Consider the following 144179-nt stretch of genomic DNA (forward strand, 5'->3'; position numbering starts at 1 on the left):
CACCTGTAATCCCAGCAGTTCGGGAGGCCGAGGCAGGCAGATCATGAGGTCGGGAGTTCGAGACCAGCCTGGCCAACATGGTAAAACCCCATCTGTACTAAAAATACAATAATTAGCTGGGCATGGTGGCAGGCACCTGTAATCCCAGCTACTCGGGAGGCTGAGGCAGGAGAATTGCCTGAACCCAGGAGGTGGAGGTTGCAGAAACCACGATCACGCCACTGCATTCCAGCCTGGGCAAAAGAGCAAGATTCTGTCTCAATCAATCAATCAATAAAAATATAAGGAGGAAGCATTTACTGTGTATTTATATGTCTGGTATTATGTGAAGCACTTTACTATCTTATCAAATCTTCGGGACAGATCTTCAGTTCTCATGACCACAAAAGAGGAGACTAAAGCTCAGATAGGAGAAGAGACATGGCCAGCCTGTGTCCCCAGTACCTATGGTCTTACCACTAGGTTACAGTGTTTCCAGGTATCACATGTTGTGAGATTTTTGCTTTAAAATGAACCAAAAAAAACCAAAGGCAAAAAAAGCATAAGCTATTAAAAAGTAGGAGAAACACTAAGAGAACCTTAAGTATGTAACTAAAAATATTATGGAAATGTTATTGAATTCATTAGCAAATTTAATGCTAGGTTTTCATTGAGAAGTAGGTTATATTACTCATGATGAAGAAAAATGTTCATTTTGAGTATATTAACATAAATACCATCAATATGGTTTATCATGTTTAAATGTTCACTTAAAGCAATTCAGTTAAAATTCTGCATATCATACAATTTTATAGTTTGCTAGTAGGTTACAAGTAAATAGTCATCCAAATAAAAACATCATGTGTTTTCCACTGGTTGTTGCTCTTTTTAGGTGAGCATTTGATGTATACCAACAGAGAGAGGATAATAACAAATCGCTAATTTCTTTCATCACTATATAAAGGTGGCTTCAGGATAGAATAGCATAAGGGCAATGATGAATTTGAAATCTAACATCAATTCAGTGATGCATCAAGATAAAAGTAGAGACAACAGGGGCACCTTGGTGAGTACTGAACATTTTATGTATTTATTTATTTTGAGATGGAGTTTTGCTCTTTTTGCCCAGGCTAGAGTGCAATGGTGCAACCTCGGCTCACCGCAACCTCTGCCTCCTGGGTTCAAGCGATTCTCCTGCCTTGGCATCCCGAATAGCTGGGATTACAGACATGCGCCACCATGCCCGTCTAATTTTGTATTTTTAGTAGAGACGGGGTTTCTCCATGTTGGTCAGGCTGCTCTCGAACTCCCGACCTAGATATCTGCCTGCCTTGGCCTCCCAAAGTGCTGGGATTACAGGTGTGAGCCACCGTGCCCAGATGAATTCCAAATTTAACAAAGCAGACTAAGAGAAACAATTCATTTAAAAAAATAATATTTGGCCAGGCATGGCGGCTCACACCTGTAATCCTAGCACTTTGGGAGGCTGAGGTGAGTGGATCAGGAGGTCAGCACTTCAAGACCAGCCTAGCCAAGATTATGAAACCCCGTCTCTACTAAAAATACAAAAATCAGCCAGGCGTGGTGGCTGGCGCCTGTAATCCCAGCTGCTCGGGAGGCTGAGGCAGAGAATTGCTTGAACCCGAGAGGCGGAGATTGCAGTGAGCCGAGATCCACTGCACTGGGTGACAGAGTGAGGCTCCATCTCAAAAAAAATAAATAAATAATTCAATGAAATCCCTAAGATCCAGGGCTTTGCAACAAATATGTAAATAAATTTCCAATCTCCATATTGAAAGTTTAAAAGAAATGCTAACTAATAATTAAAGAAATACAACTTTTCCTCAGCTTTGCAGCAATCTAGAAACAAAGTGTGTAGACACTACAAAGCACCTTACAAGGAGAAACGTGTAAGGATGGCATGACTCGCCGGCAGCCCTGGGCTTGTCCACGGTACCCCCATGATGAACAGTAACTCCACTGTGTAACGCCCATGAACATAAGATTACAGGACTTTTCCAGTTTAGACATACCATATTTTCTTTCAGACAATTCTTCAATTTGTTTACGCAGATCAGCGATACGATTATTCCATTTCTCTGAAAATCAAGCAAAAGTTGATTCTCAATAATACGTCCCTATGTCAGAGCAGCACTAACATATAATGACTTATTTCATATATTTTACATTCTAACAGTCCGTATCATTTTACTGCTTTCAAAAAAAATTTTCCCTTTTTTGGTAGTTCTTAGAATTGGTTTAATGGGAGACTATTAGAGAAGCTGAAAAGCAGGAGGGCAGAAAAGTTCAATCAAATTAAACACAACAACTGGGAGGTCACAATGAGGAGGTCTCCAGGGGTCTTTTAGCAAACTTCCTAAAACATGTCTCAGCTGTGTGAATAAGACTTTACAGCAGCCGGGTGCAGTGGTGCAGGCTGTAATCCCAGCACTTTGGCAGCAGAGGCAGGCGGATCGCTTTGAGCTCGGGGCAACACAGCCAAAACCCCCCTCCCTAGCCCCACCCCCACCCCGTCCCTACCAAAAATACAAAACAGCAGGGCATGGTGGCGGGCGCCTGTAGTCCCAGCTACTCACGAGGCTGAGGCAGGAAAATCACTTGAACCCAGAAGGCAGACGTTGCAGTGAGCCAAGACCACGCCACTGCCAGCCTGGATGACAGAGCAAGACTCCACCTCAAAAAAACAAAAACAAAAACACAAGGTTAAGAGGGACCCCAGACCTTACAGATACAAGTTTAAGCGGGACCCCTAAGCAAAAAATGCCAACCCTTTTTCTCCCAATCATTGAAACACCAGGAGGGTGTAATAGTTTTGCAGCCTAGCTGTAGCAGGCTGATGCCCCCAAGATGCCCATATCCTAATCCCGGGAACTGGTGAACATGACCTTATATGGCAAAAGGGGCTTTGCAGATATAATGAAGTTAAGGGTCTTTGGCTTTTGGGGTTGATGTACTCACCCGGATCCTTATAAGAGCAGAGCAGGTGATGGAGAGGGTGGGAGGTGTAGTGACAGAAGCAGGAAACTCCAGTCATTCGAGACGGGCAGCACAAGCTGAGGAGTGCAGGCCGCCTCCACGGCCAGGAAACGGATTCTCCCGCAGAGCCTCGGAAGCCACCGAGCCTGCTCCCAGCTTGACTCGCAGGACTTGCTGTAGAATTGTGGCCTTCAGCCCTGGAAGGGGACACATTTTGGTTGTTTAAGTCACTAAGTGTGTGGTCATTTGTTGCAGCAGCCACAGGAAACGAGTATTGTAGTGAAGCCTCAAAACCCCCCTGAAGGGGCTGGGCTCAGTGGCTCATGCCTGTAATCCCAGCACTTTGGGAGGCCGAGGTGGATGGATCACTTGAGGTCAGGAGTTCAAGACCAGCCTGGCCAACATGGCGAAATGCCATCTATACAAAAAATACAAAAATTAGCCGGGCATGGTGGCACATGCTGTAATCTCAGCTACTCAGGAGGCTGAGACAGGAGAACTGTTTGAACCCGGGGGGGCGGAGGTTGCAGTGAACTGAGATTCCACCACTGCACTCCAGCCTGGGTGACAGAGCGACGCTCCATCTCGAAAACAAAACAAAACAAAAAAACCCCATCTGAAGGTTTCCAGTTCTGCCAGCAGTCTCCCACCCAACCCCCAGAAGCAGACATTCCATTGCTGTGGGCCATGGACAGGCAGAACGAAGCGCCTCCTCATGGCAGAGGCCTACCCAGGAGAAACCCAAGGGAAGGCACTGCCGGGCTGGCCCCTCTCTGCCAAGGCCAAATTCTTTTTTTTTTTTGAGGCCCAGTTTCACTCTGTCTCCCAGACTGGAGTGCAGGGGCACAATCTCGGCTCACTTCGACCTCTGCCACCCCAGCTCAAGTGATTCTCCTGCCTCAGCCTCCTGAGTAGCTGGGATTACAGGAGTGTAGCATGCCTAGCTAATTTTTGTATTTCTAGTAGAGATGGGGTTTTGCCATGTTGCCCAGGCTGGACTCGAACTCCTTGCCTCAAGTAGTCCACCTGTCTCAGCCCCCCAAAGTGCTGGGATTACAGGAGTGAGCCACTGCACCCAACATTTGCCAAGATCTTTGATGGCAGGCTTTTTCCAGGTGATCAGTCCTTGTCTGGTCTGGCTCTGCCCCGCTCTCCTTCTCACCTAGTTGGAATCCCTAGCTACTTTTCAGTAGAGGAGAGTATGTACCCTAATCCCAGCTTGGTTCAGATCTGCATTTAACTCATGGAACCAGGCTGCTCCCCAAGTCCTGAAGAAAAAAAGGGTCTCTCTGTGGGTATGATAAAGGATGGGCCTGTCCCCAGGACCCTGTGAGAGGGAAGCCCAATGTCCCACCAGGTTGGCAGGGCTGGGGAAGGGAAAGTGTTATGGTAGCCCCAAGAAAAAAAAGAGGCAGCAGAGGGAGCAGGACAGTGCTCACATGGAACTCATGCCACTGCCTGAGTGAGGGGAGGGAGGAGTGCACGCCAGTGATGTCAGGGGGCAGAGAGGCGCAGTTCCAGGGCGGCTTTCCCCCTCACTTCCTGCCATGTTACTCTGATTGCCTACAGGTGAGCCTGCCCACTTTGTGCCCAGGGGCCTGTAGAAAACCACAGCTCCCCATGGTTACGGCCCCAGGAGTGGGGCAGAGCAGGGAGGAGTCCTGGACAGAGGAGAGGCAGGGGCAGGAGGGAGTGGGCCTCAAACTCCAGGAGGGGGCCCTTCTCATGGGTCCTGCTTTCTGGCTTCTCCTTCCTTACCCCTGGGCTGATCACTCAGGGAAGAACTGAGACAAAGTTTCTCACCCTCAGGCCCAAGGGGTTTAATTACTGGGCCCTTAGGGAGGTGTGAGCCCCCTGAAAGGATGCAAGGTTTTGTTTTGCTTTGTTTTTTGAGACAGAGTTTCGCTCCCGTTACCCAGGCTGGAGTGCAGTGGCGTGATCTCACCACACTACAACCTGCGCCTCCCGGGTTCAAGTGATTCTCCTGCCTCAGCCTCCAGAGTAGCTGGGATTACAGGTGGCTGCCACCACGCCTGGCTAATTTTTTGTATTTTTAGTAGAGACAGGGTTTCACCATGTTGGGCAGGCTGGTCTTGAACTCCTGACCTCAGGTGATCCGACTGGCTCCGCCTCCCAAAGTTCTGGGATTACATCAGCCACTGTGCTTGGCCATGATGAAAGGTTTTGTGTGGAGAGCATGTACATGCCTTTCTGGGAAAACAGTCCACAGCTCTTATTCTCAGCAGGCTTCACGGTCAAAAAAGGTTAGAACTCTTGCTACAGAGCTGTGGAAGCAGCTAGGTGAGGGGCCTGCCAAGGGCACTCTGGGCACTACCTGGGCACTCTCGAGCCCATCATCCCCTAGGCAGGCTGCACTGCTTGGTATTTGCAGAGCTGAGGGGGTGGGGCATGTGGGGACTGTGAAATCGCCCTGAGATGACCCACAGTCCTCAGCTGGGAAGTGAGCGGTGCATCTCCTGCAGCGTCCTCCATCCCTAGAGCCATGGGGCCAGGAGAACTGGCCCTTGCAGCAAGTGAAAAGCCTATTATTGACTCCCTCCCTAGCCATGTAGACAGTGAACCAAGACACTCATATAAGGTAAATGCCTTGGTCTCTGTCACCGAGGTGACCAGTAGGCATTCCCAGATACAGTGAAGGTCCTCACACCAAGATATGCACCTGGCCACCTGAGGAAAGAGAAAGGACTATCTCAGGGGATGGGGCTGAGCTGGGTGTGGAGTGGTCCTTGTGGGTCTTGGTGAGTGGGAGGGGGAGCAGCATGAGCCAGGCCTCGAGGCAGAAGGACAACCAGGAGACAGCCTGGAAAAAGTGCTGGACCCACAAGGGCTCAAGGCTGGCCAGAGGGGAGGTGGGATAGGTTGCAAAGTCCTGAGGTCTGAAGATTGGCCCTGGCAGGAAGAAACCAGGTAAGGTGGGGTGTTACCTACACCCTCGGGGCCAGATGCAGGCCAGAGCCAGCCAATTACCAGGCCCTTAGGGAGGTGTGAGCCCCTTGAAATGATGCAAGGTTTTTTGTTTTCGTTTTGGAGACGGAGTTTCACTCTTGTCGCACAGGCTGGCACCTTTGCCCAGGGCAGGCACCAAGATTTCTGGCTCTGGGTGTGACCTCAGTCTGGGGAAAAGCCCCAGCCCTCACCAGGACCACCTACCCCCTAAACTACTTCAGGTGCTGAGCCCAAGCCAGGGGCAAGAAGCTAGACTGATGCCTAGGGTAATCCCAACAAAGTCCCTGGTTCCCCACAGCTATGGGGCTGATGGGGAATTACAGCCCAAACCCCAGATGCTGGCTCTCAAACTAACACCGAGCCCTCAGTGCCCACAGGGAGATACAATCAGCGCACTATCCAGATGGGGAAATGGGCTCAGAGAAGTGCAACAGCCTTGCCCAATGCCCCAGACCAGGGCTCCAGGCCCAGAGTGTTCTTCTGTCACTGTGTCCAGAGGGCAGCAGCTGCTGTGATGTACCCACCTCAGCCTGGCAGCTTTCTCCAACTTTGGAAGCCCAGGAGCATGGCCCCTGTCCACAGGTGCACCTGGCATGAGGCGTACCCAGAGGGACAGAGGCAGATGAGTTTCGTCTCCTCCACTGGATTGTAAGGGCCTAGAAGGAGACAAGGGTCTGCTTGAGAAGGCAGTGAATAGTGAGCAACCTGAGGCAGTGCCCCTCTGGATGGATCCGCAGTGCCTGGATGGAACCTGGCTCAGACAGAGCTCAGTTCTGCAGGTCCCTGAGGCATGGAGAGTTCACAGCTCCCAAGTGTAGGAGTCTGGATTCAAAGCCAACAGCGTGACTCCAAAGTCCCTGCCCTAGCCCCTGGACCACCCTTGCAGGCCCATCAGATGCCCAGGCCAGCAGCACAGCCGGCCAAGACCAGGGAAACTTGGGGAGCCTCAGAGCACCCCCAGGTATTCCAACCTCATCCTGGTACCCCTGCCTCTCACCACACTTCTTCCTGCTTTAACCTCAACCCCTACACAAAGCCTGGGCCACTTAACGTGGCATCAAACAGATGCCTCAATAAATCAGAGTCTAATCTTGGAAAAAAAAAAGACTTAACAGATATACAATTGCACGTTAGAATGCTAAAGACCAAAAACATATAACAACTTAAAGTACATATAAATTCAATATATATCCAATCACTGTGACTATGACACAGAAGAATATTAAAATACTATTTTCAAAATGTATACAAGTTTAATGTTCTACGTATTCAAACTATTTATTCAAAATACAAATCATCAACATAATTTGCCACTAATATTCAGTCCCTTCACAGGACACATGATTCACTGGGAGTTAATAAATTAGCAGCCGGCAGGCAGTGACACACAGCAAAAATGAAAACCAAGAGATGAAATAGCTCTGAGATAAAGGTTTTAAAGCTAACAGAAATCACTGAATTACTAAGTCATTACCACTAATTTTGAGCCAACTAACTAATTAATATGAGATGATACAATGTCCTATACTTTGGTAAATACAGACTATGTTTAAACAATGTCTGTAACGTGACTTTCAAAATGCTCCTGGCTTTACAAAGATGTGATTAAGATGTAGTAATACATGCTAACCATTTCCCCCTGCAGAGCATGTGGTAACTTTCATCAGTCACATTGAGAGTCCAGAAGATAAAGGAAAAGGTCGTGGATTTCGCTGAGAACTTACCAGAGTTGAACTCCCTCATTTTCCGTTCCCCAGCATTGGCGGGTTCTGGGACTGGTGGCTGTGGTGGCGCGTTGGTCTTTGTCTCTTAGAAGGTGGGGAATAATCATCATCTTGAAAAAGAAAAAATGGTCATTACTGAAGGAACCATCTTAGGTTACAGCCATCTCTGGATCAATTCCCAACATTCAAAAGCTGAGCAGGGCTTTAAAGCTATCTTATTAATAATTATTTCTGTATTGCGAATTTCAGCATACTTTTTTCTAGTTACATTTGAAATGTTATTCTTTTGGGGTGTGCTCAAGTGAATACTGCTTTTTCCTCTGTCTTGCTTCATTACTTTTTAGTTTGCTTCATTTGAATCATCATTGTAAGTCTCCCCTTCTCCTCAAATAACTTTCAAATTGCTGCCAAGAACTATGTTCTATTTTAAGGCTTTTGAGAAAAAACTTTCAATGAAGATAGCCACCTAAAGTTATACAAATATAGAAGAAACGGGATAAAATAAAGCTTAGACTGGAAAAAATATTTAAGATTATACAAAATTCAAGCATAAACAAGGGAGGCTGAGTAACTGTATGTTCAAATACTTTTAACAAGTGCAAAACATGTAGGCTTAAAGAAATAGAGCTGGCCAGGCATGGTGGTTCACGCCTGTAATTCCAACACTTTGGGAGGCCGAAGCAGGCAGATAACTTGAGGTCAGGAATTCCAGACCAGCCTGGCCAACATAGTGAAACCCCCTCTCTACTAAAAATACAAAAATTAGGCCAGGAGCGATGGCTCATGCCTGTGATCCCAGCACTTTGAGAGGCCAAGGTGGGTAGATCACCTGAGGTCAGGAGTTTGAGACCAGCCTAACTAACATAGAGAAACCCCGTCTCTACTAAAAATACAACATTAGCTGGGTGTAGCTGGGTGTGGTGGCACATGCCTGTAATCCCAGCTACTCGGGAGGCTGAGGCAGGAGAATCCCTTGAACCCGAAAGGCAAAGATTGTGGTGAGCCGAGATTGTGCCATTGCACTCCAGCCTGGACAACAACAGCGAAACTCCGTCTCAAAAAAAAAAAAGAAAAAATTAGCCAGGCGTGGTGGCGCATGCCTGTAATCCCAGCTACTTGGGAGGCTGAGGCAGGAGAATCGCTTGAACCCAGGAGGCTGAAGTTGCGGTTGAGCCGAGACTGCACCATTGCACTCCAGCCTGGGTAACAGAGCAAGACCCTGTCTCAAAAAAAAAAAAAAAAAAAAAAAAAAGAGAGAGAGAAAGAAAGAAAGAGGGCTACATTATTTATGAAACAGATACTGTTAACTCAGTCACCAGAAAGCCTGTGTATAAATGAGCAGTGAGATATTCTAGCACAGCAGACACACACTTCTCAGGACAGCTGTCGTGAGAGTTCCATGCTCGTTTCCTTCTGGATACATCAGCAACTCACTCTGCTATGACCCTGCAATACATCTCATGTTAGAATTAGAGACATCTGGGCCGGGCACAGTGGCTGACGCCTGTAATCCTAACACTTTGGGAAGCCAAGGCAGGCAGATCACCTAAGGTCAGGAGTTCGAGACCAGCCTGGCCAACATGGTGAAACGCTGTCTCTACCAAAAATACAAAAAATTAGCTGGGCATGGTGGCGTGTGCCTGTAATCCCAGCTACTCAGGAGCCTGAGGCAGGAGAATCGCTTGAACCTGGGAGGTGGAGGTTGCAGTGAGCCGAGATCGTGCCACTGCACTCCGGCATACGTGACAGAGCAAGGCTCTGTCAAAAAAAAAAAAAAAAAAAAAAACAACAACAACAAAAAAAACCAGAAAAAGAAACAGAAAAAGAAAAAAGAATTAGAGACATTTGGATCAAATCAGCTGCCAGTCTCGCAAAGTGTCGGGTAACATCCTATTAAGATTGCTGCTTACACATCATCTATAAAATACTGAAAATATCATTTTAAGAAATCTTTCTTTTATTTTGAGACAGAGTTTTGCTCTTGCTGCCCAGGCTGGAGTGCAATGGTGCGATCTCAGCTCACTGCAACCTCTGCCCCCTGGGTTCAAGCAATTCTCCTTTCTCAGCCTCCTGAGTAGCTGGGATTACAGGCATGCACCACCACGCCTGGCTAATTTTGTATTTCCAGTAGAGACAGGGTTTCTCCATATTGGTCAGGCTGGTCTCGAACTCCTGACCTCAGGTGATCCACTGACCTTGGCCTCCCAAAGTGCTGGGATTACAGGTGTGAGCCACCATGCCTAGCCAAGAAACTCTTATTTGAAAACAAGCCAGGCGCGGTGGCTCATGCCTATAATCCCAGCACTTTGGGAAGCCAAGGCGGGTGGATCACTTGACGTCAGTAGTTTGAGACCAGCCTGGGCAACATGTTCTAACCCCATCTCTACTAAAAATATATTTTAAAAATTAGCTGAGTGTGGTGGTGGGCACCTGTAATCCCAGCTTCTCAGGAGGCTGAGGCAGGAGAATCACTTGAACCTGGGAGGTGGAGGTTGCAGTGAGTAGAGATCATGCCACTGCACTCCAGCCTGGGTGACAATAGAAAGACTCCATCTCAAAAACAAAACAAAACAAAACAGAAAACCACAAAAAAAAAGACTCCATTTCAAAAACAAAACTAAAACCAAAAACACAACACAAATGTAGTATACAAACAAAAATAATTACTGTGTTAAACACAGTTTCATAGAAAATAAAAGACCAATCAAATACAATAAGCTGCCTTTTTAGATGGGTATGTTATCCTTCTTTTATAGCTAAAGAAACAGGCTCAGAGAATGTTATTTGATTGGACCGTGTTGCATTTCTGGACAGTGCAGCTGAGATCAGACTTTGTGTGTAACTCCACTAGCCTTCCAGGGTGCCTCTCATAAAGGTAAGAAATGTAAATTTGGCCTAATATACAAAGTTGCCAGGGCAGCACTGGGTCAATTCTACATACAGTACTTCTATGTTCATCAAGGGAAACCTTAAGGGAAACTGAAAATGCTTCTAGAAGGCGACTGGGCACCAGTGCCTTTGCTTGTTGCCTTTGGGCTCTTCTTCTAAGGCCAACAGTAACCTGAAATTATTGACTGACTTTTCCAGTCAAGTGGACAAAATGGTACCAAGGTCGCCAACATCAGACAAATTCACTTTGAGGGCCTTATCTATGTGACTTGAAAGACAAAACTGCTTTTGTAAAGGATACTGTATTTCAGAAAAACATAATCATATTAACAATAACACTGTAAAATGCTGATGTGTTGAATGCTACTTTAGAAAAACATGTTCAAATCCAGGGAAAAAATTTGATACAAAACTATGTATCAATTATCTAGCTAGCTAGAGACATGCTTTCATTCTATTGCTCAGGATGGGAAGCAGTGGGATTATCATAGCTCACTGCAGCCTTGAGCTCCTGGCCTCAAGTGATCCTCCTGCCTCAGCCTCCTAACTAGCTAGGGCCAAAGGTGGATACAGTTACGCCTGGGTTTTTGCTTGTTTGTTTTGTAGAGTCAGGGTTTCACTACATTGCCCAGGCTGGTGTCAAACTTTGGAGTCTCGCTGTGTTGCCCAAGCTGGGATGCAGTGGTGCGATCTCGGCCCAATGCAACCTCCGCCTCCCGGGTTCAAGTAATTCTCCTTTATCAGCCTCCCAAGTAGCTGGGACTACAGGCATGCGCCACCACGCCCAGCTAATTTTTGTATTTTTTGTAGAGACTGGGTTTCACCATGGCCAGGCTGACCTCAGGTGATCCACCCGCTTCGGCCTCCCAAAGTGTTGGGATTACAGGCGTCAGCCACTGAGCCTGGCGGAGCACTTTCTTATGTTATTAAGTAGCCTAACCCAGGTGGGGCGCGGTCCCTCACGCCTGCAATCCCGACAACTGTGATGGCCAAGGTGAGAAGATAGCTTCAACTCAGGAGTTCGAAATTGGCCCAGGCAACATAGCGAGGCCCCCCCCATCTCTAGAAAAAAAATACACAAATTAGGCCAGGTGCGCAGCGCGCCCGGCTAATTTTTGTATCTTTTGTAGAGACGGGGTTTCGTCATGTTGCCCAGGCTGGTCTCGAACTCCTGAGCCCAAGCCATCCATCCTCCCGCCTCGGCCTCCCAAAGTGCTGGGATTACAGTAGGGCCCAGCCAGCCTCACGTTTTATTTAGCAGCCCCTCCCTGTTGCACACTTGGATAGTTTCTTAATTTTTTTAGACAGGGTTTACCTCAATCTCGCAGGCTGGAATGCTGTGGTGGGATCATAGCTCACTGGAGCCTTGAACCTTTAGGTTCAAGTAGCTGGGGGGCTGAGGTAGGACTACAGAGATGGGGTTGCGCCACGGTGCTAGGCTGCTCTTGGCCTGAAGGGTCCTCCCGCCTCGGCCACGCCAGACCCAGCTCCAGGCACTGTAGCGCCCCAGTGAGGTAGCCAAACACCCGCGCCTCTCACGTCGCCGAAGGCTCACCTCTATGGTGTCGGCGAAGACGCGCCCTTGTGACGTCACGGAAGGCGCGTCCTTGTGACGTCACGGGAGGCCGACGCTCACGCGGAGCCAATCGGAACTCGCAGCGGGGCTGCTGGGTCTTCCAGGAGCGCGCATGAGCCCACGCTCGCTATGGGTGGCCGGGCTGGATGTAACCGGCTGCTGAGCTGGCAGTTCTGTGTCCCGAGGCTTCGGCCCGGCCGCCGCCGCAGGTAAGCTGCGAGGAGGAACTTTACGACTTCCCGGTCTTCGGGGCTGGGCGCAGCAAGGGCCAGACTCTGCGCTAGCAGGCGCTGAGCGCCAACCGGCCGGCACCTGTCGCAGAAGGTGCAACCGATCGCACTGTGGAGCAGAAGCTCCTCAATGGCCAGCGCCAGCTGCAGCCCCGGCCGCTGTTGTCTTTCTGTTGTTTTTCTAATTGCATGACGTTTAAGGCACGTTGCCTTAAAGTCTTGCTGTATCTTTTTTCTTCTTTTGTTTGTATTTTCCCTCACTTCCCGCTCCTGTGGTAATCATCCATTTTATTTGGTTTGGGTCTTATAGGTCTTGATTTATGCACTTTCCAGGTTGAGAGCTCACCTTTTCCATTTGGTAAGAAACTGAGCAATGGATGACGGCTGACTAGAAGTAGTCTTCTTTTTTTATAGTCTTCTTTTTTTATAGGTGCATGCTGTTCATCAGTAGTGCTAATTTGTCACTAATGCATACTTTGCTTTTCCCTTTTTGTGTGTGGCTAAAGCATAGTATAGCTGTACTGTACTTTGGGTGACTTTCTCAGTAGTTTTTCTTTAATGAATAATTTTATTTTTGTTAATATGTGATTTACAATATTACCTAAATGTTGTAGAGCTAGTTCCTAATATAAGATCAAATAAGAACAGACTAAATTTTTACTTTTTAATAGTAATAATATTGAGAAAGTATGAAAAAAATGTAGATGATGAACCACTTTTACATGTGACTCTTACAAATGTGAGCTAAGATTAAATGCTAAGATTATAATGGTATTTGCATTTTAATGTTACCAGCTCTCTACAGTTTAAAGTTTATGCATTTATCGATTGCTTATGTTTCTCACTGCATTCTTTGGCCCACTGGTTTTGGTTGTTTATAGCTATAGAATATAGAATTCCTTATGGTTATTCATTTCTCCTTTTAAGTAGAGTGATAGTTGTTAGAAGAAAAATACTCCCCCAATGCTTTCTCCTAGTGTTAATTCTTAAAGTGTGATTGACTTTTATTTACTTTTTGGTGCAGTAATTGCAGTTCATGAGTCAATGTTGATGTCACATAAACCTTAATTTTTAATGTTTCATTGTAGTGATGTCTCAGGCAGAATAAAATATTTAATGTAAATTGTAGCAGCAAACATTTAAGTTAAACTTAAATGTTTAAATCACTGTTAGTGATTAGCTTATTTTGCCTTCCTTGAAGCAGTTTGTCCTAAATTTCCATACGTTTGCATTTGTTTTTGCTATTCTAAAATTCCTTAGTTGCTGGCTTTGACCTTTTATGTTGCTGAGTTTTACACATCTATTTTCTCAATTGCCATATCCTAGGGGGCTTGGAGTACCCATAATACAGTGAGCCCACCTTCCTGGTCCCCAGACATTTCAGAAGATCGGGAAATTTTTAAACCCAGGCAGCTTCCTGGCAGTGCCATTTGGAGCATCAAAGTGGTAAATAAAATTGCATTTACATTCATATATCATTTCTGTCTGATTTGTTTTGCCCTACTGGATGTTAAGAATTAAATTTCTTTTCTAGATTGAGCTTCCAGAAACACTTTTTAAATCTAAAAATTTTAATGTAAAGAAATAATATGCTTGCATTTAAAAATCAAGTATACATTTTTAATACCTCTTTTTATGGTTAATTCCTTTTGTTGTGATTACTACTGTTTTTATGAGGGAGAAGTCCTTGAGATGTAGACCAAAAGGTAATTAAGGACCTTTTCATTCATGATATCATAAAACTTTGTTGCTTAGAAAAAAGCAAAAGAAAAAACTCGATTAATTTATTATGTTCTCATGGAGAAGAAATACCAAAATTGTGGCAGATTTCATTGTCTGGTTAATACCTTAAAATGACAAGGCTTTTTCCCCCATGACATTGGTTGATGGCTCTGCCAGTCCTTGAAGTGAGTTAAGTAGTGTGATGCATTTTGAAGAGAAAAAAATTAATTTGAAAAAGTATTAACTCAAAAGTTAAAATACTTCATTGACTAGAGATGACAGTTTTTCTTCATATTCTATATTTAATGTTCTGGAATATGGCTGTTTAATTTAGACTAATCAAGGATTTTAAGGAATTCTAGATTATACTTTTATTTTCTTTCATGACTGGAAGAACTATTTTTTTTAACCTCCCTACCTCCCCCTGATATCATCCAAGATATTGAGGTATAAATATACCTCATTTGACAGTTTGATAATATAGACCACCAATTTTCACTTACTTTTTTTCTGGGTCAGCATTTCATGTTCGAGAAAATAAATTGAGAGATTACTGTAGTCTTGATTTTTAATCACTGACTTAATTTTTCAAAAATCTTTTATACCAATTTAAAAACAAAGCAAACTCGGCCGGGCGCAGTGGCTCACGCCTGTAATCCCAGCACTTTGGGAGGCTGAGGGGGCAGATCACTTGAGGTCAGGAGTTCAAGGCCAACCTGGCCAACGTGGTGAAACCCCGTCTCTACTAAAAATACAAAGAAATTTAGCCGGGCGTGGTGGCATGTGCCTGTAATCCCAGCTGCTAGGGAGGCTGAGGCAGAAGAATTGCTTGAACCCAGGAGACGGAGGTTGCAGTGAGCCAAGATCACACCATTGCACTCCAGCCTGGGCAAAGAAGTGAGACTCCGTCTGAAAAACAAACAAACAACCCAAAAAAACTAACCTGACCCCATCCATCTGTTGTTCAAAGAAGCTGATGCACTTCTCAAAAGGGATCTCAAGGAGAGCAGGGTAAGAGAAGATAGGAGTGGCAGTTTGAAACTGGGAGCTGGCTGTATTTATTACATCCAAAGGGAAAAAAGCCATTCCTCCCATTCCTTTTGTTCATGTGTATCTATTTTATGCTTACAGTATCACCATAAATTTTTGACTTGGAAACCATTCTGCTAAATAGGAAATAAGTTCATTTCAAACTGTGATAAGGGACATCAGCTGAAGATATGACATATTATTTAACTTATTGTGAGGGAAACATCTAAGTATTTTCCTGAGCATCTGGATAATTTTAAATAGACGTAGTTCATCTACTTAGGTAGGTGCCAGGTTTTTTCAAGGAGTAATTAATTAGTACCAACAAGGGTAAGGGGGCAGAGAACACCATACTCTGGTACTTAATGTCTGAAATTATCAGGGAATTTAACACATTTTCCCATAGGTTTACTTCTTGTGTAAGAAGTCAGATAAATTATTTCCATTTCAAGTATTTATTATTCAGATTATTTAAAGCAAAGCTTTCACAAAGCCTTTTGTCAGCTTTCCTATAATCCTCAAATAATTTTTCCTGGCTGGATGCTTTGGCTTACTCCTGTAATCCTGGAACTTTGGGAGGCAGAAGCAGGAGGATCACTTGAGCCCGAGAGTTCTAGGCTGCAGTGAGCTGTGATCACACTACTGCACTCCAGCCTGAGTGACGGAGCAAGTTCTTGTCTCAAAAATAAAAGTAATAACAATAATAATGAATTTTCCTCTAAATACAATGGTGAATGAGGTAGAAATGTTGAGTTCATAAGAGAACTGTTGAATAGTGAAGGAAACTGACTTAATTTTAATGACGGGAAGAATACTGTTACACACTAGCAAAAATGAACTTTCATGCTGGTGTAGCAGTACAGAATATGGTTCCAACCCAGGGACGCTGGAGCCAGACTTGCTAGCTAAGTGACCTTGGACAAGTTACTTAACCTTTTTATTCCTCAGCACACTCATCTCAAATGGGGATAATAAAACCTACTATATGGGATTGTTGAGAGTAAAAAATACTTAGATTAGTACATAGTAAGTACTCAATAGATGTTAGCTAGTACTGTAATCACCACGAGACCAGTTAACGAGAGAGTTCTTCCTTATACTTACTCTATATTGAATACAATTTGTTGCACTTCGAAATATCTGGATCAGGCTATAGTTGTTGTCGGCACCGAGAATGTAGGAGTGGGAAAGAGAAAAATCATGCAAAGGCTTGCTGATAGTGTTCACAGTGACAGGCCTAAGGTATGATTCTAAGGTTGTGTAAGCATTTTATATTTAGATTTTTAAGTTGTGGAATATACTTTTGAAGATAAAAATAATAAGCCAGGTCTCTTAATAGTTACCTAAAGAAGTGTTTGTGTAACATTTAATAAAATGTTTTCTCTCAGTGGCATTTGGATTTAAAAATTATTTTGGGCTGTCACAGAATGTTGACTTTTCCTCATCTGTCACATAGGGCTGTGGGTCTGGATTTCTAGGAAAGCGGAGACCTCGAGGTGCGGGACTGTCGGGGCGAGGTGGCCGAGGCAGGTCAAAGCTGAAAAGTGGAATCGGAGCTGTTGTATTGCCTGGGGTGAGGCTTGCTTCATGTATATTTTCTCTAATCTAAATGTTAGTTAATGATGAAAATCTCATAGCAAGTTATTTTGATCTTAAGAGTCATATAAATAGGTCAAAATGTTTATTTTACTGTCCTACTTTGCTTTTTTTTTTGAGCCTCTGGTTACGTTTTCTTGTATATTTACTTTCTCATCCTTTCTCTTTTCTTACCTTCCTCTTTGACTCCTTATCTTTCTATGCCAACCCTCTCTAAAAAGTCAGTATGTAATATAGTTGCTCTTTTATTTAAAAAATTTTAAGATTGATAGATATTTGCTTACTAACATGTTATGAGGCTTTATTTATATGTGTATTACAAATTTATTTGCTAACTACTAGCAAATATTTTATGTAATAACTTCGCTATTTTATTAAAATCCTGTTTTTAAAATTCTGAAATGTCATTTTAAGTATAGGAGACACGTGAAATTGTTCAAGTTTACTACTAAACCAGGAATAAGGAAGCTTAGATTCTCGTCCTTTTGTCAAAAAGAAAAATTTTAAAACCAGGCTTATTGAGGTATAGTTGATATAAGCTATATTTGACATGTATAATTCCATAAGCTTTGATATATATATACACCCTTGAAAACGATACCACAATCATGATAGTGAATATATTCATCTCCCAAAGTTTCTGCATGCCCCTCTGTAATTTTCTGCATTCCCCCTGCCATCCGTCCTTGTCCCCAAGATTAGTTTGCATTTTCTAGAGTTGTATATAAGTGGAATCATACAGAACTGTACGCTTTTTGGACTGATTTATTTCAGCACAGTTATTTGGAGATTCATCTATGCTGTTGCATTTGTTAACAGTGTACTCCCTTTTCTTGCTGAGTATTAATAAAACGGTGGGTGCACCATGGTTGTAGACCTGTGCACTTCTTTTTTTCTTCTTTTTTTTTTTTTTCTGAGACAGGTTCTCGTTCTAATTCCTGGGCTGGAGTCCACTGGTGCGATCATAGCTAACTCCAGCTTCGACCTCCCACCTCTGTCTCCCAAGTAGCTGGGACCATAGGTGTGTGCCACCACACCCAACTGCTTTTTAAAAATTTTTAATAGAGACAGCATCTCAGTATGTTGTCCAGGCTGGTCTCGAACTTCTGAGCTCAAGCAATTTTCCCACCTTGGCTTCCCAAAGTGCTGGGATTACAGGCCTGAGTCACCATGCCCCAGCCTGTAGTCTTACATTCTTGTAATGTCTTCGTCTGGTTTTGGTATCAGCATAACTCCAGCTTCATAGAATGAATCAGGAAGTATATTCTCCTCTTCAGTTTTCTGGAAAAGTTGTGTAGTAGTGGAAATGTATCTTCTTATATTATACGTGAATTTATTAGTGAAACCATCTTGGCCTGAAATTTTCTTTGTGGGGGGTTTTTGTTGTGTTTTCTTTTTTTTTTTTTCTTTCTTTCTTTTGAGATGGAGTTTCGCTCTTGTTGTGTAGGCTGGAGTGCAATGCCACAATCTCAGCTCATGCAACCGCTGCCTCCCAGGTTCAAGTGATTCCCCTGCCTCAGCCCCCTGGGTAGCTGGGATTACAGGTGCCTGCCAGCACGCCTGGCTAATTTTTTTTTTGTATTTTTAGTGGAGACAGTTTTTCACCAGTTGGCCAGGCTGGTCTCGAACTCCTGACCTCAGGTGATCCACCTGCCTCGGCCTCCCAAAGTGTTGGGATTATAGGCGTGAGCCACCATGCCCAGGCTGGAGTGCAGTGGCATGATCTCTGCTCACTACAGCCTCCACCTCCCAGGTTCAAGCAATTCTCCTGCCTCAGCCTTCTGAGTAGCTGGGATTACTGGCGTGCACCAACATGCCTGGCTAATTTTTGTGTTTTGGGTAGAGATGGGGTTTCGCCACGTTGGCCAGGCTGGTCTCGAGCTCCTGGCCTCGGGTGATCCGTCTCCCAAAGTGCTGGGATTACGGGATGAGCCACCGGCGCCCAGCCTGTGGGACAGTTTTTAACAACAAATTTTATTTCTTTAATAGGTACCTATTTAGGTTATCTGTCTCTCCTTGCATAAATTTGCATCTTTCAAGAAATTTGTTCATTTTGTCTATCTTGACAAAGGAATGGAGTTGATCATAATGTTTCTTATTATTTTAATACCTGTAGAATCTGTAGTGATTTCACCTTCCTCATTCTTGATATTAATAATTTGTATCTTGTCTTATTTTTTTCCTGATCAGTCTGGCTAGAGATTTATCAATCTTATTGATCTTCTTGAGTCAGCCTTTGTTTTGATGGACTTTCCTCTATTTTCTTTCCCCTTTCTGTTTTATTGATTTATATTCTCATCTTTATTTTTTCTTATCTTCTCACTTTGAGTTTAATTTGATCTTCTTTTTTTGTTTACTCTTATGTGTCCCTGCTTGGAAGGGACACTTGTGAAGTTTAGGTCAGAGCTTTCTATTCTCCTTGGCTTATATCTGTGGTCTAGGAAAATGAAATTTCTATCACCTTCTGGATAAATCACACTATTATCTATGCAGGCAACAATAGCACATATTTTCTCAAAGATTACCTTTGCCCTCAAGGTAGATTTTATTTTTCTAGCAGTCTAAAGGTCATGAAAATAAATTATAAAATAAAAACAGTGGATCTTCAAGCTAGATGATACTGTTTTCTTTCTTGCATGGACAATTATTTTAAAATATTTTGGTTTTTCTGCACTTATTATTTAAATATGACTCCCCACCCCCACTTGAATCTAGGGACATTGTAGTTTTCTACTGCAGACTTTGTTTCTAGTTTATACTGGGAATATATTGTTTATCATTTTCAGTGAAAGCATTCACTGGTTAAATTTCCTTTTAAAAATAATAATGGATCTTTACAATTTCTTTGAGCTGCTCAGTGTGTATAATGTGTTGAATTTTCTGTTAGTGGTTGGGAGGTAGAAATAGATACTTCATCTCTATTTTAGCCATTTCCATAATTATATATCTCAATAGTCTTGTCAATGCATCAGTAGTCCTATGACTGAATTAATGATTACTTTTAGTAGTCACTTAATTTCTTACTGATGATGATGATTCTACTTTTGTGAATCATCTTGGATGATTCTCTAAAATCTTAGAAAGCTAATTTTGTTAATGCTATGCATATAACACATCAATACATTTTCTCTATTAAAAAAATTAAAGCATTATAGGTAGATCAGAATTTACCATTACTAACTCCTCAGTCCTTCTTATTTCCCTGTTACCAGTTTGGTATATTTATATATTAGGTTGATCCATATGAAATGGCCAATATTATTTCTGAACTGATGAAAAGCAGCAATTTCTTATGATTCAACCTATTATATGTGCCCATAGACTACGTATAATGACTTTGCATGTTTTTATATTATAGTGCTATACCTCACATACTGTTCTGCAATTTATTTTTTCACTCAACAATGTCTTTTGATAATTTCTTTCATGGGAGTCTATACAAGTTTCTACCTCCCTACTTTTAAAATGTTGCATAATTTTCTAATGTTTGGATTTGTCATTGCTTTACTTACTCCCTAATGATGAATATTGGCATTATTAACACTTGTAGTCATTAGGGTTCATATGACTATAAATTGCTCTTGTAAAGCATTAGTACTATCCATAAAACTGCTTTTAGGCTGGGCGCGGTGGCTCATGCCTGTAATCCCAGCACTTTGGGAGGCCGAGGTGGGCGGATCATGAGGTCAGGAGACCGAGACCATCCTGGCTAACACGGTGAAACCCCGTGTCTACTAAAAATACAAAAATACAAAAAATTAGCCGGGCATGGTGGCAGACGCCTGTAGTCCCAGCTACTCGGGAGGCTGAGGCAGGAGAATGGCGTGAACCTGGGAGACCGAGCTTGCAGTGAGCCGAGATTGCGCCACTGCACTCCAGCCTGGGCGACATAGGGAGACTCCGTCTCAAAAACAAACAAACAAACAAAAAAACTGCTTTTAAATGTATTTGTATTGAAAAATACTGAGATGTAGTCCTTCTATTTACTTAACCAACCTTCCTTCCTTCTTTCCTTTCTTCCTTCCTTTTTTTTTTTTTTTTTTTTGAGACAGGGTCTCACTCTGTCACCCAGGCTGGAGTGCAGTGGCGTAATCTTGGCTCACTGTAACCTCTGCCTCCTGGGTTCAAGTGATTCTTCTGCCTCAGCCTCCTGAGTAGCTGAGACTACAGGCGTGTGCCACCATGCTCGGCTGTTTTTTGTATTTTTGGTAGAGACAGGATTTCACCATGTTGCCCAGACTGGTCTCGAACTCCTGAGCTCAAGCGATCCACCCACTTTAGCCTCCCAAAGTGCTAAGATTATAGGCATGAGCCACCACACCCAGCTGGTTAATCTTCTTTCAGTTGTTCCTCAAGAAAAGTAATTCAGTTGTTTTATGTTTTGACCTTGAACATAACCTGTTGTGTTTCAACTCTGTCTTTCCAGGCTTAGGTTGTAAGCTTTTTAAAGAAAGAGGATTGTATTTTATGATTTTGGCAGTGCCCTCCTTGTCTTCTTCTACAACTTCTAGTTCAGAGCTTTATTTTGTTTCATAATCACTCTAGAAATTATTAACAAACCAGTGGATACTTAGTTGATTTAGTCAAATAGAACTAAGTCCAGACTGAACAATCTTGGTTGATAATCATTTGGCTAATATTGAAATTTTGATGTTATTCAAAATAATATTCTAAAGCGGTGCTAATAGAAATATAATGAGAACCACATATGCAATTTAAAACTTCCTAGTAGCCACATTAAAAAGTTATAGTGAGCTGGGTGCAGTGGATCATTTGAGGTCAGGAGTTAGAGACCAGCCTGACCAATATGGTGAAACCCCGTCTCTATTAAAAATACAGAAATTAGCTGGGCATGGTGGTGGACAACTGTAATCCCAGCTACTTGGGAGGCTGAGACAGGAGAACAGCTTGAACCAGGAGGCAGAGGTTGCAACGAGCTGAGATCGTGCCATTACACTCCAGCCTGGGCAACAAGAGTGAAACTCCTCTCAAAACAAAATAAAGGTTATAGTGAACAGGCGAAATTAATTTTAATGCCTTCCATTTCGACCGATATATCTAAAATATTACCATTTCAACATGTAATATGTAATTATGTGCTGTATTTTATGTTTGCAGGACATCTCAGTTCAGACTAGCTACATTGCAGATCCCAAGTGTGTGTCATTCAAACAGTGATAGATTTGTGTGTGTACATACATATAATATTATCATTTATAGTTTCTTGATTAGAATTCTGTATAATCAAGTCTTACTAAGACAGGTTTATTATATTTTCTCATTACTTCTTGGTCTATAGGAATTCTACCTCTAAAGAGAGAATTAGGTGAATAATAAAATGTCATGACTCCATTTTACGGTAGTATCTTAGCATTAATATTTGGAATTGTTATTCTAGACCTTAGCAAAAATGTATGTTTTGATTATGAATTTTCTGAAGCTTTCCAGTTAAGTGTAAAACAAGTGAAAAATATAACTTCGTATTTTGTGTATTTTGCTTTTTATAGGTGTCTACTGCAGATATTTCATCAAATAAGGATGATGAAGAAAACTCTATGCACAATACAGTTGTGTTGTTTTCTAGCAGTGACAAGTTCACTTTGAATCAGGTTTGAACTTGACAATTTACTGTCTTCCTCATTGAATTCCTCCTTGCACATTTCTGCTTTATCTCATATACACAGAGGTCATCCAGTATTAAGCTATAGAGCTATATTAGTTAAGAAGGTATTTTTAAAGTAAAATTTGTAGGTTTTTAGCTTAGTCTCCATTTAAAATATGTTCTGTTTTCTTAACTTCAGGATATGTATGTAGTTTGTGGCAGTTTTGGCCAGGGAGCGGAAGGAAGATTACTTGCCTGTTCTCAGTGTTGTCAGTGTTACCATCCATACTGTGTCAGTATTAAGGTAAACATCCTTCAATTGAGTTAACAAATATGTATTGAATTTTTATTTGGTTTTAGTAGTAACATGAGCTCCCAGTTCTCACAATTAAGTATTATGATTATTAAACATATGTGACAGTATTTAAGTACTTTAAATACTGCTTTTAAGGGTTTCCTATCTCAAGAAATTTGCTCCTCTATAAATCTTATATTGTACTAATATCCTGCTTTTGTCTTGAAAAAGTAAAACATAGAAATATATGCATTTAATTTAAAAGACAATTTATACTATTCACAAAGATTTTAGGTTTAGCTGATTCATTTTGTCTGTTGATTTAAAAAGCTGAGAACTGGAGTATTTAGTAAAAAATTATTAGCCCATTCTGTTCTTTCCCGCATTCTCTCTCCTCTGCTCACTCGTATACAAAAAGACATTTTCTCCTTATAGCCAAAAGAGACAAAACAAGTGTCATATTTAATGCAATGGGTAATAATCGAGAGTCAGCACTGCTCACTTTCAAGCATTTCAGGATAGAGGCTTTCTGGGGAACCTTTTAAGTGGTATCGTGTGCTTGGTTTTAAATATGGACAGGTCTCAATACTTTAGTAGTTGTATCTAAGGTTCTTGGTTTTTTCTTTTTAAGAACTCAGTCTTAATAAAACTTACATATTTGAATAAAGTGTCATGGCCACTGGAAGCAAGCATGGAGGTATAGCTGTACAGCAGAGGTCTTAAACTGTATACTCCACAAGTAAATCTTTTCTAGTACTGCCATACTATGTAATATAAATACTAACCTCAGTTTCAATAATAGGTTGTGAACCATGAGTGATTTTTATACCTTTCTCCCCTGCCCTTCAAACATCACTGTATTATATCATTGTCAGTAAAATGTCAGTATAGTAAGCAAATCAACATTTTCTCCTTGAGAATTCTTTGTTGATAACTACACTAGTATTTATTTTATAGGGTAATACAGGTTTTTGTGAATTTAGGAATCAAAATGAAAGATTGTAATTAATACTATCCAAAATAGAAGACTAGTACGGTTAATTTATGTAGTCTTTTAAAATTAGTTGCTCATGGTATGTGACTGAAAAACACAGAGTATATAAAGCCAATTAAAAAATAGAGTTATATATGCATAAAACATTTTTCTTTGTACTTTATATTCTGTATAAAAGTTGCTGCCATTATTAGATTTTGTTTTTTAGAATACTTAATGTTTTGGACCTAAGGAAATTGAATAAGGTCCCTTTCAAGATAGTAATGTATTTCTTTTAACCCATCCAACAATTACCGAATTCCCATTTTACAGATGAGTACGACTTACATAAGTTAAGATTGGACAATTAGTGCACTATCAAACACCTAGTTACTGGTAGAGCTAGAATTTGAATTCCTGTTTTTAAAAATTGTGTGTGGTTCCTTTTACACGATGACACTGTTTTGGACAGTATAGAATACTGCAGTCTCATTGAGAAATACAGCAGTATCTAGAAATATACTAGGGATATGTGAATTGGCTCAGCTTGCATTTTTATTGTAGGAGGCAATTGTTTGTGGATAAGTTTGATACCTTTGAAGCTTCTTTTTAAGCTTGCTGGGGCAAGTCTAGAAAGCCTTCACTCTAAGTTGGATATTTTCAAACTTTATGGTTTTAGAACCTTAACACTCATTAAAATTACTGGGGACTCCATAGTTTTTGTTTATGAGGATTTTAACTATAGACTATTCAGCATTTTAGAAATTAAAACTAGGAACATTTTATAATACAAGACTACAGAAGCACAACCTGTACAATGTCAATGTAATATTATGATACAACATGTAGCCTCTGTAAACACCACTGTGTAATTGTGAATGAATTAAAGTGAAAAAAGGCAAATTAAATCTCACTATTATTTAAACTTGTTTTAACGTTACAGACCCACTGGGGTTCCCTAGACCACATTTTGGTAGCTGCGGTGCTACCATTAGTTTAACCCTATAGTTAAGACTTGGCCTTTCTGGGATCTCTACTGAATTCTACCTCCTGTTCACCAGTGTCTTTGTACTCTGACTGGTTGTGCTTCACTTGTCTTTGAGCCTTTTGCAAGCTCTGGTAATTGTGCAGCTTACAAATTCCCAGTAGATGTACTTTCCCCTGGTTGTGGGTCTTTGGGCTTCTAGAAGTACGGCTTGGTGTTCCACCAAAGACTTCAGGGGATCCTTTGTAGATTTCTGGAGCTCTTAGTCGTTATTGCTTCTTCATTTTGGGTACTGTGTCCCGCAAATTCCACTGCCTCGCCTTCCCTAACCTCAGCGAGGCCATTGATTGTACTCTGCTGAGGTTCTCCTTCCCTGGGCAGCGTTCTGGAAAATGTTTCTAGGCAGGATATCATAGGACTCCCTGAGTGTTTCCTTCCTCTCAGATACCACTGTCTCCTGTACTATGTGTTGTCCAATATCTGAAAACAGTTGTTTCATATACTTTGTCCAATTTTCTACTATCTTATGGGAGAACAGGCTGGTCCCACCTACTCCATTATAGTTGAAGCGTGTATCCGTATTAGATTATAAAACATATCTGTAACAACTTTGGACATGGTGCCATGGATGGAATCCTGGATGACATCTTATTTGAAAAAACTTTTAAAACTAAGGCTAAACTGGTTCAAACGGAAGAAAAAAATGACAGTACAACCCCAGTACCTAGGTTAAAAGGAAATTTCAAAGAGGGAGAAATTGTTCAAGTGTTGAAGTACTAGAAGTCAAGAAACACAAACACTAATGTTTCCATTAGATTTGAGAATAAGAAGGTCTTGACAAGCCTGGCTTAAGCAGGTATGAGTGGATGTGGGTGTAGAGACCAGACTGTAGTGTTTCGAAGAGTGAATATAAGCTGAGAAACTTGAGAGTTTGGTTGTAAAAGGGACCACAGGTATCTGTGAAGAAAACTGAGTAGGAATGAAGATAAATATGTTAAAAATTCTGCCACTAAACACCTCAGATCTGTCTGCCACTTTATCTTCAGGTCATTGTTTAAGCCAGGGGCAGGCAGACTGGCCCATAGACTAAATCTGGCCCATTTCCTGTGTTTGCAAATAAACTTTTATTGAAATATGGCCATGTTCTTTTGTTTACATACATTTGTAGCGGTTTTTGCATTACACTGGCAGAGTTTTTATAAAGTTGCAACAGATCATATGGCCCTCAAAACTTTCTGTTTACTCTCTGGCCCTTTCTTGGAAATGTTTGCTGGCTACTGCTCTAAGCCACCCTGATCTTACCCCAGGCCATTTCTTTCATTTGGGCAAATAATATATTAACTTGGTAATCTAAGACAAATTCTTAAAAATCAATAAGCTAATCAAAATAACAAATATACATGTTTAAAAATCAAATGACATTAAAAGCCTTGTAATGGGCTGGGTGTGGTGCCTCACACCCGTAATCCCAGCACTTTGGGAGGCCGAGGCGGGTGGATCACTTGAGGGCAGGAGTTCAAGCCAGCCTGGCCAACACAGTAAAACCCCATCTCTACTAAAAATACAAAAATTAGCCGGGTGTGGTGGCTCATTCCTGTAGTCCTAGCTACTCAGGAGACTGAGCCAGGAGAATTATTTGAACATACGAGGCGGAGGTTGCAGTGAGCTGAGATCACACCACTGCACTCCATCCCAGGCAACAGAGCAAGACTCCATCTCAAAACAAAAAAACAAAACAAAACAAAACAACCAACTCTTGTCTTACTCTACCTCCATGTCTGAGGCAATCACTTTTAATCTTTTCAGGTCTTTTTTCTTGTGGTTAATGCTATAGCTCTAAATAATCAACTGATTTACTGCTTTATCAATGCTAGATTTTGTTGACTTTCTGCTATGAATAAATAAATTCTGATTTAGGTCTTAAAATACACCTTCCTTCTCCCAATATAGTTGTATTACTATGGTTAGTTCAATTATAAGGTGTTGGTTATGACTCAGTAAATGTTCACTGCAGCTCTAAACAGTGTACTGTGAGTTTCTTTTGTCTTTCATGGAGTTTTTAATAACAAGAAAGTAATAGTGACTCTCCATTCGTTCTTTGTTTTTGCCTACTATAGAACTATCATATAAGATTATTTTTTAAAGTACTGTTTTTTTCTGGGAGAAGTCCTACCCTCCTTCTAGACATTCCCTTCTCCTGCTCTGATATGTGCCAGTGGCTTCTAGGTGTGTTGTTCTCATCCTTAAACTTCCCTGGCCTGATGTCCTTTGTTGGATCTGTTGATTTATAGATCCCAAGTCTTCCTTTTCTTTATAATAGATCCTCATTCTGTTCCGCATATCTCTAAGTAACTTTATTAGAAGAATGAGGGAGCTGAATTTTGAGTCTTCCTGTGTCTACAACGTATTCTGTTTTCACACATAGTTGCTTGTGTAGCTAGGTTGAGAATTGTACTTTGAAAAGTATTTTCCTGTAGAATTGGAAACTTACACTCTTCTAGCATCTGGAGTTGGGAAGTTTGGTGCCATTCTGATGGGTGTTCCTTTGAATTTAACTCTTTTATTTTCTTCTCTGGTAGCTTTTAGGCTTTCATGTACCTCATGATCTGAATTTTTATTCTGTACCCTCATTACTTGCTGTTTCATTATAATGTGGGCGCTTGATTGGTTCTGTTTGAGGATCCTAGTCTTTTGAGATCTTTAAGAAGTTCCACAATCTTAATATTACATGGTGTGGCTTCCTTCAGGAGTTTAGTAGGGATTTGAAGTTTCCGAAATATTCTACTAACTTATACCCTTGAGAGAGAAGAGAATAAACAGAGGAGTGAATGTGAACTTCAGAATTCCTAGCTTCATAGTCTAAATAGAAATCCTCTAAGATCATAAAATGTTCCTAAGAACTCATGCTTTACGTTAATTTTTTTGGTATTTTTTCTATTGATTCTAAGCATGGAAATGTAGATGGAGATTTTGTTGATGCATTTTCAAATTATGTATCAATAATGGGGAAGCTTACTTGATTTCTTTAAAATCTGGTCACTATATCTATAAATATAGTGGACATGAAGTGTACAGCATAAGGTTGTTATGTGGACTTTAAAAAGGCATTAAAATATGTGCCATTTTCCATTATTCTGCTCAGTAGGCTCTTAAAAGCGTGTATGAACATGCCCAACCCAGTATTGGGCCTCCGTAGGTGCTCAATAAATGTTAGTTGATTGCCTCTTTTCTGCTTCTAGGTACATAAGCACCATATTAATTTATATAGTATATTTGATTATGTTAGGTTAATGCATAAATCACATGGATTGGTTGTTTCTTTTACAGATCACTAAAGTGGTTCTTAGCAAGGTTGGAGGTGTCTTGAGTGCACTGTGTGTGAGGCCTGTGGGAAGGCAACTGACCCAGGAAGACTCCTGCTGTGTGATGATTGTGACATAAGTTATCACACCTACTGCCTAGACCCTCCATTGCAGACAGTTCCCAAAGGAGGCTGGAAGTGCAAATGGTACTCTAGGGTTTGTTTGCCTTGTTAGTCTTTCAAGTTCAGAACTTTCTCATACCACTTTAGTTTTTAAAAATTAGCCACACCTATGTAATTGAATAATACACATATGCTATGATAGATACCACTAATCAGAAAAATTTTCACGTACACATTAAATCATTTCCCCCATTATGTTCGTATGTAGCTTCCTGAATTATAGTAACTGAATAGCTAAGAAAATAAAATTGAGACTTTTCGGGAGGATTTGGATTTCAAGTGTGTTTGGTGCAGACACTGTGGAGCAACATCTGCAGGTCTAAGATGTGAATGGCAGAACAATTACACACAGTGCGCTCCTTGTGCAAGCTTATCTTCCTGTCCAGTCTGCTATCGAAACTATAGAGAAGAAGATCTTATTCTGCAATGTAGACAATGTGATAGGTATTGTGCTATTTTTTCATCTTTTTAAAGCTTTTCTCTTTGAAATGTAGCAAAAAAAAAAAAAAAATGGAAAATAGCTTTTCCTTAATCACAAGTTTTAGGTACAGAACTTTTTGCCATGTAGATTTTTAGTCACCTAGAAACTTACAGAAGTGATTTCCTGTTTTGAATTCTCAACTCCAGACTAAAGTTTTTTGTTTGTTTGTTTGTTTGTTTGTTTAAATTTAGAGACAGAGACTTGCTCTGTCGCCAGGCTGGAGTGCAGTGGCGCTATCCTGGTTCACTGCAACCTCCACCTCCGCCTCCTGGGTTCAAGCGATTCTCCTGCCTCAGCCTCCCGAGTAGCTGGGACTACAGGTGCATGCCACCACGCCCAGCTAATTTTTGTATTTTTAGTAGAGACAGGGTTTCACCATGTTGGCCAGGATGGTCTCCATCTTTTGACCTTGTGATCCGCCTGCCTCAGCCTCCCAAAGTTTTTTGATTATAGGCGTGAGCCACTGTGTCCGCCTAAGACTAAAGATTTTTAATTTAGGCCTTTTTGAGGGTTTAGGAATCCCTTGAAATTAGATGGAGAATTATTGCCTTCATCAGTGCCGTTTCTTATGAAGGGTTTCTGAATCTTTTAATAGATTATAAAAAATATCTAACACATTCTGTTCTCCTTCAACCACTTTTTCTTAAAGCTCTAGATACTAGATATCTAGATATTAGATAGCACCTTCTGCCCTCCCTACGTAATTATGTGGAATTTCAAAATCAAGAATGTTTCCTTGCTTTCATTGGTATATTGTACTCTTTAGAAGTTAAGCAGTGAACATATGTTATTATTAATAGTATTATTTTATCAGTAGTACAGTATTCTTGGGACTCTGGCTACTAATTATTTGTTCCATTGCAAGACAACTTTTTACTTTCCCAATTACCATTCAACATTGCTTTACGTGAGATATGTCTACTTCAAATTAGATGCATTATCTGGAGCACATATATGCTAGCACTGCCATTTGCAGTTTTCTGAATACCTTTGTGTTTGCCCTAACTAGCTTCCTTGCTGTCTTTGAAATATTTAATATATGATGATAAAATAATTAGCTTCCTTATGTAATGTGCTTTGCTTCCTCTCTAATAGTTGTTCTCATTCCTTTTTTTTCCTTCTTAGCTCTAGGAAAGTTTTTCTGTTAATAGGGATAGTTAGGAGAAAAGGGCAAGGTAGGAGGAGCATGTGAGGCTTAGGGCTTTTAAGTTTGAAGACTCAGTGTTACAGGTTTTTAAAGGTAGCAGTTCTCAGTATATTCCATTTTTTAAAAAAAATTTACAAATATGGTCTTTTTAGATGGATGCATGCTGTTTGTCAGAACTTAAATACTGAGGAAGAAGTGGAAAATGTAGCAGACATTGGTTTTGATTGTAGCATGTGCAGACCCTATATGCCTGCGTCTAATGGTAAGAGAATAATTTAAACTGTGAGTCTGCACTCTTGTACCACTCACTTGCACCTTACTGTCCGTAACCAATGAATTAGCTTAGCTCTACTCTTTTCTCTTTGTGAAACTTACTTTGACAAGTATTTTATGAAAAATATTATTTTTGGTTATACATGACTTATCACAACTTGTTATAAAACAATTTACATGAAACAATAAAAAGCATATACTTTAGATGTAAACTATAGTTTTGCTTCCAAGGAACATGATCTTGTAGTTATTGACAATATGTCAAAATCCAATATGTTGATTCTTTCTTAGCCAGGTTTTCCTCCATGACTTATTTCCTTCATCACTTCTTGTTTTGTTGTTGCTTTAAAAAGCACTTTTAACTTTAGTGTTCAAACATTTATTTTAATAAATTGAGTATAGAAACAAATTTTAATCATGTATAAGTATTTAAATACACTTTACCTTTTCTGAAAAGAATTACCTGGATTTTTTTTTTTCCTTTCAGTGCCTTCCTCAGACTGCTGTGAATCTTCACTTGTAGCACAAATTGTCACAAAAGTGAAAGAGCTAGGTAAAATTTGAAATGCTTTACTTAATTTAATTAATTTACTTTCCTTAATTTTTACATAATTGGCTTGCCACTTGTCAAACCTGCTTCAATCATATGGGTGTTCTATCCAAATTCCGTAATGTTGGTAATCATTTCCACAATGATATATAAAATGTCATCCAGCTTTACTGGGGCAGTATTCCTATAAATTTCAGCAAGTTGGCAACAAAAATAACAGCTCTTAGAATAACCATTAATGCCATACTTGCTTTGGTTTCATTGATATGTTACTGTGCTTAATTATCAGTTAGCAGAAAATACAGCCTACTTAGCAAACAGATTTCTTTTAGAATTAATTCAATCTCTTAATTTTAAACAGATTTCTTTTAGAATTAATTCAGTCTCTTAATTTTTAAAATAATTAATAAGCCTAGTATGGTGATTAATATGATATTCTTATTAAACAGTCATTCTTTTGAATACTTGTATTTAATAGCACCTGATACAAAAACATTTGGATAGTACAGGAATTGTTCTAAGGAACAACAATTTTGTACATTTAAAATTAAATCTTCAGGATTAGTACTTATTTCTTACTTCTCCCTATTAGTAATTATGTTGATACTCTGATTTTTCCAGATGAGCTTCTGGAGTATTCTCTCTTCTCTTATGTAAATAGATCCCTGCCTTTTGATCTTTTCTAGGAAAAAGCTCATAGTGGATTAGCTGAGCATTGCATTTAGTTGCAGTGCTTCTAACTCTTTTTATTGGGACATGAAGATAGAAATGCCAGGAAGACTTTTTTGAGACAGAGTCTCGCCCTGTCGCCCAGGCTGGAGTGCAGTGGCACAATCTCGGCTCGCTGCAACCTCCACCTCCCGGGTTCAAGTGATTCTCCTGCCTCAGTCTCCCGCATAGCTGGGATTACAGGTGCCCGCCACCACGCCCGGCTAATTTTTTGTATTTTTAGAAGAGGCGGGGTTTCACTGTGTTAGCCAGGATGGTCTCGATCTCCCGACCTTGTGATCTGCCTGCCGCCTCGGCCTCCCAAAGTGCTGGGATTACAGGCGTGAGCCCCTGCACCAGGCCCAGGAAGACCATTTTTTAAAAACATGCAACCTTTCTGCCTATAATCCAAGGAAGTTTGACCTATTGTTCCTAGTTTTTATTGGGTATCATGAAGTTAATTATTCATGCATTTCATAGATACGTAATTGCTTTCTAGAACTACAGTCACATTCCCTTGACATGGGTATTTTGGAACAGTAATCAGTCAAATTTAAAATGAAAGTTTAAATTTGTATTCTTGGGATTTTGTAATTTTAGACCCACCCAAGACTTATACCCAGGATGGTGTGTGTTTGACTGAATCAGGGATGACTCAGTTACAGAGCCTCACAGTTACAGTTCCAAGAAGAAAACGGTCAAAACCAAAATTGAAATTGAAGATTATAAATCAGAATAGCGTGGCCGTCCTTGAGACCCCTCCAGACATCCAATCAGAGCATTCATGGGATGGTGGAATGGATGATAGTCGAGGTAATACTAATTTATTTTCCATGAAATATGTGTGCAAGAATTAAAGCATATAAAGTAACTTTTGAAATATGTGTATGATTTACCAAAGGATAAATCACACTGACTTAGATAACCCCTGATGTGACCCTTGCCATTTCCAAATGAGTGATCTTCTTAGACCTTGCCTTTTCAGGTTCTCTTCCTTCCACACATTTTAGAACAGACCTACCTTACAGAAATCTCAAGGAGCACCATATCTTTGAAGATCACAGGTGGGGAAATACAGAGGGCTTGACTTTAGTTTGCTAGATAACGACATAAACCTTCTCAGATACTGTGAGCTTGGATAATACCATGTTTAAGTTAAGGTAGTTGATGCATACATTCTAGAAATGGAAAAGCTGTCATTTAATATTACTTCAGGTATAACTTCATATTCACCAGTATGCATCATAAAGTATTGGTTTATAAACATTTTCTTGATCAAAGTAAATATAAGGTTTTTCTAGCTGAATTATTTTTTTTTTGGTTGGGAGACAGGGTCTTGCTCTGTTGCCCAGGTTAGAGTGCAGTGGGACGATCTTGGCTTACTACAACCTCTGCCTCCTGGGTTCATGCGACCCTCCTGCCTCAGCCTCCTGAGTAGCTGGGACCATGGATGTGGCCACCACGCCTGGCTGATTTTTGTATTTTTTTGTAGAGATGGGGTTTTGCCATGTTGCCCAGACTGGTCTTGAACTCCTGGGCTCAAGCCATCTGCTCTGCTCAGCCTGCTGAATTCTTGAGATAGCAAAATATTTTAATAGTAACCTAAAATCCAATATGAGTTAAAGAGGATTACTGTAGGTTTGCTCATTTTTGGGGCGGTTATTTATTTTCAGCTGATTCAGAAATGAAGTGATAATTATTTCTGTTCCATTATATTTTATTTCATAGTTTTTTTTTTTTTAAGGGACAGTGTCTTGTTACGTTGCCCAGGCTGGTTTCCAACTCCTGGGCTCAAGTGATCCTCCTGCCTCAGCCTCTCAAGTAGCAGGTACTATAGGCATGCGCCACTGCAACTGGCTTTGAGACAATAGAATTTATTGAATACCTACTGTATGTCAGTTGTTGGAAATCATATCAGTGTACAAAGCAGGTAGAATTCTCTGCATAGAGTTTGTATTTTAATGTTAGGTAACCCAACTCTTAAAAAAAAATCAGTTAATTATAATGTGTTTGGCAAGTCCCATGGTAAAAATAAAGTTTGATAAAGAGGAATTGCCTGGCCAGGCACAGTGGCTCATGCCTGTAATCTCAGCACTTTGGGAGGCCGAGGTAGGTAGATCACTTGAGGTCAGGAGTTCGAGACCAGACTGGCCAACATGGTGAAACCCAGTCTCTGCTAAAAATACAAAAATTAGCCGGGCTCAGTGGCATGCACCTGTAATCCCAGCTACTCGGGAGGCCAAGGCAGGAGAATCGCTTGAACCTGGGAGGCGGAGGTTACAGTGAGCCGAGATTGCACCACTGCACTCCAGCGTGGGTGACAGAGCAAGACTCTGTCTCCAAAAAAAAAAAAAGGAATTGGAAGTACAGACGGGTGTTTAGGGTCCATATGAACAGAAAGCAGTATTTGAGCACAGATTTTAAAGAGGTGAGTGAGTGAGCCACTTGATTACCTGAGAGAAGAGCATCCCAGACAGTGAGGAAGCCAGTGTAAAGGCTCTGGGTGAGAGTGTGCTGAGCGTGTTTGAAGAGTGTTGTGGAGACCAACAGAGTGAGCAGAGGGGACAGTCAGAAGGTGAGAAGATTAGAGATGTGAGGACAAGAAGGACGGCTCAGTATATCTCACACAACCATAAGGTGATGTGTCAGTAGTTTGTGCTTAATAACAATGGAATGGGAGGCCATTGAATGTTCCTGAAAAGAAGAACACCATGATCTTATTTATATTTTAAGAGGAGCACTCTCCTATGATATAAGTAGATGATTAGGTGCAAGAGTTATGACAGGTAGATGAGTGAGAAACAATGGTCCAGGTGAGAGGTAATTGTGGCTTTGAAAAGGTATGTCTTTTGTGGCCGGGCTCGGTGGCTCATGCCTGTAATCCCAGCACTTTGGGAGGCCAAGGCGGGTAGATCACCTGAGGTCAGGAGATCAAGACCATCCTGGCCAACATGGTGAAACCTTGTCTCTACTAAAAATACAAAAATTAGCTGGGCATGGTGGCAGGCACCTGTAATCCCAGCTATTCGGGAGGCAGAGGCAGAGGATTGCTTGAACCCAGGAGGCAGAGGTTGCAGTGAGCCAGGATCGAGCCACTGCACTCCAGCCTGGTGACAGAGTGAGACTCCATCTCAAAAAATAAATAAATAAAAACATATGTCTTTTGTATGTTCTTGATAATTTTTGTTTTGTAGTGTGTTTTGGGTCTATGTTGCTGGGAGAAACACTTTCTGATGCTTGTATGTAACTGATTTTCAGATACAATTGAACAGGTAATTTGATTTGGGGGCTTGGAGTTTGCAAAAAATTAGTCCATATACTTAGGAGGAATTGATCAGATCAGCATTAACAAGAATTTCCATTTCTGAGGATGTTAAAAAATGTCTGAAAAAGGTTTCCATAGTCTCTTAAATTTGGGAAGTGCTCCATTTCACAAAATATGAAAGGTTTCTTGATAATAGTACACATTGTTTCCCAAATTATGAGATTATAATACCTTTTAAAAACAACACAAAAGACCTTGGAAGGTTTTCCTTGTGACTACCACTTGTAAACACTGAGAAATGGTGATATGTTTCAATTTCATATTTTCTCATTGACTCGTATCAGGGTAAAAGAAAATCAGTTGAAAAATTACCCTTGCTTTTTTAAAATTTACGTGATAAAATAGCCCATCTGAATTTACTGAATTTGTCCTTATTTTTATTGAATATGAAAAAAGATTGTTTAGTGTGTTGGATGTTAAATGCTAAGACAATTTTAGAATTTAAGGAATTGAATATACAGTATTTTCATGACTAGTCCCTCATGTTCATTTACATGCCAGGATCTCACATCCTTTGCAGAAGGAAAGGTACATTCCTAGGGATAAATAAATGCATGTTACTTGGACAACATTTTTGCTTTCTGTTTGCTAACTAAAAATCCCTTTTAAAAATTTAGTATTGCCACACTTTGCCATATTAAAAATGTTTTAGATTACTATATTATCCTGAAACTACATGTACACACACACCCCTAAAATAAGTTTTATGGTATTTCATATGCCTCTACAGGAGAAAAAGTAGGAAAAGAATACAATCATCATAATAAGTTCTTATTACATTATGCTGAGATTTCTAATAACGCTGCCCTTTTCTGGGTATTTTGTATTAAACCTAAAATTGTGATGTTTTAGACTGTTTCACTAACGTGTTTTGATAATGTCTCAGTATCCTTGGGAAAGCATTATAAAGTAGTGGGCAATGATGAAACCTACTCTGGATGTTTTTAGGCAAATTTTTTAACTTCTCTGATGCTAGTGTTCTCATTTATAAAATAGGTGAACCAGGATGAGCCCATAGGATAGTTGTGCTGATGAGGTGCAAGGATGCATGCCAGGCACCCAGCACTGGCTCTTCCCACACATGGAGTGCTCAGTAACCGTGAGCTATTAGAATACAAGTGCTCAACCAGTGCTTCAGCAATTGTGTTCTGTGTCCAACAGAACTCAACAGAATCCCACGCTTGTCTTTATATGTGAATTCAGTTCCTTTTGAGTTAGTAAGAAATTATGTCTGTGTTGGGGTAATTGAACTTTTAGGATGAGGGAATTGTCTGCCACAATTATTCTCTGAACTTAATGTTTCCATGTCTTTTTCTTCATTTTGGAAGTTGTGGAAGAATTATAATGAAAGAGTATATAGACGTTTTCCTCTGTATTATAGCATATCTGACAGTTTCCTTTATTAAAAAGTACAATATATTAGGGAGAGACTTGATGAATTTAAAATTAAAGTTTGAAAAGTAGTATTGACTGTAAGTGATCTTCAGCTGTGCAGTTTTCAACTTGAGGTTGTCAGAATGTAATATTACACATTATATTACACACATCTACAGAATCCAAACTGTGATGTTCCTGGAGTATTGGTACAATACCTATGACTTTTTGTTTCTATTGATTTTTAACTCTTCTAATAACCACTTCTTTAAGAAAAGTCATACATCATCACTTTGGTGTATCAGAAACAAATTCCTTATGCAATAAAAGCATACTTCTTTCTCATTCACCTACTGGGATCTAGAAACCCTGTTAGTGCAAGAAAAAAATCCCAAACCTCAATAAAATAACACTCTGTTTGTCTCACGAGTGGAAACACAACACATTTCTTCTCAACTGGTGGTCCCAGATCGACCATCACAGTGTATGGATGTGTTTGGAGGTGTGGGAATAGGACTGCACTGAGGCTCTAGAAGGCCAGCAGGTGGGGCAGACTGAATGAAGGGAGGGGACTGGCATTCAGTAACTACTGGAGAGTGGGAAGAGTGAAGTAGACTATCCATCTGGTGAAGGTGGCTGCTTCCTTGAGGTTTGTTACTTTCTGTAATGTTAATTCCCTCAACTTTTAAAATTTGATTTTAGACAAGTTATACATTCAAATGATTTAAAATTGGAAAATAATAAAAAGGTAAACAGTGAAGTCTCTCCCTTTCCCCTGCCTTTATGCCCCCAGTTTACATCTCCAGAAACCTCAGAGGTTTCTTGTGTAACCTTCCAGATGTGTTTTATGCATGTACAAGGAAATATGTGTGTGTGTGTGTGTGTATGTGTGTATATATATATATATATATATATATATAATTCCTTTTGTCTTACTACTTTTTACTGTCCTTCATTTTTTTATGGCTGCAAATATTCCTTTGTGTGGAAATATAAGCAATTTAATTTACCTGTTCTTTCCCCTGTTGATAGACCTTTGGGTTTCTTTCAGTCTTTTTTTTTTTTGAGACAGAGTCTCGCTCTGTCACCCAGGCTGGAGTGCAGTGGCACGATCTTCGCTCACTGCAAGCTCCGCCTCCTGGGTTCACGCCATTCTCCTGCCTCAGCCTCCCGAGTAGCTGGGACTACAGGTGCCCGCCACCAGACCCGGCTAACTTTTTTGTATTTTTAGTAGAGACGGGGTTTCACCATGTTAGCCAGGATGGTCTCGATCTCCTGACCTTGTGATCTGCCCGCCTCAGCCTCCCAAAGTGCTGGGATTACAGGCATGAGCCACTGTGCCCGGCTTTCTTTCAATCTTTTACTGTGAATAGTACAATGAATCACCTGGTATATTTATAATGTTGTATGTAAGTGGGCCTGCAAAGGTGAATTCCTTGCTAAATCCAAAGACATAATGCATTTGAAACTGTTTTTGGCAGGTAGGATACAGTTTTTTTTTTTTTTTCATTTATTTTTATTGTACATATCTGAGGTATACAACATGCTTTGTATACGTAGTGAAATGATTACTATGGTCAAACAAATGTCTGTATCCTTCGCCTTCCATAGTTACTCTCTGTGTGTGTACACCTAAAATCTCTTTCAGCAAATTTTCAGTACACAATATTATTAACTATGGTTCTCATGCGGTGTATTAATTTGATCTCTAGAATTATTCATCTTACCTAACTGCAGATTTGTACCCTCCGACCTACTTCTGCCCATCCCACCCATCCCCTACCTCCAGACCCTTGATAACCACCATTCTACTCTCTGTACATTCAGCTTCTCACCCCCCTGCCTCCCATTCTGCTTATTAAGTGAGATCATACAGTATTTTTCTGTGTCTGGCTTACTTTATTTAGCATACTTTCCTCCCGGTTCATCCATGTTGTCACAAATGGCAGTATCTCCTTTCTTAAAGCTAACTATTCCATTGTATAAAGTCCTCATTGTCATCAGTAAGTTCTTAGAAACTGTGGTTAAGAGGGGAAAAAAAGTATGACAACTGATTTTTTTTTTTCATTTTGCATTATGCCAAAATTAGATGGAAGGAAACAGTGTTACTTGAGGACCTGCCGTATGTTCATTTAGCTTAATGTCTCAGTTCCCAAAAACCTATTGATGACATTAAGGGAGGACTTAATATATGTATATACACATGTCACAATTTCTTTATCCATTCATCTGTCCTTGAATGGGTAAGTAAATTGTCCATTAGGACACTTAGTTTGTTTCCATATCTTGGCTATTGTGAGTAATGCCGCCATGAACGTGGGAGTGCAGATGTCTCTCTCAGATGCTGATTTTATTACCTTTGAATATATGCCCAGCAGAGGCATTGTTGGATCTTATGGTAGTTGTGTTTTTATTTAAGGAAACTCTATACTGTTTTCAATAATGGCTATACTAATTTACATTCCTATCAACCATGTACAAAGGTTTCTTTTTCTACACATCCTCACCAACACTTATGTCTTTGCCTTTTTGATAATAGTCATTCTAAGAGACATGAGATGATATCTGTTGTGGTTTTAATTTTCATTTTCCTCATGATTATGATGTTGAGCATCTTTTCATATACCGTTTGACCATTTGTGTGACTTTGGAAAAATGGCTGTTCAGGTCCTTGCCTATTTTAAAATCCAGTTATTTGGGGTTCTTTTGCTACTGAGTTGTGTGAGTTCCTTATATGTTTTGGATTTTAACCCCTTATCAGATGTGTGGTTTGCCAGTATTTTCCCCTAATCCCTGTACTACCTTTTTACCCCGTTTTTTTTTTTTTTTTTTTTTTATTGCTATGCAGAAGCTTATTTGCTTGATGTAGTCCCACTTGCTTGTTTTTGCTTTTGCTACCTGAGCTTTTGGTGTGATATCTGAAAAATCATTGTCAAGGAGGATATCAAGGAGTTTTTCTCCTATATTTCCTTCTAGGAGTTTTATGGTTTCAGGTGTTAGGTATTTAATCTGTTTTGAGTTGCTTTTTATGTATGATGTGTAAGACAGGCATCAGGTCCAGTTTCATTCTTTTGCATATAGATATCTAGTTTTCTTACCACTACTTATTGAAGACACCATCTTTTCCCTATTGTATCTTATTGGACTTGTCAAAAATTAGCTCGTAATATATGCTTAGGTTTATTTTTGGGCTCTGTATTCAGTTCCATTGATCCATGTGTCTGTTTTTATGCCAGTACCGTACTGTTTTGATAACTATCACTTTGTAATATAACTTGAAATCAGGTAGTGTGATACCTTCTACTTTGTTTTTCTTTCTCGAGATTCTTTTGGCTATTCAGGGTCTTTTATGATTTAATACAAATTTTAGAATTGTGTTTTCTATTTTTGTGAAAAATGCCTTTGGAAATTTGATAGGGATTGCATTGAATCTGTAGATGACTTTGGATAGTATGGACATTTTAACAATATTCTTCCAATCCACAAACATGGGGATATCGTTATATTTATTTGTGTCTTTAGTTTTTTTTCTGTTTTTTGAGACAGAATCACGCTCTGTTGCCCAGGCAGAAGTGCAGTGGTGTGATCTCAGCTCACTGCAACCTCCGCCTCCTCCTGGGTTCAAGCAATTCTGCTGCCTCAGCCCCCCAAGTAGCTGGGATTACAGGTGCCTGCCACCATGCCTGCCTGGCCAATTTTTGTATTTTTAGTAGAGACAGGGTTTCGCCATGTTGGCCAGGCTGGTCTTGAACTCCTGACTTCAGGTGATCTACCCGCCTCGGCCTCCCAAAGTGCTGGGATTACAGGTGTGAGCCACCATGCCCGGCTGTGTGTCTTCAGTTTATTTTGTCAATATTTTATAGTGTTTAGTATATAAAGCTTTCACTTCCTTCATTAAATTTGTTCCTCAGTGTTTTATTCTTTTTGATGTTATTTTAAGTGGAAATGTTTTCTTGATTTTTTTTTCAGATCATTATTTGTATGAAGAAATGCATCTGATTTTTGTATATTGATTTTGTATCCTGCTACTTAACTGAATTCATTTATTCTAGTAACTGTGGAATTTTTAGGGGTTTCTACATACAGGATCATGTCATCTGCACACAGGGATGATTTTACCCCCTTTTTTCTGCTGATGCCTTTTATTTCCTTTTCTTATGTGATTGCTCTGGCTAGGACTATGTTGAATATAAGTGTTAAGAGTAGACATCCTTGCCTTGTAGCAGATATTGAAGAAAAGCTTTCAGTCTTTCCCTGTTGTAGGTTTGTTTTTGAATAGGCAATACCTGTGCATGATATAAGAAATACAAAGGTCTTAAAAAGAGTGAACAATGTTAAGTTAGCCTACCTTTTGGCCATCCCTTCATTGGAAAGAACCAGTGTTTTCTTATAACTTTCCAGAGATTAGTCATCTAGATACAAGTATGTATATATGGGAGAATTTCTCATATTTGGGTGGTATGGTCTTTTTTTCTTTTCTTTTCTTTTTCTTTTTCTTTTCTTTTCTTTTCTTCTCTTTCTGTCTTTCTGTCTGTCTTTCTTTCTGTCCTCGTCTCGTCTCTTCTCTTCTCTTTTCTTTGTTTCTTTTGATGGAGTCTTGCTTTGTTGCCCAGGCTGGAGTGCAGTGGCGGAATCTCGGCTCACTGCAAGCTCTGTCTCCCAGATTCATGCCATTCTCTTGCCTCAGCCTCTGGAGTAGCTGGGACTACAGGCACCCGCCACCACGCCCGGCTAATTTTTTGTATTTTTAGTAGAGACGGGTTTTCCACCGTGTTAGCCAGGATGGTCTCTATCTCCTGACCTCGTGATCTGCCCGCCTCAGCCTCCCAGGGTGCTGGGATTACAGGCATGAGCCACCGTGCCTGGCCGATATGGTCTTTTTCTTTATTTCAGCCTGTGGGAAATCAGAAGGCCTTGTGAAGATGTTGGTTAGAAGAGACTTTAGCCTTCAGTGATACAACTTGTGTTAGGGCACTGTATGTGCTACTTTATGCCATTTGTCTCAACATGTATGCTTAGTGGTGTCACTATGAACCTCATCAATAAAAGTGCTCTCTTGGTTTTTACTGTCCTTGTGTGCATTGTTTCAGGTGAAAGGTGGTCTTTTGTACTAGATCCAGTGCTATTCTTGGCCACAAACCATTACATATGATTAATTTGGGGATTTCCTCTTCATCATCCTGGAGATCATCTTCTGTTCTCTCCTGTGTTACACGTGTTTTCTGCAGTTTCATGAATTTCTCTTTATTTCTTCCGTCAATTTGGGTGGAACGTATCTTCCATAGCTCCCTGACAGAGAATGTGTGGAAGGTAGGTTTTGAGCATTATATACTTCTGAAAATGTCTTTATTTTACCTTCCTACCTGACTCATCTTTTCCAGGTTGGAAATACATTTTCATTTATCATTTTTAGTCAATTGATCCACTGTCTTTTAGTTTCTAGTATATGAAGAACTCGGTTCTTTCTGTGTGACCTGTGTTTTCTTGGAAGCTCTTAAGATTTTAGGAAATTCTTTGTCCTCAGTGTTCTAAAATTTCATGAGTATAATGTCTGTTTTGGTCTATTTTTGATTTTTAAAATCTGTTTTGTTAGGCACTGAGTGGTCTCTTTCAGTCTGCTGTCTTATATCCTTCAGTGGTAGGAAATGTTCTTGAACTATATTATTGATAACAATTCCCTCTCTTTTTCCGGAATTCTGCTTTTCAGATGTGAAACGTATTCAGTTTTTCTCTGCTTCTTTCCAATTCATGTCCTTATTTTATCTTCCTCTACTGAATTTTGTTTTTATTTCAGTTATTTCAAGAGCTTTCTTTCCTCCCTTTGAATGTTTCTTTTGTAGCATCCTATTCTTGCCTCATGGGTATCTTATATTATCCCTCAGAGGATTTTAATCTTTTTTAAGATTTTTTTTCTTCCTACTTAGTCTGTTAATTCCAAATCGTCTTTTATGTTCTCAGGTCTCTGTCTTTTATGTTACAGATCAGGGGTGTTGCAGATCTTCTGGCTTCCATGGCCCACATTGGAAGAAGCATTGTCTTGGGCCACACATAAAATACACTAATGATAGCTGATGAGCTTTTTTTAAAAAACAAAACAAAACAAAAAAAACCATAAAAAGTCTCATATTGTTTTATGAAAGTTTATGAATTTGTGTTGGGCTGCATTTAAAGGATCTTGGCTGCAGGTTGGACAAGCTTGTTATAGACCATCGTCAGATAATCTTTATGGTACATGCATGATTAAAAGTGAAGAACTAAAGATGGAGACTGGATAGATAGTATTTTTATTTTTAAAAAAAGGAATTAAGTAGTTGATTAGAAAGCTTTCAGTATGTGGTGGTGCTTGTCGATTTGTAAGTCTAGTGGGGTGATTTGTGCTGACCATTTGGTGAACCCTCTGGTTTCAGTATCTTTAGATGTTCTTCTTGAACTGATCAGGTTCCCCACAACAGTCTTTTCAAACCTCATACTTGGAGGCTAGAGATCTGGCTGCTAGCTTTCTGAGAATTCAGTGGGGAAACGTGGGGTCCGGCAGCAGGAGCGGGATGGGGTTGTCCACATTTAGTATGCCCATATTTTCTTGGTCCTATTTTCAATCTTCATCCCATTGTTCCATTTAAGGTCACCCAGGAATCCTGCATTCCACAAATGAGAGTAGCAGCTTCTCAGTGTGTAAACCTAGGAAGCAGGTGTAGGGAGTATGACTTCTGCAGATAATTAAATCTCTTGTTGCTTCGGGTTTCTCCCACTTATTTCCAAAGGTGGCCAGTTTTCCTAGTTTCTCAGCCTTCTGAGGATTGTTATAAAGTGGATTCTTTTTTTCAGTTCTTTCTGCTCTCAACTGAGAATTTGCCTTTGTTAAGTTGTTTTTCTCCTTTCCTATTGTCTTTTTTTTTTTTTTTTTTTTTTTTTTTTTTTAAGGAGATTGGGTCTTTTTCTGTTGTCCAGGCTGGAATGCAGTAGCGTGATCATAACTCACTAGCCTCAACCTTCTGGGCTCAAGCAATTCTCTTCTCCCACCTCAGCCTCCCAAATACCTGGGATTACAGGCATGCCACCATGCCACAGCTTGATTTTATCTTTTAAAAATAGATTATTTCAGTGTGTTTTTAGTAGGGTTTCAGGAGAATGTAATTTTAATGTATGAATTTAGTCTGCCACCTTAACCCAAAATTCCCTGTCATTAACTTTTAGGTGGGTTTATTTGAAGGAAAACAATTGGTATTGTCATCTTTGCTGCTTGTTTTTTTCAGTAATTTTCTTTTTTCTCTTCTTTTCTTTTTTTTTTTTTTTTTGAGACGGAGTCTCACTGTTGCCCAGGCTGGAGTGCAGTGGCGCCAACTCGGCTCACTGCAAGCTCCGCCTCCCGGGTTCACACCATGCTCCTGCCTCAGCCTCCTGAGTAGCTGGGACTACAGGCACCAGCCACCTCGCCTGGCTATTTTTCTGTATTTTTAGTAGAGATGGGGTTTCATCGTGTTAGCCAGGATGGTCTCGATCTCCTGACCTCGTGATCCGCCCGCCTTGGCCTCCCAAAGTTCTGGGATTACAGGCGTGAGCCTCTGCGCCCGGCCTTTTTTTTTTGAGAGATGGAATTTCACTCTCGTTGCTCAGGCTGGAGTGCAATGGCATGATCTCGGCTCACTGAAACCTCCGCCTCCTGGGTTCAAGCAATTCTCCTGCCTCAGCCTCCTGAATAGCTGGGATTATAGGCGTGTACCACCATGCCCAGATAATTTTGTATTTTTAGTAGAGACTCACCATGTTGGTCAGGCTGGTATGGAACTCCTGACCTCAAGTGATCCACCTGCTTTGGCCTTCCAAAGTGCTGGGATTATGGGCATGAGCCACCGTGCCTGGCCTATAAACTTTTCTTTTCATGGTTGAGTCATAAGTCCATAGCCATTATTAGATTGGCCTCAAATATAGACCAAATATAATAAAAAAACAAAAGACAAATACCCTGTTCATGGCATTACAGAAATATGTTATCTCTAATACTGAGAATATTGAAGGAGTTAACAACTTGATTTTAAAATGTATTTGATAAACATGTCTTTTTCCTGTAATACAATGTAAAGCATATATAACTTGGAAAAGTTTGATTACCATAGTGTTAAAATAGCATTCTCTAAAATAGCATTCTCTAAGCATTCCATTTACCTCATTCAGTGAAGTATTTATTGAACATGTATTAGGTATCCTACTAACAATACATCTGTTACTAAGAAAATCTGTGTACCTGTTCTCATGGAGAATATAGTCTAGCAGGGACACAGATTTGAAAGAACCAATAAAAATGAAGCATGACATTCATACATAGGAGCATACAACTGTTTGACATAATCTTATCTAAATATCAGGAATTCTTTAATACAGTGAAGTTTAGAATAAATCCTGAAAGACAAGTTAGGTAGAAGGCAGAAATTGGGGAAGGTAGTGGAAGAAAGAGCTTGATGCATTCAAAGAACTGAGTATAGTTCCCCGGTGGGAGTGAGATGAAGCTGGAAAGTTTACAAGAGACTGTTGTAATGGGCCTTGCAATTTGAAGTTTATTTTGAGGGCATTGGGAAGACATGAAAGGATTTTAAGCAGAAAATTGATACATATTTATAGAAAGATCATTTATGCAGTAATTTAAAGAACTGATTGGAGAGAGGTAAGCTTTGAGGTGGGGAACTAGATAGGAGCATGTTGTATTAATAGTGAGTCATCTGAGGTTGGACTAGACGGTAGTAGAGAGTGATAAAATGCATTTCAGAGGTATTGAGGAGTCTTGGTTGTAGGAGGAAAGAGATTAGGAATGATTAAGGTGGTCTTCCAGGCCTCTGTCTTCTCCAGGTTACATTTCCATGCCTTTTAATGATGATAGGCAACATGGGAAAAAGGAGAAAGTTTATTTTAAATTAGTAGTTCATTTTGGATATACAGTTTTCAGTAACTAGGTAATATCAATTATAGCTGTGGTTGAAGCTCAGAAGAGAGTTCTAGTCTAGAGACCTGGACCTGAAGACATAATTAAAAGCAAGTGAATTTGTTAAGTGCAAATGGATTGCACTTAACAGAACTCTGAGTTCTATGTTCCCCTTCTCTGATTATGTTTTATTTCATGGGAACACTGCACTAAGCAGCACAATTTCTACAACCATTTGGGGCTGCTTCTATCTCCTTTCATACTTTCCCTACCAACAGGGATGTACAATTAAAATGGCTCAGCAACAACCCTACTTTTTGTTCCCCATTATGTAGGGATTATATATTTGATAGGTTTTTCCAGTTTTGTGTATACATTTACTTTTTTCCAGAAGGAGAACTTATGGATTGTGATGGAAAATCAGAATCTAGTCCTGAGCGGGAAGCTGTGGATGATGAAACTAAGGGAGTGGAAGGAACAGATGGTGTCAAAAAGAGAAAAAGGAAACCATACAGACCAGGTATAGTGCCTGAGGTAGACATTTCAATATCATCAAAACTTGGTTAATTTAAGAAAAATACAATACTGAAGACTTCAATTAAAATTAAATATTCAGGATTAAGAACTGTCTAAACAAAAATATGTGCACATAAATTAAAGAACTAAACTATTTGAATACGACTTTTTAGCTCTAGAGTTCTTTATTTTGAATATGTGAATACTTCACAATGAATCATTATTGAATGCCTTATCCCAAATGTTAACCATTTTATTAAATGCTTTACTAGATTGGCTTTTGTTCATACTTGGACTTTGAAGGCCATTTATATAGTTCCTCTGGATGTGTACTTCTGTAACACTTTTAATTTTCAGTATTCACTTTCTAATATCTTTTTTTGAAAAAACTTATTTCAGTGTTTGTGCAGGAGTGCCAGTAAGTATACAGTGTGAAGGGGAACAAGACAGAGTTATTATGGCTCCTAGAATTTATAGTCCAGTTAAAAACCATGACTGATTAAACACTCATTTCTTATCTGCCTCAGGAGTGGAGAGAAAAGTGGTCTTGCTTGTCAGTTTTATTTGCCTTATTGGAAAAAATTATTAAAATTGTCACAATACAGAACTTGTAGTCTTTTATGTATTTATTTAAAAAATTTTTTTTCCGCTTTTCACACGTGTTGAGTAGGCTTTCCTTAGGCAGTTTATTAATGTCAGTATACCAATGAGGTTTTAAATTGGATTCGTACAATCTTTATGCTTCTTATTGCTTATATTTTATTGGTAAGAGTGATCTAAATCCTTTTGATATGTAAGGAAGAACTTTCTTACTTCATTCGTATTCTATGAGACCTTAAAAGATAACCTGTCTTTTAAATAGGTTGTATCTATAATAAGGACCTAAGATTAGTTGCTTCTAAATCATTTTATGAAAATGATTTCATTTCCTCCTAATCATGAGGCTTATACGTGTACTTTTTTAGACATTGCAGATTTCTTCCAGGAACTTGTATTTACTGTTTTTCTTCTTTTCCTCTGCCTCACATGTAAGTCAACCCTCTAATTGAGGGACCCATTAGGTCATGGAGTATATTGCTAGACAGCGATATCATTTCACAAAAGCTTGTAGTGTTGACTGTGTACCAGACCTCTATTCTGAGCACTTCACTTATGTTATTTGTCCTTTTAACATATGTATGAGAAGCTGCTTTGTCTTACCGCCATTTTTAACCAGTGAAAGAACTGAGGCATTGAGAAGTATTTAGTGAGTAAGCAGAATTACATAGTCTGACTCCAGATTCCATGCTCTTAACCACAGGGCTCTATGTGTCCCATGTATAAATGCCCTCATACCTTGGAGTACCAGACACCGTCCCCCTGAAATCATATCAGTCAGAATATTTGTGTCATCTAGGTAGTTTGTGTCTTCTATCCTCCAGCTAATGTACCAGTTAGCCGGTTAACATACAGACACGGTCATCCATCACTTAAGTTCAGGGAAATACATCATTAGGCATTTTCAGCCTTGTGTGAACATCATAGAGTGCACTTCCACAAACCTAGATGGTATAGCTTACTACACACTTAGGCTGTATGGTACGCTAAATTCATTTAAAAAAATAAAGTAATTGTGCTACGGTGTTACAACTACGGTGATGTCTGTATGTGGTGGGAATTTTTCAGCTCCATCATAATCTTATGGGACCACTGCCTTAACATGCAGCCCTTTGTTGACCAACATCATTATGCAGTGCATGACTGTTATTTGATGTATGAGGCACTAATATTTGTCAAATAGATAAGCCAGTGTAATTTAGTGTTTGATATTTACACTGATACTGTTTAGAAGAGGAAGTGCACACAGGTCTTTTTGTATTCTGTTTGATAAGTGATAACAGTGGCTTTGCCTTTTTTTTTTTTGGTTGTTTTTAACTTCTATTTTACCTAAAAATCAGGTTATTGATTTAGATTAGCACAGATTTAATTTTGGAAAATGACTTACTATTCAAGATAAAGCAGTTTTATCCTGTGTACTGTGGAAACATAGGGGGAAATTATTTATCAGTTTACCCAATTTCTTTTTTGGATAGGTATTGGTGGATTTATGGTGCGGCAAAGAAGTCGAACTGGGCAAGGGAAAACCAAAAGATCTGTGATCAGAAAAGATTCCTCAGGCTCTATTTCTGAGCAGTTACCTTGCAGAGATGATGGTATAGTACTGACTTAAAAAAAAAATTTTTTTTTAATGTAACCCCTTGGTCTTGATATTTCTATTGGAAAGAACTATCCTAAATAATGTTACAGTCAATAAGAGCCTTATTGCCTCTTATTGTTACTCAATAAGAGTCTTATTGCTTTTTATTGATGAAAGGATTTGAGTGCATATAGAGTTCATATCTGTAATACAGCAATCAGGTTTTATAAGGAAATGGTTTAAATCCAATAGACTTTATTCTTTTGAGATTTTTTGACAAGCTCTTTTTTCCTGTATCAAATTATTAAATATATTTTCTATATTTAAATATAAATGGTTTAGGGACTGAATAACTTAGTTACATAAGGTACTTTCTGGTCATCTCCAAAGCCTTTCTTTGACTGCTTTAGCTACTTATCATATAATTTGAAATTCTCAAGTGACAGTGCACCTCAATTTTTATCTGTCTATCTATGTATCTATGTATCTCTCTCTCTCTCTATCTTAGGGTCTCACTATGTCACCCAGGTTGGCATGCAGTGGCACAATCATGGGTCACTGCAGCCTTGCACTCCTGAGCTCAGGCAGTTCTCCTGTCCTCAGCCTCTGATGTAGCTGGAGACCACAGGCACACACCACCATGCCTAGCTAATTTTTTGGCTTTTTGCAAAGACAGAGTCTCACTTTGTTGCCCAGGCTGGCCTCGAACTCCTGTGCTCAAGCGATCCTCCTGCCTCAGCCTCCCAAGGTGCTGGGATTACAAATGTGAGCCCAGCTGATATCTAAAAAAAATTTTGTTTTTGAGACAGTCTCCCTCTGTTGCCCAGGCTGGAGTGCTGTGGTGCCGTCTCAGCTCACTGCAACCTCCGCCTCCCAAGTCCAAGCAATTCTCATGCGTCAGCGTCCCAAGTGGCTGGGATTACAGGCGTGAACCACTGCATCCAGCCAGGAGTTGTTGTTTTGTTTTTTTTTTTTTTGCTATTGGTGGTGAGCAGGAGGTGGCGAGTGATGGTTTGTGTGAAGGTGTATTTCTTATTAAACTGACCCTGAGCATGGAGTCCCTGAGGGACTCACCTTTATGCAAGTCACCTCTGGCCTGTCTGCCTTGGAGAGAGGCCTTAAGCTTTGACTTCTATTCCCTATTCCTCACAATGCTCTGAAAATTGGAGTTTGAGGTCGTTGGATTTCAGCAAATTTCGGAGAGCTTTTACTTTTTTGCTTACTTCTGTGGTTCCTTATTTATCTTAATTTTTGTTTTTCATGGATTCCGTGTGTTCTGGCTAGGTTACTGGTGCCTTTAAAAAGATTGCTGTAAAAAATGTTTGTCTATTTCTAGTTTTCAGAAGAGTCAATTCACTTACGTAGTCTGGTGGTAGAGTGCCCATATTGATTTTCAGAAGGGATGTGCCATTTGCCCTGCCATTATGAAGCATCTGAGAATATCATTTGATTGTTTATTTGTCAAATTTAAGCTGTGTTCTTGTTTCTTTGCTAGTTTCATAGTCCCCAAATTTATTTGTTTCTGATTTCAAGAATGAGTGTTCATTGCATATTTATTAGCATATTCATAGTCATGTTTTCACAATGTGTATATCCTACAAATAATTAATTTATAATAAATTTCTGAACTTGGAATTGCTGTATTAAAGGACATACTTTTTCTTTAAGGTTTTTGTTGAGTATTCTCAATACACCCTACAAAAAAGTTATACCCACAGAATTTCCTTTAATAGTTTATGAGTTGCCATTTCCTCATACTCATGAGCTTTGGGTATTAATTATTATTATTTTAGTCTTTAACAAAATATGTTTAAATAAATATGTTTTTGCTTTGTAAAGAAATCGATTATTAAGAAAATAGGAAACATGCTAATACTAAATAGACATGAAATGAAAATTTTATGGCACTTAAAAGTAACAAACTTGATTTGAGATTTTTTGTTCAAAAAGCTTGTTTGTTTATATGAAACTGTGTGTATGTTGGTAAGGTATAAAATTGCCTTCAGTGGATTTGTCTAGAAATTTTAAATGTCACATATTTATAAATGTGACTGTTGTTTCAGGCTGGAGTGAGCAGTTACCAGATACTTTAGTTGATGAATCTGTTTCTGTTACTGAAAGCACTGAAAAAATAAAGAAGAGATACCGAAAAAGGAAAAATAAGCTTGAAGAAACTTTCCCTGCCTATTTACAAGTAATATTTTGCTTTACATTATTTTACATGGTTTGTTAATTGAGGAAATAAAATGTATTGAGTTTTAAAACATGGGTTTGTTGTTTTTGTTAATGTTTTACTTGTTTTGTTTTCATTTAGTCATCATAAATGCCATTTTTACCTTTCAGGGGTCCATAAAAATTAAATTTACTTTTTTGTGTGCTTTGATACTTGTCACAAATTGCTTTTTTAATCCCAGTTGTTCACTTCTAAGCATTCTATAAGATGTAACAAGGACACTTTGGGATAGGAAAAACTCAGTCTTCCAAGCCATTGATAGCTATGTATACCCCACACCCAAGTTCTGTTGAAATTTCCTTTGCCAATACAAGTTACATTAATTATATTCATTGATTAAAGATAGGCTTTTCAGCCAAAGTTGTAGCTTTAATAATTGTTACCACTTTTAGAGGCCTGGAGAACCAAAGATTTAAGCAGTATTCTTTTTGTTTTCCAAAATACACATCAGAAAAATACCTTTCAGTATGAAGAAATTATGTTTGATAGATGTAGACTACAAAAAAATTTTTTTTCTAGTTCGTCTTGTAAACATTAAGTCAGAGTTTAAGGCCATGTGATACGGCAACAGCTCAATATTAGAAATTGTACTGAGATTAAACATCTGGCTCTGCATCTAACTAATTGTAAATTCCTAAGCATGTTATTCATCCTCCCTGGCCTCTGTTTCTTCATGTGTTAAAATGGAACTGGAACAGACTGTCATTGAGAGTCCATCCTAATCTCGTTGTAGACAACTATTCATCTGATCTGTTCCTCCTAAGACACTATGGCTTACATAGATAACCCTTCGTTGCCTGAGTTGTATTTATTGTTTACATCAAATTTTCCAGTTAGGTATTGCTAGTTTAATTGGTTTTAAAATACATTGCCTTTCAACTAGCATACAACTTCCTCAATTTTCTTTTTTGTAGCTACTAACATCTTAATGGCAGTGTTCATGTTAGTTCAGCCTATAAAGTCAGAGGATTTAAATACCATTCCACTACCAGTTAGCTGTGTGATTTTGTTCTGTTTAACATCTCTTGTGTCTCGGTTTCCTCATTTGTGACATAGTGGTGCCTCTCAGAAATGCTCAGAAGTTCAGTAAGAGTATGTATGTAAAGTGCCTAACCTGTGCCTTACCTTTTGTGTATCCTTCATAGATGTTTTTCCCCTCAATCTCTTATATCCTAGGTTTGCACCTTTGTTTTTTTTAAACAATCATTTAATTGGTCAGGAAAAAAATCCATTTATAGTTTGGCTGACCTTTTTTTTTTTTTTTTTTTTTTTTGCATCTTTGTTGTTGTTTTCTCCTGGGATTCCCTTTACCTCCCTTCTTAATAGTCCTTCCTAGGAATATTGTGATGGCAACCTACCTTTCCTCCTATTGATCCTTCTGTAAAGTGTAATATAAATTTAAGAAGCTTTTTTAGGTGTTTATGCAAGTATGAAAACTAGCCATTTAATACTTTGGCAAAAGAGTCTTTAAAATTATTAGGTCTAATTTCCCAATTACTGCTGTGATCTTAGTCTCCTGGGCTGTCTTGTTCCCCTGTTGCACATCAGTAACTTTCAGCGTGTGTGTGTGTGTGTGTGTGTGTGTGTGTGTGTGTGTGTGTGTGTCTGTATGTGTGATATGGGGGAGGCCTTTTTAATGGTACTGTTTTCTTGGACTTTTAGAGACGATGTGGATGGAGCCACCTCTTTATGTTATCTACAGGGAATGTAAAACCCACTAAATTAATAAGGGTGACACAGTTTTTGATAAACACCAGTAAAGTCATGAGTCATTAGACAGAATTCTTGCTGATGATGATCTAAGATTTCTCAGATTTATACTGAAGGCATTAAATAAATGACCTCTAAACTTCTAAAATGCTTTCTGCTGTTCATCATTTTTTCTAATGATAAAAGCATTGCTTATTATAAGAAATGAATCCCCTTCTACCTGGTACTCTAGTTTTGTGAATTTTTAGATTTTTCATAGTGAGACAACTTTTTCATTTAAAATGTGAACATTTCAAATCAGTTATATCATTACCTCCACCAGACTTCACACACTCCCAACCTCTTTTCTCAAAAGGTAGTATTGTTAATAATTTGGCATTTGTCCTTCAGAAACTTTTTTATAATTTATTTTTGCAAACTTATAATAGTCTTGATTTGAATTTTCTAATTTTTTTTTTGAGACAGAGTCTCACTCTGTCAGGCTAGAATGCAGTGATGTGATCTCAGCTCACTGCAACCACTGCCTTCTGGGTTCAAGTGATTCTCGTGCCTCAGCCTTCCAGGTAGCTGGGATTACAGGCATGTTGGCACATGCCTGGCTAATTTTTGTGTTTTGTGTAGTCAGAGTTTTGCCATGTTGCCCAAGCTGGTCTCTAACTCCTGGGCCTAAGTGATCCACCCACCTCGGCCTCCCAAAATGCTGGGATTACAGGCATGAGCTACCACGCCCAACCTGTATTTTATAATTTACTGTGTGTGTAATTCAACTTATTTTCTTTTAGTAATGTATTTTAGGGCTTTTTCTTTGATAACAGAACTATATAGTTTTAAAAAATTGTTGTATTTTGTAATATAAGTGTCTATAATTTGGATAGTTCTATGCCTGTTGATAGACATTAAGGCCATTTTTACTTTTTGACATTACAAAATATGCTACAGTGAACTTCTTTGTGCATGTTTGGCAAGAATGTGTTAAATGTTGTATTGCAAAATTGTCCTGTATGGAGGATCCTTTTTCCAGATAGACCACATCATAGGATATAGACTAAAGCAGAGTTCCTGGGTTAAAGCAGGGTAAAGGGGTGGAACTGTGCTTCCCTTTTGTCTTTGGTATTGATTTTTGAGAAATTTTGGAGAGATCTTGGAGTTGCAAGGAACCCAGCTTGAAAGTATATTGAAATGGAAAAATGTTAATATGCGTAAATAAATAGAAAACCACAAGCCTTTAGTAGCTGTAAATATTGCACACATAGTATGGCTAAACTGACTATAAAACCCTCTTTCAGATTGATGGGGTAAGTAGTCTTATAGTGTAAGTGTGGTTATATGAATCAATAGATTACAAATCTACCTGAAGTAAATATTAAAGCTGTAGATCAAAGTCTTATGCTGTCCTCTGCAAGTAATTTATAAAAATTAATAATATTCGTGAAGCTATTCTGCAGTTTCTAGAAATCTTTGGTATAATTGTGTGGTTTTATTTCCATAATTTTGTCTCTAGTAAAGCTACCAAAAAAATCTTATTTTTAAAATAAGGAGAATCTATATAAAATAATTGACAGGATATTTCTATTTTTTTATACTTCTGTATTCAGTTTCTGTATTGTTAAATATAAACCTTTTCTGTTATTTCTGCTTCCTTGTCAAAAACCATGACAGAATAATCTATTGTCTTTTTAGAATTTTCTAACTAACCATTTTTGTATGTGCTTATCTTCATCTAGGAAGCTTTCTTTGGAAAAGATCTTCTAGATACAAGTAGACAAAGCAAGATAAGTTTAGATAATCTATCAGAAGATGCAGCTCAGCTTTCATATAAAACAAACATGAACACAGGTTTCTTGGATCCTTCCTTACATCCGCTACTTAGTTCATCCTCGGCTCCAACAAAATCTGGAACTCACGGTATGTAGAATTATTCACAGATACTTTCTTTATATCATATAACATACATCTTCCTTTCAGTTAAATCTTTTTGAAATGTTTTTGTTTGGCCTCATATGCATTTTAAAAATCAACTGCATTGAAGTATAACTTACATTCAGTAAGTGGAACTATTTTAAGTAGACAGGTGTATAAGATGTAGCAAATTAATTTACCTGTGTAACTAGTACCAACATCAAGAGTTGTGAAGGAAAACGTTTGGTTTACACTTTGCTGAGGGCAATGTGAGGGGTTATAATTTGGCCAACAGTGACTTTTTGACTAAAAATCTAAGATAGATTTTTGTTAATCATACAGCTTAAATTCAAAACAGAGAAACCAAAATGGATGTGGGAGTACTTGGGAACTTGCTGGCATACTGTTACTACAGTGAAGTCTGTTGCCCTAGGTCGTGGTTTCTTACTACTGACAGTTTGCACCAGTAATTCTTTGTTGTGGGAGGGAGCTTTTCTGGTGTATAGAAGGATGTTTAACAGCATCTTTGGCCTCATGATGATCAAAAATATCTCCAGATATTGCCAAATATCTTTTGGTGGGCAAAATCACCCCCGGTTGAGAACCATTATCCTAAATGCAGTGCCTATAGGAACTATTAACAATCAGAGAAAGGTATGAGAACTTGGTATATTTACAGAGTTACAGCAATGTCAGCAAGGCTCTAGGAGTTTAACTCATTGGGTAGGTAAGTGTCATGATCAGTGTTTCTCCCACTTCTCCCCTATGGTTCTGTCGATTGTAAATCATTGTTCTTCTGGTAAGCTTCCTTTTTTACCATTAATTGCATTTGTTACTCAGTTAATTTTAGAAACTGATTTTGAAAAACAATTTTAAAGCAATCTTCCACTGAAAAATGACTTTTGATGTTAAGTAGTTAATGCTTCATTAACTTGGCATTATCCTGAATTGAAATACTGACAGCTATTTTTGATTTTGACTTTTTGAAATAATTAGAAGCAATCTTACCCAGTGTTGGACACATGTGCATGTCCAGTCTGCCTCACTGTTGGTAGTGAGGTCATGCTTCTTGTTTGTTCAATCTTATATATTTTTTAACTCCTACTTTAATTCTGTTGTTTTAAGTATTGACCTGCTCTTGTCCTCATCAGTATGTTGTTAAAAATAATGTATAATGAAAGACCTGTGGGTCCTTCAAAGGATATTTTACGATAAAGTATATCGTATAACTCTCATAACTAGCCACTTGAAGACTTAAATAGGAGCTCTTTGCACTTGAGTTTTAAAAGGAAAAGGATTGAAATTGGACAGAGAACATATAGGAAAGATATTGATACAAGTTTTTTTTTTCTTTATTTGATTTTTTTTTCCACAAAAATACTGAAGAGAGAACAGTTTTACAATAAGGCCAAAACTTGGAGGACTAGAAAAATATGCCCATTTCAAAACCTAGATTAATTGTTCTTTGCAATTGAACCACTCTTTTCACTTTATAATGGAAAATTAATGACTAAAGGCTTTTTTTTTAACATGTCATTCATTATAGCCTATTATATCAATTTTAATGATTTATTCAGATATAAAATCCTTTAGGTAGGGGCAAACTTGTAAAACAGTCTTTAAAAAATTAGTTATAATTGTATAGTAGAATTCCATTACTTTAAAACAAAAAACTGCTATATGACTCCTAAAAAAATTATCCAGAATTTTTTTCTTTCAACTGCAGTGTTGTCATTATTGAAATAATTTTCTGTAAAAAGTTCCTGGATATTTGGGCACACAAAACTTAATGTGATATGTTACATATGAATTACATTTTGAAAACTATATAATGGGACCAAGACTGTTTGACAGAAGTATTTGACCTGGAATATTACATTTATGCCCTCCTCCCCTTTTTAAGTAAAAATAAACTTGAGATGGATTAAAAATTTCAGTTTCTCTTTACTGAATGACTAATATAATTATTAAAGCTAGCCTAAACAAGAGTTCCAATAGTTTCTTAGTTAAGCCCCAAACCCTTAGAATCCTCCTTGACTTTTCTTTCCCTTTCATTCATCCACGTTTGTCTCTGCCTTCAAAATACGTCCCAAAGCCAACCACTTGTCTCAACTTTCCTTAGAACCCTGGTGCTGTCATCACCTCACCTCTCAGACTGCACCAGTGCCCTTTTCTAATCTTGCCAGCCCCTCTCTAATTCCCACCCCTCATCTGCTCTACATATAGCAGCTAGTATGTTCCCTTTAAAATATTAGTCATCTCCTATCTTTCAGCCTCCCAGCAACTTCTCATTACACTTCAGAATAAAACCCAGTCTTCCCCATGATCTCTAAATCTTACATAATCTTGCCCTAGCTGCCTCTTTTTTATCCCTACCACAGTTTTTCTTACTGTTAACACTCTGGCCTCTCTTGTTGGCAAACCCGGCTTGCCCCAGGGGCTTTATGTCTGCTTTGCCTTAGTTTGGAGGGTTATCTCCATCTTTGTGCATATAACTTACTCCCTCATTTAGTTTTATGCTCAGTCATGTCCTAAAGGTCTTCATAGACCGCTCTGTCTAATACAACATCCCCACAGCTTATTTTTAATCCTTTTTCCTTGTTTTTTCTTTAAATAGCACTTACAGTGATGTCATTTATTTACTAACTCCCCCCGAGAAAGTAAGCCCTCTGAGGGCAGGCACTTTGTTTCAGTCATTGCTGAGTGGGTAATGCCTGATACTTGATCCATAGACACAGTTCTGTGGGTAGTGAAATACTTTTTTAAATAAATGAGTGAGTAATCAGTATGAACAGCAAAGCTGCAAGTAGTTACTAGATGGTACCTGGCTTGTGCTCCATATGGAATTTCTAAAGAGTGATAGTTTTGTCTTTCATATTTTAACTTTTCCTACTGTGTTTTAATTTCTCAATGTCACTTTTAGACATGCCACTTTCTTAATGAAAAAAATTGTTTTTTTGCTTTGTTTCTTACAGCATTTATTCTGTTTCACTTTTATTGCCTACAGGTCTTTAAATTTTGTCTCAATATACATTAGTCAAAAGACAAAATAGTCTGAATTTTTAGTAAATTTTTGTAATTCAAAACATTATCTCCTTTGCTATGAAAAATTTTTACTGTAAAATTAAGAGTCTCAGGTTTTTATTGTAGCACTTGCCTCACTCAGTATCTGCTGTACTCTAGGTTTTTAGCAAATGGCTTAATATCTGAGAAAATACTGAAATTTTAAAAACCATATTTACTATATTTAGGTCCTGCTGATGACCCATTAGCTGATATTTCTGAAGTTTTAAACACAGATGATTACATTCTTGGAATAATTTCAGATGATCTAGCAAAATCAGTTGATCATTCAGGTATATATGAATACTGTTTACCCTTTTTCTGGTTTCTCATGTGAGCGAGAGGTGTGTGGTGTGTGGAACAAGTTTAGCCTTTTGTCTGTTTCCCAGTAACTTTGTTTTTGTTTTTGGCTTTGTTAAAGAACTCAGCATTTTCTTTGATCTACCTCAGCTTTCCTGCTTTAGGAGGGGTATAGCAAGTTAGTTAATTTCTGTTGTCTTTCTAATTGCATCACTATAGCAAGTTAGTTAATTTCTGTTGTCTTTCTAATTGCATCACTATAGCAAGTTAGTTAATTTCTGTTGTCTTTCTAATTGCATCACTATAGCAAGTTAGTTAATTTCTGTTGTCTTTCTAATTGCATCACGTTTAAGGCACGTTGCCTTAAAGTCTTGCTGTATCTTTTTTCTTCTTTTGTTTGTATTTTCCCTCACTTCCCGCTCCTGTGGTAATCATCCATTTTATTTGGTTTGGGTCTTATAGGTCTTGATTTATGCACTTTCCAGGTTGAGAACTCACCTTTTCCATTTGGTAAGAAACTGAGCAATGGATGACGGCTGACTAGAAGTAGTCTTCTTTTTCTATAGTGATTTCAGCTGAAACAACCTGTAGGTGCATGCTGTTTGTCAGTCGTGCTAATTTGTCACTAATCCATACTTTGCTTTTCCCTTTTTGTGTGTGGCTAAAGTATAGTATAGCTGTACTGTACTTTGGGTGACTTTCTCAGTAGTTTTCTTTAATGAATAATTTTATTTTTGTTAATATGTGATTTATAATATTACCTAAATGTTGTAGAGCTAGTTCCTAATATAAGATCAAATAAGAACAGACTAAATTTTTACTTTTTAATAGTAATAATATTGAGAAAGTATGAAAAAAATGTAGATGATGAACCACTTTTACATGTGACTCTTACAAATGTGAGCTACAGCATGTTACAATTTTATAAAATGTAATGTACATAATCAGAATGTGCCTATAGAATACTTTAAAAATATTACCTATAATTGAAGTTATTTACAAAGGATAATATTAAACACTGAGAATTTTAGGGCTTTTCATTAATTTACATGAAACATTCCTTTTTACATACTGTGCATAATAATTGATCTGTACATTTGATAACACTATTTTCCAAATTAAAGCAATTATTTGCATATCGATTTCTCATAAACACCTATCTTAAGCTTTTGTTTTTTGGCAGGAGTTGGCAAGTTAAAATCAAATGTATTCTTTTATTCCTCAGGAAATGTTTTTACTTAAAATAGAACTTTACATGGCACCGAATACAAATATATTGTGCCTGATTTTTACTGAGCAACTCTCCAAATTGATATGAGAATTCTGATTCAGAATTACAGACTTTATTTCTCTATTTTAATCATATTGTTATATATTAAGTACAGGTAAATAGTGCTATACATTTTTGCGTGAGTATTCTGAATGTACCTTCAAATTTATTTTCCTTACTCTTGTAGATATTGGTCCCGTCACTGATGATCCTTCCTCTTTGCCTCAGCCAAGTGTCAATCAGAGTTCACGACCATTAAGTGAAGAACAGCTAGATGGGATCCTCAGTCCTGAACTAGACAAAATGGTCACAGATGGTAAAATATTTGCCCTACATCTAGGCTTTCTAAAAGACCTGAGTAAATATGATTTTTAAAGATTTTTGCATGGTTATAATTTAACTTCTAATTATTTCTGTCAGTTAAATACTATTTTGTATCAGTATATTGAATTAGTAGCTGTTAATGTTTCTTTTTTTTTTTTAATTTATTCTAGGGGCAATTCTTGGAAAATTATATAAAATTCCAGGTAAATGTGTTTTGATTTTCTAGTTTATGAAAATGGCATTCCCCATACCATGACCCTACTAGTCTTTTAATCTTGTTGCTATTATTGTTTTATCTCCTAGAGCTTGGCGGAAAAGATGTTGAAGACTTATTTACAGCTGTACTTAGTCCTGCGAACACTCAGCCAACTCCATTGCCACAGCCTCCCCCACCAACACAGCTGTTGCCAATACACAATCAGGGTATGTTATGACTTTATAATTCTATATTATATTCACACAAGTGTGTATATATGTGGGTACATATACACACACAAGCAAGTTTTGCCCTGTTCTTTAGTAGCCACATATACAAACTGATAGGGAGAAAAACCCTTTTGTAATGATAGAAAAATACTGACTTCACACAGCGGTCTCCCTGAAATTCTTTGTAATTCTGTAATTATCCTTATGTCTAGAATTCTTTTGCTCATTCACTGGCAGTGGGGAGGATGTAACAGTGCCTGCCCTCTTCCCTCCCTGCAAGTCCCATTCCCAGCTCACTCCACTCGAGTCATTTCCCACATAGGCACTTCTGTGTGTGTGTGGAACTGTCCCCGCTCACCTGGCTGCCTGTACTCATTGATCTCCCCTCGGTTTCACTGTCATCTCTCAGAGGTTAGCTGGTCACCACCCCACCCCCACGTTTTTCATTTGTAGCATATGGCACAAATATAATACCTGTTGGGGTAATTATGTCTTCCCTTTAGATTGTGAGCTCTTTAAAGACTAGAGTTGTCCATGTGCTTGCTTTTATGCCCTGCCACAGAGTATGTGTTCAGTACATACTTTCATAGTAAATCAGTGACCTTTCTATCCCTGTAGACACTATGAAATTTTGTGAATGTTTGCCTATTATGTTCATTTTTCTTCTGCCTACTTACAACTAGCTACCAATTTCTCCCCTTTTGTGTAGAGCTGAGATTTGATAGCCTAGGATTAAGGTCTGTATGAGTAAATAGGGAAATTGGTACAGGTACAGGAATCTCCTATAGGAAGGAGTTTATGGAGTTGCATGGTGGCATGTATATAACTCTATCTATATGTATTTTTGTTTTGTTTTGAGACAGGGTCTCGCTCTGTCACCCAGGCCGACATGCAGTGTTGTGAACACAACTCACGTCAGCTGCGATCTCCTGGGCTCAAGCGATCCTACTGTCCTCAGCCTCCCATGTAGCTGTGACCACAGACACACGCCATCATGCCTGGCTAATTGTTTGATTTTTTGCAGAGGTGGGGGTCTCACTTTGTTGCCCAGGCCAGTCTAGAACGCCTGGGTTCAAGTGATCCTCCCACCTCGGCCTCCCAAAGTGCTGAGATTACAGGCGTGGACTTCTGTGCCCAGCTAGTATATATTTCTGATGATTTGAGCATAGGAACATTTCTCTATATCCTATTGTCACTGCCTCATGACTATATCCTGAATTGAATAACATGAGGATATCTTATCCTTTTCTTGTATAAGTGCCAAAGTGTGTGAATAATTTGTAACCTTTACTAACAACTTTGTATATACATGAAAATTCCATAATGCACATAATGGAAATATTTGAGTTTTTACCAGTTTAGCCTCTAAACATAAATTTACCTTGATTTTTGCTAGGCTAAACATGTGATTTACATTTGGGTAATATACTCATCATAACTACTTGCCTTAATTGTTCCCATATGCTTTTTTTTTTTTCTTTTTTTTCTGAGACAGAGTCTCATGCCTTCGCCCAGGCTGGAGTGCAGTGGCGTGATCTCGGCTCACTGCAACCTCTGCCCTCCGAGTTCAGCGATTCTTCTGCCTCAGCCTCCTGAGTAGCTGGGATTACAGGTGCCTGCCACTGCGCCTGGCTAATTTTTTGTATTTTTAGTAGAGATGGGGTTTCACCATCTTGGTCAGGCTGGTCTTAAACTCCTGACCTTGTGATCCATCTGCCTCGGCCTCCCAAAGTGCTGGGATTACAGGCGTGAGCCACCGCGCCCAGCCCCCATATGCTGTTTTAACGATTAAGAACTATTCAGTATTTCTCTATTCAACATATAAAAATGACCTGTCTTTATGTTTTCTGAACTGAAAGTGCATATTTTAAAAATCAAAGATGTATTTCTTTATAAAAAACATCTTACAATCATTATGAAACTCACTTCATTGTGCAGTCTCATTTTTAAAAGGTCTTGAGAGGATGACTTCTCTTTCTTTTCTTTTTTTTTTTTTTGCAAGGTGTTAATGTGTAATACAGGGTGACTCAGGTTGCCTACCCTTAGGAGTTTGTAATTCTAATACTGTGGACTTTCAGGTATACAACTAATGTGTATTATAGTGCAGTATAATTCAAGTACAGCCTTATGAATCACTAAGATTTCATTGTTCTTGTTTGAAAGAATAGTAGTTCTAATGTAAGGGCAAAGCATGATCAAGTTACATATAGGGTGACACATAGTTATTCAAGAATGGCAACTTTAATGTTTCCAGAGCAAAGGGAGTGGGCATTGTTTAAGGAAGCAAAACTAGAAGTGGACATTGGTGCTGATTGTAAAGGGCTCTGAGAAATAGGCAGAGGCAGCTGGCCTTTTCCCTAGAGGCTTCCAAGAGCCTTTGAAGACCTTACACCAGTGGTGTGATCTGATGATCACTTATGTGTTTTGCTAAGGTAGCTCTGGTGTCAATATTGGGAATACATTTGGGACAAGAAGAATTGTACTAATGAGGTTATTGTGGTGGAGACTAAGTTAAAAAGTAGGTTCCATGTAAAGATACTTCAGTGCTGATTGAAAGGAAGGAATAGATACGAGAGAAAATGACATCAGAACAAGTAGGACTGTGCTACTGAATGGATATAAGGTGTGAGGAAAGGGGGAAATTAAAGTGAATTCGACTGTGTATAAACCAGGGGCCCAGAGGATAATCATGAAACATGAAACAAAGGAAGACTTAGTGTGTGTGCTGGTAGAAGGTAGTGGAGGTACAATGAATTTAGTTTTAGACCTCTTTTAGGTTGGTAGAAATGGGACATATACACTATTCTGACTTACAGGCAGTTGCAGTTAGTCAAGGAGATGGATGAAAATGTAGGAATTATCTGTGTAATTGTGCTAATTGCAGATGTGGGAAGGATGAGATTTATTAAGAGAATATACTGCCAGTAGAGTATAGAATCTCGAGGAATGCTTTTTAATTAAATGTAATTAAGTATATGCTTAACTCATCTGATTTATATTAGGTGTGCAATTACATGTTTCTTATCTTTCTTCCTTTTAAAGGTTAGGTGAAAGTAAGAAAAGTAGTGAGAGATTTCAGACATTGAGTGAGAGGTATAGGATCTTGGAAATGAATGATCGTTAGAGACAGGTTGTACAGTTAAGTAAGATGACTACTTGAAAAACATTGTTTCATTGGACCATGGGAAGGTTGTTGCTAATCTTCAGTGGAGTAACTTCAGTAGAATTGATGAGAAAGGGGAGGCAAAGTGTAATATGTTATCATGTAATATGTGATATGCTTTATTGTCTGATGGTAATAAAGTTCAGAAAGTAGAGAACAGAATTTTCAAGATTGAGATAGAGTAACTTGAAATACCTTTATGTAAAAGTTGTGAAGTAACTTTTGAACTTTTATAAACTAATATGACTAGTTTGGGTAGATATGGTGGACTTGGGAAAAAAAAGACCACCTCTTGAATAAAATAAGAAGAAATACTTTGCTTTTACTTGTTTGTCCTTGACCAAATTATTTAATTTCTGTGGGTCCTCTTTGCTTAAATGGAGCTGAACATAATAACCTATTTCAATGGGTTTTCGTGAAGCTGTAAAGCTTTTAAGACAGTGCTTAGCATAGCATAAAGTACTTAACAAATAATAGCTAATATTACTATTGGGAAAAGTTTCAACATGGTAATATTGTAGATTATTACAAGATTATCATTGTAATATCAGTAGATGGCACTGATACCTAGCTACAGTATGGATCACATTCTCCTGTCAATAAACTCTTGTTTCTCCTAATTACATGAAAGACATTTGATATTGTTTATTAAAATTCCACATTCCTTAACGCAGCAGTCCCCAGCCTTTTTCGCACCAGGGACCAGTTTCAAGGAAGACAATTTTTTCACAAACCCAGGTTTGTGGGTTGGGGAATGGTTTTGCGATGAAACTGTTCCACCTCAGATCATGAGGCATTAGATTCTCATAGGAACATGCTCGCATGCACACTTCACAATAGGGTTTGCGCTCCTATGAGAATCTCATACCGCCGCTGATCTGACAGGAGGTGGAGCTCAGGCGGTAATGGTCACTTGTCCACTATTCACCTACTGTGCGGCTGGGTTCCTAACAGGCCATGGACTGGTACCAGTCTGTGGCCCCAGAGTTGGGGACCCCTGCCTTAATGGAACCTGCTTTTCACTGAAGTTGAAAATAGATGTAGCATTCTAGTTTGAAAAAAGCAGAAATCTTGCCCTTTAATCCTTGCAGTAAATGTAAGTGTCATGAGATATTTGTCATTGTGAAAACCTGATCCAGTGGACCCAGCTGTGGCATTTAGTAGGGTAAGCCCATTTGTGGAAGTCAGAGAGTTCTAGGAAGTCTTTGAGACAAAATCTTTTAAACTTGTCAGTGATCATCCTTAGTATCTGCACATACATACTGGAGCTATGTAGGCTTTAGTGTTGTAACATTCAAATGATGTGGTTTAAGTGAAAGACCATTATACATTGTAAAATGTACGTGTATAAGACTTTTTTTTTTATCTAATGGAATGACATTAGATAAAAAAAAAATCAGGTGATCAGGTTAGGAATTCTCTAGTTATACCAAGTATTAGTCAACTCTGTATTGCTATTTGTGTAATTAATTGGTGATGTGGATCTCCTGTAATAGTATGGCTCTAAGTGTTGCAACAATTAACAGAGGCCTTATGTATTTCCACAAATCACCAAGTTTAATTGGGAGGGCTTTTTGAAGGTACACAAAGTTTTTGTTGTTGTTGTTCTTTCTTTTTTCTGGAAACTGCTCCAGTATGGACAGCTGGCTTATTTCCAAATAGTTTAGACAAGTAGACTTTCACAATAAGGATTGGAGTTACATGCTTAAAGGAGTGTTGTAAAGAAACATAAGATGGTCCTTTTATTTGCCTAATGTCTATTCAGAAAGAAAGCGATAAGGTATTTGATGTTTGTGAATAAGCTCGAATGAGAATTCAAATGTGTTTGGGGGCTGAACTGTAAGTTATAAAAATTAGGCCAAAACCAGAGTGTGTATACTTTTAGCAATAATCATCTGATTGATAGTGATAGATATATTGCTTACTCAAAACTAATTTAGAGAAAGTATCAATTTAAGAATCATAGGTGGGGTGGACACAGTGGCTCACACCTGTAATCCCAGCACTTTGGGAGGCTGAGGCGGGTGGATCACTTGAGGCAGGAGTTTGAGATCAGCTTGGCCAAAATGGTGAAACCCCACCTCCACTAAAAATACAGAAAAGCTGGGCATGGTGGCAAGTGCCTGTGATTCCAACTACTCAGGAGGCGGAGGCAGAATTGCTTGAACCTGGGAGGTGGAGGCGGCAGTGAGCTGAGATCTTGCCACTGCACTCCAGCCTGGGCAACAGAGTGAGACTCCATCTCAAGAAAAAAAAAAAAAAAAAAGGAAAGAATCATAGATTTTTTTTTTTTTTTAGTATTAAGAGGAACAGGAATAAAATATAAGAAACATCTGTTTGTAAATTTTTAATGAAGAGAAAGAATATTTGATAAAACTTACTAGCATTTGCTGTGATTCATTAGTGTTTTTTAGGAGTTAATATGTGTCGAATAGTTACTGCATACCAGGAACTGTGTTTAGAGCTGTATATACATTATCTCAATTAACCCAAATAACAGAATACCTACGGTTTACAGAAATAGAAATTGATTCTGCTTCTAACAGGTAAAATTGAGGTTCACACCCCAGGCTTTTGGACTCCAGAACACTTGCTATTTCTAGTACATAATAATGAAATAATCACAGCTGTAGAGATCGTATTTCAAAATCTTATAGCCAAAAGTCACTCTTTAAGTATTATATAATATAATACTGAAAAAAATCTTTTAAATTGCATTAAAGGTTTTGATTTAGAAGTATAAGCATCTCTTCTATACTTGGGGCTTTGGTTCCAGGACCCCCAGGTATAACCAAAATCTGAGAATACATAAGTCAAATGTTGGCCCTATGGAACTTGGCATACAAGAAAAGTTGGTCCTCTCTATGCATGGGTTTCACTGTGTTTTCCATCCACATTCAGTTGAAAAAAATTTGTGTTTATGTGGACCCATGTAGTTAAAAACCATGTTGTTCAAGGGTCGGCTTTACTTCAACTCCTTGTTATTTATGAATATTATGCAAACGGAATTATTTTTTTCTCTTAAGATGTTTTTTCACGGATGCCTCTCATGAATGGCCTTATTGGACCCAGTCCTCATCTCCCACGTAACTCTTTGCCATCTGGAAGCGGACTGGGAGCTTTCTCTGCAATTGTACAATCCCCTTATCCTGATGCCAGGTACAAGACTTATTTTCTATGGAAACTTAAATTGCACTAATTTCTGTTTGATTTATATATAAATTAGTCTGCTTAAATGATTGTGTATGATATTATTGTATGTTGCATTTATTGTGGCTTTTGCTATAAATATGTTACTTTTAACTATTTTGTAATAGGTTTTAATGAAAGCTATACTTGAACATATATTAAAAAGTTATTTTATGTTTATAAAGTAAAGATATTTATTTTTTCCCAGGGATAAAAATTCAGCCTTTAATCCAATGGCAAGTGATCCTAACAACTCTTGGACATTATCAGCTCCCACTGTGGAAGGAGAAAATGACGCAATGTTGAATGCCCAGAGAAGCACGCTTAAGTGGGAGAAAGAGGAGGCTCTGGGTGAAATGGCAACAGTTGCCCCAGTTCTCTACACCAATATTAATTTCCCCAACTTAAAGGAAGAATTCCCTGGTAAGTCATGAATATATTATTTCTCTCTTTTACCAACATTTTCGCATGTGCAATACCTTTTTTTTTAACTGCAATAGAAAGGTAGCTTAACTAATTTTCGTCTATGATGACCCACAACATAAAGATTCCCTAGATGTCTAGAAACATCTTGCATTTTACTTTGTCCTAGAACCTGCATCCATCCTCATATTTCCCAAAAATTAGTTTCAATTAGTGAAATGGTCGGTTTTTCAGCTCCTAGCAGTACTTATTAATATGCAGAAATCAATGTTACGTGATTCTTTAAAAAATTTCTAGAACCCAAACTATCATTTAATCAAAAATACCGCTAGGCTAAATCAGTGAATCCTAAATAGTGTTTTTATGAAACGAATTCAATATTGTCTTCCCTTCTTCCCCTCTCACTTTCCCTGACTGTCCAGCTATTACCACTGCCTCTTGGAAAACACAGATGATAATAGTACAGTTTGTGAAAATTCTGATTAACCAGTAAATGAGAAATTTGGATTAATGAAATGTCAATTATTGAATATATGCAAGCAATGCGGTTTTATTATTTTGATTTGGTGTCAGACAAACCAGGATTGAAAAAGTTATTCAGACTCAGTTTTGTAATAGTTTCCCAGCTATCTATCAATACACAAACTCTTAAATTACTAGAGGGGTACCTGGAAGTGACTTTTCATTTGGATGACCCCTGTTTTAAGGTACCTTTTTGGATTGGCGTCTTCATGGTACTTTATTCATTATGTATTGTAATAAATGAAATGCTTTTTATCTAACAACAGAAATCAGTGGTTTGATGCGGGGAGACCTGTGAAGGCAGTGTCCCATTCTTCAGCCACTTTCTTTCCATGCTTACATTTGCTGTTTATGAACATACATGGGTATGTTGTCATTTTGTGTCAGCACAAATTGTCCTTACAGCAGAGCTGTAACTTTTTTAAAAGTAATTTTCTTTAATAATTTTACTTTGTGACTCAAGAACCTCATGAAATACTGTGTTAAAGCTGTTGGTCTGTGAACTGATTTTTCATTTTCATTGGCTTTTTGGAAGCTTGCTTTCTTTTTGTAATGTGGAATAAATAATTTCTGTATTTATCATTAACTGTTGATCTTACCCAGGCTTCTTCATTTTGTATACCATGATGACACTGAATTTCATATAAATGGTTTGAACTCATTACTTTTCCATGTGTTTGTTGTCCACAAATGCTAGTGAGATGCTTATTTATGACTTTGTTTACTTCTGGTAGGTCAAACTGATAGATTTCTGTTTAGCACAGATGTTTTGCAAACTTGCACTTTGGTTCTGGTGGTATCTTACCACCAGAGGGAATTTATTATGTTTGGCTTACATTTTTGCTACTTTGTCCCTTGAATCTAAAAACTTCCCAACTTTACAAGCTAGGTTGTTAATAAGGCAACACTTCATTTAGAAAACATTTGTTTGGCCTGCAGTGTGCCAGGATCTTTGTTCTTTGTAAAAAACTTAATATAGGTGTATGACCTCATGAGAATATGGCCTGAATAAGATTAACTGTCAGCAGTTCATCAACATTCTTTATTACAACACATCATTAGCATGGCTCTGAGAAAGTGTTATACTCTGTTCTTTTGTTGCAGATTGGACTACTAGAGTGAAGCAAATTGCCAAATTGTGGAGAAAAGCAAGCTCACAAGAAAGAGCACCATATGTGGTATTTTAAGAAACTCCTATCTTCTAAATATTTAAATACAGTGCTTGAACCTTATTTGTATTAGGTTAATAAAAAAACAAATTTCCATTTCAGAAAATGCTTGTTAGTACCTGTACAACAAGCAACTTTATTTTTACAGTGATTTTCTAACTCCTTATGTCTTAATAGAGAGTGTGACATTTTTATAAGCAAGTTAACAGAACCAAAATGTTGAAGATTGAAAATCAGCTATTTTAGGGGGGAAGGAGTAATTCATTTCACTTTAAAATTGTTTTATCTCTTCAGCAGAGGTACAGTTGGCAGTCTGTATCCATGAGTTCTGTATCTGTGGATTCAACCAACCATGGATCAAAAATATTTTGGAAAAACATCTATACTGAAATTGTACAGACTCTTTTCCTTGTCATGGTTTTTAAAACAATATAACAACGATTTACATAGCATTTATATTGTGTTAAGTATTACAAGTAATCTAAAGATGACTTAAAGTATACAGGAGGGGCCAGACACAGTGGCCCGCACCTATAATCCCAGCAGTTTGAGAGGCCAAGGTGGGCAGTTGGCTTGAGCCCAGGAGTTCAAGACCAGCCTGGGCAACATAGCAAAAACCTCATCTCTATAAAAAATGAAAAAATTAGCTGGGTATGATGGCGCATGCCTGTAGTCTCAGCTACTTGAGAGACTTGAGGGGTTGAGGCTTCAGTGAGCCAAAATTGTACCACTGCATTCCAGCCTAGGTGACAGAGCAAGACCCTGCTGGGTCAAAAAATAAAAAGGGAGAAAGTATACAGGAGGATATGTGTAGGTTATATGCAAATACTGTGACATTTTCTATAAGGGACTTGAGCATCTGTGGATTTTGGTATCTGCAGGGAATCCTGGAACCAATACCCCATGGATACAGAGGGACAACTGTACTAAATTTGGAGACTGGATTGGCATGCCTCAGTGTCTTCCACAGTCACCTCTTTTCTTGTTAGGTTTCATAGAGAATCTTTGTGCATCTTGAAAGAGAAATATTTAGACATCTTTAAAGAGTTTTTGTCACATAATCTTTGCCATGAACTATTAGGTAATTTTATAAGATTCGCAGTTCATATGGTAAATTATTTTCTCCCAAAGAGCCAAATTAAGATTGTCAGCTGGAACCAAATCCTTGCTTTCGTTTTAAAGCATATTAAATCTGTATTATTGTTGGAAAATATATATATTTTCCAGCTTGTTCCCCAGTGCACATGTTTTCAGTTACAATGATTATTTTGGATAGAGCATATATGTGTGTATATGCTCTATCACATATATAGATGTATTGATATGCTGTGTTTTATCTTGAATTATGTAATGACAGAATTTTTAAAATTTTTAAGTGATTTCTTTAATGATACATTTCAAATATCCAGATTTTTTTTTTTTAAGACTGATTGGATATTTTTCCTTTTTCTAAATTTTTTTTTTTTTTTTTTTGAGTTGGAGCTTCACAGTTGTTGCCCAGGCTGGAGTGCAATGGTGCGATCTCGGCTCACTGTCTGCCTTCCAGATTCAAGCGATTCTCCTGCCTCAGCCTCCCAAGTAGCTGGGATTACAGGCATGTGCCACCATGCCTGGCTGATTTTTCTTTTTCTTTTTTATTTTTTGAGACAGAGTTTTGCTCTTGTTGCCCAGGCTGGAGTGCAACGGTGCGATCTTGGCTCACCACAACCTCCGCCTCCCAGGTTCAAGTGATTCTCCTGCCTCAGCCTCCCGAGTAGCCGGGATTACAGGCATGTGCCACCACACCTGGCTAATTTTGTATTTTTAGTAGAGATGGGGTGTCTCCATGTTGGTCAGGCTGTTGTCGAACTCCCGACCTCAGGTGATCCGCCTGTCTCAGCCTCCCAAAGTACTGGGATTACAGGTGTGAGCCACTGCGGCCGGCCTAATTTTGTATTTTTAGTAGAGGTGGGGTTTCACCATGTTGGTCAGGCTGATCTCGAACACCTGACCTCAGGTGATCCACCTGCCTTGGCCTCCCGAAGTGCTGGGATTACGAGCATGAGCCACCATGCCTGGCCCCAGCCCCTTCTTTCTAAATTGAAGGAGACATAATTTCTAAGGATGTGTTAAGAAAACTAGGAGCTAAAATATTAAATCACACCTAGGATCTTTAAGCTTAATTCAAATACATAGAAATATATCCTCAACTGATAGGTACTGTGCACTGTAAAGAGAAGATGAGTTAGTGTCCAGATCCTTTTTTGGGAGGTGCCGTAAGTATTTCAACTATTTTACCTGACTTTTTTTTCTTTTATTTGAGAAAGTTCATGATAGTTTTATTTTATTCCTTAAAACATTTAACATAATCTGGGAAATTTTTTTTCTTCTTTTGTCAAAGCAAAAAGCCAGAGATAACAGAGCTGCTTTACGTATTAATAAAGTACAGATGTCAAATGATTCCATGAAAAGGCAGCAACAGCAAGATAGCATTGATCCCAGCTCTCGTGTTGATTCGGAGCTTTTTAAAGATCCTTTAAAGCAAAGAGAATCAGAACATGAACAGGAATGGAAATTTAGACAGGTATGGAATTTTTGGATAATCTACTTTTTGAAGTTGCATTTTTGTTTTGAGAAGGGAGGTCTTTGCATTATTATTTTAGAATATAGTTCTTAGACCATGAAAATTTGATTTAGGATAGACTTGTTTCTCTTTCCAGTAAAATATATTTGGGAAGTATAAATTGATTTGGGAAGTTTATCGAAATATTATAAACAATATACTGCCCTAGGCACAAATGGAACATACCATGATGAGTAATTTCTCTTCTTCAGGAATTCATAATCTAATATGGGAGCAATCCGGTAGCTGCTGACATCAAACAAATTAACTTTCTGTTGCTTTTTCCCCCCATGATGGTAGTTTTCTTCCTTAACCTAAATATGATTGCTTTTTCTTTTCTATTTTAATAGCAAATGCATCAGAAAAGTAAGCAGCAAGCTGAAATTGAAGCCACACAGAAACTTGAACAGGTGAAAAATGAGCAGCAGCAGCAGCAACAACAGCAGTTTGGTTCTCAGCATCTTCTGGTTCAGTCTGGTTCAGATACACCAAGTAGTGGGATACAGAGTCCTTTGACACCTCAGCCTGGCAATGGAAATATGTCTCCTGCACAGTCATTCCATAAAGAACTGTTTACAAAACAGCCACCCAGTACCCCTACGTCTACATCTTCAGATGATGTGTTTGTAAAACCACAAGCTCCACCTCCTCCTCCAGCCCCATCCCGGATTCCCATCCAGGATAGTCTTTCTCAGGCTCAGACTTCTCAGCCACCTTCACCACAAGTGTTTTCACCTGGGTCCTCTAACTCAGGACCACCATCTCCAATGGATCCATATGCAAAAATGGTTGGTACCCCTTGACCATCTCCTGTGGGCCATAGTTTTTCCAGAAGAAATTCTGCTGCACCAGTGGAAAACTGTACACCTTTATCATCGGTATCTAGGCCCCTTCAAATGAATGATACAACAGCAAATAGGCCATCCCCAGTCAGAGATTTATGTTCTTCCTCCAAGACAAATAATGACCCTTATGCAAAACCTCCAGACACACCTAGGCCTGTGATGACAGATCAATTTCCCAAATCCTTGGGCCTATCCCGGTCTCCTGTAGTTTCAGAACAAATTGCAAAAGGCCCTGTAGCAGCTGGAACCAATGATCACTTTACTAAACCATCTCCTAGGGCAGATGTGTTTCAAAGACAAAGGCTACCTGACTCATACGCACGACCCTTGTTGACACCTGCACCTCTTGATAGTGGTCCTGGACCTTTTAAGACTCTAATGCAACCTCCTCCATCCTCTCAGGATCCTTGTGAATCAGTGTCACAGGCATCAAGGCGATTGTCTGTTGACCCTTATGAAAGGCCTGCTTTGACACCAAGACCTATAGATAATTTTTCTCATAATCAGTCAAATGATCCATAGAGTCAGCCTCCCCTAATCCCACATGCAGCAATGAATGAATCTTTTGCCCATCCTTCAAGGGCTTTTTCCCAGCCTGGAACCATATCAAGGCCAACATCTCAGGACCCATACTCCCAATCCCCAGGAACTCCACAAGCTGTTGTAGATTCTTATTCCCAATCTTCAGGAACAGCTAGGTCCAGTACAGACCCTTACTCTCAACCTCCTGGAACTCCCCGGCCTACTACTGTTGACCCATATAGTCAGCAGCCCCCAACCCCAAGACCATCTACACAAACTGACTTGTTTGTTACACCTGTAACTAATCAGAGGCATTCTGATCCGTATGCTCATCCTCCTGGAACACCAAGACCTGGAATTTCTGTCCCTTACTGTCAGCCACCAGCAACACCAAGGCCAAGGATTTCAGAGGGTTTTACTAGGTCCTCAATGACAAGACCAGTCCTCCTGCCAAATCAGGATCCTTTCCTGCAAGCAGCACAAAACCGAGGACCAGCTTTACCTGGCCTGTTGGTAAGGCCACCTGATACATGTTCCCAGACACCTAGGCCCCCTGCACCTGGTCTTTCAGACACATTTAGCCGTGTTTCCCCATCTGCTGCCCGTGATCCCTATGATCAGCCTCCAATGACTCCAGGATCTCAGTCTGACTCTTTTGGAACAAGTCAAACTGCCCATGATGTTGCTGATCAGCCAAGGCCTGGATCAGAGGGGAGCTTCTGTGCATCTTCAAACTCTCCAATGCACTTCCAAGGCCAGCAGTTCTCTGGTGTCTCCCAGCTTCCTGGACCTGTGCCAACTTCAGGAGTAACTGATACACAGAATACTGTAAATATGGCTCAATACAGAGAAATTGAGACAGGTAAACACATTGTATGTTCTCAGTTTTAAATGTATTATTTGAGGAAGCTGTTCATTTCATCAAACTGAGTAATTTCTACACAGGAGTTAATTTTTTATTTTTTTTATTCTGTAGAGTTTGTCATACTGCAAAAAAGAAAAATGAAATTGACGAAATTAACACCAGTTTAATTTATTCTGTATCTGATTTCAGTCTTCACAAATTCGCAGGGGAATCCTTAAATATTAAAGCTTTGTTTTGTGATAGTTGTCTGGCAAGGAAAAGAACCCAAATCATCAAATTATTTTTCCTAATATATTGAATAGTTAAATGTAACTGGTATTTCATCAAACTTTGAAACATTACCATAGCCACATAATGAAAGTATCAGGATTTAAAAAGCCACTAACCTGTCAGGCATGGTGGCGCATGCTTGTAATCCCAGCTACTTGAGAGGCTGAGACAGGAGGATCGCTTGAGTCCAGGAATTTGAGGCCAGCCTGGGCAACATAGCAAGATCCCATATCTAAAAATAAAAAGCCAGTAACCTTTAAAAAGCCATTAATTACCACAAATCCCAGTGATTTTTGTTTCTTCCCATTTAGCGGCAGAAGTTACGTGAAATCATTCTCCAGCAGCAACAGCAGCAGAAGATTGCAGTCGACAGGAGAAGGGGTCACAGGATTCACCCGCAGTGCCTCATCCAGGGCCTCTTCAACACTGGCAACCAGAGAATGTTAACCAGGCTTTCACCAGACCCCCACCTCCCTATCCTGGGAACATTAGGTCTCCTGTTGCCCCTCCTTTAGGACCTAGATATGCTGTTTTCCCAAAAGATCAGCGTGGACCCTATCCTCCTGATGTTGCTAGTATGGGGATGAGACCTCATGGATTTAGGTAATGCTTTTAATTTCCTGCCAAATTTAAATTGCTATTAGAAGAGGGAAACAGAGCTGGGTGTGGTGGCTATTGCCTGTAATCCTAGCTACTGGGTGAGGCAGGAGGATTGCTTGAGGCTAGGAGTTTGAGACCGGCCTGGGCAATATAGTGAGACCACCCCCCACCTCTTAAATTTAAAAATTTTTAAAAAGAAATAGACAAATGAAGTTAGTATTAATCAGGAAGCTGTTACTGCTTTCTACTTCTTTCTCCCCTTTGAAATATATATAATCAGCTATTTAATGCTAATGAGAGGTCATAGACATTTTTTTCCTCTAAGAACTCTACAGACTCTGAAAACATTACCTTTGTCTTTAAGTATTAACTGTGTTAGCATTACCTTGCACCCTTAATGATGTAGTTTATCATATGACATCCTCAAAATGTAGCTATTCTGTATAGGCAAGGCCTCCTACGACGTGATGAGACTTGTCCTCTCTCCAAATTTCTACCTTTTAACTTTACATTCTAAATTAATTTTAGGCTGGGCGCAGTGGCTCAGGCCTGTAATCCCAATACTTTGGGAGGCCGAGGTGGGCGGATCACTTGAGGTCAGGAGTTCGAGACCAACCTGGCCAACATGGTAAAACCCTGCCTCTAGTAAAAATACAAAAATTGGCCGGCCATGGCGGCATGCACCGCGCCTGTATTCACAGCTACTCAGGAGGCTGAGACAAAAGGATCGCTTGAACCCAGGAGGTGGAGGTTGCAGTGAGCCGAGGTCACGCCACTGCACTCCAGCCTGGGAGACAGAACAAGACTCTGTCGCAATTTAAAAAGTAATAAATTTTAGAGATTTCCAAACTGAAAGGACTTTCCCTTTAGGAACTTTCCATGGTGAGATAGGGTTGTAAGTTAGTGGTGATGAATCACAAGAATGTTTCCTTTTTCAAAGTGGCTAAAGTCAAAGCCAAACCTATGCCCTAGTTATAATAAGGAAATAGTTCTTTAAGATATGCTTTTTAGTTTTATGTCTTTTAGTCTTATATCTACCTCCATGTTATATTCTTTTAGTTAACTTTTCTTCTACCTTAGTTATAATTTATGCCTCTTTCTACATTTTATATTCTGTGTAAATTGCCTGTAATCTTACTCTTAATTTCCCTTTTTTCTTCCACCTTGTTATGATTTATGCCTCTTGCTATGCTTTGTATTCTGTGTAAGTTGCCTGTAATCCTGTCTAGAAGGAAGTACAATATAAAATAGTCCAACAATTTATTCATTTACTTAATCTTTATAGATGAGGCCTACTCGTCTTTTTCTCTAAGTTTAATCTGTCCCATCATCAAACCTGTGCCTTTGTAGTCTCATGTACTGAGGCCTCTAAGTCCCTCAATAGATATGAAGACCTATCTTCATTCAAACATCCTCCCCAAATCAGCTTCCTCCATCGAACCTCCCTAAATATAGATAAAAGAAACTCTTCCTGAAAAAGTCCAGTAGTATTGTTCTTATCTCTGAACAATTGATTTCATCTGCTTGGTTGTTGTTCCTTCGTCTTCATTTTTGTTTTCTGTTAAATCTTAAGCCTTTAGAGCTCAGATATGGTGTTCATTATAGGATTCTTAGCAAAATCTTACTTGCATATGAATACCTGTAAATACTTTTTAATGGTGATAGCTTTGCTTTTGTAAGTCATTGTATTTGGCAACATTTTGTATGTATAGTTTAATTGAAGACTTTTCTTTTTTTCAACTTAACTCTAAATTTAACATAATACCTATTTGCTTTTTTTTTTTTAAAGATTTGGATTTCCAGGAGGTAGTCATGGTACCATGCCGAGTCAAGAGCGCTTCCTTGTGCCTCCTCAACAAATACAGGGATCTAGAGTTTCTCCACAGCTAAGAAGATCAATATCTGTAGATATGCCTAGGCCTTTAAATAACTCACAGATGAATAATCCAGTTGGACTTCCTCAGCATTTTTCACCACAGAGCTTGCCAGTTCAGCAGCACAACATACTGGGCCAAGCATATATTGAACTGAGACATAGGGCTTCTGACGGAAGGCAGTGACTGCCTTTCAGTGCTCCACCTGGCAGCGTTGTAGAGGCATCTTCTAATCTGAGACATGGAAACTTCATTCCCCGGCCAGACTTTCCGGGCCCTAGACACACAGAGCCCATGAGACGACCTCCCCAGGGTATACCTAATCAGCTACCTGTGCACCCAGATTTGGAACAAGTGCCACCATCTCAACAAGAGCAAGGTCATTCTGTCCATTCATCTTCTGTGGTCATGAGGACTCTGAACCATCCACTAGGTGGTGAATTTTCAGAAGCTCCTTTGTCAACATCTGTACCATCTGAAACAACGTCTGATAATTTACAGATAGCCACCCAACCTTCTGATGGTCTAGAAGAACTCGATTCTGATGACCCTTCTGTGAAAGAACTGGATGTTGAAGACCTTGAGGGGGTTGAAGTCAAAGACTTAGATGATGAAGATCTTGAAAACTTAAATTTAGATACAGAGGATGGCAAGGTAGTTGAATTGGATACTTTAGATAATTTGGAAACTAATGATCCCAACCTGGATGACCTCTTAAGGTCAGGAGAGTTTGATATCATTGCATATACAGATCCAGAACTTGACATGGGAGATAAGAAAAGCATGTTTAATGAGGAAGTAGACCTTCCAATTGATGATAAGTTAGATAATCAGTGTGTATCTGTTGAACCAAAAAAAAGGAACAAGAAGACAAAACTCTGGTTCTCTCTGATAAACATTCACCACAGAAAAAATCCACTGTTACCAATGAGGTAAAAACAGAAGTACTGTCTGCAAATTCTAAGGTGGAATCCAAATGTGAAATTGAAAAAAGTGATGAGAATAAAGATAATGTTGACACTCCTTGCTCACAGGCTTCTGCTCACTCAGACCTAAATGATGTTGAAAAGACTTCTTTGCATCCTTGGGATCCAGATCTATTTGAGAAAAGAACCAATCGAGAAACTGCTGGCCCCGGTGCAAATGTCATTCAAGCATCCACTCAACTACCTGCTCAAGATGTAATAAACTTGTGGCATAACTGGATCAACTCCAGTTCTCTCAAGTTTACTTGCTAATGAGAAATCTGATAATTCAGACATTAGGCCATTGAGGTCTCCACCACCAACTCTGCTGGCCTCACCATCCAATCGTGTCAAGTTTGCCTCCTTTAATAGCACCGCCTGGCCATGTTTTGGATAATACCATGAATTCTAATGTAACAGTAGTCTCTAGGGTAAACCATATTTTTTCTCAGGGTGTGCAGGTAAATCCAGGATTCATTCCAGGTCAATCAACAGTTAACCACAATCTGGGGACAGGAAAACCTACAACTCAAACTGGGCCTCTAACAAGTCAGTCTGGTACCAGTAGCATGTCTGGACCCCAACAGCTAATGATTCCTCAAACATTAGCACAGCAGAATAGAGAGAGGCCCCTTCTTCTAGAAGAACAGCCTCTACTTCTACAGGATCTTTTGGATCAAGAAAGGCAAGAACAGCAGCAGCAAAGACAGATGCAAGCCATGATTCGTCAGCGATCAGAACCATTCTTCCCTAATATTGGTAGGAGTTTTCTTGAGTCTCAACATGTATTACTATGGGTATTAGAGTGGCATGCGATATGCTTATAAGATTTTATTATTAGAATTACAGTTGGAATAGAGCACTGAGTTTTTCTATTCCTCCTTGAGGGTTTTTTTTGTTTTGTTTGAGACGGAGTCTCACTGTGTCACCCAAGATGGAGTGCAGTGGCGCGATCTCGGCTCACTGCAACCTCCACCTCCCGGGTTCAAGTGATTGTCCTGCCTCAGCCTCCCGAGTAGCTGGGACTACAGACACACGCCACCATGCCTGGCTAATTTTTGTATTTTTAGTAGAGGTGCGGGGTTTCACCATGTTGGCCAGGCTGGTCTCAAACTCCTGACCTCAGGTGATCCGCCTGCTTTGGCCTCCCAAAGTGCTGGGATTACAGGCATGAGCCACCCTGCCTGGCCCTCCTTGAGCTTTAGAATGAAAGCAGTTGGCTGGGCACAGTGGCTCATGCCTGTAATCCTAGCACTTTGGGAGGCCGAGTCAGACAGATTGCCTCAGCTCAGGAGTTCCAGACCAGCCTGGGCAACACAGGACATGGATGAAGCTGGAAACCATCATTCTCAGCAAACTAATGCAGGAACAGAAAACTATACACTGCATGTTCTCACTCATAAGTGGGAGTTGAGCAATGAGAACACATGGACACAGGGAGGGGAACATCACACACCGGAACCTGTCGGGGGGTGGGGGGCTAGGGGACAGATAGCATTAGGAGAAATACCTAATGTAGATGACGGGTTGATGGGTGCAGCAAACCACCATGGCATGTGTATACCTATGTAACAAACCAGCACATTCTGCACAAGTATCCCAGAATTTAAAGTATAATAATTTAAAAAAATAACAAAAAATTAGTTGGGCATAGCAGCGTGCGCCTGTAGTCCCAGTTATTCGGGAGACAGAGGCAGGAGAATGGTGTGAACCCAGGAGGCGGAAGTTGCAGTGAGGCGAGATCGCGCCATTGCACTCCAGCCTGGGGGACAGAGCGAGACTCTGTCTCAAAAAAAAAATGAAAGCAATGAAGAGTTTTAGATTCTTTCCAGGTAAATTAAGAGATCCAAAACTGAGTTACAAACTTCCCTCAATTCTATTATTTATGGAATTGTTTAATAGAAACTAGTTGTCTTCTTAGTTCCTACATTCCAACCATTGTTGCCATATGTTTTCAGTCATGGAAGGATGAATTTAAGAAAATTATGATGGAAATAAAGTTTCTTACTGTCCTTTTGTGTATGACAAATGCTTGGCGATTTTTTGCTATATAAACCTCTTTAACTTGTTTCTAATGGTTTACTGATTCTAAAAACAACAAAAGCAATGCAGTCAAAATGCCTCAGTGCCTCTAAAAATAAGAATTAGCAATCAAAGGGCACATGTCTAAGTAGTGTGCCTTATTCTAAATAATAAAATTGACATTCCATTTTATATATCCCCAATTTCATCATTTTGCTCCCTTTTTTTCATTTAGGTGCAAATAGGTTTTTTCTTAGTAGCTTCTTATTGAGAGGGTATACCCTTAAGAAATTGGTGCATTTTTCTTTTAAGAGTGATAACTAATTTAGTAGAATTCCTTAGTATTGCAAATTCTTATTTGTGATGTTATATTTACTAAAGAAGCCATTCTGATTAGCATTGCAAAAGTTTGGATGAAAGGGAATTAATTGCATTGCTTTAGATTATTGCTTATAATCTCCCTTAAACTTGACTTTTTGTTTTAATTCCTGCAGGGCTAAGGTATTAAAGCATGATTCAATTAAGGACTACTGAGATGCAATTAAACCCAGGATAAGGTTGCCATCTCAGAAATCTGTAATGATTATTAAATAATAAAGTTTAAGAGCTTGTAATATTTGAATTACTTCTTAGTGTACCTTGAACTAATTACTGTGAAATAAGTATATTTCTTTTCTAGATTTTGATGCAATTACAGATCCTATAATGAAAGCCAAAATGGTGGCCCTTAAAGGCATAAATAAAGTGATGGCACAAAACAATCTGGGCATGCCACCAATGGTGATGAGCAGGTAGGTGGAGGGGCTGCTTGTTTTTACTGGGCATCTAGACATTCATGAAATCATTACTAGTTTTTAGAAAAAACATACAGAAAATGGAAAGCCTTTGTTCTAGGAATGAACAATACTATTTAAGTTGTCATGGCATCAGCTCGATATGATCAGATATAAAATGCTATACCAATTTAAGAAATTAGTGTAAGAGCCAGTTTAAGAGCATTAGTCTCAAGGATGGTAAATGTAAAACATCTTAAAAATATTTGGAAGATTGGATTTCCTGATTACTCAAGTCAAAGTATTTAAGTCTGTGCTCTTTTAATACCTTTAGAATTGTTCATGTTATCTAAGATTTTTTTCAGTTAAGACACTGAGTGATTAAAGCAATTATAAATTCAGTTCTAAAATAAATTGTTCCCAAACTGGTTTTGAATCAGAAAAAGAAAGTTACAAGGAATACATAAGAGGACAGTTGGGAGTTGGAGTTACAGAGTTTGTCTTTTCCCTCTTAGGAGAAAAACAGAAATTATGCATTAAAGAAGACAGTAGGGGTTATTTCAATATCTGAATCTTTGAAATTATGCCCTCTAAGGGTTATTAACCACAGGGCACTGTTTCTTAAATTTTGATCATGGACCACCATGAGAATTATGGGGTAATTTTTTTTTAAATGCAGATTATTTTGCTCTACTGCAGACCTACTAAATAAGAATGTCTGGAGATGGTTGCCTGTGTGTCTGTATTTTTAGCAAGCATGAATGAGTCTTACATGTATTACTATATGAGAACCTCTATCAATAAAGTAAGTATAGAGCCTCAATTTAGTCTAATTATCTTGTTGAAAAACTTTTATATAAAAATGTGGATGATTATAGAATTGAATATAAAATTTGCACGAATTTAAGATGCATATATTTCAGAGAAATTTGAATTCTTAAGGTATAGTTCTTTTCAATTGTTGAGATACTTTGGACATGGTTAAGAAGCATTTTTGAGATCAAAGTAGAGATAGTGGTTTCTAATGATTTTCATTATTGAGCAATATTTATTAACACTATTTCTCTATCATAGAAGTTCCTAACTGTTTTATGTCTTGAATCTTTTTGGATTCCAGTGAAGCCTTTGAAATTCTCAGAATGTTTTATATGCAGAAAATTTAAAACGTAGCATTACAAAGGAAATGATTATACTTGAAATATAGTTATTAAAATATAATTAAATTTATGGTATATATGCTCCTTAAAGTATTAACAAATTTAGCAATAAACCGTAATTTGAAAGTAATGATGAACATAACTGATCTATTATGTGCCTGCAACACTCGATAAGAAAATAATCTGTCTTCTATTGGTGATAGTCGTCGTACTTGCTAATAATATTGTAGTTTCCATGTATATTCAAAACAAGGAAATGCTGTTTTATTTACTGCTTAGTTTTGTTTTTGTTTTTGTTTCTGAGACAGAGTTTCGCTCTTGTTGCCCAGGATAGAGTGCAATGGCTCACTGCAGCCTTCACCTCCGAGGTTCAAGCGATTCTCCTGCATCAGCCTCTGGAATAGCTGGGATTACAGGCACATGCCACCATGCCCAGCTAATTTTTGTATTTTTAGTAGAGACAGGGTTGCACCATGTTGGTCAGGCTGGTCTTGAACTCCTGACCTCAGGTGATCCACCTGCGTCCGCCTCCCAAAGTGTTGGAATTACAGGCATGAGCCACTGCACCCGACCAGCACTTAGTTTTAAATATGGACCTCAGAATTTGAGGCCTTTCAGCATCTGATGCTCTTTTAGCATCATGCGTCTGCCGGTTAGATACATTAGTCATGTATCAGGTATATGGCTTACTATTCTACTGACTGCTTTTTAGAAATGGAAGTGATAGTCCCTTCTTAGAGTGTGATATGTTGAGTTAGGATGATAGACCATGTGTGATATTCAGATTAGAAGATCATTTAGACCAGACCTGTAGCAATGGGTGGGGTGACAGATGAATGAAAAACCTGAGTAAAAAATTTAAAAACATATTCTATATCCTAATAGTACTTAAATAGTAATATACAGCATTTGGAATACATTTTGAAAATTGTATGTATAGCTTGATATATTAAAGCATTTGATAATGCCAGAGGAAATATTTTCATGTAAGCAGTAATGCTTCTGTGAAGTTTTTATAGTTTTACTTAGAATGAGTAACATTTCTCTAAACACATTTAACCATGCAGACTGATCTTGGTCAGTCGTCAATTTTTGATTTGCTTTAACATTAGATATAGAAATGTATGAAAATTCTTAAATTGTGAAATGTCTTTTGTTTTAGAATATAAAATAACTAAGCTCTCAATTAGTTTTTAACAAAGACTGGAATGAGAAAACATTTCCTTAGAGTTTATGTTATAAAACTAAATCAACTTATTTTTATTCTGAAGTCTTGAATTCATTTTATCGTAAGGTGGAGTGAGGCACACAATAGAGAGTAAAACCTCTAGAGTCAGCCTAGCTGGCTTCTTATTGCAGCCCTACTAGTCCTTGTGGGGAAGGTTATGGAATATCTCTGAATCTTACTTTCATCATAAGTAACATGAGGGTGCTAAGAGCACACACTTGATAGAATTACAGTGAGGATCACATCTTCTCAGTACATGAAAGGTAGGGCTTTAGTGTTTTGATGAAGAAGAAATTGCCACTGTTCTACTCTGGAAGAGAAAACTGTTAAGCACCTAATACAGTTTTTAATATTAATAATTTCTAAACGCTCATCATTTGATACTGGTGTACCCTGTTTTGACAGGTTCCCTTTTATGGGCCAGGCGGTAACTGGAACACAGAACAGTGAAGGACAGAACCTTGGACCACAGGCCGTTCCTCAGGTAACACTGCCTGTAATGAGTCACTCTAGAATGCACACTTTTCTGTTTCCCAGCAAACTCATGCTTTAGAGTAAGGCCCCTGCTAGAGAGTAGTACTAGGTTTGTGCAGAAGTAATTGCGGATTTCACCTTACGCCATTTGCCAGTGGCAAAAACCGCAATTACTTTTTCACCAACCTAAATAGTAGCCTTATTATCAGCACAGCCAAAAGTAACCAAAAAGACATTTTACTGCTTTTTAAACAAAAGACAAATTAAGGTTAAAAAAATTGGCTGTGATTTCTGAAAAGGATTTATATACTTACGGGTTAAAAGTCACTTGATGGCAAAACCAAATGCTCAGGACTTTTGGTTTTACTTTTATTCACTTATTTTTAACTCCAGAAGGACATTTTCATGTCCTGCATTTTAGAATTAAACCCATTATATTTAAAATGTAAAACTTATATAAATACTAGAAAACGGCTGGGCACGGTGGCTCACGCCTCTAATCCCAGCACTTTGGGAGGCTGAGATGGGCAAATTATGAAGTCAGCAGTTTGAGACCAGCCTGACCAACATAGTGAAACCCCGTCTCTACTAAAAATACAAAAATTAGTCAGGCGTGGTGGCATGCACCTATAGTCCCAGCTACTTGGGAGACTGAGGCAGGAGAATGGCTTGAACCCGGGAGGCAGAGGTTGCAGTGAGCCGAGATCACGCCACTGCACTCCAGCTTGGGTGACAGAGCGAGACTTCGTCTCAAACAAACAAACAAAGCAACTAGAAAACAATATGCTGTATTTGTTTTTTCCTTTTTTCTTCCCATCCTTGTTGGAAGATATGCTATATTCTTAATATAATATCAAGCGGTATCTGGGGAAGTAAAACTCATGTAGTATTTTTGTCAGTGATTTTTTTTTTATAAAGGGAGCTACTTACTATAATATATGTCCTGTTTTCTTCCTTGCCCTGCCAGTTATGCTTTAGATTTATTATGCTGATAATTATATTCTTCTCATTATTAAAAGAGGAAACAGAAGCCATTTGATATAATGGGAAAAGCATAGCCTTTATAGCTGAGTTTTTTAAAGAAATTATAGTTCCACTATGAATTTACTGTGCAACTTTGGGCAAATTCTTTAGCCTCTTGTTTTTTAATATGTCAAATGTTAAACCAACTGCTTTGTAGTATTGTGAAGATTGCACATAATACATTCTGGCTGCTAGTATAAGTTTATAATTATTACCTTGTATACAGCTCATGTTAAGGAGAACTTGTGACAACTGGATAAACATTTTTCAACATTAATTTGTTAGGTGATTATCAGGGACTTGTGAGATTAATAACTGCTTGTTCAGTCACCTGGAAGAAATAAGACTTTTAACTTGAAAATAAAACGAATTAAATACTTATTATTTACTTATTTTTTTAATTTTTTTGGGAACAGGATCTTGCTGTGTTGCCCAGGCTGGCCTCAAACACCTGGGCTCAAGCGATCCTACCACCTCAGCCTCCCAAGTAGCCGGGACTACAGGCGTGTGTAGAAAATAAGGCTAATATTTTTATTAACTTATTTTTCTTTTATATTTGTGCATGTTAGAGACATTAGTTTTTGTTATAAATAACCATGCTGTGGAGTGGCATTTAGTCAATCTGGAACTTGTGTTTGATTGAAGCAGAAACCAGGTAAACTTCATCAAAAAGTGAGATTTTTTATATAGATCTCTCGCTTAGTATTAGCAGTAACTGATTTGCCCTGTATTATATTTCTGATGAATAATCCTTTACCTCAAGCATAATTGTTTTCAGCCAAAATCTAGACAGTGTGGTAGTTCAGAGATAGTAATAAGAATTCAGAATTAGGTTGCCACCACTAAATTCATTCTACTTTTTATAAAAAAACCTTTAAAAGATATCTTAGGAAATTAAAGGGTTTTTTCTTCCATTTCTTTTTCTTTCTTTCTTTTAAAGTTTTTTCCCCCCTTTAACTGAAATGTGGAATAAACATATTTGTAAATTTTACTTATTTTAGGATGGCAGTATAACACATCAGATTTCTAGGCCTAATCCTCCAAATTTTGGTCCAGGCTTTGTCAGTAAGTATAAATCTAATAAGTTAATGTTTCCTGGGGATTGCTTGTCTGCACTCTATGTGTGCTGTTCTAAACCTGAAGTGAGTGTAGGTACACCAGTTCAAGCCCAGGTGCCCTCCTGTCTTACTAAACATCACTGCACTATTAGGCAACTCTTCTTCAAGGCATGTGTTTTCATTGCTTTTTTCACTGTGCATGAAGAATTATAGTTACAGAAAAGTATTTTAATACAGAAAAACCATCTTCCCCATTCTCTTCAATATTGTTGCTGTTTTTGTGTACAGATTGGGCACTTTACAGTCTATAGAATTAAACCACGTTTTGCTCTAAGAACTGTCTTCCTAAGTGACAAGGACACTAAATGGGAAAAACAAAGGGATTATACTTAGCAATAAGTTGGGTTAGCAGCATGGTGTAAAGGTCAGGTATGCAAGGTGCCCCTGAATCCTTTCTAGTTATTTGCAGGGGTCCCAAGGTGGTTCAGGATAGTGTTTAAAGTTCTCCCCAAACTGAACCTTTCTGAAATCTTCAGACTGTTTAGCTAACTTTTTTTTCACCATTATTTTTCATTTTGCTCACTTCTGCTCTCCTGGTTCCAGAAACCAGAAAGGCTTTCCTTGCGGTAGGTCTCATTCTACCAGAAGCAGAGCTTCTGAAATCTTGTGAAAAAGCCTGTTCTTAAAAAATGCCCTTCAAATTTAGTAGACTAGATTTCAAATTCATACTTGTACTAGAACTTCTGGGTTTAGGAACAAACCCAAAGTCTGACCTTTTGAAATTCCCCCTACATTAATTGTTACTATAATTTGAATACATATTTGTATTAAAAACAAGTAAAGAACTATACCAACTGGCTTTTTCTAGCTTTATTGTGCCCATTGGCTTTGGTTGGATTCTTAATGTATGACAATATTCTGTTATCATTGATGTTATTTTCAGTGAATGTCCTTTTTAGAAATGTATTTATTCATTTCTTTGTCTTATAGTGAGTCAAAAAGGTATATTCAGAATTTCACTATATACGATGGCTTTTTTTTTCCCCCTTGGACTGGGTATCAATGAAGTAAAGTGCCCTTAAAGAATAAAGAAGAGAATATTGGTACAAAATGAAGAGATATAGCCATTTGGGGAGAATTACTAGCAGTTGTAAAAGCAGAAAATGTTTTGCTTGGTTAACTATTCCCTCCCCTTATTTTAAAAAATATAAACTACAGAATAATAATTACCAATGTTTTCAACTTATGGATTTCCTTTATAAGTCATAGACTTTAAGTTATTCCATTCTAAAACATTCTGGGTTCCCTTTCTCTCTGTTTAGGATATTTTTTCACTATTAAGAAATAGGAAAGAACTTATAAACTCAGGAAAATTAACATGGGAAGTGATTTCCTAGTCTATGCGCTAGACGTTAATGGGATATGTCTTTGTCTCTTCAAAATCTGTAAAGTCGTATTGATAAAATGCATGTATACCTTAGTATGTAGCTTGGCTTGTGGGTTAGAGAATTTGTTTAGTAAAAAAAAAGAATTTCATTACATAAGTCTTCTGCTTTTCCAAGATTGGATTTGTAATATTTATAAGTGCTAAGTTAACCAGTATCTCAAGAATGTGCATTCTCTGGCTTTCTCAATTAAATATTTTTCTAAAATCTGATATTTTATCATTACATAATGGTCTAATATTTAGTATTGTGTTTTCAAATTTCCTATTATGTGGTCATGGTGAAACTACTTCCTTACAAAATAGATTTGTGTAACTTATAATGTTGGACTCTTTAGAAAATTAACACAACTGAATTTTAATTTTTCCTCAGATGATTCACAGCATAAGCAGTATGAAGAGTGGCTCCAGGAGACCCAACAGCTGCTTCAAATGCAGCAGAAGTATCTTGAAGAACAAATTGGTGCTCACAGAAAATCTAAGAAGGCCCTTTCAGCTAAACAACGTACTGCCAAGAAAGCTGGGCGTGAATTTCCAGAGGAAGATGCAGAACAACTCAAGCATGTTACTGAATAGTAAAGCATGGTTCAGAAACAGCTGGAACAGGTAATAAATAGGTTTGCAAAATAGAAACTACCAACAATTAATGAGTAGAATGTTTTGGTGTGTCGTCCATTAGTGACTTTGACTAGTGATTTTTTTTGACTAGTATTAAATGGCATTAAAAGTACATTGCCAAAAAGTGACAGCTCTGAGACCTCTTAGTAACTGCAGCCATAACAGCTCCAGTCTTTTACTTAGAGTGATGGTCACAGCACATACTAAATAAATGACACAAAAGAGATTGAGTCTCATAATTTCGACTTCGAAGAACTGTTTTCAACCTTGGTATAGTTGGAGACGTTATTTTTTCTGCACTAAGAAATCACTGCAAAGACCATGTTTCCATTATACATCATTGAGAGTATTCAACTCAACTGAGGACCGAGCTCATGGGGAGATACTGGGTTTAGTTTGGAATAAGAATTGGGGGCCCAGGAAGTATTTTTGTTTACTTGGAGTTGATATTATTATTATTTCTTAATGTTTTGGTCTTAAAATACATTGGTATGTCTTATGTGAAGGACCGTTCCAGAAAAATGAAATCATTTTGCCATTATCTTCTATTATAAACGAGATGTTTATCAGAATATTTAAACTGAATAATATACTGGAAAAGAACATGTAAAAATTGTATTTAAAATAAAACAATAGTAGTGTACAAAATGGGTTCAGAGCCAACTCCTAGGTATATTTACCCAAGTAAATTAAAAACTTAAGGTTCAGGCCAGGCGTGGTGGTTCATACCTATAATTCCAGCACTTTGGGAGGCCGAGGTGGGTGGATCACTTGAGGTCAGGAGTTTGAGACCAGCCTGGCCAACATGGTGAAACCCCGTCTCTACTAAAAATACAAAAATTAGTTAAGTATGGTGGCGTGTGCCTGTAATCCCAGCTATTTGGGAGGCTGAGGCAGGAGAATCCCTTGAACCAAGGAGTCAGAGGTTGTGAGCCGAGCTTGCGCCACCATACTCCAGCCTGGCGACAAAGTGAGACTCCATCTCAAAAAAAAAAAAAAAAAAAAAAAAAAGGGAGTGCTCTATAATGAACACTGTAGGAAGCACTTCCATTTACGTTGTCTTATCTACATCTTTCTGAAGGAGTTGGTATTATCCCCATTTTACAAACTGATTCATTGTAGAGGTTATAAACACTGTGTACATGTGGCCAGGCGCAGTGGCTCACGCCTGTAATCCCAGCACTTTGGGAAGCCAAGGCAGGCGGATCACCTGAGGCCGGGAGTTCGAGACCAGCCTGGCCAACATGGCAAAACCCATCTCTACTAAAAATACAAAAAGTTAGCCAGGCATGGTGGCAGGTGCCTGTAATCCCAGCTGCTTGGGAGGTTGAGGCAGGAGAATTGTTTGAACCCGGGAGGTGGAGGCTGCAGTGAGCCGAGATTGTACCATTGCACTCCAGCCTGGGCAACAAGAACAAAACTCTTGTCTCAAAAACAAAACAAAACAAAACCAAAAAATCCCAAAAAATACCCCCACTGTACATGTTTGCTTATAACTATTAGATTAGGGATTTGGACTCAAGTGTCTTATCTTCAAACCACAGCTACCACAATAACGTACCAACAAGGTGATTATAATTCCAATTGTTTAAAACTAGGATTATTCCAGAATGAAAGGTTTCTGTTCTCTTTAAATCTACTCTCTGGGTTCGTGTTTACTGTAGGTTAATATTCTTGTAAAGATATGTTTAATGAAGTGTATATTTTTTTTTTAGCACTTTCATTGCCATCTGGCATATTTGTACAAGGTCTTTTGATGAGGGCCTAATTTTTGCATATCCATGGATCAAATCCTATTTAGAAGCTAATACTTGAGAAATGGGATACATCATCTATTACATAGTTGCCAAAGATCCAGTATAATTATATTAAGATAAGCAGTTTGATGGTAATGTTTTAAAAAGTATTATAAAATATCATGAGAAAGACATGGATGACCACCTTATATATCCCAGATACTGTTGTAGGTGCTTTCTGTACTTTCTTACTACTTCACCAACCAATGGTAATTTCTCAGTTCTAACCAGTAAACTGGCCAGGAAAAATAAGAAAATAGGAGTTACACAACTGTTGAAGAAGAGATCAAACACGATTATTTGCAGAAAATATTAGTCTACCTGGGGAACCCAAGAAAATACTTTGAAAAACTATTAGAACTCCTGAGTTTAGTATATTAACCTAATATTTATCTAAAAATTCATATACACATCCTTTTGCATTCCTTCTTTCCCTAGCTTGCTGAATGAGATGGTGAGGTTCTCCAGAGCATAGATTGCGTCTTGATTGATATCTGGTCTGTAGTATTGAGCACATTGGGACACAAAAGGTTTTTGTAATTGATTAATTAATTGATATTAGCCATTATATTAAGAGACTATTTACAGACTATTCAAAATACTGCCTCGGAGCTTGTATAGATTTCAGAAATTATAATTTGAGTGTTAGCCATTAAATTGAAAGTGTTCAACAAATTTAGTCTTTTTAATCTGGGCGGGGGGTGTGATATTCGTGCTGGTAATTCATCTTGTGTTAAAATGTTGTACAATTTATATATTTAAGAAATGAAATCTTAACATTTAAATGGTTCAAGTTTGAGTTAAGTCTGTTATTCTAACATTGTATGTTAATGTAATTTCTAGGACATCAAATTAGCTGCTTGTGTAACCTTTTTTTATTGTATATTTTTTATGTATAGTATAAATAGTATATATGAGTTTCACCATAAGATTTTAATACCTATTTTACAAAACCGTTTTTGATATTTCATATGTGGAGCACTTTTACAGATAACTTTATAAAAATCCTGTTGTTAAAGAGATTGACAGTCGTTAGTTAAGGCTTATCAATTCAATTTTTTTGTGACTTTTGCAGTTACCCAAGCAAAATATGTTTGCTTCTACAGGGCCAAACTGCCCTCTGTGTAACCTCAACCACAGTCATCAGCCAGTGTTTTACTTCAGTACCTATGCTGTATAGAAATGAGTAATGATGCATTTGTTATTCTAGATTCGTAAACAACAGAAAGAACATGCTGAATTGATTGAAGATTATTGGATCAAACAGCAGCAACAGCAGCAGCAATGTGCGATGGCCCCACCTACCATGATGCCCATTGTCCAGCCCCAGCCACCCCTAATTCCAGGTGCCACTCCACCCACCATGAGCCAACCCGCCTTTCCCATGGTGCCACAGCAGCTTCAGCACCAGCAGCACACAACAGTTATTTCTGGCCATACTAGCCCTGTTAGAATGCCCAGTTTACCTGGATGGCAACCCAACAGTGCTCCTGCCCACCTGCCCCTCAATCCTCCTAGAATTCAGCCCCCAATTGCCCAATTACCAATAAAAACTTGTACACCAGCCCCAGGGACAGTCTCAAATGCAAATCCACAGAGTGGACCACCACCTTGGGTAGAATTTGATGACAACAATCCCTTTAGTGAAAGTTTTCAAGAACGGGAACGTAAGGAATGTTTACGAGAACAGCAAGAGAGACAACAGATCCAACTCATGCAGGAGGTAGATAGACAAAGAGCTTTGCAGCAGAGGATGGAAATGGAGCAGCATGGCATGGTGGGCTCTGAGATAAGTAGTAGTAGGACATCTGTGTCCCAGATTCCCTTCTACAGTTCCGACTTACCTTGTGATTTTATGCAACCTCCAAGACCCCTTCAGCAGTCTCCACAACACCAACAGCAAATGGGGCAGGTTTTACAGCAGCAGAGTATACAACAAGGATCAATTAATTCACCCTCCACCCAAACTTTCATGCAGACTAATGAGCGAAGGCAGGTAGGGCCTCCTTCATTTGTTCCTGATTCACCATCAATCCCTGTTGGAAGCCCAAATTTTTCTTCTGTTAAGCAGGGACATGGAAATCTTTCTGGGACCAGCTTCCTGCAGTCCCCAGTGAGGCCTTCTTTTACACCTGCTTTACCAGCAGCACCTCCAGTAGCTAATAGCAGTCTCCCATGTGGCCAAGATTCTACTATAACCCATGGACACAGTTATCCGGGATCAACCCAATCGCTCATTCAGTTGTGTTCTGATATAATCCCAGAGGAAAAAGGGAAAAAGAAAGAAGAAAAGAGATGATGATGCAGAATCCACCAAGGCTCCATCAACTCCCCATTCAGATAGAACTGCCCCACCGACTCCAGGCATCTCAGAAACTACCTCTACTCCTACAGTGAGCACACCCAGTGAGCTTCCTCAACAAGCCCACCAAGAGTCAGTGGAACCAGTCGGCCCATCCACTCCCAATATGGCAGCAGGCCAGCTAGGTACAGAATTAGAGAACGAACTGCCCAATAGTGATTTCTCACAAGCAACTCCAAATCAACAGACTTACGCAAATTCAGAAGTAGATAAGCTCTCCATGGGAACCCCTGCCAAAACAGAAGAGAGAAAACTGGAAAAGGCTGAGACAGAGTCCTGCCCAGGCCAAGAGGAGCCTAAATTGGAGGAACAGAATGGTAGTAAAGTAGAAGGAAATGCTGTAGCCTGTCCTGTCTCCTCAGCACAGAGTCCTCCCCATTCTCCTGGGGCCCCTGCTGCCAAAGGAGACTCAGGGAATGAACTTCTGAAACACTTGTTGAAAAATAAAAAGTCATCTTCTCTTTTGAATCAAAAACCTGAGGGCAGTATTTGTTCAGAAGATGACTGTACAAAGGATAATAAACCAGTTGAGAAGCAGAACCCAGCTGAAGGACTGGTAAGTGTAAATCATAAAAACAACAACATTTTTCTTTTGTTTTAAATTATACTTACAGCAGATTAGTACCAGCAACTATATTTCCACATTTACAATCTTTTTATTCTAAAGGACCATTTTTTATTTTGTCATTTCTACCTCTCTGGAACCCATGTTTTTACTTATATCTAAACTATATTAAATAATAATTTGTTAACTATTTTTTAAAAAGCAAAGGCATGTATTGCATTTCATATATAACATGATGTATAGCAACTGGTTATTACCACATTGAGTTGATATGACTAAAGCAAAGTAAATAAATGTCTATGTACTTTATTGTAAATAAGTGATTAATTTCCATTAACCTCTTTAAAATGTAGAGGATAGCCCATGCACCCCTATTAATACCCTTGGCACTCTTAGGGATACCACACTGGGAAGCTATTGTGTGGTTACAGTGTTGTATTGATACTTAATGTAATGTTACATGTAGATACTATTTTGTAGTTTTCCATGTATCAATTTTCTATCAGTTTTAAGTTATTAACATTTAATTTCCTTTTTTTTTTCATTTATATGAAGAGCTAACTTGTAAATATACCTTTACAAGAATCCGTCCCCTTTATTTCAGTTAACTTCATTAAGATAGTTCCAAAACTGGAGTTTCTGAGTCATGGGAATCGGTCTGCTTAATAGCTCTTGCCTGTTTATCTTTCAGAAGGTGCAGTGCCATTACCAGTGCATTCATAAAGCTGTCCCTAGAGAGCTTCTCAAATTGGATTTCATTTTCATATTTTAATTAGGGGTTGAGTGGTATATTTAGTTGTCCAGTTTTTTCATTTTAAGATTGTTAATGAAGCTCATCTTTTTGCAAGTGTTGCTTTTTTTCTTGTCTTTGACCATTCAGTAGAGATTGAGTGTTGACTTGATAGATTTGTGTAATTTTTGTAAATTTTACTGGTTATGCTTTTACAGTTGTCACCAGTAAATATAGGCAACTCTCCAGCACAATCTCCATCCACTTTCTCCAAGACATCTTATACGCTGAGGAGTACTAAATAACTTGCAGCCTTCTGTCTTTTTACCCTTCTATGTATACCACATGCTGCTGCTTCTGCCTGTTCTGTTCTCCCTTCTTATATACGTCTGGACAATATATTTTTATCTTTTGAAATGCAGTTCTTGAGTCATCTTTTTCCAGATACCTTTCTCACCTCTCCCAATCTCAAATATGTGTTGATGCTCGTGTTCTCACATAGCAATTTCTGTTGTACCACTTAACATTATTTAAATAGCTCCTTGAAGGATGTAGACTACATTTTGAGCACGTTTATATTAAAATTTATGCTGTATAAGAATGTTTAATGGCATGGGGAACAACCACGTCAAGTTTAAAAAGTAGCCCCTCCCCCCAAATTAAAGTGTGATTTAAATATATAGTGATTTAAATATATAAATATATAAATATATATAAATATATAAATATATGTAAATTTATAAAAATATGAATATATAGAAATATATATATAATACATATATATATATATAAAATTAAGAAATTTTTAGGTTCTTGCCACTCAGAGTGCAGTCCCTGGGGATCCGCAGCATCCACATCAGGTGGGAGCTTTGTAACACATGCAGAATCTCCCGCCACACACCTGCTTCTCAGAATGTGAGACTTAACAAGATCCCCAGGTGATTTCTGTGCATCTGAAGGGGGGAAAAGTACTGCTCTAGGCAGGTGATTCTCAAAACTAAAGTGTGAGGAGCACCAGGAGGACTTGTTAAACCAAGATTGCTGGACACCAGCCCCAGTATTTCTGATTCTGTAGGTCTGGGTGGGACCAGATAATCTGCATTTCTAAACCAGTTCTAGATGCTGCTGCCGCCCTGGAGACTCCCCTTGAGAGCCACAGAACTAGCCTGGAGATGAGCAGTCTGAGCCTGCTTTCACCTCCCTCCATGAGCTGAGAATGGCTTTTACATTTTTAAATGGTTGAAAAAAAATCTAAGGAAGAGTAGTATTTTGTGACACATAAAAAGTATACAAAATTCAAATTTGTCCGTGAATTTTAAAAGTTTTATTTGAACGCAGCCAAGCTCACTGATTTATGAATTGTTTATGGCTGCTTTTGAAGTACAAGGGCAGAGTTGAGTAATTATGCCAGGGGCTGTATGGCCTACAAAGGCTTACAATATTTACCATCTGGCTCTTTACGTAAAAATGTTGCCATCCATGCGCTAAACTATTTAGACTATAACTGGAAACTAATTTTCAGAACCCTCAAAGATTCAATGCAGAATTCATTACAGTAAGTTCAGCTACTATAATCGTCTATAGCAAAGTACTGCTGTTAAATTTAGAAATAATGGAGTCTGAAAATATTCCTGTATTTTAAGGTATTGATAGGACTACCCTTAAAGGCCTTTTCAGGGCTTGGCTTATTCTCACTTTGTAATGATAAAAATAAAGGAAAGGTTTATTTGTTATCATCTATGTTCTCTCCCATTGACTTTAAGTACATGGCCATTATTTTTCAGTCAAATACAGTTGTGAACTAATTTGAAGAACCGGTGCTTTTTCTTTTTATTGTTGTCTGGTGCTATCTGTTCTCTCACCTAAGATGCATAGGCTATAAAGCTTTTCTGGAGCCTGTGAATTGTTTCAGCACACCTCATATTTCACTAGTTCCTAAACCAAAAATAACTCACCAAGACCACTATGCAGAGGCTCCTATAGCCATCTACAAGCATCTCCTTCCCTTCTGCAGTCAGTAAGCAGGAATAAGGGGTTCCCCAGCCCCAGGGAGGTCAGCATGAGGGGTAATGCTTTGCCAGAAAGGGCTATGGCCTTACTAATGAGTTCTGCTCTTTCCTCAAGCTTCACAGCTTACTGATTTCCATACTTGAGAATAACGTTTGAAGAAAAGGATGATGTTTTCGGAAAACCAGCATTTGACACCACTCTATCTTCCCTACTTATTTAATAACTTGTAGTGCCATGTTAGGATGATGTGTCATAGCTTGGCACTGCATGAACTAAAAACCAAATATGCAAATTGTTCACTTATTTTTTACCCTTTCCAATTATATTAGCAAACTTTGGGGGCTCAAATGCAAGGTGGTTTTGGATGTGGCAACCAGTTGCCAAAAACAGATGAAGGAAGTGAAACCAAGAAACAGCAAAGCAAACGGACTCAGAGGACGGGTGAGAAAGCAGCACCTCGCTCAAAGAAAAGGAAAGAGGACGAAGAGGAGAAACAAGCTATGTACTCTAGCACTGACACATTTGCCCACTTGAAACAGGTGAGGGTGAGTCATTTAGAGCAGCCCCTTTTAAAAGTCAAGGATATAGATACAGGCTGGGGGCAGTGGCTCATGCCTGTGATCCCAGCACTTTGGGAGGCTGAGGCAGGTGGATCACTTGAGGCATGAGTTCGAGATGAGCTTAGCCAACATGGCAAAACCCCATCTCTACTAAAAATACAAACATTTACTGGGCGTGGTGGTACACGCCTGTAATCCCAGCTACTTGGGAGGCTGAGGCACGAGAATTGCTTGAGCCTGGATGGCGGAGGTTGCAGTGAGCCGAGACTGTGCCACTGCACTCCAGCCTGGGTGACAGAATGAGACTCTTGTCTCAAAAAAAAAAAAAAAAAAAAAAATTCAAGGACATGAGAGGTCAAATGCTAAAAGACATCTGGACAAGGAACCTAGTAGACTTTTTCCAAGCAGAATTGCACCGTATCCTATTGGCATCTGAAATTTACGGTAATACAAATGGATTGATAGGTGATAGTCAAGATTTTCTTATGTTCATAAGGAGTAGCCTCAGTACCAAGAAAAAAATCTGTCCTCAGTACTTCGTTGTGACTCTGAATCCAAAGAAATGCATTGTAAATTCTGTTCTACACCTTTGTAGTTGTTACAGAAGGTGGGAGACAGTTGCTAATAGTGCTGTTGGTGGTACCCAGCCTCAGTTTATACCCCGGTTTTTGCTGAGCATAGATAAGAAATATGTTTTTCTTGTTAGATGCCTGGCAGCATTCATTTAGTACAGAGCTTATTTTTAAGTCTCAAAGGTCTGTAGTCTCTCTCACTTATTCCAGCATTTTGATACTTGAAAATTTTAAGTCTCATTTTTCTGAAGCCTTATTCAACAAAGTTGCTTTGGGTCTTAGAAAGTTGAGCTACACTGAGTTCCTTTTATCATGTACATTACTCTTAAATGTGTTTTTTAATAGCAGCGCTCTCTGCTCCCTCTAATGGAACCAATCATTGGAGTGAACTTTGCGCACTTCCTTCCTTATGGCAGTGGCCAGTTTAATAGTGGGAATCAACTTCTAGGAACTTTTGGCAGTGCTACCCTGGAAGGGGTTTCGGACTACTATTCTCAGTTGATCTACAAAGTATGTTTCTCTGCCAAGGTGTTGTCTTGCTTCATCTTTGGGTAACATGTCAGAATTGATAGAGCTTGTCTTGTTCTTGTATTTAGTTTACATCTACTCTTCCAAGTTTTATTAAAACCTAAGTTCAGCTACAGGGTTAAAATTTTACCTGGTGAAGTATTTCTAGCATAAACATTTGAAGTTGTTTTTATAGGTAAGAGTACAAATTGCAAGAAATATCTATTATGTACTTCCATGGTAGTGGAAATCCTTATTTCCTTATAACCTTTATTAACGCTTAAAATGAATTCAAAAATCATTGTAAATGGTGGGGATTTAAAAAAAGTAGTATTTTACCTTGAAAAATGAAATTAAAACAATTTTAAGTGTATCTTATCTAATAATTTAGGTATTAATTACAACTAATTCCTAGACTATTGTAGGTTTTTTTTTTTTTTTTTTGAGACAGGGTCTTGCTCTGTTACCCAGGCCAGATTGCAGTGGTGCAGTCTCAGCTCACTGTAATCTCTGCCTCCCAAATTCAAGCAATTCTAGTGCCTCAACCTACCAAGTAGCTGGGACTACAAGCATGCACCACCACGCCCTGAGGTCAAGGCTGCAGTGAGCATGATTGTGCCATTGCCCTCTACCTCTGGCTTGGGTGACAGAGCAAGTCTCTGTCTCCAAAAAGAAAAAAACCAAAAAAACAAAAACCTATCTTAACTCATAAGCTGTTCTCCAACCTTATTTTATCATCCTCATGAAATTCTTTATCTTTGCAAAATTTGTAATTTGACTTTGCACTTGATTTGCATGGTGTTATTGGTAGATTCCAAGTCTCTCCTTGAGAGACTAATCAGTAAATGACAAATTGGTGATAACTGTTAAGCTGGGAGAGGTGTCTGAAGAGGAACTACATTAATGATTTAGTTACTTTAGTAGTAGTATTACTACTGTTGCTTCTTTTAAAGGTCTTAGTCAATCCAGATTCTCGTATCTCGGATGTGAGTTGTATTACAAGTTTAAGACCAGAAATTCTTAAGTTTTTCATAGAACTAGGGCATATCTTAATGAGAACTTAAAGGATATTTTGATAATATTTTGCAATTTATTGATTGCATTTTAAAGTTATCCTTCACTAGCTATAACCATGAAACTTGAAGAATTGCATAAATAAAATCAGGTATAAAGGAAATTAGCTTCTTAATTTCAGAGCTTAAGTAGTCAAGCTGGGTAAAGTAAGCAAGTTGATATGTCCATAAAATCACGAGTATCTGTTCCACTAAGAAGCCTCCTGGCCTTGTATGTATTGTTTTCTTGGTGTGCAAGATACGTCTTGATTACATTTCTGTAGCCTTGCTTCTATGTGCAAAAAATTCACAGAACTACGTTTTAGCAAGGTCATTGCATATTTGCTCAGTAGCGTATAATTTAAATTTTTTGGTCTCCTGCAGCAGAATAATTTAAGTAATCCTCCAACACCCCCTGCCTCTCTTCCTCCTACACCACCTCCTATGGCTTGTCAGAAGATGGCCAATGGTTTTGCAACAACTGAAGAACTTGCTGGAAAAGCCGGAGCGTTAGTGAGCCATGAAGGTATGATTATAGCCTCCAAATTTCACACCTTGGAGAAACGTGCCTCTGCCAGTTGTGTATTGTGAAATGGCAATAGAATTGTAAAGTTCTACCCATATATCAGTGTTGACTAAATGTATTTATGGTTTTGTGTTTTTTGCTTTTCTAGTTACCAAAACTCTAGGACCTAAACCATTTCAGCTGCCCTTCAGACCCCGGGACGACTTGTTGGCCCGAGCTCTTGCTCAGGGCCCCAAGACAGTTGATGTGCCAGCCTCCCTCCCAACACCACCTCATAACAATCAGGAAGAATTAAGGTACAGGTTATTTTTTTCTCAAATAATTCTTAGTTATTTCTTTTTTTTAAAAAAAATAAATGTATGTATGTGGCATAATGTCTTTAGGAATAGCATGTAGAAACATTTGAAGAGTAAAATTTGGTGAATAATCTTCAGGATTTAAAGTTTATAAGACATTGTTACCATTAAACATAATTAGTTTGCATTTTTTTAAGCCTACATCATATAGAGAGTTAAATAATCGAATAGACATTTAATTATTAGATTATTTAATCTAATTAAATAATCTAATAGACATTAAGGCAGTGGAAAATCTCCTTGCAACATATTTCAGAAATCATTGTCCTTTAAAGGCTATTAATGTGATTTATTGGGTTTATTGTTGTTTATAGATGTCTAAAATGAAAGAGCAGAAGTTGCTATATCAGAGAACGCTGTCATGGAAGAGAGTTTAAGAACTGTCGGGGGTTTGACCTCTTTGTGTCAGTTCTTTAACTGTGAGATTCTAATTGGGGAGAATCAAGTTCTGTTAGCAGATAATCGCTAGCCAACTCTTTAGATCCAGAGGGTTCTTACAACTTCATCAAATAATTATCTCTTCCTTGGAAAATCTGCCCACTACCCTCTATTTGATGAGATATTTATTTAACCTAAGTCCCTTACTTTATTAATGGGGAAACTTTGGACCAAAGTGGAGAATAATCTGTCCCGATTGAGGATCCAGGTCCTCTTTCTGCTGTACCTCAGTAGGCCAGCCTTTCTTGGGTCTCCTGCATGACAGCTGCTTCTCTGCATGAGGAGTGGGAGACAGCAGTTCCACAGGGTTGTGGAACTTAGTCTGAGACCTCACAATTGGCCTGGTAGACTCAAACTTGAACTCAACAGGAGGGACCAGTCTTTTGTTTTTCTCACCTCACTTTATCAGTTAAGAAAAATAAGGGCCGATGAAGTCAATGGCCAAGTTTTCTCCCATCTTGCCAGTATAAAGAGCAGCAGTAGGACAGCTGTTTTCCCAGTCAGGTGAACGCAGGTGTGACCATTGCATATGTGCTTGGACTTCTCTTTCCTTTTTTTTGTCTTTTTAAAGTTTTCCTTTTTTATTGTTAAATCCAACCAGCAGCTCTTTCCTTTTCAAGCTACAGGAGTGCTGCCTAGGCTCAACGATCTGGGATTTTGAAAAGGTGCTTTCATGCTTTCTATGTTACATGCTAATCAGAACATCTTCCTCTTTGGCAGGTCTTCAAACTTTGGTGCTGAAGCTTTGGTTAAAAGGAAACATACCATTTAAATTATTTTGTAACTAAATATTGTTCTTGTATTTTTTTCCCAGTGTGGCTCTGAGCTGATTCATTTGCTGCTCATCGTATAGGTGCTGCCCAGAGTATCCTTACAGCTGTATTCATAGATGTCAGCAGGGTTGGTACAGGAAGCCCCCAGTGGTGGATTTGCAGACTTTGATGTGTGTGTTTATGTTTTTTCAGGATACAGGATCACTGTGGTGATCGAGATACTCCTGACAGTTTTGTTCCCTCATCCTCTCCTGAGAGTGTGGTTGGGGTAGAAGTGAGCAGGTATCCAGATCTGTCATTGGTCAAGGAGGAGCCTCCAGAACTGGTGCGGTGTCCCCCATCATTCCAATTCTTCCTAGCACTGCTGGGAAAAGTAAGAAAAACACTTAACCTTATTATTTCCCTTTACACTACGCCAATTTACTAATGTAAATATTTTGATTTTGAAAATCCATTAACACTTTTTTCCTCTTTTTTTCTCTCTTCTTTTTTAAGGTTCAGAATCAAGAAGGAATGACATCAAAACTGAGCCAGGCACTTTATATTTTGCGTCACCTTTGGTCCTTCCCCAAATGTCCCAGATCAGGTCTTATATCTGTAGCAATTACTCTGCATCCTACAGCTGCTGAGGTAAAAGATTAAATGACTTCTTATTGTTAAACAGTATGTCCCCAATTTTAAAAGATGGGTCAGGTGTCTACCATGAAACACACACAACAGGATCACTGAGGATAAAGGGTCAGAGAGCAGGGCTGATGCTCACTGCAGACCTCTCAGCTGCCTTTGAGTGCCATCGTTTGTCATTGAATTGGTCTCAGCCTACGTCAAGTAAAAAGGGAAATTAGAGCTCACATTTTCTTATTAAAGGATGTATACTTTAGAGAACTCTTTTTTTTTTTTTTTTTTTTAAGTAGAGACAGTCGTCCTTCTGTTGCCCAGGCTGGAGTGCAGTGGCACAGTCATAGCTCACTGCAGCCTCAAACTTACTGGGCTCAAGTAATCCTTCTGCTTTAGCCTCCTCAGTAGCTGGGACTACATGTGTGAGCCATCGTGTCCATCTCAGAAAAAACTTCTTTGTAACTGTTAACAGAGAAGAAAATTAAGCAATGAAAAAGAACTTTATCAGCAGTAATAGTTTTGCAGAAGCAATAGAAATGTTCTTCAAGTAGCATCTGCTTATATCAAACATAAGTAATTTCCTGAGGATTTTTTATTTTTTTAACTCTGAATTCTGTGAAGACATTTCAGTAGAGACCAAACTAAAAGTCTAATGATGTGATATTTTGGTTATCAACAAAATACAGCAGTAGCAAGACCTTTGTCTGTTCTTATGGGATGTGTCAGAGCTGGAGGGAAGCCCCTGGAAGTAAGCTTTCTGACCACCTGTAGGAACTGCCGGGGTCTGTCAGATGTTACGATATCTAAAATAGTTTAATGTGTTACTAGATATTTAATGTTAATTAGAATCCCTTTATGAGGATTTCTGTTTATAAATTTCTTTTTTTGGATATTGGTTCATTAGAGCTAATTTTTTTCCTGAGATTCTTTAAGTCTAAATAAAATTTGTTGGATTTTCTTAGAATCTGTGTATCATGCAAAGAGGATTTATCCTAAGTGTGTATTTTTCTTCAGTGGTTCACTGTTGCCTTCTGGGTGAATAATACAGCATTTGCATTTGGTTTTAGAACATTAGCAGTGTTGTGGCTGCATTTTCCGACCTTCTTCACGTCCGAATCCCTAACAGCTATGAGGGTAGCAATACTCCAGATGTCCCATCCATGGGTTTGGTCAGTAGCCACAGAATCAACCCGGGTTTGGAGTATCGACAGCATTTACTTCTCCGTGAGCCTCCGCCAGGATCTGCAAACCCTCCCAGATTAGTGAGCTCTTACCGGCTGAAGCAGCCTAATGTACCATTTCCTCCAACAAGCAATGGTGAGCTAGTGAGCTTTTTGTTAACCCCAAATCCATTCGTGATTCAAAAGCTTACTCTTTGAGATACTGATTATCTTTTAACAACGGACAGGTAACATACTGGCGTATAGTCCTTGGTGAACTCACCACGTGTGGGTGTTCTGTTTTCTGTGCTGTGATTTGGCCTCTAGTGCTTTGGCCTGTGTATTCTGTCATGCTGTCACCAGGGGCTATGTGAGTGCCAGCCATCTGCGCAGGCTGCCAGAAGAAGCCCGTGACGGGCTTGCCCTTGAGCAGCTTTTGTTCTTCCTATCTCCCAACCCCCATCCCACTGCACCTGGGCCACCTGGTACAGATGGGGCTGGTGACCTGACGCGGGTTCTGTTTCCTGTTCTCCTCTGCTTTCCATCCTCACCTACCTCTTGTTTTACCCCTGCACCAGCTCTATAGGTCCCTTCTCTTCCCACAGAGGTGTTCATGCCCCCCATCTCTGAGAATGGAACAACTTCCTTAGACCGACCATGATGTCGCTTTCCTTCCTGCCTCACTGGCAATCTTACGAGCGTGCTCAGTCCAGGCCCTGGCTTCCTCCTCTTGGCTTCTAGCTGTTTCTGTCACTTTTTCCCTGCTCCTTTTTGCCTTCACACTGCACCTGAATGATGCTTTCTAATTCCTGAGTCCTTATTTACCTTCTTATCCTTGGCCTTGGCTCTTTCCTCATTTCTGACTCTGCAAGTCACACTTATTTAAGACTCTTACACGTATGTCATTGTATCTTTCATAAAATGTTTCTTTACCATCTCAACCTGCAAGCAAAGGTAATCTCTGTTTCCCTCTCTGTCTTACTTTGTGCTTAGACTGAGTAGTAATCTCTGTTTCCCTCTCTGTCTTACTTTGTGCTTAGACTGAGTAGTAATCTCTGTTTCCCTCTCTGTCTTACTTTGTGCTTAGACTGAGTAGTAATCTCTGTTTCCCTCTCTGTCTTACTTTGTGCTTAGACTGAGTAGTAATCTCTCTTGGTGACTTAGTTTTATTAGATTCTTCTTTTATACTGCCATTGCTTTCCCGGCTATTTGAGAATAGGCATGTTTCTTTATTTCTGCCCTAGTGTCAGATAATCGACTCTGTAACCATTGCTTAGAAGATAAATTTTTTTATTAATTAAAGAATAAAGTTAATGAACCATGTTGTAATGAGTTGAAACTGCATAATTTTTCACCATGTGCCACCTTGTGTCATCAGTCAGTTTTAATTACTAACAAAAGTTGATTGCCTTTAGGTCTTTCTGGATATAAGGATTCTAGTCATGGTATTGCAGAAAGTGCAGCACTCAGACCACAGTGGTGTTGTCATTGTAAAGTGGTTATTCTTGGAAGTGGTGTGCGGAAATCTTTCAAAGATCTGACCCTTTTGAACAAGGTACTTTGCTATTCCTTTTATGACCCCACCTCCTACCTCCAGCGAAAATGTCCTTGGCAGTATCTCTTCCAACATCAGAGAGAGACACCACTTATGGTGGTGTGATGGACACATGTTCCTGGTGATGGCACCAGCGTATATCAGACGTGCTTGGGCTGAACACCAAAGAGTTACAACAGGCTGTTAAAGGGAATATTATGAGGACTACCTATTTTTAAATAGAGTGAACCCTGGACCACATAGTTTGGTTTTGTACATGTGTTTTTTCCCTAGCTAAATTGTCACATGCTAAATATTGGAACATAGTTTCCTTTCTCCTATTAAGATAAAGAACCACTGTCACTTCTGAATATAACATAAAAACAATGTATAGATCCTGTTTTCATTAAATTTTGACTTGTTGAGATTTCCACACATTTCTCTTTGCTTTTCAGGATTCCTGAGAAAGCACCAAGAGGGTAGAGAAGGACATTGTCTTCTGTAGTAATAACTGCTTTATTCTTTATTCATCAACTGCACAAGCGAAAAACTCAGAAACCAAGGTGAGATTAGGATAATCTCAGCTGATAACAATGTGTAACGAGTGACTTCTGTGTTCTGGGCATATGGGAGTGAATAAAGATGTGTCCCTGCCTTCATGGAGCTCTGTGTGGGGAATCCAAAGCAGGTGCTGACCCGGCAGAGGAGGAGAGGGTGTAGGGAGCCTTGAGTCGTGCTACCCTTTCAACTTAGTTATTTGACAGAAGTGGGCAGAGTTATGTTCTAAAAGTTAGTAAACAGAACACTAATGTTAAAATCTTTAATTTTACCAGTTTAATATTTTTTTTGAGACGGAGTCTCATTCTGGTCCCACAGGCTGAAGGGCATTGGCACATCTTGGCTCACTGCAGACTCCGCCTCCCAATTCAAGCAATTCTCCTGCCTCAGCCTCCTGAGTAGCTAGGATAACAGGTGCGCGCCACCACGCCCAGCTAATTTTTGTAGTTTAGTAGAGATGGGGTTTCACCATGTTGGCCAGGCTGGTCTCAAATTCCTGACCTCGTCATCTGCCCACCTCAGCCTCCCAAAGTGCTGGGATTACAGGTGTGAGCCACTGCGCCCGGCCGTAAATATCTTAATATTTTAAAATTATTTTTATTGATGTTACCCCAATAGGAAAACCTGTTTAAAGATAAAATTTAAGACTATTTGTGCATTTTAAGAGAAAACACTTTGCTCACAGTATGGTGAAAGAGGTCTGCTTTACTTGATTTTATGTAATTTGAGTGTGTCCAACTAATAGTTGATACAAATGATATGTTTGTAATCATGTTTTGAAGGAAGCTTTTCCTGTACAGTAATACTGCCAGTCATTCCTCCATCCAGGTTATTGCTCTGGTATGTCTTTCACAGAAGAACATTCTGAAGACTTATTTTTAACAGGTAGTTGTCTGTAGTATGCCTGTAATAAAATCCAAGCTAGATGACAAATAAATTTAGACCTTAAAATACATCAGCCTAAATGCAAGAAGGATTTTTTTTTCACCAGATAGTTTAAGTTGGTGTGCAGTCCCTGCCTGATTTGGTATAAGGCATGTCTTTTTTCAGATACCTCATCAGGCTTGGGGCATGTGAAAAGAGGGCAGCCTGTGGGTTGGTGTTTATTAGTTTATGATACTCTGTACCATAAAGTAAATAAGCTATTGGAGATTTCCCCTCAGCTCAACTGTTTCAGCAGCCAGATCAGAGCTGAGAAGCCTCAGAGAAAAGTTAGTATGATTCATTTGTTGACAGGGGCTCCTTCCCTTTCTCTAACATTTACACCAATTGATTAAGCCTGAGATTAACAGATGTGAATTTTAGAGTGGAGATAAGCTCTCAAGAAATGATGCTGCAGCATTCTTATTTGGTTAAACAAAAAACACTGTTCCATTGTACAAATTATATTAGCTCTTCTGACAGCATTGTGTGTGTGTGTTTTTTTTTTTCTTTTTCTGGTTTTAATATAGTTAGAAAGGGGATTGTCCAGAAAGTGTAAGAACAGAATATTCTCCAGAATTATGCCTTTGTGGAAAAGGCCTCGAAAGGATGCAGCACAGCTGCCATCACCCGCTGTCTATCCCTGTGCACCTTAGAGCATGGTCAGCTTCTGTGGTGCATGAGCCCCAGCACTTACTGCTGACTCTCCCTCTGCCCCTCAGGTCACCCATCCTCTTCAGTCATACTGCTCAGCTTCTTGTCTTAACAAGAACTGCTTTTCGGGCTTGTGAATTATTTTTCTTTCTCATGGTTTCTTTATGTTGCCCAGGAATCCATTCCTTCATTGCCACAATCACCTATGAGAGAAACGCCTTCCAAAGCATTTCATCAGTACAGCAACAACATCTCCACTTTGGATGTGCACTGTCTTCCCCAGCTCCCGGAGAAAGCTTCTCCCCCTGCCTCACCACCCATCGCCTTCCCTCCTGCTTCTGAAGCAGCCCAAGTCGAGGCCAAGCCAGATGAGCTGAAGGTGACAGTCAAGCTGAAGCCTCGGCTAAGAGCTGTCCATGGTGGGTTTGAAGATTGCAGGCCGCTCAATAAAAAATGGAGAGGAATGAAATGGAAGAAGTGGAGCATTCATATTGTAATCCCTAAGGGGACATTTAAACCACCTTGTGAGGATGAAATAGATGAATTTCTAAAGAAATAGGGCACTTCCCTTAAACCTGATCCTGTGCCCAAAGACTATCGGAAGTGTTGCTTTTGTCATGAAGAAGGTGATGGATTGACAGATGGACCAGCAAGGCTACTCAACCTTGACTTGGATCTGTGGGTCCACTTGAACTGCGCTCTGTGTCCACGGAGGTCTATGAGACTCAGGCTGGTGCCTTAATAAATGTGGAGCTAGCTCTGAGGAGAGGCCTACAAATGAAATGTGTCTTCTGTCACAAGACAGGTGCCACTAGTGGATGCCACAGATTTCGACGCACCAACATTTATCACTTTACTTGCGCCATTAAAGCACAATGCATGTTTTTTAAGGACAAAACTATGCTTTGCCCCATGCACAAACCAAAGGGAATTCATGAGCAAGAATTAAGTTACTTTGCAGTCTTTAGGAGGGTCTATGTTCAGCGCGATGAGGTGCGACAGATTGCTAGCATCGTGCAACGAGGAGAACGGGACCATACCTTTCGCGTGGGTAGCCTCATCTTCCACACAATCGGTCAGCTGCTTCCACAGCAGATGCAAGCATTCCATTCTCCTAAAGCAGTCTTCCCTGTGGGCTATGAAGCCAGCCGGCTGTACTGGAGCACGCGCTATGCCAACAGGCACTGCCGCTACCTGTGCTCCATCGAGGAGAAGGATGGGCGCCCAGTGTTTGTCATCAGGATTGTGGAACAAGGCCATGAAGACCTGGTTCTAAGTGACATCTCACCTAAAGGTAACGTCTGCCATTCACATGCTGTGCAGAGCTACTTACTCTGATGTCAGGCTAATGAATGTATTTTGTCAGTTTTCCATGTTTGTCTCATGTTCGTTTTATATTTTATAATGTGTATTTTTCATTTACAAATGCCAATCTTTGTGTTCTCACACCTTGCTCTCTTTGCTATACAGTTGTCTAAACACTTTCATAGTCAATATATCTTTGAACATAAGAGTTGGTGAAGTAAATCCGAGAATGATTTGTAGATAAAGGTTGCCTGTCATTTGCATTGGGCATTGGGGACCTCCTTTTTCTTTTTCTTCTTCTTCTTCTTTTTTTTTTTTTTTTTGAGATGGAGTTTCTCTTTTGTTGCACAGGCTGGACTGCAATGGCGCGATCTCAGTTCCCCGCAACCTCCGCCTCCTGGGTTCAAGTGATTCTCCTGCCTCAGCCTCCCGAGTAGCTGGGATTACAGGCTTGCACTACCATCCCCGGCTAATTTTTATATTTTTAGTAGTTTTTAATTTTGTATTTTTAGTATTTTAGGGGTTTCGGCATGTTGGCCAGGCTGGTCTCAAACTCCTGACCTCAGGTGATCCACCTGCCTCAGCCACCCAAAGTGCTGGGATTACAGGTGTGAGCCACAGTACCCGACAGGGACCCCCTTTTTCTTAAAGTCAGTTTCTAGAAGGCAGGAATGACATCTAAACCATACTGTATACATTGTCTTATCTTAGGAACATCAGATATTACTTAAGTTTAGAGATGGAAATTAAACACTTAGTTTGGACCTCCATGGTTAAGTCTAGATTGTCACTTTTGCTTATGTAGAAAGTACACAAACAAAGGTATGTGGAGCTGCTTTCTTAAGTTTAGCACTTTAAAAAAAAAAAGTCTGAAAATACTCTAAAGATAATTCCAAAGAAAATATCAATTTAACATTTTAATTTAAATCTGAGGGGAAAGGAACATAGCTATAGACATTACCAATTAGACTAATCATTTTAAAATCTGGTATGTTATATGGCCACTATGAAAGTAAATGAACTGTTTGCATGAATTTCAGTTACATTAAATTTTTTCACTTTAATGTCCTTAATCTATTATTTTCCCCAAAATTTAGGTCTTTAAAAAAATTGCTACCATTTAATAAACAGGTTCATTAGATTATTACCAAACAGATTTATTAGATTATTGCCCAACAGGATTTATTTGGAAATTAGTAAATCCTTGTGAGTGGTTATTCTTCATTTTGCTCTTGTTTTTTATACTGTATCCTATTTCCCATAAAAATTATGTTTTTGTCCCTATGTAGGTGTCTGGGATAAGATTTTGGAGCCTGTGGCATGTGTGAGAAAAAAGTCTGAAATGCTCCAGCTTTTCCCAGCATATTTAAAAGGAGAGGATCTGTTTGGCCTGACCGTCTCTGCAGTGGCACGCATAGCGGAATCAGTGAGTGTCTTGGTCAGGCTTTGAGATTGGGATTGCTTTCCTGATTCAGTGTGACCACTTGAACACATGCCGTAACATTTGTGGCACTCTTCAGAAAGTGGCTGAGCCTGTGGATTAACCCGTTTCTCTTAGGGAAATAAGGCATTGGTGATTAATCGGGAGAGCTCAGTACGTGTTGGTATTCACCCAGTTGAGGTAGTTAACAAACTTCAGGTTCTCTTCCAGGCTGGAGGCAAGCAGGGGTGAAGGACACCAGGCTTGTCACATCTTCTGAGTGTGCTGGATGGGTGAGGACACTCTCCTCTCCCCTTGCCTTTCTAAAGTTTCTCCCGCCTCAGGATGTCAGTGTGCCCATTTCCTGACACTTGGGTATTTATGGCCACTCTCTGCCGTCTTCCTAGGATGAAGCCACTAGAGGGCAGTAGATCGCAGCAGCAGTGATTTATGTCCTCTCTTGACATTTCTTTGCTTAAAAGATGACAAGCCTGTTTGTCAGTGAGTCTAACTGAACCATATCTACACAATAGTTTTAGAAAATTGTATGATTCTAAGGCATTGTTTTCAAGAATAAAAATATCATTGGTGTGTTTTCTTTGGACAGGCAGAGGAAACCCCAAAAGCCACTGAGTAATGTGCCTAATTGTTTTCTTTGGAATTGCCCTGCCTAAATGATACTTATCTTTTATGACTATAGAGAAATAAATTTCACAAGCAATGTATTCCAGAAAAGACCTTTAACATGTAAATGACTTTGAGTAAAGCTTGAGTTAACACCTATGCTTTATGCTCCCAGGACATGGAGAGCGATGACCTCATCATATCAGAGTCCAATTGAAAGAAGTGAGAAACGATCAAGAAAGAAACCATATAGATGATTTTTTAACTGTTTTTAATTGTAAAATTCCAGACAGAGATATAAAAGTTGGCATTAATACAGGTGAAAGAACTAAACGCGAATCACTACATGCCCTGTGTTTGTGCGTATTGTGTGTTTCAGTCAGACCCTGAAATCACACAGGCGTGTATATTGGTCAGCCAGTGTTTGTTGCATGGGCTAATCTTTTTCTTCAAGGAGCATTTGGCAGGGTTTACCTAAGTTTGGCTTTGAAACTGAATTTGCATACTCATATTTAAGTAGATCTACCTGCAGGCCAATAGTGTTAACATAAGCTAGAAGACCATTTTATTATCGGGGAAAACGCTGATGAGTTATTTCTGTCGTGGGCCATCCTTTGACCAGCTTGAGATTGTCTGTGGTCTCCATCAGATGGGGTGACTTTGTGTCTGCTTTGCTTCTTTTCAGCTACCTGGGGTTGAGGCATGTGAAAACTATACCTTCTGATACGGCCGAAATCCTCTCATGGAACTTCCTCTTGCTGTTAACCCCACAGGTTGTGCCCGTTCTGAACCTAAAATGAGTGCCCATGTCAAGAGGTTTGTGTTAAGGTATTTTGTTTTAACTTCACATAGTACAGCCCAGGGTTTCTAGGCATATTAGTAGTTTCCTGTGCTTGATTTGTCTGCTGCTTACAAACCCTGCTGTCTGGCTGTGTATGTGCCCAACTACATAAGAGAACTCGCCGTGTGTCTCTGCTAGGCAGCTTTCCATGTATGTTTCTGTCAGTAAGAATTTGAATTAACCTGGTTTTGGGCATTACTCAGAGGTATCTTCAGTTTTCCTTTTATTTTTTTCCTATTGATATGCCATTGTCTGCAGGCCTCACACCTTAAACAGCACCAGCGCCTCAAAGTCATTTCAGAGCACAGTCACTGGAGAACTGAACGCACCTTATAGTAAACAGTTTGTTCACTCCAAGTCATCACAGTACCGGAAGATGAAGACTGAATGGAAATCCAGTGTGTATCTGGCATGGTCTCGGATTCAGGTGAAGAAATACTTTGTGTACAGGAAGTGGGGAGACAGGGTGGAGTCTAGCAATCTGAAGCTATTGATGTCCAGTATGTGAAAATGATTTCACTTAGCTGCAGGGACAGAAACGTGTTTTCAAAATGGTATCAAATCCTGTCCCTTGGTAACACTAGGGATTTAATATGTAGTCTTGGAACTTGGTGATTGGCTTCCCCAAATGGAAAGCAGACCAGTGGAATTCACATCTTTGCATCTTGTTGAGAGCTCCTGGGTGACAGGTAGCATTGTAATTTGCACACACTGGATTTGTGGAGTGCTCAGTAGAGCTGTTTCAAGCACTTGAGAGAAATACAAATGAAAATATTTTCCAAAGGTACACCAATTTTGGAAGTTACCTTATCTTTTGGAAGCTACCGTTTCATGAAATCAGTGCACGTTTTTTGGTAGACTGTGGACTATCTTACAAGTGAGGCTGTGTATAGGCTAAGCATTTAAGTTTACACCTATAGTCCATACTTCCTGAGCTGCAGACCCAAATATCCAAATGCCTGTTCAGCATTTTTCTCCTTGGATGTCTCAGAATGGAATTACAAAGCTCTTACTTTGTCAAACTTGTCCAGCTCCTAAACCCCGCCATCCTACAGGCTCCTTGCTGAGTGATGTTACCGTTTGTGTACATTGGCTTCAGTACTGCCAGATTAAACCTAAAGCATCATCAAGTTCTGTTTTCTTCTAAAAATTCTCTCAGATCCACTCTTAGGTTTCCCAGCTCTATCTTGAGCCACATATCACTTGCCTGTACCACCGCAAGGCCTGGCTGTCTCCTCCCATCCAGTTCCTTCTCAGCAGCCAGCGAAGTATCTTTACCATATAAATTGGATCAGCATTCCTTTGTCTATACTCGTTCAGATTCTTGTTCCTTTGTTGGAACCCTTTTACTCGCACTAGAAGTTTGTAGGATCTTCTCTTTATTGATATTTGGACATTTCACAGAACTACACCTCACTGAAGGTCTTTTTGTTGATTGCTTTCCTCCCTTGATGAGCCCTTTCAACCTGGAGCATTGTGACCTTCTGTCTGAGAAATGTGTTTCGTATTCATTCTTTTGCGAGTTCTGCCCCTCTGTTTCCTCTGTGTTTGCACTAAAACTCCTGAGATTCAGGATCTCAAAGTGTGGACCTGAGACTAGAAGCAGCAGTGTCACCTGGGAGCTTGTTAGGACGTGCAGGTTCGGGGGCCCCAGCCCAGCCTCACTGAATCCAGCTCTGGAGGTGGGGCCCCGTGGATGATTCTCATGCATGCCAGAGAATAATCTCTGTCTTACATCCTTTCTCCCCTTCTGTTTTTTGTTTCCTTGTCTCTCTGTTCTTTCTGAGACTTCCTCTACTTTATCTGCTAATCTTTCTTGTCTATTTTTAGAGATTAGCTACGAGCCCTTTCTGCTCTTGATCTTGTTGTTTGATATTTTGTTTTTACATTATGAGTGGAGTATCTGTGTTTTCTCTGCTGTTGCCCCTCTCTGTTGAGCCTCTCTCGGATTCTGTGGGTGAATTAGTGCTTTGCCTCTACTCCTTCCAGTTCTAGCTTTCCCCTGCTAAGTCAATTACTTTTCATTTTAAATAGTCCATTCACTCTTACACCCATTCGTGTTCTTGAGGAGTGTGCTTTTACTGTGATTTTAGTGGGTATCTTAACTGCGTTCAACCTGTCATCTTTAACCTGAAGCATTTTTGAGAGCTCTGGTTTCTGTCTCTTTACTCATTTCATCCTGCCACCCTCCCATCTGCCCACCTCCCTGGGGATCCCGTGGATGATCTAATATGTATCCTGTTTTTCTGTACTAATATCTTAGAACTATATACACCTTTATGTACATATATAAAAATGGAATCATGTTATATTTATTTTTCTCCATCTTCCTTTTCTCTGTAATAATCAGAGGTCCCTCTCGATCAACTGAGGTAGCTTCATTTCATTCTTTTTAATGGTTACGTGATGTTCCATAGTGTTGATGAACTGCAGTTAAACCATTGCATTACTGATGAGTGTTTATTTATAATTTTTCTCATAACAAACAGTGTTGCTATATCTTGTACAAATATCACAATGAATTAATAGTTTCACTCCTATGGGTTACATTCCCAAACGTGAGGTTTCTGTGTAAAAGCGTGTGTACTTTTCATTTAAATAGATATTGCCAGTTTTCTAAAAAGGCTCTTACTGCACACTTCTTCCTGCAGCATGTGAGACTGTTTTCTTGTTTCCCATTTGTAGTTGGTGTTACTATTTTTTTGTTTAGTTGGTCTGATAAATATAGACTGGTGTTGTTACCTTAATTGAATAGGCAGCTTTTCATGTTGGCCATTTGGATTTGCTTTCATAGGAATTGCGTATTCATATCCTTTGTCCATTTTTCAATTTTTAGCAGTTTACACTATTCAGAATTTTCCCCTACAAAATATCCTTTGCCTACCAGCAAGTGTGACATCTTTTTTCTTGTAAAAGTTAATGTTTATATAAACAAACATACATAATTTTCTATTTCATCTAGTCTTGGTCAAGACCCTAGATTATATATGTATTCTAGAGTTTTTCTTGCATAACATTTTAAAAATATAATTTCGTTTTCTTCCATTGGATAACCAGTTGTTGAAGGGCCATTTAGAAGTAACCCACTCATATTTAACTGATTTTCTTTCTTCTTTTTTGAGACAGGGTCTCACTCTGTCGCCCAGGCTGGAGTGCGGTGGCACAATCTCAGCTCACTGCAGCTTTGATCTCCTGGGCTCAAGTGATCCTCTTACCTCAGCCTCCTGAGTAACCAGGGCTACAGGCGCATGCCACAATACTTGGCTAATTTTTAAAAACATTTTTTTAGAGATGAGGTTTTGCCATGTTGTCCAGGCTGGTCTTGAACTCCTGAACTCAAGCAATTCACCTGCCTCGGCCTCCCAAAGTGCTGGGATTAGAGGCATGAGCCCCCGTGGCTGGCATGAATTTTTTTTTTGTTTTTGAGACGGAGTCTTCCTCTGTCACCCAGGCTGGAGTGCAGTGGCACGATCTCGGCTCACTGCAACCTCTGCCTCCCAGGTTCAAGCGATTCTTCTGCCTCAGCCTCCCAAGTAACTGGGACTATAGGTGTGCACTACCATGCCCGGCTAATTTTTTTTTTTTTTTTAAGTAGAGATGGTGTTTCACCATATTGGCCAGGCTGGTCCTCAAACTCCTGACCTTGTGACCCGCCCACCTCTGCCTCCCAAAGTGCTGGTATTACAGGTGTGAGCCACCACACCTGGCCTTTTTCTTCTTTTAACCCCATGAAATCTTGACTATAAACTGAATTTTAATACCAGTTACTACTATACGTTAGATTTTCATACATGCAGGGATCTATTTCTCTTTTCTGAGATGGAGTCTCGCTCTGTCAGCCAGACTGGAGTGCAGTGGTGCCATCTCGGCTCACTGCAACCTCTGCCTCCCAGATTAAAGCGATTCTCATGCCTCAGCCTCTGGAGTCTCGCCTGTTGCCCAGGCTGGAGTGCAGTGGCATGATCTCAGCTCACTGCAACCTCTGCCTCTGGGGCTCAAGCAATTCTCTTGGCTCAGCCTCCCTAGTAGCTGGGATTACAGGCACACACCATCACGCCCAGCTAATTGTTGTATTTTTAGTAGAGACAGGGTTTCACCATGTTGGCCAGGCTGGTCTTGAACTCCTGACCTCAAGGGATCCGCCTGCCTTGGCTTCCCAAAGTGCTGGGATTATAGGCGTGAGCCACCACGCCTGGCCCATTTGGAATCTCTTCATTTCCACTGATCTTGTTTATTCTTAAACCACACTATATTGATCTCCATACATACTTTTTGTGTGTTCTGGTTCATTCACTTGTGAGTTGTATCTGGAGTAGAACAGATAATCAAAGATGCTTGTTCAGAGGATAAATCAGTTCACATACTAAAGTCTCTTACATGGCGCTTCCCACCGTGTGCTCCCGGATGTGCTTCATGAGGACGCAGCTGGGGCAGCACATGGTGGTCCTAGTAATTCCGACTAGAATGCAGTTGATTTCTGCATTCTAGAATTCAGTTCAATTCTCGAATTGCATTCTAGTCTAGTACTTCTGATTCAGTTGCATCTAGTCTGGTACATCTAGTCTAGTACTTTTGCATTCAGTTGCCTTCTAGTCGGAATTAAGGGCAAAAACCCAAAATTGGGACAAGAAAATACAACTATTTATGGGAAAGACCCATATTTTTTGAGTATGTTTCTCTACAAGTTGTGCTACCAACCTAAAATAGCGCACCTAGCAGGCCACCAGCACGGGAGTACAAGCTGCGCAGTGAGAGCTGCTTCCATTTCGGCCAGTTCAAACTTCTTTCCCAGCCTCAGAATTTTGTATTAGTGAAAAATTTACCTTCCCCAAGAGCTTCATTTGTTTCCAACATTCCTGATATTTACAGCAGAGTGACGTTTCCTGCGTCTGCTCTTTGCCCTGGCTCCTGAGAAACTCAGAGCCAAGTCCGAACCCTGTTTACAGTATCAGCGATTGGTTATAGTTAGCCCGATTTCTGTGTTATTAAATTTATTATGTCTTTTTTGAAATAGTATTGGGGTAAAATAAACACCACAAGTCAATAAGCTTATTTAGTTGGTGGGAACTCAGCTATCTCATCTGGAAGGTTAGATAGCCTAATATATAAGACAGCCAAGCCACAGTACTACTTTATACATAGACCCTAAGAATTTAGTGCTAAAAAAGACGTAGGAATAAGCTAGTGATGGCATAGTTTTAATTAGTAAAAATGTCCAATTTTTTAAATTTCAGAAAACAGCATATTCAAAAATGATTTGAGTTCAAGTGAAACTTAAATACGGCTTCTAATAAGACCCAAGGGTGAAACCTTTGTATGAAAAACAGAAAAAAGACTTGTTGTCACATCAATTGGAAGTATGTAAACACTTTTTTTTTTTTTTTTTTTTTTTTTTAGGGGCTGGGCCTGTATGCTGCTAGAGACATTGAGAAGCACACCATGGTCATTGAGTATATCAGGACTATCATTCGAAATGAAGTAGCAAACAGAAAAGAGAAACTTTATGAGTCTCAGGTAGGTGTCTGGTCCCCGCAATTGTATAAACAGCACCATCATCCTCTCCCTTTCTCCATGCCAACCAGACACCCTGAAAGGCAGAATGAAATCTGTCATGCTGCATTCAGCTTTAAACAAAAGCCATATCTGTATATTATTATATTTTTATCAGTTTTATCTCTTTCAATTGGTGTTATGGTTTACTTTGATAGACAACTATAAATTAATGAGCCTGGCTTCACACACAACCTACTGATTCCATGCTTTCCATTCGTGCCATGTAAATGTCATCTGTGCCTAACAGAATATCCACAGTAAGGGTGATGAGGGTGCCGTTCCGTTCAGTTTTGACTGAGTCCTCCTGGTGTGGATAGGAACACAGAGGGGAGTTTCAAGTCAACATTGATGACTTACTGACTGACTTTTCCCTCAGAACCGTGGTGTGTACATGTTCCGCATGGATAACGACCACGTGATTGATGCCACGCTCACAGGAGGGCCTGCAAGGTGAGACAGTGAGGAACCTGATGGGGAGTGCTTTTGCTCATGGGGCCAGTGCTGGTGGAGAGAACACTGAAGCCAAGGGAAAGGCTCTCACTGCAGCCTGGCAGTGACTAAACATTCAGAGCAAATGAGTTTTGAGAATTTTTATTTAAATTTTATATCTGTGCTTCTAACAATGGGCAAATAGAAATTTAATTAGCAAAAACTGCTTTCTCAATAAATGGGAAGTTTTTAAAGCTGCTTCTAGCTGTTTTACAATATAGTTTTCTGACATGGTGGCTTGCAGGTATATCAACCATTCGTGTGCACCTAATTGTGTGGCTGAAGTGGTGACTTTTGAGAGAGGACACAAAATTATCATCAGCTCCAATCGGAGAATCCAGAAAGGAGAAGAGGTAAGAGTGTGAGAGATTGCATCTGCCATGTTGTTCAGATCCTGGGTGAATAGTTCCCTCCTCCCACAGGTCACTTACTCACTTGTTTCCCAATTCTTTGTTGTGATAAAAACTCTGTCTATAGTAGGCCAGATATTCCCACCCTGCAATATCTCACCCTTCAGGCATTCCAGTTCACCTTCCTCCACATGGCAGCTCTGTGAGCATTTGCTGTCACCTCTCCCTTCCCTTCTGTGCCACGGGTTCAGCATCCCCATGGCACCCAGGTGGTATCATTTCTATGTGCCATAGGATCATTCTTTATCCCCTTAACCTGGACACAGTTTGGCAGTGTCCCCTCTGAAGAGCATTCCCGTCCATCTCCAACGGGGCCGTGGCTCCTGGGATGGCACTGTTGGGCTATGGGCGGCAAATCTGGGCAGCCGTGCTGCTGAGGATTGTGTGCTCACGCTGACGATCAGTGCATGCTTAACCAAGTGCCCACATCGTCACATTCTCCAGCAGTTCAGGTGTGGGTTGTTGTCTTCAAAATGCCGAGTGCCAAGCTTGCTATTTGTCTCCGTGCTCTCAGAGGTGACTCTGGTCCAGCGTCTCACCCGTTGGGATTATTTTTGGCCTTAATTGCTGCATTTGCTTCCCAACTTGGTCTTTCCCACTGTGATTCAGGTACCTTGGTTCTGGAATTGGCATTTCCTGGAAAGCTGTCACTGAGCAGCAGGCTTGGTTTCTGTAGGAAACGTCCCGCATTTGGGGAGTGAGGCACCTGAGTGACTTGGCTTTGTTGGTGCTCCTCTCTCTTCATGAACATAGCCATGGCATTCGTGGGATTCTGTCTGTATTTTGGGTCTTTGTGGAATCTCCTTTCTTAGTCAAGAATAAGGATCCGACTAGACCCAAGGCCCATTATACATCTCAAAGTAACGTGTAAATAAGACAGTGTGTGGGAGCCCTGGCATGGTGCCAGTAACCAGTGGATACCATGGTGGTCAGAAGAGACTCAGCCCAGGGCCACCTGCCTCCTTCCTAAATAGTTTAATCTGAGCCCCTATTTTATCTTCTGCAAGACGGAGAAAATGACTTCCTTACCAGGCTCTTGTAAGGACTCAGCAGATACCTGAAAGAAAGCAGTGGAATCATTGCCAAGAACAGCTGCTCAATAAACACTGGTTTCCTTCCTTTCTGTGTAGAAGGTCTTTCCAGCTAGTGTCTAGAATCATTTCAATCAGAAGAGACCTAGAAATTACTGGGCCTCCCCTTCATTTTGCAGCATCGGGTCTCTCTGGGGTGGTGGGGGTTGCAGGGGCCACGCAGTGAGGCTTGTACCGTGGGACTCACGCAGACTCCCACCTACCTTGATTGGTCTGAGATGTTAATTTGGTGACCTCTAAATAGAAAGACATCCTTTCAGTCTTGAGTGAGGAAAAATGAAAGAGGGAAAACAGTGTTAGCTGGCAGTTCATCTCACCCAGACTTGCATGCCCCGTTCGGTAAATCAGGGGAGGTGAAAGGCTTCTGGGTTTTAGGGAGAGGGGTAGGAAAGCAGTTGCCCTTCCAGTCCCCTCCATCCACTTGCAGGGACAGCATTATGAGAAGTCACAGAAATACAGCTTTCTCCGGTCAGGCTCCCCGTTCTCAGATCTGGCTGTTTAAAAATACTGCCTCCCTCATTTCCTCTGTGCAAGCACAGTGCCTCTTTTCAGGGTTCCCCCAGGGTCCCATGGAACCTCAAGAAATCAGGTCTTCCTTAATTTACGTCTGTTTTGTTTGCTGGTTTTAAAATGCAAGGGAGATGGAGGCAGAAACACCATTGCCTTCCTTGCTGTCCTTTCTTACCCTGTGTCTTTGCCGTGGGCAGCTCTGCTATGACTATAAGTTTGACTTTGAAGATGACCAGCACAAGATTCCGTGTCACTGTGGAGCTGTGAACTGCTGGAAGTGGATGAACTGAAATGCATTCCTTGCTAGCTCAGCGGGCGGCTTGTCCCTAGGAAGAGGCGATTCAACACACCATTGGAATTTTGCAGACAGAAAGATATTTTTGTTTTCTGTTTTATGACTTTTTGAAAAAGCTTCTGGGAGTTCTGATTTCCTCAGTCCTTTAGGTTAAAGAAGCGCCAGGAGGAAGCTGACAGAAGCAGCGTTCCTGAAGTGGCCAAGGTTAAACGGAATTACAGAATGGTCCAGCACTTTTGCTTTTTTTTCTTTTCCTTTTCTTTCTTTTTTTGTTTGTTTTCTGTTTTTTTTTTTTTTCCCCTTGTGGGTGGGTTTTGTTGTTTTGGTTTTTTAGTCTCACTAAGGAGAAACTTTTACTGGGGCAAAGAGCCGATGGCTGCCCTGCCCCGGGCAGGGGCCTTCCTATGAATGTAAGACTGAAATCACCAGCGAAGGGGACAGAGAGTGCTGGCCACGGCCTTATTAAAAAGGGGCAGGCCCTCTAACTTCAAAATGTCTTTAAATAAAGTAGACACCACTGAACAAGGAATGTACTGAAATGACTTCCTTAGGGATAGAGCTAAGGGATAATAACTTGCACTAAATACATTTAAATACTTGATTCCATGAGTCAGTTTATTGTAGTTTTTGATTTCTGTAAAATAAGAGAAACTTTTGTATTTATTATTGAATAAGTGAATGAAGCTATTTTTAAATAAAGTTAGAAGAAAGCCAAGCTGCTGCTGTTACCTGCAGAACTAACAAACCCTGTTACTTTGTACAGATATGTAAATATTTTGAGAAAAAATACAGTATAAAAATAGTTATTGACCAAATGCTACCAGGCTCTGCAGCAGCTCGGGCGCTTATAAAATGTTCATAGGGATGTTACAATATAATTTTGTGTTATAAAATATGCCATTATAATTATGTAATAACCAAAATTTCAACCTAGAGTGTTTGGGGTTTTTTGGAAACTGCAGTCTATTAGTACTTAATGGTTTTATACACCTTACTTCTGACAGAGCGGGGTGTATGCTACAACTACAACTTTTATAGCTGTTTTGGTCATTTAAACTAATTTTTTCATATTATATTGTTGCATCCCCACTTCTTCAGTCAGGTTTTTTTGTGCTTACAATTTGTGATAACTGTGAATAACTGCTTAAAAATACACCCAAATGGAGGCTGAATTTTTTCTTCAGCAAAAGTAGTTTTGATTAGAACTTTGTTTCAGCGACAGAGAATCATGTAAGCATAATAGGATCATGTAGCAGAAACTTAAATCTAACCCTTTAGCCTTCTATTTAACACAAAAATTTGAAAAAGTTAAAAAAAAGGAGATGTGATTATGCTTACAGCTGCAGGACTCTGGCAGTAGGGTTTTTGGAAGATGTAATTTTAAAATGTGTTTGTATGAACTGTTTGTTTACATTTCTTTAATAAAAAAAACACTGTTTTTGTGTTTGCTTGTAGAAACTTAATCAGCATTTTGAACCAGGTTAGCTTTTTATTTTGTACTTAAAATTCTGGTACTGACACTTCACAGGCTAAGTATAAAATGAAGTTTTGTGTGCACAATTCAAGTGGACTGTAAACTGTTGGTATATTCAGTGATGCAGTTCTGAACTTGTATATGGCATGATGTATTTTTATCTTACAGAATAAATCAATTGTATATATTTTTCTCTTGATAAATAGCTGTATGAAATTTGTTTCCTGAATATTTTTCTTCTCTTGTACAATATCCTGACATCCTACCAGTATTTGTCCTACCGGGTTTTTGTTGTTTTCTGTTCTGTATAATAGTATCTAATGTTGGCAAAAATTGAATTTTTTGAAGTATACAGAGTGTTATGGGTTTTGGAATTTGTGGACACAGATTTAGAAGATCACCATTTACAAATAAAATATTTTACATCTATAAGAGCTGCCTAGAGCTTCTCTGTTAACTCCTCATATTCAAATTTGAGCTCTTAAATTGATGATTGTCTGAAGTTCACTGACCATCTGATATATCTTTCACAATTAGAGTGTTGATGTAATCAACTTGGTTTTCTTAGATTTTCAAATAAGTTTAGATGTAAATTCATAATTCATTCTAGTTATGATACTTTTTGCTTCCCTTCAACTGAATAAAGAAGGGAACTTCTGTATCTTTTTAGGGTGTTTACCAAATTTAGAATATCCTTGGTGCCTTGTTCAAAGCCTGCTTTTGTTTAATTGGTAAATTTAGTCTTGGTTATGTTGCTGTGTTTTTTTTTTTTTTTTCTTTTGAGGCAACTTTTCAGACTTACTCTATGTGGTAGACTTTCTATCATATTGAATTATTTAACATATTAAATATAAAGGGGTTAAGAAAAAAACTGCTCAGAATCCCCTTTAGTTTCTAGGACAGATTTTTAACTGGGACTTCGCTAACACTAAAACAGCCAGCGTTCCTGGTCCATCGTGGAGCTTGCCTTCTAGTGAGGGGCACGGACAAAAACAGGTGACTTTTTTAGATGGGAGGTGGGCTGGGAGTCCCGTGGGGGCATTCCTAAGGAGGCAACATTTAAGCAAGACCTGAAGGATGAAGAGGAGCTGGGAGCGTGGCAGAGGCTTGCCTGGCAGAGGGGACAACTCATACAGGAGCCTTGAGATCTGAAAGAGGCTGATGCTGCCAGTAACTGAAAGGCAGGTGTGGCTGGGACAGAGTGGCAGGAGGTGAGATGAGAGAAAAGCAAAGGTGAGTGGCGCAGGTTTAGCTCGCCTGGGTCAGCAGGAAGCTGCTGCCGGACGGTGCTGAGTTCCCACTGTGCACAGAGGTGACATGCTGCCCAGAAGAGGCGGGCCCGCCTGTGGGCACCAGCGTGTGTACGCTGAGGCTGAGTGGGCTCCGTAGGAGTCCCAGGAGGAGCGAGGGGTGCCCTGGGCTAGGCGGATGGTCGTGACATGGAGGGAGCTGGCAGCAGTTGAGGTGTTTTTCATGTAGATGGCTCAGCCATTTCCCATTTCAAAACCACCTTGTCTCAGTCTCTCCTCAGCTTCTCCTATCCTCCTCCTTTGGCCCCATGTCATTTGGAGGCTGCACTGCCCTCTGTCCTAGTCACCAAGCAGAAACACACTTAGTCTGATGTGGTGTCCGATGCAGTAGATGATCATCTGGCCATTAGGGTTTCCTGTCCCTGGTGGCGGTGGCAGCCACTGTCTCTGAAATTCTCTCCAGCCCCTGCTTGTGGAGTAGAACCCTTTCCTGGCTTTCTTCCTACATTGCTGCTTTAATCTTTTCCCTCTAAGGTTTCTACCCCATTCTTTTTTCATCATTAAGGTATGTATTTAATAGTAATCTGAAAAATAGCCTTCAGGAGGCCAAGGCAGGAGCATCACTTGAGGCCAGGAGTTCAAGACCAGCCTGGGCAACATAGTGAGACCCATCTCTACAAAAAATCAAAACATTAGCCAGGTGAGGTTGTGTGCACCTATAGTCCCAGCTACTTGGGAGGCTGAGGCGGGAGGATCACTTGAGCCTGGGAAGTCAAGGCTGCAACGAGCTGAGATTGTACCACTGCACTCCAACCTGGGTGACAGAGCAAGTTCTTGTCTCAATTAAAAGAATAATAATGGAAGCCAACTCTTCCAGGAAACCATAGCTATGCAGTAATTCATGGCTTCTATGATACTAGTGCATTTTTTATTAGGCTCGGACACAGACACTACAACTGTCCCACTTCAAATGCCCAGGAACAATGTAGACAAATTCCAAAGAATGGGTTGTTTGCTGTGAACGCCATGGAAAGAAAAAAGGCACAGAGTCTGACTTTATTCTTTGGCCCTGAGCCTAGGGCCATCCTGCCCTATTGTAATAGGAAAGGAGTCTCAACAGCAGAGTCACCAGCACTCTCTCAGCTTCACAGCAATGCAGTAAAGCCCCTGGTGGCCTGTTCCCTGGGGCCCATTGTCACATACACTGGCAGCAGCTTTGAAATGAGAAGTGCTACATTTAAAACATTAAAAATTTAAATATTTCAGTTACGACTATGTAACGAGAGAGACAAGGTTACAAGAGGCAGAATAATGATGTTTTTAACTGTGCTTACTAGACTTAAATGTGTTCCTAGATAAGGCGGCCTCCGCACTTCCATCAGGTTTCCAGGTATGCCTGGGAGGACTCCTGTTCCCATCACCTTCTGGCAGAGTTCAAGAATCCCTTCCCAAATATCTAAAGAAATTGGGTAAATATCAGCAAAGCAAGGTTCTTCTCCTGGGGAGGTGAGTAGACGGACGGTGCCCGTTTGCACAATGTGCTCTGTGCTCCAGCTCAGTGCCCAGTGCCACTCTGAAGTCTCGTTTTCTTCCTGCCATGCCGTTGACAGCACAGCTTTATGTGTAGTTCCTGGAGGCTCCTTCAAGTATTCAGGATCTTCTAAAATGGAAGCCATGTTCTACTTGCTAGGAGGGTCAGCTGTCTGCTCATCCCCGGTCAGCCACAGCCTTACCCCCGGTCTCTGGGAATCTTGCACCCTGGCCTTGCTTGCTCCTGTGTCCTCAGAACCCATGGTGGGTCCATCGAGCCCTTCAGGGGCCGAGATCTCATTGGGACCCTGTCTCTGGTGCCAGTGTTTTGCCTGTGACATGTCCCAGCTGGTACTACAGACTCTCCATCCACTTTGTCTGTCCTGAGGATGCTCCAGCATCCGTCCCGGGGCCAGCGCCCTCGTTGCCTAGAGCAGGCCTGCTCGTGGCTCCCTGTGCAGTTTCTGATGCTCTGTTCCTGCAAGGGTTCTTGTTTTTGAAGACACTACTCCTGGGTCCCAGAAATTCTTTTAACCTAGTTTTTATCCTAAGCGCAGAAACGTTAAAAGTATTCCCTCTTCCTTGATGGGAACCTTACGAAACTTCGCTTCCTGAAGAACAAGTTGATGCAGGCGGAGCACACGAGGTGTATAACTTCTCAGCGGAGGCCCCACTCATAGGTGACCCCTCCTCCTTCCACCACCCCTCCCTCACTCCAGCCCTGCTATTCCCACTGCTGCCAACCCCACAGCCTCAACTTTGTGTGTACCTTTTAAATACTAGCACCCCCCACACTTTTCTCAACTCTTCTCATCCTCTGCTCTCGCCACGCTGACTTCATCCAAACCTACAACTTAAGCCAACATGGTGGGAACAGCGTTCCAGACGCCTCCCTTCTGAGCTCTAGACCCCTGGCATGACCCTGCAGCCTGCCCACTCGGCCTGCAGAAGCTCCACTGCAGAGACTTCATCCTTTTTCTCTTCCCCAGAACCATTCCACCAATATCTCCTCGCTCGGAATGGCAGCTACCCGCTTCCAGGCCCCCACACCAGAGCCCCGCGCCATCCTCACGCTCTGCAGCCTGCCCGGCTCAGGGCTTCATCCCAGCAACCCCAGCCAGGAAGACGCTTCGCTTTCAGAACAGAACGACCTGCTATTCCCTGACGAAATGCATGCGTGTGCCTCGATGCTTCCTAACTGCTGTGCGTTCCGCCGGGACCTTGTCCATCCCAAGGCCGCCTGGCCTGCTCCAGGAAGTTCTCCCGCCCTCTTGCCCGCTGTGGGAGTGCGCAGCCCCGTTCTGTGTTTTCTTGGCGCGTGAGTCTATCAGAGCATTTCTCACTTTCATTTCTAAGCTTTCCTTTCACCTGAAGGTGGGAACTTTAGCTTGCAACTATTTCTCCAGCACAAAAGGGAGGGAGGGCGGGCAGAACGCAGAGTGCCAGGTGGTCACCTCCCTCCCCGCAATCCCGCCTGCTCTGCCGGGTCCAGAGGGCTGACCCTTCTGGTCTCCTGGCTCCTGCTTCATTTCAGCCAGTGGGAGCTGCGGGGGGAGGCCGGGAGGCAGGACAAGGGACCTGGGTGTTTCTGCTCCCGCTGTCTGGTGGTGGAGCGGCTGCCTGTGTCTAGGCCTACGGCTCCGGACGCTGCTTCTCACCCTTTGGGCTCAGAGGTGGCCGCGCCCCTGAGGCTGCTAACACCTTCACAGTCCCTTCCCTCACAGCTGTTCAAGATGCCAGAGATGCGCGCCTTCTCATTTCCCAGCGGACCCCGACTCAGACAGGAAGGAAGGATTTTTGGAAACACATACTCTTGACAGCGTAAGTTAATATAATATGTAAAAAATAATGTTTTTTGATTAAAACATCGATATTTATAAAGAAAAAATGGGGAAGGAGGACAAAAAGGAAACTGAAAGATGTTTAGGGAGTTTACAATTTTTTCTTGTCAATTTTATGGAGAACATTTTCAGATCTCTAAAGTGAATTACTTTATATTCATATTAATAATATAGTATTTGGGAGCACTTTGGGATTACTTTTAGGAAAGTGGCAGAAATAATACAGAGATTTCCCATACACTCCTCATCCCGTTCCCCTGATGTTAACTGTGGCGCATTTGTCAAAACTAAGAAATGAACATTGGTCCGTTGCTGTTAACTAACCTGCAGGCTACTTAGGTTTCACCGGGTTTTCCAATGATGTCCTTTTTCTGTTCCAGGAGGCGGCTCAGGCACCACGTGGCGCTTGGTCCTCACGTCCTCTTAGCCTCTTCCGGGACACTGGTAATCTGGTATTTCTCAGATTTGCCTTATTTTTCGTGACCTTGACCAATTCTGATTTGACAGTTTCAATCCTCATTATCTTCAAGTTTTCCTAAATTTTTTTTTTTTTTAGCACATTGAGCATATTTGTCAAAGCCGTTTTTGACACCAGTGTGTGCTAATTCCATCCTTTCATTGCTAGGCCTGTTTGTTTTTATTTAAGACTTTTATTAACAGGTGCTTGCAGTTTGTTACTTTTTTTAAAAAATCAAGTTGTAAACTTTTACGACAAATTAAAAATGAAGTTCTTAAAAATCTCGACATGAGCAGATGAAATAATTTTAAAATCTTTAAAGGCATATTGAGAAAAACCAGGCTTTTTAAAAAAACACTTGGTTATTACAAAAAAGAGACGTCTTTAGGTAAAAATAATTAGAAACCCCATGCCCCACAGATAATGCAGATAGTTCTAGTTACCTGGTCAACGGACAAAAAGCAGGCACTTACGGTCTTCAGCTCCAATTTTTGTTCATTTCTTATCGCTGCAATTTCCTAGTTCTTGTTTGATGACTAAACCGGGTGATGGTAGAGGTAGCAGCCGGCATTTGCTCAGCCTGGAGCGAGGAATTCTCAGCTGGTGGATCAGCTGCTTCTGTGTCTTTGCCATGTTGTGGTTTAGGGTTTTCTGGGCGACCGCGTCGGTAATTGAAGTTGCGGCGGCCCGGTGCTGAGGTGGCTGGTGACCTTGGGTCTCATCTCCTGGATTGTCTTTATCCTCTTCATCGCTGTCCTCTCCAGGCTGTCTTGGGTGAGGTGGGCCCTGCGGAATCGTGGTCTGCGTCCCCGGTACACTCGCTGCCTCGCTGGTCTCCCCGCTCCCTGCACTGTCACCCCTGCATCTGTCACCCCTGCATCGCTGCTCCCGGCCGCCCCGGAGGCTGGAGAACTGCGGCCTCCATGGAGGAAAGTGGGACTCTGCGGTGGGGCCGGCGTGGTGGGGCCTGGCCTGCGGCAGTGCTGTCTCATCCCTCCTTCTGTTCCCCACTGAGGATTCTGGTGATTCTGCTGGTGATTGCGGGGAGGACCCACGTCTGTAGTGGTTACGTGGTCGCAGGTTTACTGCCTTGACCTGGGCCCCACCAGGCCCTGGAACATTTGCTGGCGCCTCACCCTTTTCTCCTTCAACATCAGACTCCGCGGCCTCCCCAGCTCCTCCGCCACCAGGGTCCTCCTCAGGGTTCTCCTTCACGGCAGTCTGGTGAACAAACATCTTCCTTGATGACATTCCTGTTGATGAAACCGTATCTGTTCCTTACCCTGAACCGTTTGTTCCCCAAACCTTCACTGTGATGGCCTTCTTGTCCCCGCCGGCGGGGGTGACGGTGCCTGGGCTTCTCCCAGGGTGTGATGGCAACTAGACCATGGCGGCTGTGGGCTGCCCAGGGCTCTCTGGGATCCGCTCCCCACTCCCGATTGAACTCTCTAGGCCTGTTTAAATCACCTTTTTCTCCCGGTGATGGTTATATATATTTTTCAGACGGAGTCTCACTCTGTCACCCAGGCTGGAGTTTAGTGGCGTGATCTCGGCTCACTGCAACCTCCTCCTCCTGGTTCAAGCGATTCTCCCACCTCACCCTCCCAGGTAGCTGGGAGTACAGGCATGTGCTACCACGCCCGGCTAATTTTTTTTATTTTTAGTAGAGACTGGTTTTCCCCATGTTGGCCAGGCTGTTCTTGAGGTGATCTGCCTGCCTCCGCCTCCCAAAGTGCTGGGATTCCAGGCGTGAGGCACCGTGCCCAGCTGGTTTCTACCTTTTGAAGCCTGTTCTTGAAGCACTTTTCTGATGAGTCTGACAGCGTCTTTACCCTTGGCCGAGTCCAGCCCCACTCCTAAGGCATGGCCCTTCGGGGAATACCCTGGGCGCCCCGAATACTCAGTGGGGCCTGTTACTTGGCTGGTGGCAGCTTCAATGATTTCCAGCTCCACCTGATCTTTGGGAGCTGTTCAGTTTAGAGCCTCCCAGCCTCAGGAGTAAGTTTCCACCGGCAGACTGCAACACAGCCAGACTCCAGGCGCCCCTGTGCAGGTTCTGGCCCTTCTCTCTGTTTAGCTCCTTCCTCTTCATCCTCCGTTGCAAATTCCAGCCACCTTAGCCTCTCTGGACTCTGGCGTCCATCTCGACCTGCAGGATGATGGGCCTTTTTTTAAGTTCCCCTCCCTATGCCAAAGTCAGGAAACTGTCCTAGGTGGGGAGAGTCTCGGGCTCACCATTTCTGGGGGCATTACTGTCCCTCCAGTCCCTGGGAACCACTGGCTGAAGAGGTTCTGCATGTTTTTCTTTCTAGTCTCTAGTTTTTTACTCCAGGAGGACAAGCCCAGATCCTGTTACTCCTTCTTGGCCAGAAGCAGAACTTGTGTTTTTTGTTTAAAATGTTTCCTTCTTGTCAAATTCTACTTCTTTAAAGGCCTTATTGTGTCTTTGCCCCCGTGTTCCTCCTTATCTATTCTTAATTTCTCACACTTCTTGAGTTCTGCCACCACATTCTGAGTTTTCAGATTTGCTGTATTTAGTCCTCTCATGTCACTCTCCTCATACCTTAAGCTCATTTTTGAATCAGTATGTTACAGTTTGGGTCGGTTCTGTGAGCACATCCTTCTGGAGTGCTTTCATTATACAAATGCCATTTAGCTCTCTTTTTCTTCTTATGCTTTGTATGGGGCTTGGCCTTGATCATCTTCTGTTGCTCATCTGGTGGGAACTGAGTTTCTGAACATGGAGGAGCGTGGCCCAGACGGCTTTCCCACACGGGGCAGCGTGGCCCAGACGGCTTTCCCACGTGGGGGTGCGTGGCCCAGACGGCTTTCCCACACGGGGGAGCGTGGCCCAGACGGCTTTCCCACACAGGGCAGCCTGGCCCAGATGGCTTTCCCACGTGGGGGAGCGTGGCCCAGACGGCTTTCCCACACGGGGGAGCCTGGCTCAGACGGCTTTCCCAGCCTCGCAGAGCTCCCTCTTCTGTTTTCCTGCACTGCTAAAGCTATGGTCACTCCTTCTGCCAATGCCTGGCTTCACTTCCCTCTACTTCTCCAAGCTGTGTCCTTTTTCTTTATTATTATTCACTTACTACTGTTTCTCTATTATCCCTGTCTTGCTCAATTTTGACTCCATGCCCTGGCAGTTTCATTAGTTCAAAGGAACTAGAAGGCTTCATCCCCTAAGCCCTCCCTCCCCCAGGGACCCCTGCCACTGCCGAATGCTGGAGAGGCAGACAACCCCACGGTGTTTGCTGCTCTGACTCCCCAGTTTCCTGCGGCCACCGTTGCCTTTCCATGTCCTCTGCTCCTCAACACACCATCTGCCTGGAGCTCGCCTGGCTTTCTGCCACACAGGTTGCGGGCATCCAGCTCCTCCTACCTGCTTTAGAGAATTTGCAGCTACCTTGCCACCTACCTACTTTGAAAATACCATCCATGGGTTTTGGGTTTGCCTCTCTAGTTGCTCTAATTTTATGTGGATGTTGACTAGGCAAAATCTGAAAGCTGTGCTGCAACCTTTCCTGCAATTTCCTGAGAAACCCCCATGTTGGTCTGTTTTATTTCAGCCATTTTAATGGATGTAAAGTGGCATCTGAATGTCGTTTTAATTTGCATTTCTTTGATGACCATGAGACTGAACACCTTTTCACATACTGAGCTATTTATACTTTGGTGACATATCCAAATATTTTGTCCATTTTGAAAATTGAATTGTCTGTTTAGTATTGAATTTTAAACACAAACCCTTGAATACAGTTGTGGCTTTTTTCATTTTCTCAATGGTGTCTTGATAAACAGAAGTTTAATTCTGAAGTTCAATTTGTTAATATTTTATGGCTAGTTCTTTAAAAAAAAAAAAGTTTTATTAAAGACAGGATCTCACTATGTTGCCCAGGCTGGTCTCTAACTCCTGAGCTCAAGCAATCCTCCCACACTGGCCTCCCAAAGTGTTGGGATTACAGGCATGAGCGACCTGTGCCTGGCCTTCATCTTTTTCAAATAGAGACGGGTTCTCACTATGTTGACCAGGCTGGTCTGGAAACTTCTGGCTTCAAGCGATCCTCCTGCCTTGGCCTCCCAAAGTGCTGGGATTGCAGGCATGAGCCACCAGGCCTGGCCAATGGCTGGCTCTTTAATGAGTGCTTAAGGAATCTTTGCCTACCCTAAAGTCATGAAGATATTCTCCTACATTTTCTTCTGAAAGCTTTACAATTTTAGTTTTTATGTTTAGATCTTAAAATAATGTTTATTTGCGGTATAAGGTGGTGGCAGGGGTGTCACAGGTAATTTCTGTCCACAGGGATATCAGATTCTTGCAGCACCATGTGTTATAATAATTTTCCCCTCCCCACTGCATTGTATTGGCTCCTTTGCTGCAAATCAATTGGCCATATATGTGTGGATCTGTTTCTCTTCCACCAATCAATTCATTATCCATAAGTCCGCAGCATAGTAAGTCTTGAATTAGTGTAAATCCTCCAACTTTATTTCTTTCAAATTATTTTGGCCACTCTTAGTCCTATGCGTTTCCATATCAATTTTAAAATTAAATTATCAGTTTCCACAAAAAGCATACTGGGATTTTGATTAAAAGTAGCATTAAATCCATAGATCAAATTGTGGAGAATTAACATCTTATTAACAGTGAGCCTTCCAATCAGGAATGCAGTATAATTCTCTATTTAATCTTAATTTTTCTCAGCAATGTTTTCTACTTTTCATCATACAACTCTTACACATATTTTGTCATATGTACCCTAAATTCTTATATTTTGGATGCTATTGTAAACTGCAATCACAATACCATGAACTTCAGTTTTGAGCTGTTTGTTGCCAATATGAAGAAGAATTCATTTTTATATTGATTTTTTTGTGGTCCTGATAAATTCCTTACTATGTCTAGTAGTAGTTTTGAAGACACCCTGTGATTTTCTGCATTACTTGATCATAGTCTGCAAATAAATACACTTTTACTTCTTCCTTCCTAATGTACATGCCTTTCTTGCTGTATTGTGCTGGCTAGGAGAGGTAAGAACAGGTTATCTTTGCCTTGTTGCCAATCATCTTTCACTTTGTATGAGGCTAGCTATAGTATCTCCATAGATGCACTTTATGAAGTTGAGGAATTTTCTTTCTATTCCTGGTTTGCTGAGTTGTTATCATAAGTGGGTGTTGAATTCTGTCAGTTTTTTTTCTACATTTTTTTCCTGCAAGGTTGCATATGACTTTCCCCCTGTATTACTAACACTGTAAATTATCTTAATCAAACCTCTAATGTTAAACCATCTTTGCATTCCTGGGCAAAAACCAAATTGTTCATAACGTATCATCCTTTTTATATGTTGCTGGATTTGATTTGCTAATTTTTGTAAGGAAATTTTTCTGTATTTATGTAGGATATAAAAATCCTCTGTGCTCTACCTGCTCATCCCTCCCTCCCTGTGTTAGCTGGGTTCTCCAGAAAAGCAGAACAAATAGGACGTATAGAAATACAGAAAGAGATTATGAGGGACTGAGACGCTCTATGATTTACTGCCTGCAAGCTGGAAGCCCAGGAAAGGCAGTGGTGTTGTTCCAGCCCAAGGCTGAAGGCCTGAGGCCCAGGGGAGCCAATGATGCAGGTCCTGGTCTGAGTCCAAAGGCCTGAGAGCCAGAACGCTGACATCTAGCTCCAAGGAGAGAACAAGTCACCCTTCCTTCACCTTTTTGTTCTATTTGGGCTCCCAATGGATTGAGTGGTGCCCACCCACATTCGTGAGAGAGGATCTTCTTTACTGAGTCTGCTGATTCAAACACTATTCTCTTCTGGAACCACCCTCACAGACACTCGCAGAAATCATGTCTTACAGCTACCTGGGCGTTCTTTAGCTCAGTCAGGTTGACATAAAATCAACCATCACACTCTCCCATAACCCCTAGCAAGCAGTGATCTTTTTGTCTTTGCCTTTTCCAGAATGCCATATAATTGGAATCGTACAATATGTAGCTTTTCAGATTGGCTTCTTTCACTGAGTAATATATTCTTAACATCCCTCCATGACTTTTCAAGGCTCATGGCTTAATTCTTCTCAGCACTGAATGTTCCATCATCTGAATGTAGTATAGTTCATCCTATAGTTCATCCATGCATGCACTAAAGGACATCTTGCTTCCGGGTTTCGGCAGTCCTAAATAAAGCTGCTATAAAACATTCCTGTATTAAGGACATCTTGCTTCTGGGTTTCAGCAGTCCTGAATAAAGCCGCTATAAAACATTCGTGTACTAAAGGACATCTTGCTTGCTTCCAGGTTTCAGCAATCATGAATAAAGCTGCTATAAAACATTCCCGTACTGAAGGATATCTTGCTTCCAGGTTTTGACAGTCATGAATAAAGCTGCTGTAAAATCCATGTGCAGGCTTCGTGTGGTTTTCAGCTCCTTTGGGTAAACACCAAGGAGCACAACTGCTGGATCATAGGTTAAGAGTATGTTTAGGAAGAAACTTGCCAGAGTGGCTGTACCACTTTGCACTCCCACCAGCAGTGAATCAGAGCTCCTGCTGTTCACCATGCTTTTTAGTATCTGTAGACTCTAGTGCGCTTGCAACTTATTCCTGATGTTGGTAATTTCAGGGTGTTTTTTTTTTTTTTTTTTTTTTTGGCTAGAGGTTTATCAATTTTATTGATCTCTCAAATCAGCTTTTAGCTTTATTTTCTCAGTTTTGTTTCATTCATTTCTGTTCTGGTATTTAATATTTCATTTCTGCCTCTTTGTCTAACTTGCTCTTTTTCTGTTAAGATGGAAGCTAAAGTCATTGAGACTTGTATCCTTTTCTAATATAGGTGCTTAATGCTATAAAACTTCCAAGTACTGCTTTAGCTGCATGCCACACACTGTTGTATTTTCATTTTTGGTCAGTTCAAAATAGCCTTTTGATTTTTTTCTCTGACCCATAAGGTATTGGGAAGTGTGCTAGTTTTTTATAATATTTGGAGATTTTTCCAAGTGTCTGTTATTGATTTCTATTCTACTTTGCATGACTTGAATTTCTATACGTATATCACACCTCGCTCAATATCCCAGAATATGATCTATCTTGGTAAATGTTCCAAGTATTGTGTTGCTGGGTAGTGTCAATTAGGCCAAGATGGTTGTTTTTCTGTCTACTTGTTCTATCAATTATTGAGAGGTGTGTTGAAATCTCTTACTACAATTGTGGATGGGTGTATTTCTTGCAGTTGTAACAGAACTTCAAAATAAAGGCCACAAAAACTGATAAACTGGGATTATTTCTTCTTGATAAGTTGAATCTTTTATTCATGAAATGACCCTCTATATCATCTGTAGTAATATTCTCTGTGCTGAAATCTACTTTGTCTATCTATTCAGATGTCTTTCATATATCTTCCCATGCTTCTATTTTTAATGTATTCATAAAGTGAGTTTCTTATAGGCAGCATATAGTTGGATCTTGCATTTTTATCTAATCTGCCTTTTAACTGTGGCATTTACATTCATTACACTTAATGTGATTATTGACACTGTTGGATTTCAATCTACCATCTTGCTGCTCTTGTTTTCCATATGTACCATCCTGGCCTTTGAAGTCAAATGACAGATAAAATATTTAGGATGTGGCGCTTAAACTGTTTTGTGGTTCAGATAAAATATCTGAGTGCATCCCCTGCAATATGAGACCATCTCTCCTCTTAAGATGTGGTTTGGGAGGAAAATTCACTTTATATTTCAGAATTTTTAGTATATGCAGGTGATTCCCAAATGTATTTTCTCTAATTGAGCTACGTCTTCCAAGAGTCTGACCTCTATATCCAACTGCCGGTTGAGCAGCTCTCCCTGGGTGCTGCACAGGCAACTTCGATGTCCAGTATCTAAGGTCACACAGCTCAAGCTAAGAAACTGGGACACATCTTGAGAGGCAGAGGACTCTACCGAACCTACTGGGTCATCACCTGAATCCAAGAGCATGCAACACACCTCAGACCTTTGAAGGGACATCCAAGGTGCTCACCCTTAGCCATAGCTGTTGGTTTCCTGGATGCTGACTGTGAAGATTCTAAAGTGCTTCCTAGGGTGGGCAGTGGTGGCAGGAGGCCTTGGACAGAGTCCAGGCCAGACCCAGCCTCCTGTTTAATAGGCTGAGCCCAAGTGTCCCTCAGATGCGAATCCAATAGCCTTGGTGAGTTGTAAAATTTCATGGAAACTTTCCCTGACTTCTGCCTCCCCCTTGCTCCCCATTACCTGGGAAAGGCAGCTTTGTGGGCCATGTGTCCCAGAAGGGCCTGGGCTGGCTGTGGCCCAGTGCTCAGGACCAGCCATCTTGGCCCTCACAGGGCACTGTCCAGTTGGTGTAATATTTGCCTTCAAGCCATTGTTGGAACAGGCAGGCAAAGGGGGCTTTCTGAGGATCCAACCTGTGCCAACCACTGGGATACAAAGAAGACTGAGGCCTGGTTCCTAGCTGTGGGGCTGGGAGGAGTATCTGACATCAATGGTGGCACCTGGCAGAGGACACACAGACAACAGCAGGCAGCACGGGCTGCAGTAAATGTTGCAGAAGCACCTAAAGGTTGAGCAGAAGGGAGGTAGGAAACCTGGACGTGGCCTGCCAGCAGCTGAGAAGCCCCCATGAGATTGTGGTGGCCCCGCCACCATCTGAAGATTAGGCCAATCCCTTGGGCTTTTCAGGCAGGCCCTTATGGTGGCTGGCCAGTTTGGGACCCTCCCATTTTGATACATTAGTTCCCCCTCAGCTACTGGAGATCTCAGCCACATCTGGGCTCCAGCTGCGACCCAGACTCGGCCAGGATCCCCTAGATCCTCAGCTGTCAGATAACCCCTGTCCCCCTCCTCCTCCCCACTCAGCGCCCAGTGCTTGACACGAATGCATGTGTGCTTCCTAGGACTAGACACCGGTGCTGTCTCTACCATTGCCCTCGCTTTAAGGGGCACACAAGCAGATGGTAGCAAGCCCTGGAGAGCAGCACTCAGGCAAGTGAGGTGGCTCTGGCACTGCCCTGGACTTTCACGTTTGTAGCTTGAGTTGGTTTTAATTGGAAGCTCTGTGATTTACATAATCACTTGCAACCTCTGTAAATAAGGAACTATTTATGAGGAATTGTAAATTTCCTCTCTCCCCCTTCTTACCCTGTCTGTGATCTTATCTGTGATGCAGTAATGATATTCCACTCTAGGTTCCCATGATCAGTGGTGAAATATAGTGATTTTCACCTGTGCTTCCATTCTGACGTTCTGAAAAGAAGTACTGGATGGACTGAAGTCCAGGACAACGTCCCAAAGAAAGGCAGAGTCCAGGTGGGCTTGGAGGACCAAGCCCTGGATGGGCACCGGAGGGCAGAGGCCTCAGTGTCCAGCACTGTGCCCTGCACATGGAAAGCCCCTATGTTTGTGGAATGAATGAATAATAAAAATGTTTTCATAAGTGATGCCATTCTCAATTTTAATGTCATTGATCTGATAATGCAAATTTTAACAACACATCTTTACCATTTCCTGCCTTAAATAATAGTTGTTAATACATTTCCAGTATTTCATTGAATCTAAGATCCATTGATTGTAAGACACACCCTTATTTTCTACTTCACTAAGCAAGGAAAAAATGTGTCAATTTCACCATGACTCTTCTCAATGCAGGATGATAACTAGGTGGTGACATGTGAGCCACTGTTACTATTCTTGACAATGTCAGATCAACTGATTCATTTCTTTGTTGAGACAGGAGTGGAGTGGCACAATCATGGCTCACTTTATCGTTGACATCCCAGGGCTCAGGTGATCCTCCCACTTCAGCCTCTTGAGTAGCTGGGACTACAGGTTCACGCCACCATGCCTGGCTAATTTTTTTTTTTTTTTTTTTTTTGTAGGACTGAGTTTCACCATGTTGCCCAGGCTGGTCTGGAACTCCTGGGCTCATGCAATCTGCCCACCTCATCCTCCCAAACTGCTGGGATTACAGGAGTGAGCCACTGTGCCCAGCCAAATGATTCTTTTTTTTTTTTTTCCTGAGACAGAGTCTTGCTTTGTCACCCAGGCTAGAGTGCTGTGGCACCGTCTCAGCTCACCGCAACTTCCACCTCCCGGGTTCAAGCAATTCTCCTGCCTCAGCCTCCTGAGTAGCTGGGATTACAGGCATGTGCCACCATATCAAGCTAATTTTTGTATTTTTAGTAGAGACGAGTTTCACTCGAACTCCTGACCTTGTGATCTGCTTACCTTGGCCTCCCAAAGTGTTGAGATTACAGGCATGAGCCACCATGCCCGGCCAATGATTCATTTTTAACAAAGGTCCTAGAAGTGTAAAAGTGAACCAAGAACAGCATTGGGTCCTATCAAGATGGGCTACCAATACATCACATCCTAGACAGCTCTTGAATTTGGAATCCCATCATTTCTCTTGGCACCAGGGAGGTCAGTTTTGTGACAGCAGCTCTTATCGTCAACTCCAGCTACAGACAAATCACCCTGAGACACATGAGCCTCCCTCACCTTAATAAGGTGAGGCACCTATTGCAGGGAGGATCCTCTGGTCCTTTAGGTCCTCTTGTCTCATGTAGCAAATTTATTCTAGGATTCTGCTATGGGCTGAATTGTACCTCCCCCTCCCCAAATTCATATGTTGAAGGCCTGACTTCAAGTGTGATGGTATTTGGTGATGGGGCCATTAGGGAAGGTAGTTAGGCTTAGATGGTGAGGTTATTAGGGTGGGGCACTCACGATGGAATTGGTGCCCTTACAGGAAGAGGAAGAGACACCAGAACTCCCTGTCATGTGAGGGTGGAAGAGTGTCCTCACCAGGACCTGGGCATGCTAGCGCCCTCATGTCAGCCTCCAGCGCTGCCATGAATTTCTGGTGTTTAAGCTGCCCAGTGTATGGATATGTTGTTATGGCAGCCTGAGCCGACCAAGACAAGTTCCCTCCCTCAAGAGCTTCCTGATCCCTTCCTCATTACCGCACCTTCTAGAATTTCCACTTCATTTACTCTAGGCCATTGTCATGCCCAAGCTCCGAGGAGCCATGTCAGTAGATGATTAGGACCTGTTCCGGGTCTCCTTCCTAGAGCACAATCCAGAGTCCTGGGGGAAGGCGTCCATACCAGTGCTCTCTCCAGCTTACATCCATCCTGTCCCTGATGATCTAGAGCCACATGTTGCTCTGATGGCAGCTGGCTCGGGGTTGTGGTTTCAATTGTGTCCTCCCAAAGAAATGCTCAAGTCCTAATCTTCAGTACCTGTAAGTGTGACCTTATAGGGGTTTTGCAGATATAATTAAGATGTAAGTTAAGATGAGGTCACACTGGAGTAGGATGGGCCCTTAATCCAGTATGGCTGATGTCCATGTAAGAGGAGAATGCCATGTGAAGGGCACAGATGCGGAAGGACATCATGTGATGGTGGAGTGAGTTTGGAGGGATGTGTCTGCAGGTCAAGGAAGGGTGGTTGCTGGTGACACCAGAAGCAAGGAGAGGGATGTGGAACAGGTTCTCCCCTGGAGACTTCAGAGGGAGCACGGCCTTCCTGGCACCTTGATACCACACTTGCAGCCTCTGGAAGTGTGAGGGAATACATTTCCATTGTTTTAAGCCCCACAGTGTGTGGTCCTTTGTTTCAGTGGCCCTAGGACACTCCTGGGGTGGAGACTGTGCTTCCCCACTGGGCCAGGACGAATGGGGCAGTGGAGGCACAGCTTTGAGGAGGAGGGCGAGGCTGGGCCCTGCTCCAGGAGAGGCTATTACTTGTTCTCCAGGTGAGAGGCAGCTGTGCCACTTTCTCCTGGCAGGAATAAGGAGAAAACAGAATAGCTTTTCCACCCTCAGCCCCGCTTTACCATCTGGAAAGTGCAGGGAGATTGGGTGGGGGTGGGGTCCCCGTTTCTCAGGCTTGTCTATCCAAATCTCCCCATCCTGGACCCCATGTCCCACTGTCCCATGTGGACTCTGACTCTGACCTGGGCAGCCCGTTGCTGTCCCTTGTCTCCTTCCAGCCTTCTGCACAGACTGCCCCATGGCTACAGGATGTGAGAGCCTCTTTATTTTTCTTTTCTTTTCTTTTTTTTTTTTTTTTTGAGACAGCGGAGTCTCACTCTGTCACCCAGGCTGGAGTGCAGTGGCGTGATCTGGGCTCACTGCAAGCTCTGCCTCTTGGGTTCATGTCATTCTCCTGCCTCAGCTTCCCCAGTAGCTGGGACTACAGGTGCCCGCCACCATGCCCAGCTAATTTTTTTGGTTTTTTTTTAGTAGAGACGGGGTTTCACCTTGTTAGCCAGGATGGTCTTGATCTCCTGACCTCATGATCCGCCTGCCTCAGCCTCCCAAAGTGCTGGGATTATAGGCGTGAGCCACCGCGCCTGGCTGAGAGCCTCTTTCAAAGCCCCTTAATGACCTTCTGGTATTCAGTTTGTTTCAGTTGGCGGTTGGCTGTCCTGAGCCTGCTGTTTCATTTATGGCAAAGCGTTCATGTTGTGAATGGAAGCCAGACCCTTTGCTATCCTCATCTTTATCATTGCCCTACACCAGGCATTGGCAACTGCAGCTTCGAGCTGAATCTGGGCAGCTATGTAATTTGCAGGGCCCAGCGCAAAATCAAACTGCAGGGCCCCTCATTCAAAGGCAGAAAGAAAGTACCATGGAGGGTGCTAAAATACTAAACTTCTTCCTTTCTTCCACACTCTCTCTTTTGACCTGTCATGGTGTTTTTTGTTTGCTCTTTACTGTCATTCTGAGTAAAGAAAAGTTAAAACATTAATTGTTAATGTAAAACAAAAATTTAAAACATTATGAGCATGTGTACCATTCATCTTTGTATTATGAAATGATAGTTTTAAATGCAAATAGAAGAGCATATACTGGGATGCAGAATCACTGAAATCACATGATTCCACACAAGTAAACAATATTTGTAGTTCACACATGCATATGCATTTCATTCTTACAAGAACCGTGGAAACTGCCCAAAGCTAACTTCATTGTTTTCATTTCACTTCCTGCTCTATGCCCGTTCTACCATAACTATCTTCAGTATAACCAGGAGCAAAGGACTGAGGGAAAAGGAGCCATGGGCTGCCCTCTCTTCTTCCTTCTAGCTCAACATTTTCAGAGTAAGTAATTGGCTAGCACATGTATGATAATATGAGTAGCATGGGGAAGAAAGTGTCTGATACACTTCCTTGGTTGCTTGTGTTTCTCAGAACACTGTGTGATATGGTTTGGCTGTGTCCCCACCCAAGTCTCATCTTGAATTGTAATTCTCACGATTCCCATGTGTTTTGGGAGGAACCTGGTGGGAGGTAATTGAATCATGGGGGCGATCTTTCCCGCGCTGTTCTAGTGATAGTGAATAAGTCTCATGAGATCCAGATCTGATGGTTTAAAAACTGGAGTTTCCCTGCACAAGCTCTCTCTCTGCCTGCTGCAATCCATGTAAGATATGACTTGCTTCTTCTTGCCTTCTGCCATGATTGTGAGGCCTCCCCAGCCATGTGGAACTGTCAGTCCATTAAACCTCTTTCTTTTGTAAATTGCCCAGTCGGGTATGTCTTTAGCAGCAGCATGAAAATGGACTAATACACCATGGTATTCTTTCTGTATTTGAACCAAGTTCTGGTCCCAAAGGAAAGTAGGACCTCTTGGGCTGTCAGCACCCTACTTTCTCGGTCATAGATGGAATGTGCTTACCTTGTATATATCCCATTGGGTCTTGCTGGACTCCATGCATTGTGGGCCTTCAGAATGCAATGGGGAAACACAAACACTCTATATGCAAATTGGGCTGCAGGCAGGGAACATGCTGTGCTCATCTCTGCTCCTGACATGCTCATTGTCCTGTTGGATTTCACCTGCAAAACACAAGTTCAAAGGTAAGATTATGAGTTTCCTGATGGCAACAGCAGAGCATGATAGCAAACTCGGGTCTTTCTAAGCACGGGGCTCTGTGCCACTGCACAGGTTCATGCCCATGAAGCGCTCCTGATCTAAGTGGTGCTTGAGAGGTGTTAGTATCGCCTGTTCCAGGCACTGCTGAATAGAGCAGGAGTTCCAGGCAGAGTCCTGCTCTTTTACTATGAAATCACAGTGCAGTTGGGGGGTGTGAGTTTATGTATTCAATAACTCATGTATTCAGTAGCATTTTCCATGCTAAGTCCTGTACATTAGATATATCAAATATGCGGGATCTGCAGTGAGAGTCCATGCTCTGAGATGTGTGTGAGCGTGCATGCATTAGATGTGTGAAGGGCTTGAATGGCTCGAATCCAATACAAAGCAGCAATAATGAAATAGACTACACGTTGATGTGGGAACCCGGGAGAGGGGTAGACTGGCTGTCAAGAGAGTCGGGGATGAGCTCACAGGAGCATGACAGTTGTGCTGGGTCTCAAACAATGAGTAGATGTCTTCAGGGACTCTTGAAGGCATGCATCCCGTCCAAAGGCCTCAGCCACCCACCTCCGCCACCACCTCTGCTACCATCCTGCCTCAAACATCATGCTCCACAGCCAGGCCTTGCCCTGGCTCCCTGCAGTCTGCACTGCCCACTGGCGGCCTCCCTCATGGCCAGGGTAAATGGCCCATCCTTCTACCTGGCCACGCTGGCCATGCTTCCAGGCCTCTGCTCTCGCTGGTCCTCTGCCTGAGAGCCCTTCCCTTCAGACATCCACATGGCTCGCTCCCCACTCCTTTCAGATCACTTGCAGATGTCACCTCTGAATGCTCCATCTAAAATAGCACCCTCCCTGCTGCTGGGGCCCCTCTCTTCCCCCCACTGCCTTCTGTGTCTTCACAGCACAGATTTGCACCTGACATTATTTGATTATTATATTTTTTAAAAAATTATTTATTTTTTGACACTGGGTCTCCCCCTGCCACCCAGCCTGGAGTGCAGTGGTACAAACACAGCTCACTGCAGCCTCAACCTCCTGGGCTCAAGCAATCCTCCTGCCCCAGCTGTCAAGTAGCTGTGACCACATGCACATGCCACCACGCCTGGCTAATTTTTGAATTTTTTGTAGAGATGGGGTCCCACCATGTTGCCCAGGCTGGTCTTGAACTCCTGGACTCATATGATCCTCCTGCCTCTTGCTCCCAAAGTGCAGGGATTACAGATGTGAGCCACTGTGCCTTGCCTGTTTGATTATTATCTACTCCATGAGAATGGGGATTTTGTTTTGTTCCTACTTGATGCCCAGTACCTAGAATAATGCCTGGCACATAGTAGGTGCTTACTAAATATTTGAATTATGAAATGAGTGTTTTGTGTCTCTTCTACTGAAATGTAAATTATTTGAAAGCAAGCACCATGTTCTTCATCTCTGCATCTATCCTGTTTAGCACAGAGCCTGGCACAGAGGAGATGCTTCATAAACGTTACCTGATCTCTTCAAATGGCAACATAACATTCCACTAAGTGAATGCTGTTAACCATTCCCCTACAGCTAGATATTTAGAGGTTTTTTCTAATTTTAAATTAAAAATAATACAGTGATAATCTTAGGTTTATTATTTTTCATGGGTGTTTATTTATTTAAAATAGATTATCAGAGGTGGCATGACTGAGTCAATATAATAAATACAATATTGCCAAAATTGCTTTCCAAAAGGGTTGGAGAGGATTGAAAATGTGGAAAATCCCATTTTACCAGACTTGCTATCTTAAAATGTTAGTGCTAGATAACAAACAAGCAGAAACAAAAACAAAACAACAAAAAGTACTGTGTTGACGGTATTGGTCAGCCTGGGCTGCTGAAACAAAATACCATGGACTGGGCAGCTTGAACAACAGAAATTTATTTCTCACAGTTCTGGAGGCTGGAAATCCAAGATCAAGATGTGGGCAGATTGTCTCCTGGCTCTCCTTAGGGCTCTTCTTCTGGCTTGCAGACATCCTCAACATGTTGGGGAGAGAGGGAGAGAGAGAGCGAGAGAAAAGGAGAGAGAGAGAGAGAGATGTGGAGATGTGGTCTCTCTTCATGTAAGGGCACTAATCCCACCCTGGGGCCCCACCCTCATGACCTCATGTAAACCTAATTACCTCCTAAAAGCCCTACCTTCAAACACTATCACTTTGGGGATTAGGGCTTCACCATATGAATTTTGGAGGACACAGACATTCAGTCCATAACACTAACCAAGAAAAGTTTCTGGAAGGCAACAGCATGACCAGATTCATTTTGTGTGTATTATGGGTTGAATTATTTCCCCCTCCCTTTTTTTTTGAGATGGAGTCTCACTCTGCTGCCCAGGCTGGAGTGCAATGGCACAATCTCGACTCACTGCAACCTCTGCCTCCCAGGCTGAAGTGATTTTCCTGCCTCAGCCTCCCCAGTAGCTGAGACTACAGGCGGGTGCCACCATGCCCAGCTAATTTTTGCATTTTTAGTAGAGACAGGGTTTCACTGTGTTGGCCCGGCTGGTCTCGTACTCCTGACCTCAAGTGATCCGCCCCGCCTTGGCCTCCCAAAGTGCTGGGATTACAGGTGTAAGCCACCACCCCGCCACCCCCCAACAAATTTATATGTTGAGGTCCCAAACCTCAGTACCTCATAATGTAACCGTATTCGAAGATGAGGTCTTTAGAGAGGTGATGAAACTAAAAAGAAGCTGTTAGGGTGGGGCCCCAATCTAAGGGGACTGGCGTCCTTATGAGAAGGGGAAGAGACACCAGGATTGGCACACACAGAGGAAAGGCGTGTGAGGATACAGCAAGAAGGTGACCACCTGCACACCACAGAGAGGCCTTAGGAGAAACCAGTGCCACCGACACCTTGATCTTGGGCCTCCAGCCTCCAGGACTGTGAGAAAATAAATGTCTGTTGTTAAAGCCACCCAGTCTGTGGTGTCTTGTTATGGCAGCCTGAGTGGATTCATGGTGGGTCAAATGCTGATGGCATGGAGACTGAACAGCTCATAGGACAGGGTGAACCAGCTGCAGCTTCCTTCGGGCTGCGTGGAGGCTGCCGGCACCACCCCACAGGATTCTTCTCTCTGTGGCTGCTCCTGGGGGTTTGCTGAAGGCTGTGGGCCCTGGGAGGTGCTAACTCTGTTTGCTGGTGGGAGAAGGCATCCCTCCAGGGTCTTGGATTGGCCTTTATCTTTCCAGAAATATTTGCTGAACCCGAGTCATGTGCTATGTGTTAGGTGATGGGGCTACAAGGCAAGTAAGGCAGGGTCCCCAAGGCTCAGACCAGCGGGGATGACCGTAAGAAACAAGTCACTACACTCATGCTAGAGTCAGTGTTTTGGGAAATTTAACTTAGGGTTCCTGGACATTGCAAGTATGTGTCCTTTTTAATTTGTATTTTATTATAATATACAGACAACTGAGTTTGGGAGTCATATTACTCCTGGTATTTTTTTTTTTTTTTGAGACGAAGTCTCACTCTTCGCTCAGGCTGGAGTGCAGTGGTGCCATCTTGGCTCACTACAAACTCCACCCCCTGGGTTCAAGTGATTCTCCCACCTCAGCCTCCCGAGTAGCTAGGATTACAGGCACCCGCCATCATGCCCAGCTAATTTTTGTATTTTTGTAGAGACAGAGTTTCACCATGTTGGCCAGGCTGGTCTTGAACTCCTGACCTCAGGTGATCCACCCGCCTCAGCCTCCCAAAGTGCTGGGATTACAGGCATGAACCACAATGTCTGGCTACTCCTAGTATTTTTAAAAAATATTGTGGGTGTTTTAGTAACTTTTATATTTACTTTTAGGAAAAAAGGTACATGTTTGTGTGGGAACATAGAGGCCCAATGGGAAGGGGGCAGAGAAGAAGGAGATGAGGTGTGACCCCATCACAGAAGGGGTGATACCTATGCTCCAGTGAGTTTTTGTTCTTGTTATACTCTCTTCCTTTTTAGAAAGGTAAGAAAATATTGACACAATAATATATTTACATGGTTCAAAATTCCAGTGGCACAGAAACAATGGTATCTCCTCTCACTCCTGTCCCCAGCCACCCATGTCCCCTCCTTGCAAGCAACTGATGTTCCCAGTTTCTTGTACATCTTTCTAGAGTTTTTTCATGACATAAATGTAACAGTAGCAGGCTATGGTGGAAACACATTGTCCTTGCTTGCTTTTCTGTTTCTTCTTGGCAGTCTTTCCCTATCAGTACATACAGAGCACCCCCATTTGTAAAGGGTTGCCTGGCATTCAGTCGTACAGCTGTATGCAATTTATTTAACAGTCCCCAGATGATGGACAATTAAGTTGCTTCTAATGTTTTATAATTAAAAATGATGTGGCTATGGAATAACTTTGCACAGACATCATTTCACAATTGTGTTCATAGACCTCTTAGTTTCTCGAAGTGTAATTCCTGGGTCAAAGTTATGTGCTTTTAGCATTTCAAAAGTTCTTGCCAGGTGCCTCCTTAGGGGTTGTATCAGTGTACACTCCAACCAACAACGCAGAAACATGACTGTTCCCCACACACCCTGAATCCCTAGTGTGGTATCAGACTTTGTAGTTTTTAGCATCTTAAAGGAGTTTACCTGGAGGTCTTGGAGAATGAGGCTGGGGGAGGAGAGGGAGCTGGGGTTGCAGCTGTTGTGAATGAGGCCAGAAAGTCAGGGAAACTGGAATGGGAGGCAGGGAACTCTAGGCTCTCCAGTGAGACTTGCTTACTCTCTGCTGCAATAACAACACTAGCCATCGTTTATGAAACATTTGCTATGGGTCAGGCACCACTCTAAGGCTGTAAGCCTGGAGTCAGACTCTTGTTCTGAAAAGGGCCAGATTGTACATGTTTGTTATTCTATAGGCAAAATAGTCTCTGTTGCAACCACTCAGCTCTGCCTTTTTAACAGGAAAGCAGCCACAGATACCAAAGAAATGAACCAGAGTGGCCGTGTTCCAAGGAAACTTTATTTATGGATGCTGAAATTTGATTTTCATATAATTTTTGCATGCCACAAAATATTTTTTGAAGCAACAGCAGATATTTATTAAACACTTACTCTGTGCCATTAAAAAAAACAACAATTGTCTCATTTACTTTTCCCCAAGTTCCATGAGGTCCCATTTCCCATCCCCCCAACCAAGCCATTGAGAAGAGTAAAATCCATTCTTAGCCTGTGGGACTGTACCCCGTGACAGGCCATGGTTTGCTGATTCCTGCTGTAGAGGTTCTCATTTAGACTGGATAAAGAAAATATGGTACACATATACCCTGGAACACTATGCAGCCATAAAAAAGAATGAGGTCATGTCCTTTGCAGCAACATGGATGGGGCTGAAGACAATTATCCTAAGTGAACTAACAAAGGAACAGAAAACCAAATACTGGATGTTCTCACTTAGAAGTGGGAGTTAAACATCCTCACATGGATACAAAGAAGGGAACAACAGACACCAGGGCCTACTGGAGGGTGGAGACAGGGAGGAGGGTGAGGATCAGAAAACTACCTATTGAGTACTATGCTTATTATTTGGTGACAAGATAGTCTGTGCACCCAACCCCCACGATATGCAATTTACCCATATAACAAACATGCACATGTACCCCAAACCTAAAATAAAAGTTAAAAAAAAAAAGAAGGTTCTCATTTAATCCTCACAATTGTAGGACCTTCTATTTTATTCTTTTTGAGGCAGGGTCTCGTTCTGTGGCCCAGGCTGGAGTGCAGTGCTGTGATGATGGGTCCCTGCAGCCTCAACCTCCCAGGCTCAAGCAATCCTCCCTCCTCAGCCTCCCAAGTAGCTGGGAACACAGGCACGTGCCACCACACTCAGCTAATCTAAAAAAATTTTTTTTGTAGGGTTGGGGTCTCACCATGTTGCCCAGGCTGGTTTCAAACTCCTGAGCTCAAGCAATCCTCCAGCCTCAGCCTCCCAAAGTGCTGGAATTACTGGTGTGAACCACCATGCCCCGCTGTAGGGCTTTTACATCCCCATTTAACAAATGGCAAAACAGTCCTAGGCAGGTCCAAGAGAAAAGAGGGCTCAGTTAGCACGCAAGGAGGCAGTCACACTCACGGCTCCAGCTGGACCATCAGGAAGGAGAACCGACGGACTCCCACCCCGCCGCGGAGCAGCCCTTTCCGCCACCTTCCCAGAGCACTGCGGCTTCCTCCTCATTTGCTTCCTGCTGGTGAGAGGTGGTGCACAGGACCTATGAGGGTCTGGGCAAGCCTCCTGGCTTCATAGGTAAGGAATGGGGTTTTGTGTGGTGTGTGCGTCTCAGCCTTCACCGAGCATTCCTAACAGTTCTCTACTTCGCCACATGCAGTGAAGTCCACTTATTTTCTCCTGATCTGGGCTATTTCCTTCCCTTCCCTTACTCAGCCCTCCCTCTTCCTTGGGGAGCCAAGGTCTCCAGGGAAAGCTATTTATTTCCTGGCCAGAGAGGCCGCAGCCCTAGCAATCCCAGGGACCCCCACATCTGTGCAGGCCAGCCAGGCTGGAGAAGCTGGAATTTCACAGCCTGGAGGTGATCAGGCCCAGTCGGGCAGCTTCACTCTTTTCTCTGCAGTCCCTGCCCTGGATGCAGGGACTAAGTAACTCCCTGCATGGGGACTGTATTAATTCCCTAGGGCTGCCATACAGGGCTATTACAAATGGAGTGGCTTGAAACAACAGCAGTTTATTCTTGGACAGTTCTGGAGACCAGAAGTCAGAAGCGGAGATACCAGTCAGGCCTGCTTCCTCGGAGACGCTAGGTAGAGCTCTTCCTTGCCTCCTCCCGACTTCTGGTGTGGCCTCACTCCTTGGTGCTTTTGGCTTACAGACATTCGCTCCAGTCTCTGCCTCCATCTTCCCATGACGTTCTGTGTTTGTGTCTGTCTCCTTTCCTCTTCTTACAGGGACACCAGTGATATTGGATAAGGGCCCACCCTAATGACCTCATCTTGAGCGCATCATATCTGCAAAGACCCTGTTTCCAGATAAGGTCCCATTCACAGGTACCAGAGGTTAGGGCTTCAACATACCTTTATAGGTGACCCATTCAACCCAAAGCAGGGACCTTGTCTCCTGGCGAACATGCACAGTGAAGACCACCCTTGAATACCAGAGTTTGTCTCTTAAGTGGGCTATAATATGAAAAATATGGGAAGACATTCATGTGAGAAATCCAGAATAGGGAGAAGACACCTGGATTTGAACCCCAACTTCTTGACCTACAGTCCAGTGCCCTAAGCCGTGGCCCCAACACATCAGCAGTTCTTGTGGGTCCTTTTCTCCACTGGGGTCACACTCGGGGCCTTATGTTGACTATTAATTCTGCAAGGAGGTCTTGCTGTACTGTAGCCCTTGGGCCTCGACGCCTCTCCAGGATCCTCCCCCGTAGTCTCACCCAACACCGTGCAATGACCATCCTCGAACTTTCTTGTCAAGGCTGCACCTGAATCCATTGCTCTTGCTGCCATTTTCACAAGGAATTCCTTCCCACCTGCCTTGTTTATTAAGTAAGCCCTTCAGAATGCAAGGCCCATTTTGAATAGGGAACATGCCATTACCCTAGTTTTGGTCAGGTGTGTAATTTACACCATCTCCTCTGTATTCCAGGAGCTATTATCATGAATTGCCGTGACAGGCATTTCCACTAAACTTTTAGCTCCTGAGGCCGGGAATTGTGTGGTTGTTAGAGTCTGGGACACAGAAGGCACCTACTAGTGCTCATTGAATTAATGCATGAAACTCATCAAGGAATCTGGCTGTGCAGGGCTTTCCATGGCTCTGTTTAGCAGAGGCAGTAGGTTGTTAGTCTTTCTTAATATGTTCCACTCTACTGAGGATACTGAGAAGCCCCTAGGGCTGCAGTGATGGTCCCCCATGGCCATGTCCTGGCTACTCCTGACTTCTTTTAGAGAACCACTTTTCTCCTCATACTATAGACATTTATTCTGAG

General features: G+C 40.6%; 1 protein-coding gene across 1 annotated transcript; it reads left to right on the plus strand.

The window, feature by feature from the left end:
- Positions 1 to 12672: 12672 nt before the first annotated feature.
- Positions 12673 to 117679, plus strand: LOC100432889 (histone-lysine N-methyltransferase 2C-like). Its single transcript, XM_063725810.1, is given in 56 exon segments — positions 12673 to 12720; positions 13689 to 13808; positions 16570 to 16686; positions 22217 to 22318; positions 22511 to 22615; positions 27892 to 27910; positions 27913 to 28082; positions 28329 to 28492; positions 29829 to 29938; positions 30437 to 30502; positions 31808 to 32020; positions 45212 to 45340; positions 47409 to 47528; positions 49576 to 49706; positions 53180 to 53360; positions 56606 to 56710; positions 58175 to 58303; positions 58482 to 58514; positions 58615 to 58734; positions 64927 to 65059; positions 65298 to 65512; positions 67139 to 67212; positions 69584 to 69766; positions 70156 to 72014; positions 72016 to 72034; positions 72619 to 72670; positions 72673 to 72910; positions 74697 to 75637; positions 75640 to 75970; positions 75972 to 76091; positions 76093 to 76505; positions 78448 to 78559; positions 81332 to 81410; positions 83425 to 83488; positions 85299 to 85531; positions 88550 to 89616; positions 89618 to 90257; positions 93336 to 93545; positions 96082 to 96223; positions 96372 to 96519; positions 97983 to 98118; positions 98121 to 98163; positions 98286 to 98349; positions 98351 to 98420; positions 99476 to 99725; positions 100984 to 101123; positions 101558 to 101665; positions 103411 to 103936; positions 103939 to 104529; positions 105830 to 105966; positions 107270 to 107412; positions 107684 to 107852; positions 112823 to 112939; positions 113355 to 113428; positions 113712 to 113820; positions 115676 to 117679. Coding segments are annotated over 53 exon segments (11892 nt in total). The 5' UTR covers positions 12673 to 12720; positions 13689 to 13808; positions 16570 to 16686; positions 22217 to 22264; the 3' UTR covers positions 115769 to 117679.
- Positions 117680 to 144179: the final 26500 nt, after the last annotated feature.

Source organism: Pongo abelii, chromosome 6 (genome assembly GCF_028885655.2).
Source record: "Pongo abelii isolate AG06213 chromosome 6, NHGRI_mPonAbe1-v2.0_pri, whole genome shotgun sequence".
In the NCBI taxonomy this organism is placed as follows: domain Eukaryota; kingdom Metazoa; phylum Chordata; class Mammalia; order Primates; family Hominidae; genus Pongo; species Pongo abelii.